This window comes from Talpa occidentalis, unplaced genomic scaffold, assembly GCF_014898055.3.
Source record: "Talpa occidentalis isolate TD23 unplaced genomic scaffold, MPIMG_talOcc4v2.1 talOcc4.5, whole genome shotgun sequence".
NCBI classification, from domain to species: Eukaryota; Metazoa; Chordata; class Mammalia; order Eulipotyphla; family Talpidae; genus Talpa; species Talpa occidentalis.
The window spans coordinates 27243129-27387307 of record NW_023604861.1 but is presented as its reverse complement, the minus strand read 5'-3'; the positions used below and the strand labels follow the sequence as shown (position 1 = coordinate 27387307).

Here is a 144179-nt window from a genome sequence, read left to right as displayed (position 1 = left end):
GCAGTATCTAGTCTTTATTCCAATGGAAGAGTGTCCCATAGCATGGATACACCACATCGTCTTGATCCATTCTTCTGCTGAAGGGCATTATAGGTTGAATAAAACTCAAAGGCTATGCATGTCTTCTACTTGTTCACCATTCTGCTAAAAATAGTCTCTTCTTTGTGTCCACTCCTAGACATCTTGCTTTCAAATTACTCTTCCAATTATCTGAGATAGCCTTGATTTATGTGGCCTGAAAATTGATTAAGTGCCTAATTACTGCTCCACATAACAAGTAGTGGTACAGTCATTGATCTACTCAACTAGTCAGGGCATCATTTACAGAATTAAAGTGAAATTTGAGGAGGTCCTGGGACTTTAATATACTTTATGGGATAACTTATTGCAATAAATTCAAAATAAAAATGCTTACAATGATTGTCAGAGTTCTCAAAGGGAAAGTTAAAGATATGAGAGACCCAAGAAAGGGAAGGGCTGGTTCTGTTTACATCATCTGGGTTATCAAGAACTAACTGCGTGGGCTTCCCTGGTGGCGCAGTGGTTGAGCACCGGGCTGCGAGGCTGCCCACAGCCTCTGTAGCAACGGTTCAATCCCCGGCTGCTCCCTGGCCACAGGTGAGGGTCCCATATGCACGGAGACCTCTCCTGCCTCCCGCTGCTCCCCTCAGCAGTGTATTTCGACAGTCTGCCTGCTCTGCTCTCCACTATGACCCTGGTGAATTCTCTCACCCTCCCGCGCTTCTGACTGTACCCAGTGCTTGTATAAATAAATAAATCTTTAAAAAAGAACTAACTGCATAATTATGGGATTCTCAAAATCAAAGTATATGATCCCTTGTCCAACTTGACTAGGCATTTCAAGAGGGAAACAGAAGAACATTAGACCAAACCTGGAACTTTTCTAAGCCTCTGGCCCTATAAAATCGGCCAGATAGAATGCCCCCAAGTATTCAGGAAAATTTTAAATATTTTATTTTCAGATACATCTTAGCAACTTGTAATTTTCTTTTTTTTTTTAAAGATTTATTTATTTATTTATTTATTTAATCCAGTCAGAGGCACGGGAGGGTGAGAGAATTCACCAGAGCCAGAGCGGGGAGCAGAGCAGGCAGAAGGACCGAAGTACACTGCTGAGGGGAGCAGCGGGCGGCATGAGAGGTCTGCGCGCCATGTGGGACCCTCCTCCGGTGGCTGGGGAGCAGCCGGGGATCGAACCGGCGCCACAGATGCTGCAGGCAGCTTCGCAACCCAGCGCCCAACCACTGTGCCACCGGGGAGGCCCCGCAACTTGTAATTTTCTTTTCAATTTCCTGCCCCACACTCTTTCTTTCCTTTGCTGCAAGCAGTCTTATACTTTAAAATATGGTGCTGTTTTGTGATTGTTTCAAGAGAGATTTGAAGAGATTTGAAAGGAAAATACCAAACAGGGCTATTGTAGGTTATAGATGAGGGAAATTTTCTAATCAAATCCAGTAGCAAATTACAGGGAAGAAAGATCTCGATAGGAGTCTCCAAGAATGGGAAGATTATGATCTAGATTCCATAGGGCACAACAGATTCCAACAGGAATTTGGAGCTAAATTAGATTCTGTTACTAATGTTATGTGAAATGAGTCCCTGATTACAGTGTTGCATATGCTTTTGAGGGAAAATGCTCTCCTGTAATTCCCAGGTTGGAACTATAAAGGTGATTTCCAATGAGGTGAATGAATTCTAGTGTAATTAACACACATCATGTGACCTTGGGGAATTTTCCACCAGTATCCTTAGGAGAAAATTTAACATGACCTCTAGGAATAACTCCATTTTGGGAATTGGCAAGGGTTTATACTTAACAAGGAAAATCTTTCAAAAGAAAGAAACCAAAAAAGCTTTTGCTGTAATAGAAGTAGACTTCAAAACATCACAACAACAGATGAAAAGAACCTCAAAATAGTAAAAAAAAAGTTCTTTACTCTGTATTATTTAATTTGACTTCACATCCAGGTAGGAGAGGAGTGTGTTAAACAGTAGATTTATTTTTTTTAAATCTTTTTTTTTTTTAATAAAGGCATGTTTTATTTATTTATTTGTTTGCTTGCTTGTTTATACATGCACTGGGTACAGTCAGAAGCGTGGGGGGGTGAGAGAATTCACCAGAGCCAGAGCGGGGAGCAGAGCAGGCAGAAGGACCGAAGTACACTGCTGAGGGGAGCAGCGGGCGGCAGGAGAGGTCTGCACGCCATGTGGGACCCTCCTCTAGTGGCCGGGGAGCAGCCGGGGATCGAACCAGCGCCACAGAGGCCGCGGGCAGCTTCGCAACCCAGCGTTCAACCGCTGCGCCACCGGGTAGGCCCCCTAAACAGTAGATTTATTAATGCAGAGTATATTCTAAGGGAAGTAGAATAAAGAACAGAATCAGTTCCACATTATCTAATATGAATGAGGACAAACTTAATTCAAACTATTATAACAATGTTTAGTTAAACGAGAATAAAATAATTTGAATTTCTAGCTTCAGAGAAAAGTGATATTCTGAAATATAGCTAGGGTTAGACTTACAAGTGTGTTGCTTATATTAAAACTCTGAAGAGTTGTCCTGATACTGTATTTCAAAAACTCAGGGAAATGTTCAATTAGCTTAAAGACCTACAACTTGTTTGATATATATATATATATATATATATATATATACACACACACACACACACACACACACATATACACATACATATATATATATAGAACTACTAGGTCAGCTTCCTGTGTATGCACCTGTATAGTCACATGGAGCCTTAGGTTAGAAGACTCCTTGTTTTTACGTTCTGTCTTTGTCATGAAAGTCTCAGTAATTTTTAACAATAATGGTTTAATTATTAATGATTAATAATTTTCATTTTGCATTCAGTCCTACAGATGGTTCTGAGCTTGTTCATAATGACAGTGCCCAACCCAAACTCTTACCCATGAAAAAAAAACAAATAGTTGGTGAGGTTTATATTGATCACAAAAACATTCTCTCAAAGCACCTGAAGAATAGACCCATGTCTACCATTTTTTCATAATTTCCCCATATGAGACAAAATTCAGTTAATCTCACTTATGTCCCTAACGTTTACCATCCTTGTTCATTGCACACAATACAAGTCTCACTATTCATTCGGTCCCTTCATGTACATCAGGCTATGTACTTTTGCCTTGGTTGATCTCTGGAGATTCTGAGTCTGATACTTACATTATCCCTTCCAGAAAAAGTGTCAGATGCCACTTTGCTCCCCTTGCACATTTGACATTGATATATCATTCATGTCCCTCACATCTATGGCAATTGAAAGCAGTGTCTAGAAATGTCTAGCACTGCATTTATGCACCTATGAGTTCCTCCTGCTCAAGAAATAAAGTCCTATCTCCTCTGAAGACTCATGTGAGTTGTTTGAGTTAATATATCTGATTTTTTAAGATTTTATTTTTATTTACTTATGCATGCAAGGGCTGGGTAAAGGCCAGAGGTATGGGGAGTGAGAGGATTCACCAGAGACATAGTGGGGAGCAGAATAGGCAGATCTATTGCAATACACTGTTGAGGGGAGCAGCGGGCAAGACAGAAGAGGTCTGCTGAGCCATGTGGGTTAGCTCCCTGGCCAGGCATCAAACTCAAGCCAAGTAGCTGGTGATAGCTGATAGCGCTGAGACTTTAACCCCTATGTCACCAGGGAGGCCCAGTCTAGCCAATTTTCTAGAAACATTTTCTGAAATTTCAATCTCTTCAGCTATATCCATTGTTTTACAATTACCACAGAATCCAAAATTTTTGATATGATCTAGCATATCCCTCGTTTTTTGACTACAATCTATATGCCCAGTCAAATTACCTTGCATTTTACTAACAGTAATTTACTTGCTATTTTCCTTCAAATTAGAAACTCACGTATTTTGTTTGTGGTAAGATAAAGAACAAAGATTTTTCTCTCGCTCACTACTAAATAATAAAACATATAATATTTACCATAGAAGAAAATGTCTTATGAGGCAAGTCAAAAATGTGTGTGGGTGGGGGGATGGGAGTAAGAACAGATTCCAATGAATCTTTAAATTTAAGATTTCAAGTGGATGTGTCAATTTGGGAAAAGAAAAGAATTGTATTCAGAATAGACTTTATTTTGTTTCCTTTGAGAGGCTCTATATTAAATAAATTTAAAATACACTAATTATTTTATGTGTTAAAAAATCTTCTGATAAGAAATCTATTTAAAAGTCACAGGGTGGGCCTCCCATGGTGGCGCAGCGGTTGAGCACTGGGCTTCGAAGCTGCCTGCAGCCTCTGCAGTTCGATCCCCAGCCCCCAGAGAGGGTCCCACATGGTGTGCAGACATCTCCTGCCACCCACTGCTCCCCTCATCAGTGTGTTTCATCAGTCTGCCTGTTCTGTTCCCTGCTCTTGCTCTGGTGAATTCTGTCACCCTTCCATGCTCCTGACTGTACCCAGTGCTTGTATAAATAAATAAATAAATCTTTAAAAAAATAAAAATAAAAAATAAAAGTCACAGGGTGTTCAAAGTTGTTACGCAGAAAAACTAGTTATATATGTTATATTTGTTAAGACAATGAGTCTTAGTGAAAAATAATCTGTTTCTCTGTAGGAAAATATGTTTTGTGGTACTTCTAAGTTATCTGTTAAAATACAAAGAATCAAAGAAAGCACAGTCCATTCCACCCTTGCCATTAAGGAAAAGCTCCTGGGTGTATTGTTTCTACACCTGTATTGGCAATGGGAGAGGTTCCCATTGCCTCAAGACAAAAGTCTTTTGCAGTCACAGAGCTTTCTTTGCAGAAATGTTTACAGTAAAACTTTTCTTTCTTCCCTTTCTCTTCTGCTGCCTAAGTTAGGCAGGCCAATATCCAAAATGTATATTTCATTATCAAGGTCTGCAAGGTCAATGTCAATGGATGATTCCTTAAGCCATATACCAATCTCAAGAAGTGTTTTACTCCGATGTATGTTTCAAGGCATGTTAAAAGCAAATTTTTATTCAAAATATGAATAATCAATACAGTGGATAGGTTTATCTGGTTAACACAACATAAATGATAAGGAGCAATGTAACTTACAGTCAGTTTCCTTGACTCGTATTAATATTTTTCCATTCAATCATAGCATTGGATGATAAAGTGCTTTAGAGGAATGGTAACAAAAAATATACAAGATGGACTATTTTATTTTTCTTAAAGTACTGTAAAGATGATATTCCATTTATTTGCATCATCTCTAATGGGGAATAATCCATCATCTTTACTTTTATCATATATATATATATATATATATATAAAACATGTATTTTCTCTGCATGTCTAAATTTTCGTATTTATGACTGGATTTAAGAATTTGATTAAAATGTGTTTTCTGGTAGTTCCTTCCATGTTTCTTTTACTTAGAATTTGTTAGGAATATTGAATGTTTAGATCTATAATTTTAATAAAGTTTGTAAAATTCCTGCCATTACTTTTAAATACCTTTTTTACCTTTACTTTTTATTATTATCCTTTGGGGATTCCAGCTGAATATTTGTTCAGTCCTTTAAAATTATCAGAGCTTTCTTTCATTTTAAATGTTTTCATTACTATATTTTTAAGATCACTGTTGCTTTTCTGAAGTTTCTGCTCATCATTAATGTTATCCTATATATTTTTCATTTCAGCCTTTTTATCCACTTTATTTTGGTCTAGAAGTTTATTGCTGATCTCTTCATATCTACCATGTCCCAAGTTAACTACTTGAACATATGGTGTATAGTTTTAATTTTCTGAATGACCTTGTCTGTTAACAGTTTGGGATCAGTTTGAATTGATTGATTCTGCTTTACATTAGTGTTCATATTTTCTCACTTTTTTGTTGCCTTGTTATTGAATATTGGGCATCAGATATTACAAAATTTATCTGTCTGATACTATGTGGGATGTGTAAATTATTATCCAATGCTGTCCTTGAGCACAATTACATACATGGAAACAGTTTCATAGTTTTGAGTCTCACTATTAATATATGCTAGATGAAACTATGGTAGTGTTTATTTTGGGAAAATTATTTCGTTTCTGAAGTGAGACCCTTCTAAGTACTTTATCAAATTCCATGAATCATGAAGTTTTCCATTTTGACTCTTAGGAACAGTACTATTCTCTCTAAATCTGAGTTGTTTTTTTCCAGGAATTGCATTTCCTTGAACATGTGTTCCTGTCATTATTCTACTGAATACTGATCTACTGAATCATCAAGGTTTCCCTTCACTGTTCTTCCCTCACTGGAGTTTTCTCCCTATGTAGCTTCCTTTCCTGACACTCTGTTCTGGGAACTCTGTCTGTGTGGATCTCCCTGTCCACTTAGTTCCGTTTTCTCACTCCAGGATGGTCATTATTTTCGTACTGGCTCCTACCTCCCTGTATCAGTTTCTACTTCCCTGAATTAGCCAGTGAGTTGTGGCAAAGACAGAGCCATTTTATTTGCTTCTCATAACTCAGGATTCACTCTCAGTGTCTGATGTTTAGTGTCTTCAAAAATATTTTATTTCCTTTTTTTTTCCTTCTTTCCTTCCTTCCTTTTCTACATTTTTCTTATCTTTTTTCCTATGTTTTCCTTTCTTCCTTCCTTCTTTCATTCTTTGTTGTTTCATGTGAGAGAGGGTAAGTCTAGTCCTCGCTGTTCTTTTTTTTTTTTTAAAGATTTATTTATTTATTTATATAAGCACTGGGTACAGTCAGAAGCATGGGAGAGTGAGAGAATTCGCCAGAGCCAGAGCAGGGAACAGAACAGGCAGACTGATGAAGTACACTGCGGAGGGGAGCAGCAGGCTCAGCAGGAGAGGTCTGTTACGCCATGTGAGACCCTGGCCGGTGTCCGGGGCTTGAACCAGCGCTGCAGAGGCTATGGGCAGCTTCGCAACCCAGTGCTCAACCGCTGCGCCACCAGGGGAGGTCCTAATCCTTGCTATTCTATCTCAGTCAAAGCAGGAATTCTAGTTCTTATTTTTTTTTTCAAGATTTATTTATTTATATAAGAGCCAGGGTACAGGTCAGATGCGCGGGAGGGTGAGAACATTCACCAGAGACAGAGTGGGGAACAGAACAGGCAGACCTACCGAAAGACACTACTGAGGGGAGCAGCAGGCGAGACAGGAGAAGTCTGCGGCGCTATGTGGGCATCTCCCTAGCAGGCGGGGATAGAACCCACGCCACGGAGACTGTGGACAGCTTCACAGTGCGGCCCTCAACTGCCTGCGCCACCAGAGAGACCCTCTAGTTCTTATTTTACCCTGACATTTATAAAATGATTAGAATGATATTTGTTCCAGAATTTTTTTAAATTTAACTGTGTTTCTAAATTTTTAATTTTTTAAGCAGAAAATATGGTCATATTCATATTGGTAGTAACAGTTCTGAACTAAAAAAAAAAAACTACTGTATATCAGAATTATAACATATTTATAATACAAAAATTTCATGTCTTCTGGGGAAAAATTACATACCAATTCTACTGATGGTAGAAACCATCAGTGTATTTCCATACACCAAATATCTAGGGTCTATTTGTGTGAACTTCTCCATTGAAACTGCATACTAATATATCAAAGGTAAGATAACTGAGAAAGTAGAAATCATATTTTTTTATTAGAAAAGCTTAAATTACTCCAAATTTATTGTTGAAATTTGTATCTCCTAGGTAGACATTTGGAGTGCTTTTATATTCCTAAATTGAAAAAATTAATTTCCCTCCCAAAAGCTAGTTTTCCATTTTCTCCAAAGCTCTGACATTTGTGAATACTAACCTGGAGAGACTGCTGGACATTTGAGTAAAATTAGTATATATTAACAAAAGGGGATATTTGTAATCTGTAAAGGTAATATTGATAAATTTATTCTAAAATAAGTAAAAGAAGCTGTTCCTAAATAAGGTGTCAACTTTTATTAGTTCTGGTTTAAGCATCGGGTAAATGGTACAGTCTAGTGTAGATTAGCAAAGAAAACATAAAATTGAATAAAACTTACTTTACTATGAAATTAAAAATGGGAGGAAAATGTGAATATTATTTCATTTTAAGCTTCCATAGAAAATAGTTTGAAAATAACTTTCTTGATGAAATAGTCCCTTATCATCTTATAATTTTTTAAGTTGATATTTTTAATTTTGACTGAAGCAAGACTGATTTCTTTTCATTCTAAACAAGTACTTGGCTTGGGTCCACCAACCTCCATGAGATTGTAATGACATAGACTCTTTCAGTGACATTCCCCTGTTTCACCTGTTGTGACCTTCTAGAGCAGAGAGTCTATCATAAAGCTCTCCTTTGGACTCCTAAATGAAATTATTTCCCCTGTTTAGGTTATTTCTGAATATTTTTGCTTAATTTGTAGAGCAAAAAGCATGAATGAACCATGATTCAGGAATTATTTTATAATGTGGGCTAGGAAGTCTTCTTTGAGCCTTGTCTGGCATTGTCCATCACTAGCACTTTAAGGAGTCTGTTTAAACATTCAAACACAAGCATAATTTTTATCAAGGGAATAAGAGAACTGCTTCAGCATAGCCTTTGCTGGAGCCTCTTCTCTTATGCACTATTTGTTTAGGCAGGGGAAAAGCAGACTTGGCAATGTGGCTGGAACACAGTATCTGAAGTTAGAAAGCAACCATTAAAAGTCCAGTTGTGTTACTTACAAGTCTGTGATTCTGGGCACATTCATCACCTGTTATATCTTAGTCTTCTCATCTGTATACTCATTGTAGAAAAGGGATCCATAATAGTACCAGAATAATAGGTTTGTTCTAAATATTAAATTAACCCAATATATAAATAACCCAATATTTATATAACCCAATAAATAACCCATATTCAGCACACTAACTTGTAAAACAGCAAGTTCTTAATCAATGTCATTCATTATAACAAGTATTTATTCATGGAAGAATACTTATTGAGTAACTATATGTTCTATGATAGGGACACAATGACGGTTAAAACAGAAATACCCTGTCCATTGGGCAAATGTAGAGCAAACACAACTAACAAGAATATTATCTATAGTTACATGCTGCAATATGAAAGTGAAAAAGTAGAAAGCAGTTATTCTTACAACTAAAACAAGAGGGGACATACAATTAAAAAACTGTTAAATAAAAAAAAATAAATTTTGAAATAACTTTTGAAATATGAAAGTGAAAAAGTAGAAAGCAGTTATTCTTACAACTAAAACAAGAGGGGACATACAATTAAAAAACTGTTAAATAAAAAAAATAAATTTTGAAATAAACTTTCTTGGAGGATCAATGTTTGCTTCTCTGAGAAAGATACAGAACTTTTATTGAAGACATCTCAATAGTGAGTAGTTATGGACTCAGAAAATGAAGAAGAGACTTTCTAGAAGAAGAAACTTGTGAGGCTCAAATGCAGAGAAAATTATAGATGACATTGGGTCTGAAAGACAGACATGGAGTGAGGGAAGTTTGATGAATGAAGACTTAAATAGATTACTCAGAGCCTAATTGTCTACAGTATAGATTATAGCCATAAAGTGGTAGAGATGTGCTTGTGCTGAAAAGACAGAAAGAGAAGTGATCAAATTGTTTAGATTTTTATTTTATCATTTTCATCGACTCCAGAGGGAAGATGAATTATGGATAGCAAATATTAATGAGGGGAAATAATGCAGATGTCAGTTGCAGAATCTAAATTGGTGGAGAACAGTACTTAGAATTCAGTGTAGACAATGGAATTGGAGAGATGTGAGATAATACAGGAAACATTTTCAAAGTAAAGGTGCCAGGTTTAGTGGAATATTGAAAATGATGGGAACTAAGTTGTTGACAAATGTGATCCTGATTTCTTAATTGCATTTCATAATTCTCTAAGAAAAAAAGAAGAAGGAAATTGAATAAGAGAAAGGGGAGAAAATGAGTTTAATTTTGTATATGGTGCATTCATTTTATCTCTGTGATATCCACCAGAGAATTCAAGTAGAGAGGTGGATGAGATCAGCAGTCAGGGGTAGGTCAACGTTTTGTTTGCAAATATGGAAATACAATTTTTATATATTAACTGAAACCCTAGAATCAGATGACTGCAGAATTTTGAGAATCCTTGAGAATTTTGAAAAGAAAAATTATGACATCCCTTCTCCCACTCATATCACCACAAATTGCAAGAATATAAATTTTTTTTTGGTATGTTAGTTTACTTAGAATATAGAATTGCAGACCAAAAAAGTATTCATACCAAGAATGTATACTGATCTGATAACTGAGAAATGATATTCTTTCCAATAACTGAGTTTGGACACTAGAGACAATAAATGATTAACAGCAAAAGTCAGGAATCTATGACAGTCAAAATTGAAATTCTTACCATTGTAATGGTGAAGGTAGAAGAGTACTTTGTTTACACATAGAGTGGGTTGAGATAAGGGCTGGTTTTCAGGAGTGAAGCAATTTACCACTATCTTGCTCCTACCTTTATAATTCAAACACATGATAATGTGATCTTTACAGATTCTCAGATTACAGAGTTTTCCCCTCAGCACCATCCAGCTGCTGTTTGCACAAGTTAAACCAACTGATCTACTTATACCTGTCTAAAACAATGATCCTAAATAGCTTAAAACTAAATGGATAACAATCAGAAAACTTACATATGAGAAAAAGGACCAACTCTTGTTTTATAATGAAGATTAATTTAGCATAGATGCCAGAGTTGTTAAAACAAAGTGAAAATATCAAATGTGACATCATAGTTTGATGATAAAAATGATATCCCAAGTAATCGAAATTATCATTTTAGGTTTATATAGTTTATATTGATCATTATTAGCAGCATGTAGAATTCCTGAATGTATTATACAGAAAAAAAAAAATTCCACATTACTGATTTGCATGTTATTTTTTGCTCAGAGTTTAACTTTGAAAATGAAGTCTCTTCAGAGAAATTAACCCTTTCCTTAATACATATTAATCTACTATCTATTAATAATAACTAATTGCTAAGTTTAGTAGCATGGTTTTAATCAACCATGAGCACAGAATCAATTTTCTATGATGCTTTAGATACCCATAAAATCTATTGACTACTACCAGTGCTGGTTTTTTCCAGGGAGAATTTAAAAAAAATATTTAAAGGATTTAAACACTAGTGAACATTTTAAATAAAATTAAACCCGAGTTTTAATTTTTATAGGTGCAATACCTCTTGGGGAATCCTCATTCCAGTCAATATTAATAATGTCTTAGGGTGTTACATGAATTTCTTTAAGCATTCTTATCACTTTTAACTCTTTGTGAATAAAGTCACTGGAGCATATTAAAAAGTAGGTGTAAGAAGTTAAATCTAATGGGTACTTTATCTCAATCCTAATTTATTTTGATATATAAGATAAATACTAGATGTTTATATTGTTTTCCCAAAATCTATAAAAAAGTTTTTATATTAACTCAGAAAAGGGGGATATGTCCCACATATTTTATTCTAAAATGGTAGGTATCTAGTGAGTACATAAATTGAATAACTTCATGGTATAATATCTAAGAGTGAGAACCATGTTGGTGATAAAACTTCTTTAACTGAATAATAGATACTGTATATATAAAAAACTGACCTACTTGAAAATCATAATTTAAATTCCCTCATTAAAATTACAATCTTACATTTTAAGTTACAACATATTAGATATGTTCAGGGCTCTTGAAATTAAAATTAAAATTCATACCATCCATATAATTGACAATATTTAAGGATAAATTTTTGTATCTCCAACTTCACATTGTCAATATAATTAAAAAAACAGTTATTATCCTATTTTATATATTTCTTTGTGCCTTAATCAACTTTATAAAAAGTCTATTCAATCAACATGATGTTAAAAAGTTGATTCTGTTTTGTTACTGAGAGGTAATTAAATTGTATTAACACATTAATTATCATTTCCCTATGGCTCTCCTGTATTTCTTCTTCAATAATGCATTCTGATAGCATATGAATCTACATACAAATTTCTTCATATACTCACTATCTGCCAAACTATTAATAGTAATGATGTTATATAGAATAAAAATGAGTCAATTCCCTAAAATTGTAGGATTAGGAGTTTTATGTGCGTGAAGATTTTCTATAAGTGTCAAACTAATAAAACTCTACTCAAAGAAGTGTAATGCTACAAATAAAATACATCTTGATCTGCTCACTGAGGATGCAACATCTAGTACTGAGCAATCAGGATACTGAATACAAAGGGACTCACAATAGTTTAAGACTTTGAACAAGTTTAAGACTTTGAACTTTAAGAGGAGGACAAAAAGGGTAGTTGGAATAGAGAAAAACACCACTGTATTTCATGGTGGGGGGAGGGGCGGGGAAAAGAGAGAAGATAGTGTTGGTGGTCTCCTTTTCCCTACCTCCTTACTCCTGGAATATGAATTCAAGCCACAGAGATTCTCGAAAACATACTAAGTCAGTTATTAAGCCAGTATATGAGATGCATTTGGAAGGTATTTAAAGCTAGTTTCACCTCACATCACATAACCAGAAATCCAATCAATTTATTGAAAGGTGCTAGAAGAATACTATAATATCAGAAATATGAGAACTGCGCCGCCTGGAAATTTACCAAAATGCAATTTGTGGTTACCACTCCCGACATTTACAAAAAAAGATCTATCTATCTATCTATCTATCTATCTATCTATCTATCTATCTATCTATACAACTATATAGATATGTGTGTATATCTATATAGATTCTATATAGATGTATCTTTGTGTGTGTATAAATACACACACACACACACACACACGACTCAAAATAAATCATCCAGCAAACTTTTAATGAAATTGCAACTTGGGTAATAAACAAAAATAAAGGCGTCTCCTAGTCAAAATGTTCAATCTCAAATGTTTTACACTTAGTATCTACCAGAGCACAAGGAGACGGGGGTCGGGGGTTCGGGGTGGGAAGAGTGGAATTGGGAGATGCCTAGATACCCCTTGAGGACTTACTGTACCTGCGTGCACATCCTTCACCTGTTGCCTGGCTCGAGTCGGCCGGCTCCACTTTGAGCTCTTGCAGTACCAGTGCATTCTCCTGCGGTCCAGGGAAGTCCATGCCTGGCACCACCTCCTCCTCAATGGACTCCACGTAGAAGAGCGTTCTGGCCGGCTGTTGGGTGCCCTGCCGGGGCGCCCCTGGTTGCAGTCTCGTGGCCACTGGCAGCAAGGTGCCATTCAGTGGGTGGAGAGAGGAAGAGGACGGAGAGGAAGAGGACGAAGAGGAAGGCTTCTTCCAGAAAGTGCTCACGCTGCTCTTCTCTTGGCTTTTGAGCAGGCGGCTCTGGCTTGGTCCCCAATGTTCAAAGCTGCCGCCGCCGTCCTGTTGCAGGCAGCTGCCCCCAGCAGGGCCGCCTGGGGATGGCGACGGGTGGCTGAAGAGTTTCCAGCGGAGTCGCAGGATGTGCTTCACATCGAAGTCCTTTCGTCCAGACCCTGACATGCTTAACGCAAAAACAGGCAAAGGGATCTCAGCAGGCGCAGTCGACGACCCGCCAGCTGGAGAGGAAACCAGCAGAGCCGGGGCGGAGCGGGAAGCGCTGCGCTCTCAGCACCCGGCGAGCAGAAGGGGCCGGGCGACCGCGCACCCTGCCAGTCCCGCACCCGAGCGCAGACGGCACCGCCGCGCCGCTCAGCTGTGCTCAGATCCGCGGGACCTGCGCGCGTGGAGCCCAGGTCCAGGAGCAGAGGCAGGAACGGGGCGCTGAGGACTGTGAATCCTGGATCCCCGCTCCCGGGTCAGTGGTTAGGCGGGGAGGGTCGACCCTGATGTTAGAGATGCGGGAGGGAGGGAGGTCTGCGCGCACCGAAGCCCGGGAGGTGGCGGCAGCTGGATACACCTCCCTGGGATGCACCGTGGCACAGCCTCAGTCCGGAAGGTGTCAGTTCTCCTGTCCTTGCAGCTCCGAGTTCAGTGCCTGGGGAGCTGAGAGAGAGAGAGAGAGAGAACCTCAAGTCACGGAGAAGCGCACCCCCTGTCTTCTCAGTGCACCTGCGCCCCTGCCCCTGGCCTCTCCAAGGATGCCCCAGAGCTAGCTTGCCGGGTATCTCAGAGAAAGTCAGTGTCCTCTGCAAGGCGAGAATCAGAGGGTTTTTTATAGTCAGTTTGTAAAAGGGAAAAATAAATATTCAAGAAAATACACGGAGGGGAATGGAAAAGCCCGCCCGTGAAGCTGTCAAGGTCCTCACAGTACAATTTTCTCTCTGCCTCAGCGCCTCCTCCTCCCCCATAAGTGACGCAGATGTGCACTGGGGCCTATACGGAGAGATGGAGGGAGGGAGGGAAGGCTTCAATCTTCTTTATGCAAGTGAGTCTGCTGCTCTTATTGTCCCCTTGCGTGGGTCCTGTCACCTTTTTTTCATCCTCCTTCCTCATTACTTTACTGTGTAGCAATAAAAGTAAAGCAAACAGGCATTATGCTTTAGCATCGGTAAACAGCAAACATGAATCATGCCAGCGTAAATAGGCTGGCATAGGTTTGCAGGTTGCAGATTAATGGCTTGAATTACTTAATAAACTGTGTCCTTTAACCTTTAGCCTTAGTTTCTCTGCAGTGAGACATGGAAGAAACAGAGGAGCTGACGACAAAGTGCGATGATGCCACCATTCTGACACTTACATTGTGATTCTGCCATTAATGCACTCAGGCAGTGCTTCACCCCGGGGGCCAGTCGCACAGGGAGAAATTTGAAGATGGGCACCTGAGTGCTGGGAATGAGTTTTGCAAAATCAGTGCATTTGGTGGGTAGGCTCAGAATGAAAGCTGTTCTCAGTGTAAACCAAAAATTGGAATAAAATGATAAAAGATAATTTCAAGACAGAAGCTTCTAGCACATAAATCATGGCATAAAATGATCAGAAAAGATTAGGAAATAAGTGAATATATCCAAAGGCAACTGTCCTGCAAAAATCTGTTCGGGGAAGAGAGATTTGTTATTCTACCTGTATTTAGCATGACAAGCCTTCTGATTCCTTTCTAGATGTAGCTACTTGGATAATTTTCATTTGTTAAGGAGTCATTAATATATAACTCAGTTTCCTTTGCTGAAGGCAGACCAGGGTCAATGAAACAGGGTGCTCTCTTAGCTCAACCAGGGATTTGATGGTTGTCCATTCATGAAATTCACAGCTTCAGCAACCCTCAGCAGGACATAGAAACCTGCAGTTATATTAGTGTTCTCTTACCCCACTGCTGAGCAGTAAACCTAAATAAAAACCAAAGCTAAATTTCAAGTCCTTACTAGACAAAGTTGGACATTTTAATAAAACAAGAAATTAAACACACAAAACCCACACTTTCAGGGAAAGAAAAAACACTGTTGTGCTTTTTAAATATTGATTTATGCCACAACAGCTGGGCTGCAATCCCCTGTGCCTTGATTTTTCTTTCAGTATTCAGTGCTGAAAAAAAAAAATAAAAAAAAGGCAAAAAGCCCTCTAAAGCAAACAATGGTGACAGATCATTTTTATCCAAGAACTGAATCAAGTAACTGTTTCCCTTAGGGAAGAAAACTGTATGAAATTACACATCACAAACAGGATAGAGAAAACTTTCCATTAGAGATAATGTAGAAATTTGAAGTGCATGTTCTTAAATGATTTCTACTTAAATTGGTCATTTGTTTATTTTCAAACTTTGTTTCAAACTTTTTTTTTCAAATAAACTTTTATTTTCAAAATTTAATATAGATTTAATTTATCTAAAATAAGATAAAATGATGTTTGTAATATCAATGATTTCTTCATTAATTACTATGTTTAGCCATACAAAAGTTGCAATACAAAATTCATTTTGGTTATTCTGAAATTCCATATTGCATTCTCCTTTTACTTTACAATGCTAATATTTCTATTATACAGTTTAAATGTTATCCGTGACTTATATGACTAAAAAGATGTATTATTCAGTTTTACTGAACATTAGTTTAAATATTTATATATGAAAAAATACTGAGTAATATACATTTTGTTAGTCTTGTGGTAATATTTACCACAAGTGTTTTAACATGTTTAAAACACTATGAGAAGAAAATATTCACTCTTGTTGAAGAGGATGCCTAAAGATAATTAATCTATATTATCACATGAAATATTTAGGATTTAGAAAATAAAGTATACATGAAATATGTTAAAGTAAAATTATGAAAATGTATGATATTTTTAAAAAATATATTGTTATTTTGCTATGATTGGAAAAGAAGGAAAGAAAGGAAATAGGAAGGTGGGAGGAAGCAAAGGGAGAGAAGGAGGAAGAAAAAGGAATAATTTACTAAGCTATCTTAACTTTGTAAGATAAAATCCTTGAAATCATAAGCCTTGTTGTAATATTCCACTCTTTAGTTAATTTTTCATTATTGAATTTTTTCATTTCAGCACTTATCACATGCTGAGTTCAATATCAAGTTGTACAGATATGAAAGAATTAAGTTCCTTGTAGAAAACTGGAACAACTAACAGAAGGGAATTGTTTATCCAATCAAAATTTGTAAGTAACTTCTGAGTTAATTAGATTTAGACTTAAGATAACCAGATTTATAGGAAAGAAGACATTGGCATAAAAAAGATTACTTTTTAAGAATTTTAAAAATCACATTACACTCTTTTATTTTATTTTATTTTATTTTAATATTTTATTTATTGGGCCTCCCTGGTGGTGCAAGCAGTTGAGTGCAGCGCTGTGAAGCTGTCCACAGCCTCTGCAGTGCTGGTTCAATCCCCGCCGGCCTCGGAACAACCCACATGGGGAGCAGACCTCTCCTGTCCCGCCCGCTGCTCCCCTCAGCAGTGTATTTCGTCAGTCTGCCTGTTCTGTCCCCTGTTTTGTCTCTGATGAATCCTCTTACCCTCCCACACATCTGGCCTGTACCCCAGTTCTTGTATAAAAATAAAAAATAAATCTTAAAAAAAAAAAAGATTTTATTTATACAAGAACCCGGGTATAAGCCAGAGGTGCGGGAGGGTGAGAGGATTCACCAGAGGTAGAGTGGGGAGCAGAACAGGCAGAATGACTGAAATACACTAGTGAGGGGAGCAGCAGGTGAGGCAGGAGAGGTCTGCCGCATCATGTGGGTATCTCCCTGGCCGCAGGGATCAAACCTGCACTGCAAAGGCTACGGGCAGCTTCATAGCACTGTGCTCAACTACCTGCGCCACCGGGGAGGCCCTACACTTTATTTTAAAGACAAATCTATTTAACTATTCTAATCCTATTGTTTAAATTTAACTCTCATTTTAGTCAATCTGGGTCTTCAAATGAGTGTCCATATTATTGCCATAATTTCCAGATATAGTCTTAGCAGAAAAGTCTAATCAAGATACAGAAAACCGGGCCTCCCCCGTGGCGCAGCGGTTGAGCACTGGGTTGCGAAGCTGCCCGCAGCCTCTGCAGCGCCGGTTCGATCCCCAGCTGCTCCCCGGCCACCGGAGGAGGGTCCCGCATGGCGCGCAGACCTCTCCTGCCGCCCGCTGCTCCCCTCAGCAGTGTACTTCAGTCCTTCTGCCTGCTCTGCTCCCCGCTCTGGCTCTGGTGAATTCTCTCACCCTCCCGCGCTTCTGTCTGTACCCAGTGCTTGTATAAATAAATAAATAAACAAATCTTAAAAAAAAAAAAAGAAATTACTTAAAAAAAAAAAAAGATACAGAAAACCTGAAGAATGCTCAAGCATTTGCTATATAATACACATATTTACATATTTAATACTCTTCATATAATTACTAAATCTAACATGGGCATGCAATACACCACACTGAGAATCCCTACAACCCAAATATTTAAACAGCAAACAAAATGGATTGAGTCATAAGCATTTTCTAGCTGGAAAACTTTTAGTAATCATTGTCTAAGCCACTCAATTACACATGCTCTTAACTAGAAAAAGTGAATTTTGATTATTTTGAATGCTTTAGACAGTCCTCTGCAATATCTGTTATGTTGACACATATTCAACAAAAGCTTTTAAATAACTGATGGTCCAGTTTGAGTTCATGCCTTATGATGACTCTTTTTTTGTGTTTGTTTTTATCTTTATCTTATTTCAATGAAACATATCTATGCTATTACTAGTGTTATTTTGAATGTGTAGATAACATTTAAAGAAGTGCAAAATATCTGTGTGTAAAAATTAAGTGAGTATATTTCCATAATGATATTTTCTTCAAAAATATTTGAAGCGTAATACCACATGGTACTAATGTTAAATTACATCATGTATAATATTAAGAACTCCTATTTCTTAAAATAAATAAGCATAACCTATTCAAAGTCTATTAATCTTCATTAAAGTCCAGGTATAGTTTAGTTATATAGCAATTAAATGTTTAGCAGACATTTATCGATGTTAATTAATCCTCAGTGGCCATTATAATCCACTCTACCTCTTGAGTTTATTTAACCTTTTCATTTGATGAGGGCAACAAATATACATGCTTGAGAAATTTTCATATGTAAATTACTGAGTTAATTGTATGAATGTATGCATTCAAAATGGCATTAAAATAATATATTCAGATTAATGATAATCCAGATTTTAGTTGGATATCTTTTAATTTCCCAAATTGTGTGTCAGTGTTGAAGGTGGTTTGTGAAAGTTCATCATCACTACTGTTATACTAGGACTTATTTAGTTAATCGTGCTCATCAGGACAATACAAAATGAAAGAAACCTTTACTACTTTAATGGAAATATTTCTATATAAATATAGATGGATATATTTAATGTAGATACAGACATATTTAATATATAACATTACATTTCAATATTTCTTTGTAGAAATCATTTGGGGGCATTACATAATAACATTAGAGATACCATCAATCTTTTAAAGAAAAGATGGCTTTTGAAGAGAAAACAGCTTAATTAATACTTTATATTATCTAATACTAAGTATGTCATATGATAGTTTCATTTTTTACATGTTGCATTTAAATGTCCCAGTGTCATTGTGAAGTAATGTATGTTCCCTGAAGTTTTAACCATGAAGATCAAAATAATAACATTATAGTTTATAAAGTAAATATTAATTATGTGTTATGAGAAATGAGTTTATGATCTCCATATAAATGTGGTAAAATAACATGAATTTTAAATGTTACTTTCAACACATTGCAATTTTTTTCCTGCTTAAAAGATCTTAAATACCCACTTATTTTAAGCCAGCCCTGAATGAATTTTGTTGATAATATTTTATTATCTCATATCTGGATTGGACATGGGCTTTTGAAAACTTCAAAAGATTTTCTCATGTCAGGTTTCTACACTTCTTTCCACCTCAGATTGCATCTGCCATACCTTTATTTTTGCTTTCATCTGCAGTGTTACCAGTTGTGTTCTTTTTTTTTTTTTTACTGGGGTTAAAAAAAAAGTATTGTTCCCATCTGCTATCAAATAATTATGATTAGGGATATTAACATAAATTACAGATAGTTTACAGATGCTCCTTTTTTCCAGAAGTTCATATGTAAGTGATATCTGAACCTATGACAACTGAGAACATTTTCTATATCTTCTGTTTTTTGAAGTAGTACTATGATTTTTATTTCATGTAAATTGTATATTGAAAAAGCCCTAAGAGATTTTCAGATAAGTCAGTTTCCTTCTGAACATTGCTATTGTATGTAAATAGGGTTTTAATTTCTAATTTGAATATTGCAACTCTAGGCACTTATATTTCCCTGAATCTACTGTAGGTCAAGATTGCCTTTTGGCAACCAGGTTAAAAGGCCATGACTTCTTAGCTCTGTGGGAATCTAACCAAGGAACCCCTTATGAAGGGCCTGTCTCCAGCAGCTATGGTAACTTTTTCACCCTTTTTAGTCATCATGAAAGAGAAATTCTCTTTCCTTTATAGAGCAGGGAAAATATGACATGCACTGAATATAGTCAAACTATAATGTCAGAAAAATATTAGGATAGATTAATCTAAAACTTGTAAGCGTTACTGAGATTGTACTCTACTTAAGGTTTAGTGTACATTTCTAGAATAAAATTATAAATGAAGATGACCTCAGCAAAAAAATACAAATTATGTTAAATTATTTAAATCTATTTGCACTCAATAGACTTTCAGATTAAATACGGAATATTTTCTCTATTAGATATAAATATAGAATTTTTTAATGATCTCGTAATTTCATTCTTAATAATAATCTGAGAAACCAAGATGAAAACTACAATTTCATAACATCTCACTAAGTGCCAAGCAACTGTTTCATTTAAATGCTATTAAAAAAAAAAAAACTTATTAGATGAGGAGTCTGTTAATTATGTATAATTTTGCTTGGATCAAATAGAAGAGAGATACCTAGTATCCTCAATATTGTACTTTCTAACACTAGTGCTTGTGTGTGTGTGTTATTGTTTTCAAGTCCAGTCTTGAATACAAAAATGTAAAAATGTTTCCTTGGGAGGGGCAGTAAATTCTGGAAAAATAGATTGTCTTGATAGGTTAAGGTGATTCAGGAGCCCAGCTAAAATGACTCAATACTAAACTAATAATCCCTAACAGGGTTTATCTTGGCATGGGAAACCAACAAACCCTTTTAAAATTAATGATAAGGAGGTCCTCCCCAGTGGTGCAGCGGTTGAGTGCTGGGCTGCGAAGCTGCCCGCAGCCTCTGTAATGCCAGTTCGATCCCCGGCCACCGGGCGAGGGTCCCACATGGCATACAGACCCCTCCTGGCGCCTGCTGCTCCCCTCAGCAGTGTTCGTCTGTCTGCCTGCTCTGCTCCCTGCTCTGGCTCTGGTGAATTCTCTCACCCTCCTGCGCTTCTGACTGTACCCAGTGCTTGTGTAAATAAATAAATCAATCTAAAAAAAAATTAATGATAAGGATCATTTGGGGGGTAGGGGTAGAATTGCACTATATTGTGAAGGAGCGAGTAGAAAAAAATATATTTAATCAAAAATGCCACATAACTTTATGTGTGGAGCAAGACACAATAAAATTATAAAACAGTGGCTTTCAGTAATCTCATTTATATTCCAAAGGGCCTCAAAAAAAAGAAAAAAAAACTTGAGAAAAATTCATCATATATTCTCCATATTATTTTTAGAAAGAGGCAATATAATGTGCAATATAGCAGGAAGACATTTCGCTGCAATTGTGAAAATTTATTTTAAAAGTCTTCACATTTACATTTATAATTTTTAGTTACAATAAAAATAAGAATTTCATGATCCATTTACCCATCCCTTCAAATCTATTCAAACAAATTTCTTTAGCATTATATGTCAGGCCCTATTCAAAGTGAAAATATGAGTTTTGTTTTTTTAAAAGATGATCCAAAATCTATGAGCTCTAATGTTACATTTCTGAATAAGGAATAGGAATTAATATCCAGCAAGTAACTAAGTATAGCATATTATTAAGACATCGTTGAAGCTAAATATCAGAAAAGGAAAATTTCAAATTGAAAATATCAATTTGAGGTGAAGAGGTTGTAGGGTAAAAGTCTGCCTGGCCAAGCTCCACCTCTAAAGCAGCCCCACAGCAGTGCCCTAAAGGAGTAAAAACACCTCTGCTTCTGTGTATGGGACGGCACCTCAGGTGACTGGAATGGAAAAGCAAGGATCCTGGGCTTGATAAATTTTGGAACATTTAAGGGTCCAGAAAACCTGGAGCTGATGAGTCAGCAAAGGGAAAGGGAACTGAAGATGAGCTCAAGGAGCTAATAGGCACCGGTTGCTTATTAGATCTCAGGGGCTACAGCAGAAAGGCTAGTTTTCACTCTGAATGAGATGGGAAGCCATTGGAGGATGTGGAGCACTGTGTGATGCATCTGACATATTTTCTAAGAACACTCTGGCCTCCATGATAAGCATAAGCAGAAGAGAGCAAGATGGAGACCGGAAAACGATTAAAAAGATAACGCAAGCTTGCATCAGGATTTATGGCAAGATTTAGCATTCCTATGAAGTAGACTTTCGTCAAAGCTCACAATCCTTTTTCAACCCCTTTTCTTTTTTAGAGTATGTTTTAGAAAGTACCGTCCATTTTTTGCCTCCCAAGGGAACTTGTTCCACCTTTATTTTTTCCCTTGCCTTTTTCACTGATACAGGCACCAACAGAATTTAAGTTATATACACCAGATAAAATAATTCATATTTAATGGAGATTTAGTAAAGAAATCACTGTGGGGAGAATACGTGTTTTTTCCCAATATTTAAAAAAAAATTTGGAAAGAGGGATACTCAGAGGTCTTTATCACTCTTTATGGAGGGCCAAAAGCGCACTAAAGTGCACAAGACTGGACGGTGCACTTTAGTTTGAATAAAGACAATCTTCCTAAACCTATATAGCTGAAGAGTTTCTACTGTTAAAGATTATTTTTAAGACAACGATTGCAATCTGAGAGTGAGTTGATTTTCTAAATTTCAAGGACATTAAGTTTCAAGGATGTTGGCAGGTTATTTCTGAGTGAATGGCATATTTTTCAAATCCCTCTTACCACATGTTTCCTGATATTGCTATGCACATGTTATTATGTATGTGATTAATTTTGATCCTAAGGGCATAGTAGTAACACATGTCCAATTTTGTACCATATTCTTTTGAGGGATGATTTCTGAAGAGTTTATGATTTGGATTCTGAAGGAAATGTTCATCAATTAAAATAAAATAAAAAGTGAGCCTTATTATCATAAACTTTATTCATTTAGTAAATGTTTATTAAGCACTATGAAATTGCCAAGCTCAGTGGCAGAAAGTGAAAATACAAATATCAATGCACATATTTTGAAATATTTAATAATATAATAATAAACATTAATATTAATAATGTAATATACAGGAATATTCAGACTTTAATACAGCTATGTTCAATATGCAGTGGGAACACAAAGTGAGTTATTGATTTAAAAACAGAAAATCTATTGCAGAATTTGCAAATATGATTTGCTCAAGAATATTTAAATTATAACACTTGCAAGGGTAGTGTGCAGTATTCCTCCACTTGCATTTTCATTGGAAAGCGACATTGATAACATTGGGAACATTGGAACACCGGAAACATCACAGACTTTGAAATCAATCTATGTTACAAATCCTTCTCCACAGCTTATTAGATATATGGTTTTGAGCAATGCTCTTAATTTCTCTTAGTCTTGGCTTCCTCATCTGCAAAATAGAAGTTAAAGATGGAGGCCTTCATTAGATTTTTGGATCAAATAAAATAAAACCTAATAAGCAACTAACACTTTGTTGATACTTAAGTAATTATAGTTATAATTTATATTTATTTTGAAATTATTTGAAATGTATATATTTAATTAACAGTCAGGTGTAGACAGAATTTTTGAAATAAAGGTTTAAATAGCATGTCTTGCAATTTTCACAAGAATTTTGTAAAAATATAATTTATTGTATAATTAGGTAGTCACAGTATCTGTCTCATAATTCATCATAACATTGATATTCTGGTGACCTAGGAGTTTTGTAAGTGAATGAAAAAATTGAAATTGGTCTTTCACATAATTTTATTTTAGTAATAACCAGTGTTCATAAATGTCTGTATCGTTTACATCAGTTTCTATGACAGGCTTTTCTCTGTCTCGTACAAGGAGAACTATCTCTTTAATCCTCCACTCATTACTCTCCATTACTTAAAGAAGCACTCCTTAGCCTCTGATTTGTATATTCAAAAATCATTTCAAGTAAGAGAAATGTATTACAAGTACTTTTCATCATTTGACAAATCTTTTAAATGGGTGGGAAGAATAATAACTTAGTAAATAAATAAGCAATTTAGAGATTACAAAAAAATATTATTGGCACTGATCTGCATGGGAGTAAAAGAAATTCTGGTGCACCAAATCGTCCCTGATAGTGTGAGTCAAAGTATAGATTTTACCAAGGAAATTAGAGGGTATTTTCCCCCTTTGGAACTGGCTCATTGATATTTATAGAACAGAGAATATAGAAGCATGCATTTTAACTATCAGATATGATCCACTATGAAAATATCACAATATTTTTTTATTTGTAGTAAAAGTTTAATCAAATGAGGAAAGTATGCGTGCTTGTCTGTCAGTACCAGGCTTACACCAGCAGGGGGACCTGGGGTGGTGGTCGCTTCCGCCCAAAGATGAGTCACTTCCGCCCAAAGCGGAGGCTGATGCAACAGTAACCGGATGTTGCAAATCCACGTAAAGTGCATGCGCAGGCTTTCCGAGATATAGCCCCTCCCCTAAAATAAAGAGAGTTCCTGCAGCCATCCATGTGAGTAGAAGCATCTTTTCATCCCCAGCCCCTCCGCCGTGTTCCTGAACCCCGTCGGCCTGCAGGCAGGACCGGCAAGTGGCGCCCGAACGTGGGACACGAGTACGAGGGATCCTCTGAGGGACCGATCAATCAGTAAGGTAAGGATTAGGTAAGTGATTGGCATCATGGGCAATACCATGTCCAAGGGCCAACTTGTTAGAGCCCTACAACTTCTGCTTAAACATTATGGAACTCCCATTAAGGTTCAAACCCTTAATGATCTAGTCTCAGTCCTCGCAAATACCAGCAAATGGTTCTTTCAGCAGGACACCGTCTCAGTAAGAAACTGGGAAAAGGTCAAAGCAGACTTCCTTCTTTACAGGGACCTCTATGGACCCCAAACTATCCCCCCCTGTATTTTTTCTGTGTGGCAGCTAGTCCATGATGCCCTTAGTGATGGGGGAGCAGCTGCTTATGAACTAGTGGCTGAGGTATTGCACTCTGCAGCTCAGTCCGAAAGCAAAAAGCCTGCCACATACTCGGCTGCAGCAAGCTCAGCCACAGAAACCCTCCCTTCTCAATCCTCAAATCCGGGGGTAGATTCCTCTTCAGACGAGGGGAATATGGAGGACAATACAAACTATCCACCTCCCTATGATAGACCACCCCCATCAACCAAAAATCCATCAACCAAAAATCGGCGGCATCCCTCCCCCACCACTCTCCCCTCTGCCCCTCCACTTAACTCCCATGGCTCTGACCCAGACCTTCCTGGGCTTATACAGTCCCTAACTTCTGTTCTTTCAAGATTTGTACCCTCCAACTCTGAAAATTGTCGGGAATCCCTTCTGGCCTGCCCGGTCTCAGTTGTTCAAAATGATCAGGGACAGCAGGTCCGACAACATTCGGCACTGCCTTTCCAAGACCTCAAGCTCTTGAAAGAATCTATCAGAGACTATGGACTTCAGAGCCCTTTTGTTCACCAAATGTTAGACACCTTTGAAACCTTTATTATGACACCTAATGACTGGAAGGACACTTTCCGCGAGGTTTTGAGCCCGGGGGATTATCTTTTGTGGAAGGGTCAGTTTACAGAACTCTGTGACCAGTATGCTCAAACCAATATTCAAAGAGGTTTTCCCCAACAAACTAAAGAAATGTTAACCGGGGAGGGTCCCAATTTTAGTACCAATCAGCAACAATGTTTATATAATCCTGCTGTTTTTGCACAAGTAGCCTTGGCTGCAAAATCAGCTTGGAAGGCACTGGGATCCAGGGGACAGCCTCACCAATCCCTTACAAAAATCCTCCAGGGCCCCTCAGAGCCATTTGCTGACTTTGTAGCTCGCCTTCTAACAGCAGCCTCTAGAATTATGGGTGAGGGCGAGCCTACCTCTATACTAGTCAAACAATTGGCGTTTGAAAATGCTAACAAATGGTGCCAGGAGGCCATTCGCCCATGGAAGGATAAACAGGATATTTCTGGGTACATACGCTTGTGTAAGGATATTGACGGGGCTACCGTTACAGGCACCATCATGGCCGCGGCTCTGCAGCCGTCAGCCCAGCACCCCACACGAGGCGGTACCTGTTTTGGGTGTGGTCAAAGGGGCCATTTCCGCAATGAATGCCCCTCCCGTCCTAATAGTTCCACTTCCTGGCCACAGGGAGGTGCCCTTATACGTCCTCGACCTCCCGGTCCCTGTCCTCGTTGCAAAAAGGGCCTCCATTGGGCTAATGAATGCCGTTCAAAATTTGATGTAACTGGCTCACCCATAACTCCTTTTCGTCAGTCAAAATTGAGGGGGACTCCAAGGCCCCAGGCCCCCCTCTCTCAGGGGCCATACCATCAAGTTCCACCTCTAGCTTCTTATCACCTTCCTCAGAATTACATGGCGAGCCAAACCCACCTTCCTCACAGCCTCTTTCCCTCTTCAGCCAGCTCCAACGAGCTGGGCCCTCCAGCCCAGGATTCGACCTCCCAGTAAAATCCCCTTCCCTTTTAACACCTGCTATGGGAGTCCAACCTATTTCCACGGGAATTCATGGCTACATGCCTCCTGACCATTTTGCCCTTGTTTTAGGACGCAAGCACTCTGCTATAAGGGGATTGTCCATCATTCCAGTCATCATTGAACCTTCCTTCTCAGGAGAAATTCAAATTTTAGCCATGGCCACACAGGGAGTGGTCTCTATCTCCCCTGGACAATCCGCGGCTCAATTAATCCCTTTTCCTTTTCATTCTCACATCAAGACCTGTCAGTCTCAACCTTTGAAAAGCCTAGCTAAAAACTCTCCTCCGGTTTGTGTCAACCTTTCTCTCCAATTAGACAGTCGGCCAATGATCTCCCTTCTCATAGAGGGCAAACACTTCATGGGTCTTTTGGATACTGGGGCTGATGTTTCCATCATTGCTCAAAATCATTGGCCATCTGCATGGAAACTCATTCAAACTAATACTTCCATTCAGGGTGTGGGATCAGCTTCCCATCCATCCCGCAGTTCTCGTCATTTACACTGGACTTCAGAGGAAGGTCACAATGGGTATTTTAAGCCCTATGTCCTCCCTCATATTCCCATGAATCTGTGGGGAAGGGATGTTATGTCCGCTATGGATATAATCATTACCACAAACTCCCCAGCGACTCGTTCCATGGTCAAAAGTGGTTATTCACCTGGCAAAGGGCTGGGAAAAAACCTTCAGGGTGATCCTTTGCCCGTTTCCATACCATCCTCCCAAATCCGCCAGGGAAAAGACAAGTCAGGGCTGGGATTTACCCCCCCTTTTTAGGAGGGGCCACTGAACTTCCGCCTTCTACTCCGGCTCCTCTTAAAATCACCTGGAAAAAACATGACCCGGTGTGGATCCCTCAGTGGCCCCTATCTAAAGAAAAACTACAGGCGGCTCATTCTCTTGTTAAGAATCAACTAACGGCCGGACACCTTGTTCCCTCTACCTCCCCATGGAACTTCCCTATTTTTGTCATCAAAAAATCCTCTGGCAGCTGGCGACTGTTACATGATCTCCGGGAAGTTAACAAAATCATGGTCCCTTTTGACCCGGTTCAGCGAGGCCTTCCCGACCCCTCAGGAATTCCCAAGAACTTCCCCATGGCCGTCATTGACATTAAGGATTGTTTTTTTTCCATTCCTCTTCATCCTGAGGATTCCCCTCGATTTGCTTTCACCCTTCCATCTGTCAATAATATCAGTCCAGCTGACCGTTACCAGTGGGTGTGTCTTCCTCAAGGAATGACTAACAGCCCAGTCATGTGCCAGGTCTTTGTTGCTACGGTCTTGACACCACTGCGACAAACATTTCCACAACTTTATCTTGTCCACTATATGGACGACATTCTGTTGGCCGCCCCCACAGAGGCATTACTTCAAGAGGCCCTTCATAAAATCTTCCATCTCCTCCGACAGGCTAATCTCATAATAGCCCCAGAAAAAATTCAATTACAGCCTCCTTTCAAATTCTTGGGTTTCTCTCTCACTCCGGAGACCTTCCGGCCCCTTAAAGGACAATTGATCACTCAGGACATTCATACACTCCATCAGCTCCAACAGTTCTGTGGAGACTTGGCCTGGCTTCGACCAACTTTGGGAATTCCCACGGGCACGCTCAAACTGTTGTTTGATTGTTTACAGGGTGACCCCTCTCCCACGGCACCTCGCCAACTTACCCCTGAGGCCCGATCAGCCATTCAACAGGTTAACTCTTGTTTACAGTCCACCATTCTTTGCCATATTGACCCCTCCAAACCCTTTACCTTTCTTGTTTTTGCAAGTGCCCTCACTCCCACTGGACTGTTTTGGCAGGAGTGTCCACTCCGATGGTCCCATTTATCAGTCTCTCCTAAACGGGTTGTATCCCCCTACCACACTTTGATAATTCAACTGATCCAGGCCTCTCTTTTTGAATCATTGACCATTTATGGTCGTTTGCCTTCAACCATTTCTGTGCCATACACAAAGCCACAAATACAAGACCTTTGTTCTTCTGATACAGATTGGATTCTCTGCGCTACTCAATTCCCAGGGGAATTCATCTCACACTACCCACGATCCCCCTTGGTCACCTTTTTGCAACGTCATCCTTTTTGCTTCCCTAAGGTCACCCGCACCAGTCCTATCCCAAAGGCACTCACCGTCTTCACCGATGGGTCTTCCAACGGCACAGCTGCAGTGGTTTCTTCTAGGGGCCAACACTCTTTTGCGGTCCCAAGTACCTCTGCCCAAATCGTTGAGGCTACGGCCATTATGGTGGCTTTCCAAATTTTCCACGACATTCCCATTAATTTATATACAGATAGTCAGTACCTAGCGCGGACCATCCCACTACTGGAGACGGCCCCCTATGTCTCGGACTCCAGCTCAGCAGTGACCATTTTAAAAAATCTACAAACTGTTATTCAGTCCCGTTCCCACCCATTCTTTATTGCACATATTCGAGGCCACTTACCTCTCCCTGGACCATTGTCTCTTGGTAACACAATGGCAGACCTCCTTACTAGAACTCCCCCCCGAGCCCACACTCTGCCTTCCAGCTATTCATGGAGCTCAACAAGAACATGCCAATCTTCATACCAATGCCTCCTCCCTGGCTATTAAATTTGGACTCTCCCGGCTTCAGGCTCAAGAAATTGTCCTGTCCTGCCCGGAATGTGCACCTTTCCGTCCTACACCACCATCTTACCAGGGTGCTAGCCCAAGAGGTCTTATTCCTAATCACATTTGGCAAATGGATGTCACTCACATTCCTCATTTTGGACGCCAATCCTTTGTCCATGTCTCCATTGATACTCACTCACACCTCCTCTTTGCATCCCCTCATAAGGGGGAGGTGACAAAGGATGTTATCTCACATTTGTGGCAGGCCTTTGTGTACATGGGACGGCCTCGTGTTATCAAAACCGACAATGGTCCGGCTTATGCTAGCCGATCCTTTGCCTCCTTTTGCTCTGACCATCATATCACTCACATTACAGGTATTCCTTATAATCCTCAGGGACAAGCTCTCGTAGAACGTGCCCATCAACACTTGAAAAATCAAATACAAAAACAATCTAATTCCACCCCACCAGACCCTCGCATTCGCCTGTCCAAGGCTCTGTTTACTATTAATTTTGCCTCCTTGGACACCCAAACTAAATTAACAAGAGCGGAGGTCCATTGGCAGACACAGACCAGTCATTCTATCCGCTCAGTTGTTTGGAAAGAGCCCCACTCCCTTAAATGGCAACCACCGGCTCCCGTCCTCGCCGAGGCGCCCGGATCCCTTTGTATCTTTCCTCCAGGTCAACCTCAGCCTCGTTGGATCCCTCTTCGGCTGACTCGCTTACTTCATAGTGCGCCCTCCGATCCACCCAATGAAGAGGCGCTTTCCAAACCTTCTGAAAATGATCCTCCACCTGCTACTACTCTTCCACCTCCAACTGCAAGCACCCCCCCCTCCTTTGCAACATGATTCATTGGACATTAGTTAATAATCCCCCTTTCCTTCTGCCAGTTTCCAGAAAGGGGGGTATTCTCCTGTCACTCTTGTCTACCAATTCCACCACTGGACTCCCTTCTATAGTGTCTTTCAATCTGTCGTTCAACAAACAATCCTCCCTCAATTGTACCTGTCACCTTTCCTCTTGTTGGTCCAGAACCCTCAGCAATTCCTTTGTTGTCATGCGTTTCCCTAAGGTCATTATTATGCCTGTCAATGTGTATGAGTCTACTTCTCAGGTAATCATCTGAAATCGATAAGCAGGTCCGGCGTTGGTTGTTGGCACCTTGATCTCCGTCTTCTCGACGCTGGCAGCTGCGGCCACGGTGGTCAGTGGCCTAGATCTATCCAACTTCGTACTCAATGCAGATACCAACAACCATCTCGCAGTTGGACTACTCCAGAGTCTCCAGCACCTTTCTCACACAAAATTCCATTAACAACCATCTCGCAGTCGGACTACTACAGTTGAATCCACAAGTTTCCTTAATACAGGAAGAAATTGACTTACTGACTTTAACTGCTCATGTTCCTTGTATTCCTACCTATGCCTTCATGTGTGTTACAACTGCCATCCTTTTCAACTATTCCTTTCAAGTTCATACCCTTAATGCCTACCTGCGCGGCCCGTGGAACCAAACTTTCTCAATTTTACTGCACAATTGGCTAATCAAATTCTAACCATTAACAACATCCGTGCTTCAGTACAAAATCCTTGGGGGAAGCAATATCACTCCTAGGTACAATCCTCTTCTGCCTGGAAATCATTTTCTACATCCTGTGGTGCCAGTGGAATAGACGTGGTGCCAGTGGAATAGACGAAAAATCTGCAAGTAGCTCTCCAAAACGTGTGCTATTCTCCATTACAGCCCACTGAAAATCCCAGGGTGTGGATAAACACTGCCCTTGACCACCTGTAGGCCAATGACGGGTAAGATGGTGGTGTACCCGTAGCAACCTAAGACAGCTCCACTACCTTACCTAGGATCCTGGTAGTGGGTGGCTATGACGGGTAAGCATGTGAGTACGACTGCCACAACCTAAGACAGGCCCAGTGTGTGTCCCCCCCATCAATAAAGTAAAAACGGGGGAGATGTCAGTACCAGGCTTACACCAGCAGGGGGACCTGGGGTGGTGGTCGCTTCCGCCCAAAGATGAGTCACTTCCGCCCAAAGCGGAGGCTGATGCAACAGTAACCGGATGTTGCAAATCCACGTAAAGTGCATGCGCAGGCTTTCCGATATATAGCCCCTCCCCTAAAATAAAGAGAGTTCCTGCAGCCATCCATGTGAGTAGAAGCATCTTTTCATCCCCAGCCCCTCCGCCGTGTTCCTGAACCCCGTCGGCCTGCAGGCAGGACCGGCACTTGTCATTTTGCTGGTCTTGAATAAGAATTGTAATTATACTTCATGGAATTAAAAAAAGGTTAATTTGTTTCAAAGAAGCAAATTTTAAATAAATGAATAATTCTACAGGTTTAATATTGTTTGTATGAACGTTATAGACTATTAGAACAATTAGGTGATAGGCTACACTTCAAATTTCCTCTGAGTTTCTAGATTCCTGTCTGAGAATCTAAGATGGATACTTAAAATCTAAGAGAACAAGTTTACCAGAAGATTCATTCAATATTTCTGTTCAACTGCTGCAAATCTATACTTCTATAAAAGCATGGAAAACCAGATTATGGATTTGTGATTCTCACAAAAAAAAGTCTAGCCATGCAGAGCTAATTGAAAGCCCAGGGTATTTCAATAACTCAATCAATTAATATTGAGAATTAGCTGTATGCTCAGCTCTGTGCAGTCAAGAGTATAGGGAATATCTTAGTGGAAAACACACACACAAACATGCACACACAGAGAAAGATTTTGACTAACACACGACATAAAATGTTTAAAATATCTTTGTAATTTTTTAACGTACATATAGCTTTGGCAAATATTTTTCAAGTGTCTATTTCCCAAACATACAAAAATAAAATACAAAATAGCTGAGTTAGCACACAGCTCACCAGTCTTCTAGTCAGTCATGTTTGAATATATTTCTTTGGTTATCAAGAGAGAGTTTTATAGGTTATAGAGAGTTGTAAAATTTTAATTTTCCTATATAACATAACTCCTAAAGTCTCCAACTTCCTCCACATAAAATTCTGTTTCACTAACTCATTTAGAGTCTCTGTTCCTTTGCTGTGAGCATTGATTTCTAATAAAACCATAAAATGAAGCAGTTACTTCAGTGTGAATCACTTCTTTGGAAATACACAAACACACACACACATATACAAATACACACACATTAACACATGCAATCTGAGAGGATTCAAATTACAGGGAGTAATTTAGTCAATAGTATTAAAGTGAAAACAAATAATTTGGCATTTATTTATTTCGACAGAGCTGGTTTGCTTATGTGGTAAGTAATATTTGTTAGACATTAAAAATAATTTCAAAAGTTTAGGTGGAGTCAATTTACAGGGGGAATTGAATCCCTCATAACTGCTACTTTAAAATTATTTTTGCTATTTTGTTATTGCTGTTGAGCTTATGACATTTGGGGGGAATCACTGAGATAAAGAACCTCTAGTATGTCCCCTTTCAAGAAGGTATTCCAACAGAAAACAAAAGAGAAAGGAATTTTAAGAATTGGGAGACAGTTTCAAATATGTCATTATAGTCCAAAAAATTGCAAATAAGAAATAATGCACTTATCAATAAGAAGAGGGGAGGAATCAGATGGTGGTAGAGAGACTCTTGACTTTTGCTGCTGAGAGTTGTGTTGTATATACATTTGTTGAAATGTGAAGTTGTACCCCTAAAAATTATACATTATTACAAATCAATGTCACCTTGCTAACCAAAAAAAAGAACACAACATTTTGATAAGTTTGGTGACAGAGAAACTTGCATTGCATAAACCGTTCTCTGTTTGTTCTAGATTCCTTGGAGAAGTGCTACCCCAAGCAGATATTACAGTTGATCTGAAGGCTAGAAGAAATATATAACAGATGGATGAAGAGGTAGAAAAGAAATAGAAAAGAAAGATAAAATTCCATAAATAGAAGACAATAAACATAAGATCAGGAGAAAGAACAAACCAGAGAAAGTGTTGGCTACAGTCACTTAGGTTACAAAAAGCTCTACACATTAGAAGACACTATCAGCAACCTTCAGTGGAGAGAAGGTAAGAGGTTGTTTCAGTTATAATTTAAAGCATAAAATTTATACTTTAATTGTAACTTTATGGAAAATTAGTGAAGAATTTTAAGCAGGAAGCTAATGTATAATTTAAGATTTTTAAAATGGTTTCTTTGATTAAATTGGAGAAATCTAAGCATGAAAAGAGAGAAATATATACTTGCTTTTATACAAAGATGTGAGTTTAAATTAGGTATCGTACCATGAAAATTGGTATTTGTTATATGGATCTAAATTACAGTGCTTGATTTTGTATTTTTTTAAAGATTTATTTATTTATTTGTTTGTTTATTTGTTTGTTTATTTATTTATTTATTTACTTATTTATTTATACAAGAACCAGGGTGCAGGCCAGGTGCGAGGGAGGGTGAGAGGATTCCCCAGAGACAGAGTGGGGAACAGAACACGCAAACTGACGAAATACACTGCTGAGGGGAGTAGTGGGCGCAACAAGAGAGGTCTGCCGCTCCAGGTGGGACCCTCGCCAACCAGCACTGCAGAGGCTGCGGACAGCTTCACAGCGCTGCGCTCAACCTCCTGCACCACCAGGGGAGGCCCTTTATTTTGTATTTTTAAAAGCACTTTAGTATGTTATCATGCCTATAAATTGCACTTCAAGAGGAATCCAGGGTTGTACAGACTGACAATGAAGATGAGAACTGAAGAACAAGTCATACAAACCAGGGGAAAAAGAAATGTTAAGTGCAAGGGCCCTGGATTAGGAAAAAGCTTGGCATAATGAATAAATCAAATTGTGGAAAGAAGTAATTTTGAAAAACAGGAAAGAGTGGTGGTATTATTTTATTATTAACCTGAGGACTAAAACAGTTTGTTACCTGTGAAAAGTTTTCATTAGTCTCAAGCATTTTAAGAACTGGGATCCAGATTTTCTAAGTACTGTATTGCACCGATATTTTCCTGAAAATATTGTAGTAAAATGCCCATAGCCAACAATATTATATCCCAAAGTAAAATTGGAGATTTTAAACACACTATATTGTCAATGTAGTAGGCCAATTAATATGTATCCCCAAAACTATATAGGTAATCTTTAAAATTTTACTTTGCCACCAGTCTAACTTCAGATTCTTTGTGGACTAATTTAATTTACTGTCTAATGTTTTTCTAGCATTCTGCTTTAATCTGCACTTTAAACTTTCTGAATGAAAAATTTACAATTTTTCTAGTATTAAATTGTTAGTAGTTCCTGTTATCTTATGACTTAACTTTGGAAAATTTCACAGTTCTGAATAAAACATGATTGCAAATACCTACAAATTCTTGAAAATTAACTGACTAAAACATTGGTTATCTATTCCCTGTATCTTGGATGAGGATCTACATGAAAATTAGCTCAGAGAATAAAGATCCATAAAGTGAATGTATACTCCCAATCAATAAAGATTCAAAACTCTCCATAAGTCAAAATGACAATTAATGTATATAATGAACAAAAATTGTGTATTTCTATAAAACTGGTACAATTGATTTGGGAATCTGTCAAAATATTTTATAGAAAATATAATAGAATTGGGAACAGTCTAAAAAAATCAAAATGATGAAAAGAACAAGGACAAACCTCAAGAGAAGAGATCTACTGATGAGTCTTGTCTTGACCAATGAGAGTATTGTTGTCAAAATCCACCCAATCATTAAAATGGTACAGATAGAACATATCATTGTGGCACCTGATTGTGGACTGAATTCTAGCTCCGGCACTTATTTACTGTATAAACGTGAAATAGCTTTAATATCTCTTAGGGACGTTGCTTTCTGATCTGTTAGACACAAATTACAATATGCCAAGTGTTGGGGGGGGTTATAAGTTAAATTATATCTATCATCATTGGACCCAACATATAGAGGAAACTCAGCAATTATTAATTTCTATATTTCTACATCCTATCTTTAAATTGAAAATGTTCCCAATAAATTCAATACTGTTTAATAGAATAATCATGATGTCCTCCCTGGTGGTGCAGGCAGTTGAGCGCAGCACTGTGAAGCTGTCTGCAGCCTCTGCAGCATGGGTTTGATCCTTGCCAGCCGCAGAGATACCCACATAGCACAGCAGACCTCTCCTGTCATGCCCGCAACTCCCCTCCCCTCAGCAGTGTATTTCAGTCAGTCTGCCTGTTCTGTTCCCCACTCTGTCTCTGGTGAATCCTCTCACACTCCCTCACATCTGGCCTGTACCCCGGTTCTTGTATGCATGAATAAATAAATCTTTAAAAAATAAGTTGCCAATTTTAATGTTGAAGCACCCCCAGATAACTTACATCACCAGGGCATACAAGTTAATCCTGGGAAGGCAGTGGCATGATGGGAAGGCCCATACCACTGTCACTCTCCAGTGCTAGGGGAGGTCTGAAGATGCCTTTGGTAGGTATCATTCTTACAAGGTGTCACCAAGAAACAAACAGTGCAGGGCCTCCCCAGTTCGATCCCCAGCCACCGCGAAGGTCCCACATGGCACACAGACCTCTCCTGCTGTGCCCACTGCTCCCCTCAGCAGTGTATTTCGGTCCATCTGCCTGCTCTGTTCCCCGTTCTGGCTCTGGTGAAGTCTCTTTCCCTCCAGTGCTACTGACTGTACCCAGTGCTTGTATACATAAATAAATAAATCTTTTTAAAAAAAAATGTTAAAAAAAAGAAACAGTGCAGTGGAAAAGATTCCACATATATTATGTTGGAACAATTAAGAATTCCTCACTAAGTAATGGTAAATATATATCAAAGGCATCATTTGCACGTAAAAAATCCTTCTCATAATAATTATTTAACTCAATGTCTAAGATTGTCACCAAAGATTCCACTTTCTTGAATTCTCATATTTATTTAAGATCACAATATATATAGGATATATAATCTTGATGTTACTTGTAATTTTAGTCAAATTTCTGAAATGCCATCTCAGTATGTTAAATAAAAGTGGTAGCCTTTTTGAAAATAAGATTTTCTTTGATAAAACACAAACAATCAAATTTATTTTATTAATTTAGCTTGTCATATATCTAGAGACATAACATTAAATCCAATGAAAAGCATGTTATTGAATTTCATACGTCATTTTGTTGGCATTCTTAGCATTTAAAGAAGATATAAATAACATATTTTCCTGTATGATTTTCTGCTCTTGAACATTAGAAAGTAACCATCATTTCCCAAAGAAACATTGGTGGGGGGTCTCTGTCTCTGCTTTTTCTTACCAAGACATTAAATAATGAATAATATTTCCTGTTTCATATTAGTGTAAAATCCTGTTCTAGATGTGCTTTAGTGGCGTTTACAGCCTAGTGGGAAAAGATAAACAAGCAAATAAATAAGTAAACAATGTCATGGGGATTTAATTATTGTGTAGAACAACAAAGCAAGTGAAGAATCAGAGTATGCTGAAGAAGCTACAATTATTTTAGATAATAAGGTTTAGAAAAAGTGTCTCTGGTAACAAGGTATTTGAGAAGAGGCCTGAATAAAAAGGTGGGGGCACAGAAAGGAATTTTGCAATTATTTACCAGAGACATAGTCATTGGGGCAGAAGGAAAGTGAAAAGATTCTGAAGCTTGTGTATGGTATGCAAGAGTGACAATAAGTAGAAAAATAATGAAATAGATGGCACAATTAAGTGTTATCCCTAGTAATAGAAAATTGGAGCGGGGGTGTTGTTATTATTGCTGTTATTTTCTCATCATCTGCCTCTCCCTATGCCTCGACATTCCATTCAGTTTTATTTTTAAAACCATTATTGAACTGAAGATACATAACTGTCATCCACCTTGTTATGCTATCGGGGTCTAGATACAATATAATGTTCTTATACTTCTTATAACTCTGCCTTTAACATCCAGTGTGTTTGCATATACAAGATATTCATATATTTATACACACACATCATTTTTTGCTTGCATAGCTCATCATTTATTTCACTTCCTTTAAATGTTTTTGAATTTCTTATTTACTTTGTAATGTAAAATTGTTCCACACTGTACCTAATTCAACATTTTGGAGATTTTTGCATTTGTTCTGCTTTGATTCAGCAGCCTATTGTGAAAACAGGAGTCTTTCTTCAGCACTGTGTTGTACTTTTTCCATATATATGTTTTATTTCCTCTTCTCAGAACATCATTAGACAAAGTTATAAATTATGTATATTTTATTCACAGATAAACTCGTAGGATACAACCTGACAAATTACCCTAATCATCCAAACTATCTTTCTAACTCATTCTATAGCTCCTAATCTTGGTATCCTCTGCTTTTCTGCCAATTTTAAGTATACACAAAAATAGAGTGATCAGGATAATAAGGTCTCATGTAGCCATCACATGAATTTCATTATCAATTCATGAATCCTTTTTCATCTCTGCTTCCATCCACATTACCCACCTGCTCTGCCAAGTATAATTTTGCAGCAAATCTCAGTTCTTATATTATTTAATATACAAACATATTAATTGGTACCTAAAGAATAAAACTTTCAATATATGAATATAATACATTATCAAACAAAATGCAAAACCCACAATAATTTCATATCACCATGTATTCAGTGAATATTCAATTTTTTAAATAAATTATTTTATTTTATATAATTCTTACATCAATTTTCATTTTTACTTAATGTATGCATTTTCATTTTGGTTATATTCCCCATACAATTTCCACTCCCTTTTTCTGATCCTAATCCCTCTTGTCCTCCCCCGCCCACCTACTGTGGTGTGTCTCTGGTCTATAGTTGCCTGTTGATTTTGATTTTTACTTTATTGCAATTAGTCTTTTTCCTGGTCTCTTATTTAGGTTTTCTAACTTCCTACTATGAGTGAGACCATCCGGTATTTTTCTTTTTCTTTCTGGCTTATTTTGCTGAGCATGATCCCTTCCAGTGCCATCCATGTTGCTGCAAATTGTATGAGTTTATCTTTTTTGATTGCTGAGTAATATTCCATGGTGTATATGTACCACATCTTCTATATTCAAATTTACCCAACAACTCAGATGCCTTTAGAAGTTTTTTTGTTTGAATTGGTACTCAGATACAATTCCTATCATATTCAGTATCAAATGTTGATGCTCATATTTTATGTTTCTAAGTTCCTTATTTGACAAAAGGGTTGGATGGGCCTTTCTGGTGGCACAGGGGTTAAAGTCTCAGCGCTACTAAACTATCACCACCCATTGGAACCCAAGTTTGATTCCAGGCCAAGGAGCTAAACCACATGGTGCAGTAGACCTCTCCTGTCTCATCTGCTGCTTTCCTCAGCAGTGTATTTCTGCCTGTTCTGCTCCCCACTCTGTCTTTAGTGAATCCTTTCACCCCCTGAAACTCTGGCCTACACCACAGTTCTTGTGTGCATAAAAAAAAAAAAATAAATCTTAAAGAAAAAAGTTGGACATTAATGTTTTGACTTACCACTCTTTTTTCTTGGTATTCTTTCCATAAAATTTGTTGTTGTTGTTGTTGTTTTTTCCTCTTTTAGGTAGTTTCTTTTCTCTCTCTCTCTCTCTTTTAGGTAGTTTTGATTTTTCTGAAATGTTTGATGATATCTCTTTATCTACTCATTGTGGCAAGAAAATACCCTTTTACCTTTTGTCTTTTTATCAGTAAGTTGCAATTGATAGTGACTCCAGAGAAACCCACAATGACGTGGTGCTGGTGACATGTTTTCTGAATTTCAGGTCCCTGCATTCCTCCTATGTTACTCACAATTGTAATGTTTTCCTGCTTCTCCTACTTCTAATTTCTGCTCTCGACAGGGAGAATGGGAATGAAGAGAGGAGGTCCAAATATGGTTGCTTTCTTTAGTTAAGGTATAAAGAGAAGAGGAAGGGGCCAAATTCTCTGGTGCTGTTAATGTAGGTTCACAGATTATCATCCTGATAATTACGTGAAAAAATTCCCTGGATTTATTTTATCTTTGCAATATGAACTTGCAGAGTACCTAGAAGTGTTCCCACTACTATACCTATACAATTGTGTAAATGTCAAATTTGATTTTTCTCACGTCCTTTGGGTATTTTCCAAGGTCTAGTTCCTGTTAGAATATATTGTAATCAGAAAAATAGTTATGCTTTCATAAATGCAAAGACACGTTTCAAGGACATAGATATATACACTGATATATTTTTTATTGCACTCTAATGGTACAAGAGACTTTTTTTTTAAAGATTATTTATTTATACAAGAACCAGGGTACAGGCCAGATGCGTGGGAGGGTGAGAGGATTCACCAGACAGAGCAGGGAACAGAATAGGCAGACTGACGAAATACACTGCTGAGAGGAGCAGTGGGCGAGACAGAAGAGGTCTGCTGTGCCATATGGGACTCTCCCTGGCCAGCTGGAATAGAACCGGTGCTGCAGAGGCTTCAGACAGCTTCACAGCGCTGCACTCAACCGCCTGCGCCACCAGGGGAGGCCTGGTACAAGAGAATCTTATCTATTTATATTATATACATAAATTATTTTCTGTTGTTCTCTTTATTGCATAAGAGAAATACTGTATACATACTTTCCCACTGAAATGTGGTAGACAAAATTTAGACGGAGTACTCAGTCTGATTTGTTGATTCAATATATTGCTTATTTACATCTAACTTTAGATGATTATCCTATTTATTAGATATATAATCTATCATTTGTTATATTTGTATTCTATATATCTTTCATTCTCTATGTGTATGTGTGTATATTTACATATATATATATATATATATATGCCAATATCTAGCTAACTAGCTACCTATCTATCTATCTGTCATCTGTTTATTTAATCTATCAAGCAAGTTTAGGATCCAAGCTAAAACTAGAAAGTAAAATAAATGCAAATTATATGTTAATTTAATAATTTATCAACATAATGTCATTTAATGCTTTCTATCAATTAGATATGTACCAACTCTTAAAAATGTTATAAACTAATTAGACAAAAATTGTTCAAGAAAGGAGATCTAGATTTTGTTAACTTTATCTATAAATAAGAATATTACTAGCTATTCTTTAATAACTGAGGTCAAAACTAGACTCAAATGAAGGGTTATACTCATGCTAAGAGGTTGATGTTATTCTTTGATACTTTTATTGAGGCTGAATCATCACCTACTTACTCTATAACACATAGATTTTCTGGAGGATGTGTGGTAGGTAGATGAGCTAGTTGTCATTAATAACTCTTCCTGCTTTAAGACACTTTAATTTTAGTGGTTATAGTTTATTAAAGTACATGTAAATTACATTAGCAGTAAATTAGTACTGAAAATGTTTACATAATGTCCACATTAAGAATTTATTTTTAATATATTTTTGTTTATATCTTCTTTCTAACATTCATTTACAAGTTGGTTTACCTGACAGTTTTTATTTCATTAGATAGAGTCACTGATTGCTTTGTTGCCTGGTCTACAGTCATTAAGCAAAAATGGGCATCTGGAATAACACAGCTGGCATCCACTTTACCAAAATTCCTTTCAGTAGTTGAATAGCTACATCATGTTCATACCCACTGTTCTCCCTGAGCGTTAGTGTTGCATAGCTGTCTTATAATGTAGTTAATTTACTTCCTTCACTTGATTCTATTGAAGAAATAAAAAGACTTAAGCTGTGTTTCTACTAAGAGGAGAGGGCAGGAGGTATGGAGGAGACACATCTTACTTTGGAAGCAAAATGAAGATGTATAGGTCCATTGAGTCTGTATTGACTTGATACTAAAAAAAAAAAAAAAAAAAAAAACTTAAGAATCTCAGTAGTAAATTTCAAAGATTCGGAACTATTGATTCAGATAGAATTTCATAACTCAAGGGCTAATGTTTATACAACATAACAAAGAATACCAATTGGTATATATTTATCCATTATCAAAAATTCACTCTTATATTTTCCTCACTCAGATGTTGAAATTCTTTCCCTATATCTTGAAACCCTACCTCTACATATATCTTGCAGAAATGGAGGGATCTTGTATATGATACATTCCTTAAAAATGAGAGATATGTGCCTCTGAAATCTTAGACTTATTTAGATAGTTTTAGATAGTTTTCCTCAATCAATATAATCTTAGACTTATTTAGATAGTTTTAGATAGTTTTCCTCAATCAATATATTTAGATAGTTTTCCTCAATCAATATTTTATGCTTTGGAAAGTCAAAATATATTGCATATAGAATAGAATATGATACAATGTAATTGCCATTTTAGTTATTTATTTTAATGTATTAGTGTTTTCCAATATAAAAGTTTATTTGAGAGTTGGTATTTTTAATAAAATTTAAAAAACATTATATTTGAAATAAATTGTCAGAAGAAAAATATTAGTGATTATAATTTGTTTTGTGTTGGGAAGTACATGAATAACCTTCCACTAATCTAGGAAACTTGCCAATGTTTCTCTCTTGGACATATTTTTTGGTTTTTCTAACAGTATTTTCACTACACATATATACGTATATAAAGGAAGTAAAGTAGTCCCTTTACAGAATATATCTAATATATAAAATATAATTCATTTAATTGAGAGGACTTAACTTTTTCTATCCCCTTTACTTGAGAAAACTTATTAATTATATATGACCTTTTATATGCTAATTTAGTGAGTTCTAAGAGTATTTGATGTTTAAAATACATTTATGATGAGATCTCTTTAGTCATGTAACCAGACTGCAAACTATTTCCTATATATCAATATTCCTTATTTCCTTCCCTGAACTCTCTTTCTATTCTAATCATGGTAGTTATGCAACCACATTTTCAATGATAAAAATCCTACAAGTCTGTATGTATAAATGTTGAAGTATCAGGAAAAGAGTGGGTCAGATTCAAGCTTGTAACAAGGTAATAACTTCTGATTCCAAACATTTATATTTATGCTGCAAAACAAGATGTGTGGATTATAAGGCATATTCTGGGCAACAAAGAATAAAAAGTAAACTGATAAACTTTTTTGCTTGATATGATGGGAAAGTCCCTTCTTACATGAAATAGAAAAGATTATTAAGATACTGAAGGTGATGTGACTTGGAGGGTAGATGGATAAATGATGTGGTGAAACAAAAATAATTAAGAATCAAGAATTCCAACTTCCTCTTTGCAGTCCAACCTCAGCAGATAGGGAGGGAAGCACATAAACAGATTTTGGATAACCTGAAACTACTCTCAGCAAGTACTCTGTTTCCCCAATAACAGAACAGATTGTACCTTAGAGAACAGTACCCAGACCCCAGTGACCAAACGCAAAATAACCCACTAAAGGCATGGAGAAGAGGGCCTCCCCTGGTGGCAGAGCGGTTGAGCGCAGGGCTGTGAAGCTGCCCGCAGCCTCTGCAGCGCCGGTTCGATCCCCCGGCCACCAGTGAGGGTCCCACATGGTGCACAGACCGCTCCTGTTGCGCCCACTGCTCCCCTCAGCAGTGTACTTCATCACTTTGCCTGTTCTGTTCCCTGCTCTGGCTCTGGTGAATCCTCTCACCCTCCCGTGCTTCTGACTATACCCAGTGCTTGTATAAATAAATAAAATCTTTAAAAAAAAAAAAAAAAGGCACGGAGAAGACAGCAAAGCACACAAGCAACACAGGCAGTCTTTCTCCTACTGGAAAGTGTTTATCAATACCTCTCATTTAAAGCATGAAGGGAAGAGAGAAAGAAAATACACAAGATCACAGAGAAAATAATATTTACTGGAAAGTGAAAATTGAATTGGTTGAATATTCCGAAGAGAATGTGGAGGTGATTTTGAAGTATACTAAATGACTATCCATTAGTCATATTTGTCGTATCCTTAGCCCTTATCATCCCCAGCTCCCCCAATATATCTGTCTCTATGCATAGCAAAGGCTTACCATAAGCAGGAATGGTGTTGTAAAGAACAAATATAAATAATCTAGAAAATAGTAAAATGTCTTTGCATATCTGTATCAGTGTATACATGCTGCACATCAAAATATTTGTCAAATTTATGTACTTCGCTCACCTTCCAAATCCTCATGTCTAATGTGTGAAGATCTCTTACCTGAAATATTACTGTTCTTTCCTGAGTTATTTCCCTGAACCAATTTTTCCCTCTCTAAATTGCAGGCAAAATAATATTTTCAAATTGCAGATATGACCATACTATTTATCTGTCTTAGTATACAGAAGAGAATCCCTTGCATAGCTGCATCTTCCTGCCAGTCCTGGTCCCTATCTTTTTTTCAGTCTCATTTCACATATTTTCTTATAAGCTCTCTGCACTCCTAGAATTAATCTTGCTTTTTTAGAGACTTTGAATTTTGTCTTTCCTCTGCATAAAAAAACACTTTACACCACTCTTGAATCAGCTCATTCTTTCTCAACATTAGTTGCTCTGTGAAAAATAGGATTTTCTCATGGATACATTTTGTAATCAATCCTGGCTAGATCACAACCCCTTGCTCTGTATGTTCTGTCTCTCCCTCTGTGTTTCATTCCTAACACTTTTGCAGCATGTAATTATACACCTGTATCATCATGTTCTGTAAACTCATTGCAAGTTGGAACCTGCCTGTCTGTTCCATGGTGCTACACTTAACTCCAAGCAGAGAATATTAAACATAATAAGTACAAAAATACCAGTTAAATCACTAGGTAGAGGTATAAATGAATGAGCATGTGGACACAGATACTCTAGTCTAAACATGTTTCTCTGACACATAGATATATAGTTCCTGACAAATAAGATGGAGAATAATTTGATATTGTAAGAAACAATGTCTGATTATAGTTTTGCGGTATTTAAACATCTTTTATATTAATGAATCTGCAAACTATGTCATTTTTATAATACTTTGCAAGAATTTGGGAGTGCCTACCACAAACCAACAGATGCCTAATGCTATCAGAAGCTGAAAAAGGCAAGGGACTGCACTGTGCTAGACTTTTAGAAAGAAATACGGCTCTACTAATATCTTATTTCTAGACGTCTAGCCTCCACAAGATGAGATTACAAATTTATGTTGTTTTTGCCACCCATTTTGAGGTACTCTATTGTGATAGCCCTATGGAACAAACAGATTTCTGTTAAACAGAAGCAGGGAATAATGTAGAAAACATTCATATATTTGGGACATGAAATGTAATCATATTCCATGCCTAGGATTAGATTCAAAATAAACCTAGTGGATTCCTTTGCTGTTTTATTTTATTGACAGAACAGTCTTTCGTCAGACATTAACATAGAGGGAAAAAAATAAGTTAAATACCAGGATTATTGCCTTATGGGGATATGGTTTGTGTTTAATGATAAAATCTTATATATTTGAAAGGAGCAGCCAGTGAGTCATGTTATACCTCTGTTTTCTCAGATTTCTTTTTGTTTGAGGCCTTTTTCTGGTTACATATAAATTTCAAATTTTTTTTTTCAATTTATTTGAAGAACATTGCTCTCTCTCACTCTCTCAAAAACTTCTTGTTAGTTTAGTTTCTTGTTCTATATTCCATTTTTTTTTTATAAAATGCCCATAGTTTAATCTTCCATATGGATTGTGATAGTATCTAGATTTCTATTCCCACAATCAAATTATTATAGATTATAGATACATGCATCCTTTTTCTTACAGAGAAGTTCTGGGAATACATTTAATTCACCAAGGCCAGTATCAAACATGTCCCCACTTATATATTCCACCCTTACTAGAGGGATTTTATCTACAGTACTATGTACAAATAGCATGGTAGGTAATTCAGGACAATCATGTTGAACATCTTCCCAGGTGTCCCACTGTAAAGACTCTCTTATTAACTAACATAAATGTACAATGACTACAAGGATTTATAATGCAAACATTAAGTTGAATCATTATCGGTAAAGCAAAATGAAACAAGCAAATCTATTGGTCAATAGATAATTCTCAAATATGACATTTCAGACAAAAATTATTTTCCATGATTCAGATAAAATTTTTAATGTTTTACTTCTGTAAATTTACTACATCATATCTAAATTTCAACCCATTATTTCTTTACATTTTCATACTTAATTGTATTCATTCCATCTATTTGCCTAAGATAAACCTTATATTCATTGCAGTTCTTTATTTTTCTTAATTCTTTTATAGCCAGGAAATCTGCAATATTCACTTGCAAGAGGTCTTGCTTACAACACTACACCTTCTACAAATAGACTCCTATATGAGGGACAAATACAGTTTTATATTTCTCAAACAAAAAATATATTTTGTGTTTCTTTTACTTGCAACCAGACTTAGGCAATGTTTCAAAATAAGCTCAATTAAAAGAAAGAAATCACATTTTTTTTTTCCTTGTATTGTGGGCCTAGCAGCCCAGAGTTTTATTTATTTATTTATTTTTTAAAATAAATTTTATTTTTATATTCCCCATACAATTGCAACTCCCTTATTTTGACACCAATCCCTCCCCTCCCCACCTCCCACCCCCATAGAGTGTCTCTGGTTCATATTTTTTTGTTGATTTTGATTTTCACTTTCTTATATTTATTCATTTTCCTGGTCCCTTATTTAAGTTTTCTAGATTCCTGCTATGAGTGAGACCATCCGGTATTTTTCTTTTTCTTTCTGGCTTATTTCGCTGAGCATGAACCCTTCCAGCGCCATCCATGTTGCTGCAAATTGCATGTGTTTATCTTTTTTGAATGCTGAGTAATATTCCATGGTGTATATGTACCACATCTTCTTGATCCAGTCATCTATTTTTGGGCATTTGGGTTGTTTCCAATATGATCCAGCAATTCCACTCCTAGGTATTTACCCAAAGGACACAGAAACATCAATTCCAAAGAGCACCTGCACCCCTATGTTTATAGCAGCACTGTTTACAATAGCTAAGCTTTGGAAACAACCCAAATGCCCAAGAAATCACATTTTAAAATTAAATATATTGAAATAGAAATATTTCAACAATATAAAACTGAATAAATTTTTCTAGTGAGAATGATGTAACTATTTTAAAAAATGAGAACCAAGGCTTTTTGACTAGACTTTGTCCTCAGATACTCAAGAAGAGATTATAGTATTTAGTTGTGATATCTGTCAAATGTGATCATTGTCAAGAAAAGGAATGATATATTTGAGAGATTTGCCAATTTGCAAATCCATTGTCAATCATTCAACATTTCTTGCACCTTGAAATTTTCAAGGAAGAATTGAAGTTCTTATTAATTTAGAATATCCATAGCTTCTCTCATGAAATAACCAATAAACTTGAGCATAAATCAGTAATATTTAGTTGTTATTGACTGACATATGTAAATCTGAACAAAAATGTCTAGAATTCAGTAGAATTACTCCTCAATGCAATTAAAATATTTAATAACTTCATTGTTAAGTACTTTTATGTATACATATCTTTTATGTATCTCTAGGATCATGTGATATAATCATGATTAGAATTTGCATGAAAGGCAACAGTTGTACCTAAATGAAATGATGTTTATTAAACAGATTATTTCTATTCTAGGCTGTTATTTGCTATGATAGCATTAAACCTTAAAAATATTTTCTCCATTCATTTGGGTTCTTCTAGTTAGACAAAGATAAATGTACAATATATTTATCTTCTATCTGGCAAAATGGAAGAGATTAGGGGAATAGACGTGATCAGAATTTGTCTGCTTGCTACAAATTGTTTTGAATTTGCATTACAGAAATAATTTATATTTTCTGAACATAACTCTAATTCTAAAAGGAAAAATGCCTCACCAATGATATTACTTTTTTGGTCCCTGAATTGTAATATTCATTATTGGCTTTGAAGCAGGTTTAATGAGGACCCTGAGGATTAGCTCAATAGCTGTGACATTTGCAATTAAATAATACAAAATAACTACCTTAATGTTGGCAACATATTCTCTATTATATTACACACTGCTTTTTAGAACTATTGAACTCTTCCTCTTTTTTCTAACAACTCAATAAATTGCACTAGATTATTTGTTGCACTTTAATTTTGTCAAAATTGATGTTTCAAATTGGATGGCTCTGATCCAGAATATGTGATCAGATTCAAATAATGGCATTGAATAAGCTCACTTTTATTATGTAGTTATTAAAATCTAAATTTTACATTGTTAAATTGTCTTAAATTTATTTGTAGTCTTTATGTTTGCATATTAAGATGGAAAATTTACAACTCTAAAGGATATATATATTTAAAATCCCGGTCTTACCCTACTATGTATGCTTGAATCCTGATCTAAGATTTCCAGTTTCCTTAATTGTGAGAAATAAATTACTATTTTTTAATAATCTAAAACCATGAAAACAAATTGAAAAAAATAATGTCTAGGTCTTCTAAACCTATCTAATGATATCAATCCATTCATTTAAAAATTATTTAGGACCTCCTGGGTGGTGCAGGGGTTAAAGTCTCAGTGCCCTCAAACTATAACCAGCACTGCAACATGAGTTTGAACCCTGTCCAGGGAGCTGACCCACATGGTGCAGCAGACCTCTCCTATCTCACCTGCTGCTCCCCTCAGCAGTGTATTTCAGTAGATTTGTCTGTTCTGCTCCCCACTCTGTCTCTGGTGAATCCTCTGACTCTTCCCCCGCCCCACCTCTGGCCTATATCCAAGTTCTTGTATGCATAAATAAATAAAAATAAATCTTAAAAAAATAAAAATTACTTATTGAGTTGTCCCAGGCATAGTTCTAGGCTTTAGAGATTTGTCAGTAAACACAGCATACTCAAATATTTGGCAGACTTTTTCATAGTCAGAAATAATACTATTTCAGTATTTATCTATTTTCAACTATCACTAATATATGTGGAGAGGAGTTTGAGCAGAAAAAGGGACCCATATCTCAGGTCTTTCTTGGATACCAACTTATTCTTTTTATACTCATACTTATTCTTTTTATACTCTTTTTATACTTATTCTTTTTATTCTTTTACTCAACTTATTCTTTTTATACTCATACAGCTTTTGTACACTAAACAATTATTATATCATAGAAGTAACATTGTATATAAACTTTTACAGTAAATAGTATGTTTTTCCTTGTAATTTTTTTCTTTTTTTAATTTTTGTTTTTTTAATTTTGTATATTTTTACATAATTTTTCATTTTTGTATAATGTATGCATTTTCATCTTGGTCATAGTCCCTGTACAATCCCACCACCCTTGTTTTGCTCCTACTCCCTTCTCTCCCCACCCACTGTGTTGTGTGTCTCTGAGTAAGCTATGGAAACAACCCAAATATCCAAAAAGTAGATGACTGGATCAAGAAGATGTGCATATACACAATGGAATATTACTCAGCAATAAAAAAATAGTGGTATATTTTGCATTCTGATTCATAATTCAATTATTGGTACCAATAATTGCAGTGGGAAACTCAGTTGTTGAAGTTTTGAAAGACTTACTGAGATACCATTACTGTTTCTTATAAGGAAATTAAATAGATTCCAAATGGGTAGGTTAATGGGGATTATTCAAGTGTGTTACATAATACAGTCCCTGGCAAATAATAAGAACTTGGTTATTGTTAATATTTACTATTCATATTTTTCAATTTCCAGAAATGTTTCTCTGTGTGTTTTATTATTCTTTTTACTCCTCACCATCAGATGTAGAAGTGATTAATTACATTTGTACTTCCTTTAGTAAGTGCAGTTTTCTGGGTATTCATTCTCATTGTGTGCTCCTTAATGTGGGTCTGAAGATTATGAATTATTTTCTTGTAACATTCTATAATATTGTGAGTAAGCCTTACATTTTGTGTCATAACAACCTAGTTGATCAATTATTTTCTTTTTGTCTTTTTTGAATAGACATGCAATTTATCTATTTGTATTTATACTCAACAACCTGACATAGAATCCAGAATGTAATGGACTCAGAATGAGCAATTGTTGAATTAATCCAATTGTTAGAACATGTATACAATTATGATCTTTTTTTAGGATTTATTTATTTTATGCCTACAAGAACTGGAGTACAGGCCAGAGGTGCGGGAGGGTGAGAGGATTCACCAGAGACAGAGTGGGGATCAGAACAGGCAGAATGACTGAAAACACTGCTGAGAGGAGCAGCGGGTGAGACAGGAGAGGTCTGATGTGCCATGTGGGTAACTCCCTGGTCGGGTATCAAACTTGTGCTGCAGAAGCTGTGGATAGCTTCATAGTGCTGTGCTTAACCCTTTGTACCACCAAGGAGGCCCTACAATTATGATCTTTATAGATGTTAAAGTCAAAGTGGGTGTTGCTATAGAGGTAACTGATGTGGTTTCTATAGAAAACTTCATTTGAGTTCAAGGCTCTTTTTCTTGAATTCTATTACCTATTTTATATTATTTTGTCAAATAATGAGGACAATCATTCTAATTTTCCTGGCTAAGATGCTTCCTGGGTCATGATACTTTCAGTGCTAAGACCAGCGAAGTCCTGTGTAAAGTGGAATGCAGATATCCCTGGTTAGATAAACTAATATAATATGAGGTTTGTTTCTTAACTGTGATTCCCACCAAAGTGTGTTCGCTTATGAGTCAAGACAATTGAATATAATCACAGTGTGCTTTTATTGGGAGAATCTACATTACAGCTATATAAACATTCAATTCAATTGTTATGATCCGAGGTTCATCAAGACAAGGTTTGCAAAATCAGCAAGAACGTGACCTTCAGGTTCTGGAACTTCCCTTACTGCAGTCAGCTCGGGAGGAGAGGGCTGTTTCTCTGGGCAAAGCCTCCTGTGGCAGAGGCCCAAATCTGCTGAATGTTTTGTAGTTCATATAAAAGACAAGTTTAATTGATTGCTGTATTTATACTGTTCATAGACGTGTATTTCCAGGACCACGAGTAAGTTTTAATTTGGCCTTGACTTCATTGCACAGCAAGGTTTTTATTTCTTTTTGCCTCAAATGTCTATCAACCTAAAGTAGACACCTCTTAATTAATAAGTCACTTCATCTCAATTGTCCCCACCTCTCTATCAGTCAGGATCATTACAATATCAATAAATATAAGAATTACATCAGTGCTTAACAGAAAAAAATAATATGATTTATATGATCTCATACATCTTCAGCAAAGGTTAAAGAATATACTTTCATATGTCTAAAAATGTTAGAATTATGGAAAAATTCAGGATATGTAGTCATACATATAGTTCTTTCTTATATGCAATTACATTCTCTTGTCTGCTTATCTCCCTAAAAACACTATAGGTTTCACAAATAGCAAATGAAACATTTTATTTCTGATTTCAAAATAAGTATTACCAAGTAAAAAAAGGTATAAATAATCTGTCCCCAGGAAAAAAATAAATCCTTGAAATGCTTTATGGTTGTCTCCGATATGTGATTTATGATATTCAAATATTAAAGAGCAAACATTCTCTTTTTTCAGTAATTGATTAGTGTAATCTTTCTTTATGAAAAAAATAATTCAGTTGAAACTTTTTCCTTATTATACTGTTCAACCTTTCAGAGTAACTTCAGAGATAATGCAATATAGTCAGAAACAGAGACAATAAAATGAGACAGACTGGATTCATGTGTCTAGGGACTATTAGGTAACTGTCCATCTGTTTTCTCGCCCATAAAGTAGAGATGTTGATGATAATAATAATAATAATAGAGCTGATGATGATGACATTTGTTTATAAATTTGTAGGGAGGATAAAATTAATTGATTGCCTAGATGAGAGAAAGTGTTCTTTCATTAGTATTTTTATAATTACATACAAACACATTTTTTTTCTCCTAGCCATCCCACTTCCAGTTATAAAATAAACAAATACATCTTTTTCATTTTATGTTAGTAAATACAAATACTGAATTAAAAACCATATGTTGGTGCCCAAGAATATATTAACCTAAGAAAATAAGAAACATTTATCTCCATTTTAAAATCTGATTAGAGAGGGGCCTCCCTGTTGGCTCAAGGGATTAAGTCATAGCACTATGAAGCTGTCCACAGCCTCTGCAGCACAAGATCAATCCCTGGCCAGCCAGGGAGCTACCCATATGGCGCAGCAGACCTCTCCTGTCTTGCTCACTGCTCCCCTCAGCAGTGTATTTCAGTCATTCTGCCTGTTGTGTTCCCCGCTCTGTCTCTGGTGAATCCTCTCACCCCTACTCCCCCACACCTCTGACCTGTACCTCAGTTCTTGTATGCATAAATAAATAAATCTTATAAAAATAAAATCTGGTTAAAGATATGTTTTCTGAAATACATAATTTTTTTTAGATTTTTTTTTTTTATGTAGAACTGGGGTGCAGGCCAGAGGTGTGGATGTTAAAAGGATTTACCAGCGATAGAGTGAGGAGAAAATAGGCAGATCTACTGAAATGTACTGATGAGGGGAGCAGCAGGCTAAAAGGAGACGTCTGCTCTGCCAGGAGATCAATTCAGGCCATAGCATGGGCCTTTTCTGTGGTAGTGTTGAGACTTAACCCCTCATCCATCAGGGAGACCCCTGAAATACAGAGTTTTGAAAGCTTTAATTATCATGTCTTTTTGAACCAAGTCTTCATTAATTTACTTATTCACAAGACATTTGGAATCTTTCTTTGGTTTTTAGGGTTAATTTTTATTTTATTTTGAGTATACTTTTTCCTTTATTTTTTCTTTCCTACAGTATTTTTTAAAAGATTTATTTATTTAGGATTACAAGAACTGGGGTACAGGCCAGAGGCGTGGGAGGTGAGAGGATCCACCAGAGACAGAACAGGAGGCAGTACAGGCAGATAGACTGAAGTACACTGCTGAGGAGAACAGCGGGCAAGTCAGGAGAGGTCTGCTGCGCAGTGTGTGTAGCTCCCTGGCTGGGGATCTGATTTGTGCTGCAGAGGCTGCAGACAGCTTCACAGTGCTGCCCTCAACCTCTTGCCCCACCATTGAGGTCCCTTCTTTCCTACAGTTTGATGGAGAGATAACATACATGCAATAATATGCACATTCCTAAAATATGCAATCTGATAAATTTTGACATATATCTATAACATAATCACGAAAATGGACCTATTATTTTCAAAAGTTTCCTCAAGATCCTTTGTAATCTCTGTTTCTCCCATTACCTCACATTTTTCAAGGTACCACTAAATCTACTCCTTATCATTATAAATTAATTTCCCATAACTGGAATTACATACTATGTATTTTTGTTGTCTGACTTCTTACACTCCATAATTATTTGGAGATTTAACAGTGTTGTATATTGTCAATAGTCATGTCTTTTTACAGCTCAGTAGTATCCAGGGCATGTATGCACCAGTTTATCCATCCATGTCTGGAAGGATGCTTTAAATGCTTACTTACAGTTTCTTTTTAATAAGAAATAAGTTTTCATTTATTCATGAAAATATAAGGTAATTGAGTATCACCTTGTTATTTACTATCTTGTCCATGTTATTTTATTCTCAAAATGTGAAAGTAATTATAATAATTTCTGCTGAAAATCAGGTTTCCTATTTTTTTCAATAAGTGCTTAATTTGATTTTTTAAATTTACATTTATCACACCTGATCACACCATTTCTTAACCAAAAGGCTGAGAAAAAATACTTTATTTAATTTTTTAAAAATATTTATTTATTTATACATACAAGAACTGGAGTACAGGCCAGTGGTGCAGGGAGTGGGGGGAGTGAAAGGGTTCACCAGAGACAGAGTGGGGAACAAAACAGGCAGAGTGACTGAAATACATTGCTGAGAGGAGCAGTGGGTGAGTCAAGAGAGGTCTGCTGCACCGTGTGGGTAGCTCCCTGGCTGGGGATTGAACTCCTGCTGCAGTGGCTACAGCTAGCTTCACAGGTTACGTCTTAATCCCTTGCACCACCAGGGAGGCACCTTCATTTAATTTTAATTGAGATAATATATATGCACCCAAATGCACCCACCACCAAATACACCCACTACCAAAATGCCCATAGTCAAATACCATAGTCCATTGTGCCTTCTTCCCCCTCTGTTCTTATACCTCCCCACCTTGGTGCTTTTTAGGTTTATTTCTTTTTTTTTTTTAAATATTTATTTATTTATGCATACAAGAGCTGGGGCACAGGCCAGAGATGTGGGGAAGGGGTGGGGGTGAGAGGATTCACCAGAGACAGAGTGGGGAACAGAACAGGCAGACTGACTGAAATACACTGCTGAAGGGAGCAGTGGGAGAGACAGGAGAGACAGGAGAGGTCTGCTGCACCATGTGGGTTGCTCCCTGGCTGGCTGGGAATTGAACTCGTGCTGCAGAGGCTTCGGATTGCTTCATAGTGCGGTGCTTAACCCCTTGCACCACCAGGGAGGCCCTTAGGTTTATTTCTTAAAGGTCCAAATTTATGTTTTTTTCATGTCAAATCCTTAGTAGCATTAAAGTTTTAGAGAAATCATTTAGTAGGTACCAAAAAATGGAGGAAATATGTCAATCAGTGTGAGAACATCAATATGATTCTCTCTGACCTACAAAGAAAACACTGCATTGTGAGAAATAACACAAACACAACATGATGATTTGCAAAGTGTCTGTTATACAGTTTTTGCAAAGCAATCTCAAACATATTTCTCTGTTTCTGTTGAATTAGAAACACTGATCTTTCCTTAAAATAAACATGCTTAGGGTTTATCATGAGTTTTAGAATAACTGCAGTGAAAAATAATTACCTTGTAAATCTTAGAATAACCACAAGTGACCTTTTTCTAGAAACTTATAAAAAATATAAAAACAGCAAACTCAACTGCAAGTCTCTTGAAGAGTATACAATATTGCTCTTTTCTTCTTTTTTTTTTTTTTTGACTAGGTTGATTTGTAAAGAAAAAAATCTGCATGTGTCTAATCTTATTTCTGTGTCAAAATACCATACTTTGTCAAAAAAAAAGTGAGAGACACAATTTATCTTAATGTTAGCAAGACATGTTTGTTATGTCTGAAACTTAATCTTTTCAACAGTATGCCAAATAGGATTGAATGTGTTTTGGATATGTTTCTAATAAGCTCCCAAAGAATTCCAAAAAGTGTGAAAACCAATAGTTGAAAATAATATGGTGATACTGACACCCAATTTCCAGAAGGGATTTCTATTCTGGAAAAAAAAAAAAGTGCTGTTCAATGTTTTAAAAAATCACATGAACACACTAATTAAATTCCAAATGACAACGAATTAAGAAGAAATGCCAGAATCTTAGAGAAAAGAAGTATAATTTGAAATGACTGAGAGTAATTGGAATTTTGAGGTTTTCCAGTTCTAAATCTGGATAAAGTATGAAGGATCTTGAATCTGTTGGAAAATAAAATTTACCCTCATTTACTTTCTTACATGGTGTTCATGATACATACAGAACATATGTTATGTTCCCCAATGTTTTCATCTTGCCAATTTTGCATCACATCTCAGGAATGATCAAAATTGAGTACAATTTTTCTAATCAGGAGAACAGAAGTTGTATATAGGTGTTCACACATCTGAATAAAATACAATCTCTTACTCATTTATTCTTCCTTATGTTACAAACATATTGATGTCACTAACCCTAATTTTAAATATAATTATGCATTATATTTCAGTGAAATTTCATGATTTATTTTTGGCTTTCAATTTTTTCTTTTGTTTTATAATTTGAAGTTTATAATTAAGATTTCATAAGCTAAATTTGATGTTTTAGAATTTCCTAGACAAGTGTTATCTCCTGCAAGAACTTTTAACTATTTTTATTACAGAAACATGCAAAAGAAATACATGATATGATTCAAATAGGTTTAAACAACATAATTTTTAAAATTTTGCTAGAAATCATTAATAAAGGATTTCCTGAGTATCCAGACCAGAAAATGCAAACACAGTGAAAATGTAAACTAGAGAGAAAGTTCAAATTAGATTCAGATTTCTCCAGGCTAACAATCAATACAGCATAATCAATACAGCAAGTTCTACCATTCTCTAGAGAAGAAAGACCACCTATATTTTATTTCCATTTAAAATCCAATTCACGGTGAAAGGTAAAGAAGATACGTTCAAATACATAAACCTCAATGAATGAGACCCACACACTGGATTCTTGAGAAAAAAAAAAATTACTGGAAAAAATGATTAGACAGCAAAAAGAAATGATACAATAGATGCGCCTACAGCCACAAGTAGAGAAAGGAAAAAAAATCTAAGCATACCAATTAGTTTAAGATATAATGAGAATATGGATATTCTCTTTATTATTTCTATATCTGTTTACATAGCTTATTCTCTAGTTTCAGCTTTGTATATGTCCAATAATAGAACAATAATGAATGAGAGAGAAAAAAATCTGTCCTAATTATTGGTGAAATACAGGATCCTCTCAACATAAAGAACAAGTCAAGGTGACAATGATTATTAACCTTTGATGTAGAAATAAATTCTCCAATTAAATTTATAATTTTATAAAACTTGGGGAGCATGGAAAATATTATTGTTACATATAACCTGAATTATGTCTGTTGACTTACAGGGGGTTAACAATTTAGGGAGTTACTTTCCATATCTTTTTTCCTGGTGGGAAGTATTTCTTTGCATGATTGAGTTGATTTGGATTTCTTATAGCTTGAGATCAATAGAACACAGAAAGAAGAGCAGCTAGCCACTTCATTATCTTAGGTGAGTAGTTGCATGTTAGCATTAAGGTCTTCTTTCAAACTACACTAGCTTTGCCAGTGTTTAGTAGTTGCAATTTCATGCATCATTTGTTTTGTTAATATTGATTTATTTTGTCTGCACTGTTCTTTTGTATTTTTTGCATGTAAGTTTCAATTACATTGACTATCACACGATTGCTTTGTTTGTTAAGTACCAAAGAAATTGTAAACCAATAATGTCACTTACACTTAATGTTCCCATGATGATAACTAATGATATTTTTGGTTACCAGAATCAAATTTTTATTTAAGTCAGGGCTAGACTAAATTGCACATATGAATAATCATATCTAAAGAACTTAAAATGATAAAATGAAAAGGTAATTTAGTAAAGTCTTTGGCTATAGAATTATTAGACAAAAGTCAATTTTGTCTAATTTTCTCCATAAAAAACCTTTTAGAAAATATAATGGAAGAAATATTTGCTTTAATAATAGTGATAAAAGAATAATGTCCCTAGAAATAAATTTAACAATAAAAAAGAAACATTTGACCTTTAAGAGATTATTGTCATGAATAATGTGATGATTTTCCAGGATGCCCTCTTCAGGGACAACACAATCATTTCCCTTGCTGCTAAAAATACCCACAGCTTAATGTTCACACCTGTGTTCTCTCTGAAACTTGTCCTGGGCCTACCCCAAGGTGATGCCTCCTTCCAAGTTTCTGACGCTAGTCATAGATGGTAGCAGAGAGAAAAAAAGCAACCTATCTGAACTTTGTGCTAACAGACGGATGAATAAGAGAATAGCATCCACATTTTATTGAATTATTGCATGTATTTGGGAAACTTCACAAGAGAATAAAGATGCAAACAACTGATAAGAACAGAAGGTTTTCATATATTTTAGATAAAGAAACACATTTGTGAAACTTTGACAAGGCAGAGGAGTTTAGGCAGTTTAGAGTTTAGAGCAGTAAATGGTGATTAAGTAAAAAGGGAGATAAATATTAGTTTAACAAGATTTGTTTGGCCCTAAATTTCTTGTCTGTGATGACAAGGTTGTCTTCCTTTCTCCTGATACAAGAAGTGTATTTTGACATTGGCAGTATATCCCTCTTATTTTCAGGGAAGAAAGGTGAGGGGGTAGAGATCAGAGGCACCTTCTAGCTTCTGCCATTTTCTCAAAGTCTTTCAGCTTCACATATCCCATATGCCAGTGTAGTGGAACTTGGGCCAACTGTCTGATGAGCATAAACAGCAAAATGCTGAATACATCAGCTTTTTGAAGTAGGGAAAGAGTTTTATCGTAAGACTGGCAGTAAGGAGATAAGAGAACAGCTCGAATCCATCTCATTTGGTTGTTTTGGGTGGTGGGGTTTAAATGGAAGGTAAAAGGCAGGGAGAAATTGGCCTTGGTTGAGGAGAGAAGGGAAATAGGAAGCCCACGGTGTTTGTGCATGTGGCTGCTTGTGTTGCTTCATGGGTCTCCTGTTCCTCTTGGGGGGAGGGGATTTGATATATAGTTCATGGGGGATTTGAAAGGATAAGATATCATAGGCATAACAGAGTTATCTACATAGAAGGGGGAGGCACTATGTTCCCCAAACCCCACTTATAAGCCACTGCCTTGGACTAGCTACTCGGAAATAGGAGGTAGAACTGGGTGGCCAGGTGAGACTATATAGCTTGGAAGGCAGGTGGACTGTGGAGGGAGACACATGGAGAAGGATTCAGTTGTTTCTTGGCTTTGGACTTGCACCAGAGACTTAGGGAACTTGGAGGAGACAAGTGGAACAAAGATATATAGAAACACTTAGAAGAGACATGTGCATGAGACACAGATGGGGAAGCTGACAGTGACAGTCACTATCTTGAGTTGTAATTTGATTATTCCCCTTTTGTCCCAAACATGCCTGGCTCCTCCCACCCTCATTTGATATTTCACTACCAGAGGGTGCCTTACAATAGTGACAAGTTTCAGGCATTGGCTGCCCCATTTCATGCCAACCTTATTGGACTGAACATTTATCTACAAGAGAATTAAGGTAACTTTGGGTATTTTAATATCTATTATCTTTCTTTTCCTCTCTCTATGCACACTCATTCTATTAAAGTTCATTCATAATCAGAGTCTATTGTGGATCTGTGTGTATGGATGACTGGATTCCTTTAAAGGGTGCAAGTTTGGGGAGTTTCTGGTACCCCTCTTTTATGTGCTAACATTTCAACGATAAATCTTCACATTTGATATACCTACAATTAGAACTTGCCACCATGACCAGCTCCAACATTCCAATAATTTGCTAAACCAATGCCTAATAATTCTTTTTAAAAAATATTTATTTATTTATGCATACAAGAGATGGGGTACAGGCCAGAGGTACGGGCAGAGGGGAGAGTGAGAGGATTCACAGAGAGAGTGGGGAGCAGAACCAGCAGACCTGCTGAAATACATTGCTAAGGGGAGCAACCCATGAGACAGGAGAGGTCTGCTGCACAATGTGGGTTGCTCACTGGCTGGCCAGGGATCGAACTCATGCTGCAGTGGCTGGTGATGCTTGATAGTGCTGTCTTTAACTCCTGCACCACCAAGGAGGCCCAATGCCTAATAATTCTTTATTTTTTAACTAGGGAAAAATAGACCACAACAAACACTTTCTCTGTACTTTTTTTTAATTTTCCAGATCAGATTAGGTTTGCTTCCTACATGTTGTATGCATTCCACTTACAATTCTATTCTTAAAGCATTCATCTCATTAGTAAACATTTTGTTTACTATTTTATTTTTCCAAAATAACTTGGCAACTCTTTGAGTTAAGGGTAATATTCTTAACACTCAACATGGTACAAAGGTTCTTAAAATAAAATCTGACACAAAATAGATGTGCAAAACTTGTGTAACATTATTGAAAACATATGGATATGAATATAAGAATGAAAGAGAGAAGGGCCTTCCCGATGGTGCAGCAGTTGAGCGCTGGGTTGTGAAGCTGCCCACAGCCTCTGCAGCGCTGGTTCAATCCCTGGCCTCCGGAAGAGGATCCCACATGGCGCACAGACCTCTTCTGCCGCTCGCTGCTCCCCTCAGCAGTGTATTTTGTTGGTTTGCCTGTTCTGCTCCCCACTCTGGCTCTGGTGAATTCTCTCACCCTCCCACTCTTCTGACTGTACCCAGTGCTTGTGTAAATAAATAAATAAATCTTTAAAAAAAATAAAAAAGAATGAAGGAGAGAAGATAATACTCTGAATTTTTGTAATATTTGTATAACACCTATTTTTTGTAAAGGGTTCAACATAGTTATCAACCCCTAAGTTATCGGAAATCCAGTAACTATGAAACTGAAAAGGAAGCCAATGAAATGTTTATATAACCTTTCATAAGGCACAATATAAATGTGACAATAATTCCAAAATTCCACACTGGGTACTGAATATTATATTTTATCATTCTTCAATTAGTCATTCTAATTGTTTGCTATTTTTTTCTTTACATTTCCCTGTTTTTAATATTTTGTTCCCTTTGCTTTATTAACTTTCAAAAAAAACCCCACAATTTTAAGATAAAATATTAATGGCTATTTATAGTTAACCCAACTTAATAAAGTATAGAAAACACTCTTTAAGCAGTAAAAGCAAGAGACAAATACAAAGGATTACCTTGAAAATGCCCTACTTGCTCTTCAAATCCCTTGAACATTAGATTTCTTTAAGTTTCTGCTTTATCCAAAAAAAAGTTCTCAACTATTTGGTATTTTGTTAGATTTTTATCTGAGTTTATGGGATATATTTAAGAATATGGTAAAATTTCCCAACTGTTCTTTTATATAATTTATTTTTTGCTTTATTATTGGTTTAATCAGGAATATCTCTTTAAAACTGCTTTACACTATTTTTAAACCTTTATTGGGTGAGTGCATAATAACTAAATTTGCAATATTATTCAATTCTAAAATGGCATTTACCCACCAGGGGTGGTTAACTTTGGGTATTTTATTGGGAAGTTATTATCTTCTCTCTCACTCTGCACAATCATTCTATTAAAGTTCTTTGACAATAAGAGTTTGCTTTGCTTTTGTGAGCACGGTTAGCTGGACCCTTTAAATTGTGCAGGTTTGAGGACCCTAGGGTCACTCTCAGTCTACACGCTAATGTAGAGTCACTCTCAGTCTGTGGGTTAGTGTCTGATGGTCATACTTACACTCTGAAGACCACTTACAAAGAAGCCTTTTAATTCCTGCTCCAACCTGTTTTCTGTGATCAGCCCCTTACTGCCTGTGAAATGAGTGGGAAGGGAAAACAGGACAGAGGGGGATTAAGTAGAAAATATGGAGTGACATTGCAAGCCATTTATGGGGGGGAGATAATACATATTTTGATCACATTTTTGCTGAATAAGTTCTGATTTTGCAAAATAAACCTGACCACAGTCTCACCAAGGTGCCATATTTTGAGGTAGTATGTCCTGAACCACATCAACTGCTTAACATGAAAATGAGAAGATATGGTCAATTTGCAGTAATTACGGAGGGTCATCTATTGCACCTTGTAGAATGAGCTGCAGTCTTACTTGCAAACACATTGTGATTCGGCTTCTTTAGCACACCCAACTCTTTCATGTCCTTATGCTGCCTCCCAAGGTGTGCTTTTACTCTTGTTTTGAAGCTGTGACTGTAAATAGAGGAATGGTAGCTTCATCCATGGATATTCTTAACAGGTGCTTCTACCTTAGCATTATCTGAAATTAGCAGGATATTCCTACATTTGAAAGTATTACATGCTTACCTACACCAAAAAAATTGTTTTTACTCTTTTGCCATTTATCCTTCAACAGGGAAACCAACATTATAAGATCCAGGATCCCAAATGCCATCCTGAATTCCACTCTTATATGAGGGAATACACATAGACAAATACAATCAAGGTGTCTTTGCATTCTTAACCATTTTAGGGTCTCTGTTCATTTACTTTCCTAATAAAACAACTTCCACATACTCTTAAACAATCTAGTAAGTGGTAATTCGGGATATATTCACTAAGTCAGGGTTAAGAATTTTGCTGCTGGAGCATAGATATCGTTTGCTTTGGGAACAGGGCATCTCAAGAGGGAAAGCATAAATTAGACCCTAAAGAAATTGGATGCCAGGCCACATTGAGGAAGGCAATCTACTTCACTAAGTCCAGCAATTCAAATGCTAATCTCATACAGAAATACTCTCAGAAATGCTCAGAAACAGTAATTATTCTGGGCATTTATGTCCCAAACAAGTTAACATATAAAACTAACAATTGCAATTTAAAGACTAAAAAAAAATCAGATAGATAGATAGATAGATAGATAGATGATAGATAGATAGATAAATGCATGTGTAAAACACAAAAGCATAAACTATGAATAAATCATATGTTAATATATTTAATTTGTAATATGATGAAGTTAATAATTATCTTATTTTGAAGAGTTTAGAAATATTTTATTTATATGTATTCTTGTAAAGCTAAAATGGTTTTTGTGCTGCTACATTTAACATAAATGCTTTCAACAATATTGTAAATCTTTAATACATTGTGCTCCATCTGACCACAGTTAGGATTGTGATTTAATGTGATGATTGAAAGAACGTGATCGCCTTCAACAGTTCTTTCATTTCTCTTTAATGAAAATACAGGAAACTAAAAATACCAAGGCTTAATAATCAACCTTAAATCATACATACTGAATTTACATTGTATAATTAGGCATTAAATAAAATTTGCCTCTCTCTTATGAAGGCAGATTCTCATAATGAATAAGTTTCTGCATGAGAACAAGAAACTTTGGAAATAAATTTAATACTTGCAAGTCACTGACTTTTTGTAAATTATTCCAGTGCTCTAGTCACTGAAAAATGTATGTGTGAGGTTAGATTTTGAAAGAATAAATTATATCCATTCTTTTAGTAAAATTGTGGAGGGTCCACTACATGTCCAGCAATGATCAAAACACTGGGGTCACATCTATTGCAAAAAGTACAGTTGTAGCCTATGTATTCATGAAGGTGAATGCTAGTGCAATAACTAAATTATCTAAGTAGTTGACTGCAATTGATCAAATATTTGTCTCAATGTTTCTATATAGAAGAATATGCTAATGATATCAGCATAAGAATAATGCATAATTGCTTCAACCTATTAAGATGTTCCGTGAAATATTAGGTTGTTTTTATCTTCATGGGCCACAGGAAAAAATATAGATAAAGTTATCAATTGCTTACTAATAAATATTCAAAAAACTTTGACTTAGCTACTGTGACAAATAATCGATCAGGAATAAGATTCAGTCTTGTTTGTTACCTATAGTTTAGCTGCAGTCCAGATATTGCCCAGGCTATTAGCATGAAGCTTCAGTGTGGGGAATCTTGATCCATGGGTCTCTTTATTCTGTGCATTGATATTTACATCAGACCTTCAAATTAATGGCAATAGTTCCTGTAAGATTTTTGTATTGATTATTCATCTTTTTTTTTTTTAAGATTTATTTATTTATTTATACAAGCACTTAGTACAGTCAGAAGCGCAGGAGGGTGAGAGAATTCACCAGAGCCAGAGCGGGGAGCAGAGCAGGCAGAAGGACCAAAGTACACTGCTGAGGGGAGCAGCGGGCGGCAGGAGAGGTCTGCGCGCCATGTGGGACCCTCCTCCGGTGGCTGGGGAGCAGCCGGGAATCGAACCGGCGCTGCAAAGGCTGCGGGCAGCTTCGCAACCCAGCGCTCAACTGCTGTGCCACCGGGGAGGCCCCATTATTCATCTTTTGTATCTTTTTCTATATCCTTACTACCATATACCTTAGTGATAGTGAAAATGGAAAATGTGAGGTGGAAACCTTGTTTGTCTTGTTTGATTATCAAGTTAGAGAATATTTCTTTTAGATAAGATTATTTTCTATCGTTTAATAGAATGATGTCAAACTCTAGTTGATAGCAATTAAATATTGTGTCGATCGTTTATTTCTATGTTATGAATGTCTTATTAAAATTACAAATGAATAGAAAAACTGAGTATCATTAAGAATCTTCTAGAACATTTTTACTGTGACATCATTTCTGTATGGTCAAACTTTCTAACAAATTTTGCTGAACCAATAAAACAATCTATAGATGTGATTTAACAAGAGCTAGTCCTCTTTGAAAACATATATACTTGTTAAAAATGCTAAGAAATTTACAGTAGAACTTACTGTAATTTCTAAAAGAAAAAGATTTATTTGCTTGCAAGTTACCTGTGGGGCTTAAAAAAAAAAAAAAAAAACACTCATGTAACTATCTACTTATCACCAAAGACTGACTCATAGAATTTAAGTTCTGTAGGTATTTTGCTTTTCTATTACTTTTGATTAAGTGAAAGAGTGTTGTTTTAACTCAGAGACTCTTCATTGCATAGTGTTTTGTGACATAAAAGAGTTCATTTTTTTTAACTTAGAAATTAGTTTATTATTTTGGTCAGACAATGTGCAAAAATATGCAATTGATTTCAAATTGCAACTATGGGTAAAATATAAAACTATAAAATATTTATAATTATGAACTTTAGCATCACATTAGAGAATTATTTCAGCAGACTTAACATCATGTTTTGATTTTCATTTTATATTCATGGAAATCCATGTATAGCATATTCATAGCATCTAACAATGAATTTTAATGAACAATTAGAAATATGGATTCACATTCATTAAAAATATATGACTGGGGGCCTCCCCGGTGGCGCAGCGGTTGAGCGCTGGGTTGCAAGGCTGCCCGACGATCCCCGCAGGCGAGGGTCCCACATGGCGCGCAGCTCTCTCCTGCCCCCCACTGCTGCCCTCAGCAGTGTGCTTCCTCAGTCTGCCTGGTCTGCTCCCTGCTCTGGCTCTGGTGAATTCTCTCACCCTCCTGCGCTTCTGACTGTACCCAGTGCTTGTGTAAATAAATAAATAAATCTAAAAAAAAAATGACTATGTTAGAATGTTATAAAAAGCAGCAACTGTCCAAGCTTAACAGACATTATTTTTTTCAGATATTAGTTTACTGACCTCTTCTAAATATACTTTATTAGCAAAACAGATTTTTTTAAGGTATGATAACATTGCTTAAAGATAAATTTAAACAGTATTACATTAAATGAAAGGTCTCTTTTATAATAAAATATTAACATATCCCAAATCTACTTCATAGGTAAATATTTTCAGCAGGATAGGAAAATATACTTTATTTTTTAATGCTTCTATGATATTTATTTTATTTTATATATTTTTATATCATTTTTCATTTTTGCATATTGTATGCATTTTCATCTTGGTTATAGTCCCCATACAATTCCTGCCCCCCTTGTTTTGATCCTACTCCCTCCCTCACCCCCAGTGTGTCTCTGATTTATAGTTGCTTGTTGATTTTGATTTTTTTTTCTAAAGGAATGAAATTTTATTATTTCATTAGGATAGGAAAATATACTTTCTTTTGTTAATCATTCTGTAAAATGGAAAAATCTTTACTCTGCTCAGAAACCTGTTGGAAACTGGAGTAACTCAAAATAAATGAAACAATTTATCTTGCCTTTCTTTCTGCTTGTATAAATAAGGATTCTCTATGAGGAATGGACAGAAGTCTCCAGTCCCTAATTATGGGACCATGTTGATAATTTCTTGGGAGGACACAAACAAGGTGGAATTTTACAATAGTGAGAAATTAAATTGCTAGAGATCCAATGCTAAAATTCTATTAGCTTATAATTAGAAAGCAGATGCAGCTGGATTCAGGGTGAGTGTCAGTGCTTGGACCACTTATATTTTAACTCATGACAGTCTGAAAAAAATAGATAAACCATGAACCTCCATTCTTTGCTATCTTTTTCTTACACCTTTAAAATTTGAAAATTCTAAATGGGCCTCCCTGGTGGCAGAAGGGCTTAAGACACAACCTGGGAAGCTACCCACAGCCACTGCAGCACCAGTTTGATCCCCAGCCAGGGAGCTATCCACATGGCACAGCAGACCTCTCCTGTCTGGCCCACTGTTCCCCTCAGCAATTTATTTCAGTCAGTCTGCCCGTTCTGTTCCCCGCTCTGTCTCTGGTGAATCCTCTCACCTTCCCACACATCTGGCCTGTACCCTAGTTGTTGTATGCATGAATAAATAAATCTTTAAAAGAAAAGAAAAAACAGTTTGGAAAAAATTTAATTGGCTTGATACTGAGGTTATAAGAGATGATATAGATTTCTTTTGTTTAAAAAAAAAGATTTAAGCTTGGGTAGAATGGGAAAGGATGAATTAAAAGACTTTAATATAATATGAGAACATTCTCTAGCACATAAGCACTGTTTAATTATTTAAGATAATCACTCTTGTTTTTTTACTAGATATTTACCTTTGATAACAGCCTAGATTTGGTATTGTTACATGTTTACTGAATACTTTTTGCATTAAAAATGGAAATACTGGGCCTTCCCGGTGGCACAAGGGTTACGTGCCAGCACTATGAAACTATTGGCAGCCACTGCAGCATGAGTTCAATCCCAGCCAGAGAGCCAACTCACATAGTTGAGACCTCTCCTGTCTCCCCAGCTGCTCCCCTCAGCTGTGTATTTTGGTTAATCTGCCTGTTCTGCTCCCCTCTCTGCCTCTGGTGAATCCTCTCATCCCCCCCCACCTCTGGCCTGTACCCCAGTTCTTGTATGCATAAATAAATAAATCTTTTTTTAAAAAAGAAAATGCTTTCCTTGATTATGTAAATCTACCTTCCTCAAATTCTCTATCAGCATTACTATGGCTGATTTCCTCTTTAATTGTTACCCTTCATTCACCTGTAATTGCAAATTACACTTTGACACTGAAGCTGTTTAAAGGAGATTACTACTTCAGTAGAGTGGGGTTCTCTTCTGCTGGAAATGAGGAATTGAAAAGAGTTGAAAACTTAGCTTTCTCTTTGTATGAAGATGCACTCGCATTTACATTTCCTGCTTGTTCATATAATCTGGTTTCCAATGCCTTTTTCTCCAAAAATTGTACAAATCCCTGGAGGAAGTTTGGAGCAGAGCAGAGCGAAGGGAACACAGGTAACTCTGGTGAAGACTCTGGGTTATTTGGTGATGGGTGCACAACAGTGGTAATACCCCATGGGGGGACCCATCTAATTTTTTTTAAAAGGATTGATTTATTTATGCATATAAGAACTGGGGTACAAACCAGAGATGTGGGGGGTAGAGGATTCACCAGAGACAGAGTGGGGAGCAGAACAGGCAGACTGAGTGAAATACACTGCTGAGTCAGGAGAGGTCTGCCTTTCCATATGGGTTGCTCCCTGGCCGGCCAGGGATCAAACTCGTGCTGCAGAGGCTCCAGATTGCCCCATAGTGCGGTGCTTAACCCCTTGTGCCACCAGGGAGGCCCTGACCCCTCTAATGTTACCTCAGTTAATAAATACATACATAAATATTTTTAAATATAAATTATTTAAAAATCTACCTAAATTTCCATGAAACTGCATCCATTCTTTGATGGTCAGCTAGCTGATTAATGATTAATATTGTTAGAATTTCATGAAATACACATATTTAGAAATATACAATGTGTAATAGGTATTTTAAGTAAAAGTCTGGTATAAAATTATACAGTAAGAGTCAAATTTGTTAAAGTTATATGGGAAGATTGCACAGTAAATAAGGTTTTAAAATGACAAACTATTCAGAATGGCTTTCTGTCAGTTGTGGAATTTTTGATTACTTTAGTTTTCTTTTTTATATTTAATGTACTTCAAGTTCTAAATCTCCAAGACCTTCAAACACTGTTTTTGGTTTATTTGATTAGTGATTCACTTCTTAGAAAGATGTTGTCTTGTTTCCTCAAGGTGTATGGGAAATATTTCCCGTCTTTGAAATGAAAGTTTTTTTTTTTTAATCAGTTAAAAGTGTTGTTTAATTTGTGTGTTGTGTCTTATTTCATTTTATTTTTTGTTTGCTTTACTGAAGGATATAAGACCTATTACTGATTTTTCCATATGGCATCTCATCCAAAACCTAGCAGTGAAGTGGATCACTAGTCAGAGAAAAATTTATTTCTCAAGAGTATTAAATTTACTATATAGAAAATGTTTCCTTTTTATCAAATATCTTAACTCAATGATTTATGACATACATTCTATCAGAATTCACATTAATAGGCAAGTCTAGAATAGACTTATCAGTCTAACTTATAAGTCAAACTGTCAACTGAGAGAAGTTTACTGTTATGACCAAGGTAACTTTCTCCCAAAGAATCTTAATTTTAGATGATGCCCTCTTACTTTCATATAAATATTGGTAACAATTAAACAAATGTACTAATTTGCAAAGCCTCCTCTGTATTCTGAACTAGGGAGTCAGATTTTTATAAAGCAAGATAACCCCGGCAGGTAAGGTTTTAAATTATACACATTCATGAGTTAATAGATTTTCATAGCAACTAATCTTTCCAGTGCATCCATTTGAACATTAGTTACACAAAGAACACTTCGGCAGGATTTTTTTTTAGAGAGTGATGTCTAAATGCTAGCAATAAATATTTTAGTAGTTAATGAATGCTTCAAGAATTAAGCCTGAAAAATAACTACTTTCTAACTTCATCTAAATAATGTCATGTAAAAAGAAATGCAACTAAATAGGTTAACAATATTTTAAATCCACCAGTATTAGTAAAGTTGAAAAAAAAAATAAGAGAATGCTTTGGAGAGTTTGAAAAGAAAAATCCCCAGGTTTTTTGAGATTAAAGTGAATTGGAAAGCTATTACCTTTCTTTCATTGAATTTAAATGATACATTTCTTCACACACACTGAATGTAAAGATGAGTTATAAAAATGGAATTTTAAAATAATATCAAATTTTATATAATGAGATTCAAGCATTTCTAAAATGCTTGATTTCTATGTGGAATTGCATATGCTTTGAAATTCTTTTCTTATTGTGACACTAGAGAGACAAAGACTGACCTTCTTTTATTAGTTGGTTCAGCCATTTATTAAACACTCACTGTATCCAAGTTGTTCCATATCCCAAAGGCTGCCTGTATAATATACATGTCATGTGTAATAATACATTGAAGATACAAAATGCCCTTCCAAACAAAAATGAAAAATAATTCCATGCTTAGAAATGAGAACTTACTAGTACATCGTACAAACTGTAGAACTGGTAAAGATATTATTGCCTGATAAGGGTAAAAATTATGTGATGTAAACTTTGTATGTTATTGGTCATATATGTTCAAAGTCATGGTAGGCTATATACTGACTGGAATATTATATCAATAATACAGATACAGTCTTAGTACTGACCTACAGTAAAAAACAATAAATTCATTATTTCATATGTAAACATCATTCAATCCATCTTTAATGCATACAAAATTTTTCATAATCGTTGCTATTTCCTTAACCTTTCTTCAGTTTAGAAAACCAAATTCACAGAAAAGTTCAACAGTTTTCATATATTATTTGGAAATCTGTCAGTAAGAAACCGGACTTTCACTATCATTTATTTATTACTTATTTTTAAAAGCCTTAGATATGCTTAAATTTGTTTGAGAATTTTTTTAAAGATTTATTTATTTATGCATACAAGAACTGGGGTACAGTCCATAGGTGCAGGGGGTAAGAGGATTCAGTAGAGACAGTGGGGAGCAGAACACGCAGATTAACCAGAATACACAGCTGGGGAGCAATGGGCGAGACAGGAGAGGTCTTCTGTGCCATGTGGGTAGCTCCCTGGCTAGTCTTGAACTATTGCCATGCTGCAGTAGCGATAGATAGCGTCATAGTTCTGCGACTTAACCCCTTGTGCCACCAGGGAGGCCCTGTTTCAGAATTGTTAACCTATATTTAGTGAGAAAGAAACTTACCAAATACACTACTATACTTATGTACAGTTAGTTATTTTTGCTGTTACCTTTATGTTTCCATTCAAAAGATTGTCCAGTCTTATTTTTGTCAGCTCAAACAGCTCCTTTTTTCATTCCACCCTCTTCAGTAAGTTACGATAAACATATATAGTATGGTTTGATTCATTTTTCAACTTGTTTTTCATTCTGAGACCCATGATTATTTCATTCTGATATCCTTTTTGATTCTTTTAAAAAATTATATATTAAAGTTTATGTTTTTTGAAATGTATTTCTCTGAGCTTGGGCAATTTCATAGAATGATATAACCAGTATGATATAAGACAGTTCCATGACCTTAAAATATTCTCTCTATATCCCTTTTGGCATCAAACTACATTTCACTCCACCAACCCCTGGCAACCACTCATTTTTTTTTTTTCCTGTTCTTATAGACTTGCTTTTCTGGAAAGTTTTATGTCTGGAATTTTATAATCAATAGCATATTTTCTGTTTGTTTATTTGGTAAAATGCGTTTAGATTTAACTGTGCTTCATATGCACCAATATGTTCTCTTCTTATCCTTGAATTTCATTGTATAAATGTAACAGCTTCCTTATCCATTACCTTGTTGAAGAACAGGGTTCTTGGTTGCTGTGTTTTTTACTATTCTGAATAAAGCTGCTACAAACATTCATGTGCAGGTGCTTGTGAGAACATGAGTTTTTAATTTACTTGAATACGTGTGCATGGAATTATTGTATCTATAATGAATTACACAAATTTTTCCAAACTGTCTTCCAAGGTGGAAATTCTATTTTGATTTCTCACCAGCAATAATAACTGTGTTTACTCTATATTTATTTCTGTTTTTTTCTTAATTATTTTCAAATCAAGATTCTACCATATTCATCACTCTAATTCAAGAGCTCAGTGCAGTGTTTGTTATTTCCTAACAATACTAAGAATACTATTTGTCATCATTTATTAAGTTACTATATAATAACCACTCTGTTCAATCCTGAGAACCCACAATTAAAAAGAAGTTGTACAAATTACTTTAAATGGATTGTGAGATTGAATTTGAAGTCATCTCTATAAGTAGATATAATAATAATTATTATTATTAATTACATTTTTACAGGGAAAGTTTATGAAACATAGACCTATTAAGCATCCTGCCTACTCTCATAAATCTAAGCTAGAGACAGGACTCAAAACTAAATATTCATAAAATAAAATGTAAAGGTATTATCAGCTTAAATCAAGATACTCTTAGAAATATCATATGTAGGGCCTCCCCCCTGGCACAGCAGTTGAGCGCTGGATTGCAAGGCTGCCCGCAGCCTCTGCAGCGCCAGTTGGATCCCCGGGTGCTCCCCGGCCACCAGAGGAGGGTCCCACATGGCGCACAGACCTCTCCTGCCGCCTGCTGCTCCCCTCAGCAGTGTACCTCGGTCCTTCTGCCTGTTCTGCTCCCTGCTCTGGTGAATTCTATCACCCTCCTGTGCTCTGACTGTACCCAGTGCTTGTGTAAATAAATAAATAAATAAATCTTAAAAAAAATAAAAAATATATCATATGTATAGTATCTCTACAGATATATCAAGTCTGGAGTCAACAGGACTTAGAGGGTTATATTTAAACTAATTAAGATAGTAGTTTTTAGAAAAATCTTAAATGTCTTGTCTTGCTCTGAAATTGGGAGTTTTGCAAACTCACACGTTATATAATCTTTCTCTGCCTGTTTCTTCCCACTGAAAATCCACATTAGTAATAGTACTTACTTCATAAGAACTGTAGAACAATGCTGTAAACAATACATTTTATCTATTAGTATGTTAACAACTATTTATTTGCTATTTTATGAAAATACAGATTAACCTGACATTGATATTTTAAAATATCATTTTATCTGAATGTGTTTGCAGTGAATCACAAGTTGGAGGGGTAGCTGCTCTACAAAGTCCCCTATACGAGTTGCTTCAAGGGTACACAAATCAGGGACTTTGGAGACCCAGTGTTGTGCTGGATAAAAGGATGCATGGACTTGGAGTCCAATGGTTTCACCACTGGAGATCTATAGGAGCAGGAGCTCAGTGAAAATTACTGGCTTGAGCCTGAAGTATTCAGTCTAGAACAAGTAGAGCCTGAACATTTCTGGTAGGGATAAGGGAGCCAGGTAGGATCACATAGGATCACATGTGCGCCCTTTTATTTTTTGGGTAGAAGAACTAGGGTATAGGTAGAGTGCAGGGGGTGAGAGGACTCAGCAGAGACAGAGTGGGGAACAGAACAGGCAGGCTGACTGAAGTACACTGCTGACTGGGAGCAGTGGGTGAAGCAGGAGAGGTCTGCAGAGCCATATTAGGGTTAGCTTCCTGGTTGGGGATCCAACTCAGGGCATAGCAGTGATAGTGCTGAGACTTACCCCTGAGGCCACCAGGAAGACCCAAAAGTGTGCCTTTTTTAGACAAGACTACCATCTGTAGCCTGAGGTTATGAAATTTAAAATACTGGATGTTCCTACTACCTGCCTAAACCAATGCAATAACAACACATTCACTGACAAAAGTTTAATTAAATACTAAGATTTTAATAATAGGAGAAAGAACCCAAGGATAAAATTCTATATTGAAAAAGCAAAAACAGCAACTCTGGCTCATGGCCCTGTCTCAGCTTTAAACGAAGCTCAGTGCTGCATCCAGTCTTCCTGTAGCCTATAGGTTGAGGCTGGCATGAGACTATACTGGACACTGAGGTTGAGGAGCTGGCCTGCAGGAGGGGATCAGTGAGGATCCCGCCACACTTCGATCCTTGATGTTCTCTGGAAGGGACTCTGGGGTAACTTGCAGTACTGGCCTCTTTTCTCCTATTATTATTATTCATATATTCTGCCCATTCTTTAATTGGGTTGTTTTGTTTGTTTATTTTTGTTTGTTTGGATTGTATGGGTTCTTCATACATTTTGAATATTGGCATTTTGGGGGTGTACAATATGCAAGTATCTTCTCCTAATCAATAGTTTGTCTTTTTGTCATGTCATTTGCAAATGGTTTATAAAATGTTAGGGAGCAAAAAATGTTGAGAAGCAAAGAATAGCCTGGTATTTCCTAAAATAAAATATGGAACTGTTTTGTTTTAAAATATCAATTTTCCTGAGCCCACCCTGGTGATGCCAGAGGTTAAGCACAGCACTGTGAAGCTATCTGAAGCCTCTGCAGCATGAGTTTGATCCCTGGCCAGCCAGGAAGCAACCCACATGGTGCAGCAGATCTCTCCTGTCCCACCCGCTGCTCCCCTCAGCAGTGTATTTCAGTCAGTCTGCTTGTTCTGTTCCCCACTCTGTCTCTGGTGAATCCTCTCACACACACATCCCTCTCCCCACACTCTGCCTTATACCGCAGTTCTTGTATGCATAAATAAATAAATCTTCCTTTTGAGCTTAAAGTTACATTTGAATCTTTGTTTTGTTTGACAAGTAGTAACCCAAGTTAGTCTCATAAATAATTGTAATTTAAATTAGGATTACTAATATTTATATGAAAGTGAAAAACTATTCTAGATTTAGGAGTCTGTAACATGAAGGCAGATGACACTTCATTTAACATAGTCCAAATCCCATTTAAACTGGAAAACAATGTTAATTCAGTAAAAATCAAAAATTAAGTAAAAATTAAGTAAAAATTAAGTAAAAAATCAATAAATTAAGTAATAAACTAGAAATCATGCTATAAAATAATGTGGTTTTTATATTATTTTATTTTACAATGTTTTAGTAATGATCATATAGGTAATAGATTATCTGCAATAAATAAACTATAATATGCAAATTGTATTATATATCCATAGCATATACTGTAACATAAAATGATATACAAACTTGATAGAAAATTATACTTTGTGTCTAAAAAAAAAATATGTTCTAATGTTAACTGAAAGAAGAAACACTGTGGTCATACTCCAGTTACCTTCATCTACAGGTCATCAGACATTATAGAAGGTATGATGATGTTTTCAGAATCTGTAATATATTCATCCCTAGGTACAAGGAAGCATCTGTTCTTTATTTGGGGTTTGATTCTTCAAGTTGGTTAAGCTGCTGAACATGCACTTCTTTGGTACCTCATTAATTTTAACTCTGTTTTGTTGAGTTGTGGAAGATTGTCATAACTCAGAAGTTACAAATAATATCAGTGATCAAGTTAAACTGTAGATATTGACATCTCCACTTCCTAGTTTTTGGCAGTCATTTTCTCCTCCTGTCAGAGTCAATTACCTGTCAGTCTAAAAAACTAGAAAGACTTCTGTGTTCCACTTGAATAAACATTTTTATGATAAATATAGCTATATTTGTGTATATGTGCATTGAGCTTCTCACTGTATTTCCTTCTCTGACAACTTTCCTAGAATAGCCTGGTATTTGCTAAAAAAAAAAAAAAAAAGCAATAAAAAAAGCAAAGAAAGAAACTTATGTGAAGATACATGATACTGGGGCCTCCCTGGTGGCACATGGGGTTAAGCACAGCACTGAAGCTATCCACAGCCTCTACAACAGGAGTTCAATTCCCGGCAGGCCAGGGAGCTACACACATGGCTCAGCAGAACTCTCCTGTCTCACCTGCTGCTCCCCTCTGCAGTGTATTTCAGTCAGTCTGCCTGTTCTGGTCCCACTCTCTCTCTGGTGAACCCTCTCACTCCCCAAACCTCTGGCCTAAACCCCAGTTCTTGTATACATAAATAAATAATTTTTTTTTTAAAAAAAAAGAAGGCACATGATATTGTGTAAGTCTAACTTAATATCTAATTTCTTATTTCAGAATTATAATTATGGGAGTATAATGAGTTAGAAGTTGACCTAGACATACTTCTTTCATGCCCTTTTTAATCTATGCTAACTCCCAGAAAGAGAGTCAATAGGCAATTTCATTCTAATTTATTTCTCTGCCTCCAGTTGAACCCTGATATATTTTCCAATATTTCAGAGTAATTCAAATGTGTTTTTTCCAAGATAGTGTATTTGGAGGGAAAAAAAAAAAAAACTCTAGGTAATACCATGTCACATCACAATTAAAATGATTTCCACTGAACCATGAATAAGTGTACTATGAAGTCAACACAGAAATTCAGACAGTGTCCATAATTAAGTCTACTGACACATGTAAATCTTTTGCTGATGTTCTCATTCTGAATTTAAGAAGCTGTTTTTAAAAATGCAGAGCTTCTAAAACTTCTAATCCCTGAACATTTTTCTGTCAATATTATAGACTGAAAACTATAAACCTTAAGTTTCTTAAATTGCAATATAGGGCTAGTTTATATTTTCTACAAAGTTTCTGATTCTGGTTACTTTTAGTAACTTTAGCCATTGCTAAACTTAAAGTGATTGTTTTACATGTTTTCTCCATTTGTTCTTGTTACTGCCAACAGTAATTCAATGGCCATAGAGTATGCTGTAAATTTAATAACCTTTGATGGAGAGGATATAATCAGAAATTAATGTGAACAAATTGTGCAATTTGTCTAAGTAAAATGCATTCTCAGTTTGAGATAAATGAATGTAGATTCCCTTTATACAAGGGAATTTATTATTGATGGATCCCAGTTGAAAAACAGATCATATATCTAAATATTTCTTTGAAAGTTTATTTTTAGGAAGAGAAAATTAGTGTTTCCACAGAAATTCAGTAATGGTCTTACTGTTTAGTTTCCTAGCCTAGATTTTAAATTATGTCAGAGAAGTTAATAGGTTCTTGTAGCCAAGGTTAACATTCTGTAATTTGATAATTGTTATTCTTTTTTGGGCATTAAGATTTTGAAAATATATGTTTGTTCTCTCCTCTGACTAGATTCAGTGTCTAATTGCCCCAACCCCTATCCATTTGAAAACATAAATACACATATGAGGGAGAGGGCTTTCTTTTAGGGAATTAACTCATGAAATTGTGGAAATGGGACAAGTTAAAAAAATAATACTTCGAGGAAGACCAACAGACTGGAAACACGGGGGACAGTTGGAGTTCAAGTCCAAAGACATTCTTCTGGCCGAATTTTTCTTATTTAGAGAAAGTCAGTAATTTTCTATTAAGGCCTTCAACTGATTGAATGAATCATACCACCCCCACCCCCAACATTACCATAAACGGAAATTTGCTTTGCTCTAAGTATACCAAGGTAAATTTCAATCTCATTCAAAAATCATCTTCACAGAAACATCTAGAACTTTTGACCAAATATCTTAGCAAAATGGCCTAGTCAAGTTGTTAGATGAAAATAAAATTAACCATTGACACTCATCATTAAACAGGATCTTTGCAATCCTTGTAATATGAACATACCTGTATTCCTATAACTAAGGAGCTTACTAATTGATCTTGATGGTCATAGAGGATCTTAATATTAAGTGATTTTAAACTTTCTTTTAGGGGCTTTCCCAGTGAACCAGGGGTTAAAGACAGCACTGTCAAGCTACTGACAGCCACTGCAGCATGAGTTCAACCCCTAGCCTGCCAGGGAGCAACCCACATGGCACAGCAGACCTCTCCTGTCTCACCCGCTGCTCCCCTCAGCAGTGTATTTCAGTAGATCTGCCTGTTCTGCTCCCCACTCTCTCTGGTGAATCCTCTCACCTCCCCCACACCCCTGGCCTGTAACCCAGTGCTTGTATGTATAAATAAATAAATCTTTTTTTTTTTTAAGATTTATTTATTTATTTATACAAGAACCAGGGTACAGGCCAGATTCACGGGAGCATGAGAGGATTCGCCAGAGGCAGAGCAGGGAACAGAACAGGCAGACTGACAAAATACACCGCTGAGGGGAGCAGCAGGAGTGACAGGAGAGGTCTGCTGCCCCATGTGGGACCCTCCCCGTCTGGCTGGGATCGAACCCGCGCTTCAGAGGCTGTGGACAGCTTCTGCAGCGCGGCTTTAAACCGCCTGTGCCACCAGGGGAGGCCCTAAATAAGTAAATTTTTTTTAAAAAGCCTTACTTTTAATGATAAGATTAGAAGAATCCTAATTTGTCTTTTTAAATAATATTTATCCTGATGGTAATGATAGTCTACCTAATGAATTAAGGATTAAAAAATACATTCAAAGTAGAAGACAGTAATTTTTGATGTGAAATACTGCTGTAATAGTTATTATCTACCTCTATGAGGACTCATTAGTTGGATAAAGATGATAAATAAATGGATGATAGATACATAATAGACAGCAGATGTAGTTATTAATGCATGTTAATTTTCACTGATAATTTATAAATATCTTTGACCATTCCATATCTATTATAAAATGTTTTCAATGAACTAATAAGAGTTAATCCTAAAAAAAGGTGAAAGTTTATATCAATGTCTTTAATAATATAATTAACTTAAGGATCAAATTAATGGTATTAATGAGATAGAATACTAAATATAAAATGGAGTGGGGGCATAGGATAATAAATTCTATATTCTTTTGGTTATTATTCAATTAAATTTATGATTTGGTTATTTAATTTAAAAATTTGATTATATAGATGTAGATGTACAATTTCCTTTGCAACTCTCACACTCTCAGGACATTATTGAATATTTTTGAAATGCATATCTTTTGCAATTTGATCTCAAGAAAATTATATCTGGACATGAAAATATATATATATATGTTATACATATATAATTAGCTAAGGTATTTAAATTTATAATTAATTATGAATTAACATGTACTATACAATTTAAAAATTGTTTAAGTTGAATATAGATCAATCTAGGCAAGATCAATAATAAATGATCTAATTAATTTTCTTTAATTCTTCCTTTCTGTTTTTTTTTTCTTTTTCATTGCTAGTTTCATATATTCACTGATGTGTATATACACAATCTCTTTCTACTAAAAATTATTTTCTAAGAAAAGCTTTCTGGAATATAGGATACCTAAGCAAAATCATGTGCTGTGAATTGGAAATTAGCCAGGTACAGATGGTGAGAGGCTTTTAAGCCTTTAAGCCTAGGGAGCAGCATGTGCAAAGGCACAGAGGTGTGAGAAAGCATGGCCTAATCAGGAAAATGCTGTTAGTCAGCCTGTCACATCCTAAAAAAGAAAACAAAGAAATAGACCTTATCTTTACAGATAGTTAATGACTATGTAACTTATAGCAGAAAATACAACTGTAGGAGAACACCCTGAGAAATTGCACTGATACTAATCCTGCTGTTGTTATTTTATTTGGGGATATATAATCTAAAGCCAGGGAAATGCTTAATATGTGCATCAATTTGTTGTTATGAGAAGATGAATGACCTTGTCTATATCCCTTAAATCTGTGGTGGGCATGTTCTAAACCAGCATTCCAAGGCAGTCATAAAATAATGAATTTCATTTTTTCCTTGAAACGAACTAAATTTTTGATAGGATATTCATCCTGTCATTCTATAAATGTTCTATCCTAACTCCAGTTAAATTTTTTTGCAAATGTTCTGGAGAGTGGTCAGTTATAATTTCTTTATTTATTCAATAAACATGTATCTAATGTCTATGAGAAACAGTGATGGGAATTGTGCCTGTTGCTCAAAAAGAAAATCCTGATCTGATGATATTTATATTTTAATCATTTCAATTCCAGTGTTGATAAGCTGAAATACTCTTTTCCCCAAATTCCTTCATGTGTGAAAACTTTTCTTTTTCCATGTTGCATTTGGGACCTAACAATCTTTCTTTTTTTTTTTAAGATTTATTTATTCATGCATACAAGAACTGGGGTACAGGCCAGATGCCTGGGAGGGTGAGAGGATTCACCAAAGACAGAGCAGGGAACAGAACAGGCAGACTGACTGAAATACACTGCTGAGGGGAGCAGTGGGTGAGACAGGAGACGTCTGCCTCACCATGTGGGTATCTCCCTGGCCAGCCAGGATCAAACCCACGCTGCGGAGGCTGCGGACAGCTTTACATTGCTGCACTCAACCGCTTTCACCACAAGGGAGGCCCTAGGACCTAAGAATCTTTACTAAAGATAGCACATGCCAACTCCTTCAGATGCTTTCCTAAACTAGTGTCATCTGTTCCAAATACCCAAGGGATCAATGGATATATTTTTTTGGTTACTCATTCCTTGACACCATTCTCCCCATTAAGAAATTCATCAGAGGTAGTCTTCATTTTCTTTTCCTCTACATGAGCAACCTGAATAATCAAAATAATCAATTCAGATTTTAACAAAAGAAGGAAAGATTTTTTTTCAACAAATTTATAAAAAGTTCTTAGGAAAGTCCATAGGACTTCTTACTGAAAATCAATAATTTTTGACCTAAAGTTACATCTGCCTTTTACCTTACAGAAACAAACAAGTGGACAATTACCAAAACTTTTCTAGCTGACAAAAGAAATGAAGGGAAAATACAAGAACAGTCACAAAAATAAATATTCTACAAAATTATCCCACTAAAAATGTAAGATGAAGATCTATTTCTTACTTTTAGAGAAATCCTGAGCCTGGGTGATTCTACAATCTAAATTCTTCCCAAGGTGTGCTAAATGTTCTATTCTGTACAAGGAAAAGATCAGATTAGAGAGGCAAGATGGGACATATGTGTGATCCATGGGAGTTAGTGGTGTTGGTCTTCATTTGTAGATGTCTGACAGTCTTAGTGGGCTGTGACAGTAACCACTGTTATTATAGGTTTTGGATATCCCTGAATTCAGGCAAATGGTAAATCTGAAAGAGGAAAGAGAAAAACCCAAAGAAGTTAGTAAACGAAGGACTCTACAAGGTGATTTAAGTTTAGAACAACTGGGACTGGGCATACAAACAGCTATAAAGATAAAGCTAATAGTACAAAGAATTTAAAATTGATATGAATATTTCCTTGGAAATTGCAGTGCTTATTTGCTCAGAGGAAAGATGATGAAATAATACTACCTAATATATTTACACCATTACTGGGTGCTAACCACTGTTTTAACTATTTAATATGTATTAGTTAATTTAACTTCATTAACTCTGTGAGGTGGCTATAGTTTCTAGATCCAATCTTCAGTTAAGGGAATAAATTATAGATGTTAAATAAATATTCTAAGATGTAGCTAGATCATCATCAATCAAACCCAGTGTTGTGGTTCAAGAGTATAGATGTTTAACCAGGATTGCCTAGCTTGAGGGAGGAAATGCTTGAGATTCATAGCTAGGTAAAGATAATTAATAAAAACATTCTTTGAAAAGTGGGAGCTGGTCTTATACTTTCAGCTAGACTATGTTGTTCTTATTATGTTAAACATAAGCAATTTCACAGACTATCAACATCTGATAATGTTACATTGTGACCATAATGGATCCAAGCAAAACAAGACCATTCTATAATCCTGTCTGAACAGACAAAATATGAACTATATCTACGTCAAAAAAATGACTAGACATATCTCGTACTGACTAATGGGAGTAATTACTGCTTGTGTCCAATATTCCTTCATTCTAGGGAAGACTGATTAAGGAACAATTATTCCTTTTTCCTGAAAACATCCAAAGGGCCCAAAGTTCTGCTTTTTATTTTATTTTTATTTATTTATTTATGCATATAAGAACTGGGGCACAGGCCAAAGGCATAGGGGGTGAGAGGATTCACAGAGACAGAGTAGGGAGCAGAACAGGCAGACTGACTGAAATACACTGCTTGAGGGGAGCATCAGGCAAGTCAGGAGAGGTCTGCTGCCCCATGTGGGTTGCTTCCTGACTAGGGATCGAACTCGTGCTGCAGTGGCTGTGAACAGCTTCATAGGTTGTGTCCCAACCCCTTGCACCACCATGGAGGCCCCAGCTCTGCTTTTTAAACTCAAATTAACTGAATAAGCCTACATCTAGAACAGATTTTTTCTAACTCCCTCATCCTGAGACACCCCATGATATGGGCTCTTCCTTTAGCAACAGTAAATAAATGCAACTTGTTCAGCTATAGGGGTTTTCCTGATGTGGTGGTCTTTGAAGAAAATTGATAATAACTTTGTTATTTGGCTATTCAAAATTATTGTGTCTGAAACTAAGTATGGAGAAAAAGGAATACTTGCTGGTGGGAATGTCATTTAGTGAAATTCTATGGAAAACCAGTTTGTAGATTTCTCAAAAAACTAAAAATGGAAATACTATGATTCAGAATCTCACTTCTAGGTATTCAGCTGAAGAATGTGGAAACATGACTATGAAAACGTTTGTCATAAACAGTCATACTAAATGCCTGTTAACAGGTGACTGAATAAAGAAATGGAGGTATATATACTCAATGGAATACTAGTTAGTAAATAAAGGAGATGAAATGGTGTCTTTGGGGACAACATGAATGGATCTTGAGTTGATTATGCTAATTGAAATAAATTAGAAAGTGAATGTTACCAGGTAGTATCACTGTTCTGTGGAATATAAATAACCAAAACTCCACCACCCCAAAAAACATTGGCAAAAAAACAAAAAACACAAAACTTTTAGACAGTATAATATAATGGCTCCCAGAGGGGGTGGGAGGGAGAGGGAAGATAATGAGGAGGGAGTGTGATAGGGCAATGACATTGGAGCTTTGGGGTAGCATGAGTGAAATATAAATGCATATAAAGAATGAAATTGCACTCCCAAAATCATATAGCTAGGTAAATGGCTGGCAAATTAATAACATATGAGAAAAAAGAAAAACAGAATGAGAGGGAAAAAGAAAATCCCCATGGTTCCTTGTAAGGCAAGGGGCTGGAGAAAAATCATTGTGTTGATGATTGTAAACTTTATAAACCATTGCTTCTCTTCTATTAATACCGGTAACTGTGTGTTAAATAACCAAGAGTGACTTTAAAGAAAGATATTATCTCTTCTAGCAATAAACGTTTACATTTTTTCCCTCATTGTAAATTGAGAGATATTCAACATGAAAATAAAAAGGCATGTTTGGATGCCAAATGTGTTTTTTGGCATCACCCAATGTCATACCAGCTATCAAATATGCAAATTTATGAAGAATCAAGTAATGAAATTAATTTTCTACATAAAATTAATATCAAATACATATATTTCCATGATATATTATAAATTGTGTAAGAAAGCATTATTTCAGAGGTGGCTTAAATGATTCAAGAGTTTAGAATTTCATTTTCAAGTTGTAATATATATGCCTATTTCCAAGTAAAATTATGATGCAAATAACCAAGTTATAGTTCAAGGATAAAGCATGAAAACAGCTACTCGGTAATAATATATTCATAAATTGTATTTATATTATTACTTTCACATTATGTGACATATTATGGTACTAGAAATTATATTTGAAAATAGTTCACAGTTGCCCTGTCTTCTTAAAAAAACAAAACAAAACAGTATTAGCATATAGATCTAATTTGAGAGTAATGACCTTGGGAATTTCACTTAACCCTGCTTTCTCCAGTGATGAGTCATCAGATCAGTTCATTGTCATCTCAGTTAAAAGGCAAACTAAAACTCTGATGAAATTAGATTCACTTTAGTGTTCATGAACAGTCTTCAGTAAATCAATCTTCACCCTTGTGCATTTTATTTTGAAGAGGTGCATGTACAATGAATTGCACCTTGGTCTTCCAGTTCCATGCATAGGAAAAATAAACTGAATCTACAAATACATATATTTTTTATTTTGTAACTCAGCATATAACCGTTCAATTATATTTTTACTTTGAATGTAAAGTGTGCTAAAGATAGTCCACCTGAGATGGAAAACAGTAGGAAATAAAACAAAACAAAATAAACAATAAAGACCAACTCCTCTTTCTTTTTGTAACACTCTGGGAAAAAAATTCAGGGAAAGAGAATCAAACTCTACCCATGCTACACAGAAACTTAGGATGAGTACAAGAGTTTGTTCTAACTTTTAAATAAGTGCTGCTTCTGCTATCTGTGTGTGTCTGTGCATGAATGTGTGATGCATGCATATATGCATGTGTTTGGGTTGAATTTTTAAACAGTAATTTAATATGACTGAATTATATATAGCTCACATGGAATACGATACATGCTGAAAATGCAAATTTGAGAATGATAGTTGTAAATTATACTAAGAAAACTCACGTAAACCTGGAAACATAGATTCCATTACAAAATTGTATGTAAAGACAGAAAATTTGTACTGCAAGCTGCAATGTTTATTTTTATGCACAATATATATTCTAAGCAAATAAAAAAGGAGACCTGACCAAGATATGTGATCTTTCTCTGCCTTACTAATTTTTATTCCATTATCTCTGATTTTAAGTGGTCATTCTGAACTTCGTAGTCATTATTAACTCTCTAACATTTTTAAAATTTTATGTAGTCTTTAAAAGTGTTTATTCTACTGAGAGTCAACAAAGTATCTTCAATAAATTTGACTGATGTCTTTCATTAACTTTGAAAAATTCTCAACAATTGTTTTTCCAAGTATTTTTCTGACCGATTTATTTCCTCTCGTTCGGGCATATTTTATTTTTTTTTTAAGATTTATTTATTTATTTATACAAGCACTGGGTACAGTCAGAAGCGCGGGAGGGTGAAAAAATTCACTAGAGCCAGAGGGGAGAGCAGAGCAGGCAGATTGACAATTACACTGCTGAGGGGAGCAGCAGGTGGCAGGAGAGGTCTGTGCCCCATGTGGGACCCTCACCCCGGGGCTGGGGATCTAACCGGCGCTGTAGAGGCCTCGGGCAGCTTTGCAACCTAGCGCTCAACCACTGCGCCACCAGGGAGGCCCTCGTTCTGGCATATTTTTGATAATTACACATACATTAAAAACTTTCACTGTTTTTGTTATGTCTCCTATGCACTTGTTTAATTGTTTAGTTTTTTTTTTTTTTCTATTTAGGGTCTGTATGCTTAAGTGTTGAAATTTCCTATAACCTTGTTCTTCAAAGTCACTAAACATATCTGTATCTTTAAAAAAAAAACAACTAATGAGTTCTTATTTTAGTAAGTAAGTTTTTAAGTTCACAAGTCTAACATATCCACTGCTCTTTTAATAGGTTCATTTCTCTCATTTTCATATTGTCATCAATTATCCCAACTTTTATTTCTCTTCCATAGAAATTTATTAGTTATTTTATTAGTTATTTATTAGCTATTAGTTTCTTTTGCATAACTCTAATAGCGAAATCACGTGATTTTGTTTCCTTTTTTCCCCTTCTCCTTTACATTGTGAGCATTTCATCTCCTTTCCCAACCCCCAGTGCATAATATTTGTGGTTAGTATTAAATTATGGATATTGTGAATAAAAATTTGGGGATTCCTGATGCAATTTTCTCCTGTGAAGTTTCAGTTTCTCCTGTTCATCATAGACTGTAATGACTCTTTTTACTTTAGCAAAATAGGAACTGAGCAGACTCAAGGGTGAGATGCAGCCCCAGTAATTTTCCGTCTATCTCCGGTAGTTGCATAAATCCTTGGGCTGTCAATGTGATCTGTTATATAGTCCATGCATGTGTATATCATTATATTATATATTTAATTATTGTAACTTTGGTGTAACAGTATTTCATACAGTTAATATATTACCATTTTCATGCTTTAGATTGATTAATTCATAACAGTCTATTTGTTTCACTCTCATTAAGTCAGTCTTTTGGATTAAGATCAATTTTGTTCATCCTAACATTGTCAAGAATTTTGCATCCTTTGAAATGTATTACTTGTCTTTTAGTAATTTAATTCCTTTAAGGTTTTGTCTGTAATTCAAATGTAATTTCTTGTTCCTATTTGTTTTTGTTCTACTTTCAGTTCCTTCTTTTTTACTCATTTCTATAGTTGTGCTAGTCTTTTCAGAGAGTCAATCTCCTCTAGGTAATTAAAATCGCTTTTTAAATGAAAAGCTTTTACGAAGGCTTTACATTTTAGAAAATATGGAGAAAGGATAATTCTTAGGAGGAATAAGAATTGATCGCTTTAGTTTAATATTTTGGAGTCCAGTATCATTTTACACTGTAAATTTTATTCCAATCAGCTCAATGAAGTCTATTACTTCTACCTTTTGTTATTTTTTTATTTATTTTTATTAGATAACCAATGGATGTTAATTTGTGATGCCTGCGTTAAATATATACATACTTGTAACTCTGTTGAAGAGAAGTCAGTCCTATTTATGCTCAAGGGATGGTTTATGCTCAATTTGTAGTTCTATCAAAAATAAATAATCAAATCAGAGCCTCCTTGCCAAAATCAGTGTTTACCAAATATGATAAAAATTAAAAGAGAGTGTATTACTTGAGCATACATTTTCTTGATTCTGTAATCAATTACTTGTGGTGATGATTTTCTTCATTATTTTAGATATCAAGCATCCCGTTCCTCATTTGCATCATTTATTTAAACATTTCACCTCATTTGCTTTAAACTTTGAAAAATCAATTCTCTGTGAGTTACTCTGAATATCTATCACCCTAGAACTGTTGTTTATATGTGTGTGTGTGTGTGTATACATTTATATATACATATGTGTACATATATATAAAAAACTGGTTTTGGAAACAAATAATTGAGAATATTACTTATAACTATGATATGATTAAAAAGCATTTTCAAATTGCTATTTGCCAAAATAAGTAGAATGAGTTGATATAACTAGAATAATAATCATTCTTGAAGTAAAAGTTCAAAGATTACTATTTTACGGAGAGGTAGAAAAAAATACTCTTAAATTTGAGAAGGTGAAAGCTAATTCTTTCCCCTTTTAGCATAATTTTCTATATAGTTATTTTCTTACTCTTTTTTTTAAATATTTATTTATTCATGCATACGAGAACTGGGGTACAGGCCAGAGGTGGGGACAAGGGGGAGGTGAGAGGATTCACCAGAGACAGAGTGGGAACAGAATAATCAGACTGACCAAAGTATACTGCTGAGGGTAGCAGTGGGTGAGACAGCAGAGGTCTGCTGTGCTATGTGGGCACCTCCCAACTGCCCAGGGATAAAACTCATGCTGCAGAGCCTGAAGACAGCCCCACAGCCTGCGCTCAACCCCTTGGTGCCACCAGGGAGGCCCTATTTACTTACTCTTTTATTACAAATTGAATTCTCTAGCTACATTTTCAAATGTTCATATAAATTTCCATTAAAACTCAAGCAGAAATGTTAGAATTTTTTAAACCCTAGATGGTTTGCTTAATGATCTTAAAATTATTAAATTCTATTCAGGGGTGTATCATACTGCATAAGATAAACATAATAAGGCTGGTAAAATAGATAAAGTGGTTTTTTGATAGTTTTTATGAACACTATAAGGAAAATGGGTAAATCAGGCTATTTTTTGCCTTCGACACAATAAACAGCTCATACTTTGAAATGCCGTGTTTTCCACCATTCAGACTTCTAGCAAACAATAGATGAGCCTTGCATTTGCAGGTATGTATTGGTTTGGTGCTATGAGCACGTAACAGGGGGCTGGGCAGGATGCAGAGTTGCTGTTCTGCCTCTCTCAGCATTGCAGTCTTTCACCTGCCTGTGTGTATGGTTCCCTGTCTCTGCATTAAAGGACTGCAAAATCAACTTAGGGCTCTAAATTCTCGTACCGTCTGTAAGAACTGACAATGAAGCGACCGTGCCTGGGATGGTTGCACACCAAGTGATGTAGACGGCAGGACAGTTCGACACAGACAGATATGGAGTCACTGAAAGCATCGGAGACATTGAGGGGTGGCCGTCTTGAGCATGTTGTACTCGGTGGGCAGCCTCCTCACCCAGTGGCACCTCCCCAGGAATGGCCAGAGGTGGATGGATCCCCGTGGCAGTTGGAATGGGTCCTGTGCAAAATAGAAGAGACCTCAGGCAGACACAGTGCTCACGAGGCGGCAGGAACTGTGGCATGGGTGTTTCTCACAGCTCTATGAAGGTGTATGCAGAGAAAAGAATCCAAGGTCTGGAAACTGCTGAATGAAACACAGGCCCGCAAAACATTTGAGACTTCTGGAGAAAGAGATCCAGGGAGAGTGGCCCATCACTCCAGAGACATCAGACTCCTCCTTCAGAGAAGAGGAGGAGGAGGCTGGCCCCTTGATCCAGGTTTGTCCAGTGATGGTGGAGAAACCTCCTACTCCAGAGACGCCTGACTCCTCTTCCAGAGAGTTGCAGAAGGCTGGCCCCAAGCTCCAGGCTTGCCTGGTGGTCACAAAGAATGTGAAGCACCAGCAGCCCATTGCACTAGAAGGTCACCAGAGACAGCGGAGTTCACCATGTATGGCCCATACACCCAAGCAAAACTGGTGGACTTGGGTAGAGTTTTGTCAGAAAACAGGAGAATTCTTGGCAGCTTGGCTGCTGTTTTTGTGGGACATGGGGGTGAACGGAATGATTTGTACAACACAAGGGATGGAGAAAATGGCTTCAGTGACCCTGCACCTATCTTGAGATGGAGGCTGCTGAACAGCTGGCCGTCTGGCCGGGGTGATCACACCCTGTCAGAATGATGGATGACTGCTATGTGAATGGTATGGGCTGATGTGGGAGATGTGCCAGAAATCATGCGTAAATGGCAAACATACACTGAGCTTCTGGGTACTTTGTGAACTGGCAATGCAGCAGGTTAGGTTGAATGTAAACACTCATGGTGCTGACAATGAGCATTTTATTGTGAGTGTTTTACTGTGAGCATTTTACTGTGAGCGTCTAACTGCAGGTATGAGGGATCTGGTATTGCAGAATGCCCCTCCATCATCATTTGGGTGTCCTATGGCAATTCTAGCTCCCAATGTGAGACACCAAATAAACAACATCATCACTATGGCAGCCATCTTGGGTGAACCTCAGAGCTGGCTCTCTCGAAGAGAGTACAGGTAGCTGTTAAGCAACTAAAAAGGACACCGAAAAGGTAAGTAAGTCTCTTAAGAACAATAGCCTCTTAAAGTCACCTGTACCCAAATGTGGGTGAATCTACAGAGAGCAGGTGTAGACTGTGCCAAAATAGATCCACAGCCTGATGCATATCTTTTAGAGTTATGGAGACAATTGAAAGAGGACCAGTAGTTCACTCCTGGACTGCTGTGAATGGAAAAGTGGGGGACTCCTGGTCCCAGACACATACCCTGCACCTGGAGGACCATTTGCTGCTAACGTCAGGCCAGGGGGAGGCCCTGTTTGCTTTTGAATAGGATGAGGGCTGAGTAACCCTCTATAGGACATGGGAGGGGATCAGAGGCCATCTGTGGAGAAACCTACTACTCCAGAGACGCCTGACTCCTCTTCCAGAGAGTTGCAGAAGGCTGCAACCAACATGCAAAGGGTTTTGGCCTTATAGCAGATACAAGGGCAGAGTGGACTCTGTTTTACAGAAACCCAAAGAAGTTTCAGGGGTCTGCTTGTTACACTGACAGCTATGGATGCCAGAGTGTCAAAGAGACCGCAGTGAGGGTACCCCTGGGGATTGGGCAATTAACCCTAAAGACGTGTGAAGTGTATGTGTCACCAATCCCAGAGTGCACCTTGGGGGTGGATGCACTATGTGGTTTGTGGCTGGGGACCACAGCCTGAGAGTTTCACCTTAGGGTACGTGTGGGAAAGGCAGCATTGTGTGGACGCTGAGCATTCTCCCCTACAACTGCCAGTCTCTAGGTGAGTGACCAATGCTAAACAGTATCAGTTTCCAGGTGGCCAGAAAAATATTACAGGCACAATAGCAGAGCTGGAGAAAGTGGGCATTGTGTGCGCTGCTTGCTGGGCTGTGTGCAGGGGTCTGACACTGTGGATCTCTAAGTGGAACTTAAATGACTAGACAGTCATGCATCAGCCACCATGGGGCTAGGCCCTGTGGAAAGATCTATGGGACGTGGGGCATCAGAAACAGGTAACTTTTCATCATGTCACAGGACATGCCCCGTTGGCCTTACCAGGTAACAATGAAGCAGACACCCTAGCCCGGGTTAGATGGCTTGAAATAGCCATGGCTATTGTCACATTGGCTACACAGAAGCTTGCTCCATGCAGGGCAAAAGACAATATGGGCCACTGTGCATGCCTGGGGTCTCCCTGTAACTTTAGAGGAGATTCAGACAGGCCAGGTGTGCGGGGGCAGGAGTCCCTGACCCGCTGGCACATGACATTATGGGCCCTATGTCGCTCTGAAGGACAGCAGTCTGCAGCCACAGGTGTGGACACCACTACTGATTTATTAGCAGCTTATCCCACTCCACACATGGACCAAAGTGCTGACGCACCTGTGTGTTTCATACAGACGTCCGCTGGGAGTGGAGAGTGACCAAGGGATTCATTTTGCAGGTGCCTAGGGGCAGCAGTGGACCAAGGACATGGGTGTTGAGTGGAAATTACACACAACCTACAATCCCAAGGCTATGGGATCACAGAGTGCTACAATGGCCTGCTGACACAAGGACTCAAGAGCTAGAACCCCCACCTCAGCGTTGGCCGGTGGAGCTGACTCCTATGGAAAGTGGTGCAGACACCTGGAACATTTAATAAACCTTAAATCACATGGCAGATCTTTTTCTGAATACCAATTATAAAGGGTTTTATGCATCTTGAATAAGGGAGTTTGAAAATAAGCTCGATCCTTAATTTCAAACATTCATGCTATGAATTGTTATTTATAATTGCATGTGTATAATTTACTTGATCCTTTGCTCATGGTACACACATCAATTTTATGCCTTTCTATTTTTGTTGAATGTTTTATTGATATGCATTATTTATATTTATAATCTTAATCTTCAAATGTTTTAATTTTAATGGTGACTTGCAAATGTAGTCAGCAAGCAATGGTAAAAGTATGTGTATGTGCATATAATATATATATATATATTTCTAATATATTTAGCTTTGCTCTTGGTTTCATCTTATTTACCTATAGACTAAACAAATCAATTTTATATTTAACCTTGTATAAATCTATTCTAATTTTACTGACATGATCAGGTCAAACGACCTCACCTAATACTTCTGTAGTTACTCTTACTCTCTTGTGTCACAATCCCCATCTCTCTATAACATATAGCATTTTAGAATCTCTTGTTTTCATAATTATGTACAAAGTGTTTCATCTTCTTAATTACATAATAAAATCATTAAAATCTGGAATCACTTCTTGTACTTTATTTTTAATTCCCAGATTGGAACACATAGTACAATCAAATAGTTTTTATTTTATGATTTAAAGGTGAAAATAATCCTCTACAAACATACATTTTAATTAAATCAAAACTGATGCTGGCGTTATGACTATCTCTAGGGAATGTTCTGGGTTTATTTTTTTCTGTTTGCTTGTTTTGTTTTTTCATTTAGGTAAAACAAACAGCTAATATTAGGAAATGTTCTTAGAATTTTATAAGAAAATAAAGTCAACATAAAGAAAGATATTGGAAAAACTAGAAATTCATAGTATGACCCATTTTCCGAAATGCAAGGCAAAAGCAGGACAAACTAGTCATAAAATTAAAGACTTCTGGAGTTTGGGGATATGTTACAATTTCCTATTAGTTTACAGTTATTAGAAACAAGTATTTTATTTAAGTCTAAGGGAAAAAATACTAGCTTCCATCTCCACTGTTTTCTACTTACACAACTATCCTGACATAATTAAAGATTCAAGTTCAAAGTGACCAGCTAGTCACTTCAAAATGCCTTTATCATGAGTGTCTTTGTGTCATTATCATGACATAGTTATCATGGTATAGTTTTTTTTTTTAATTTATTCATTTATTTTTTTTAATAGAGGCATGTTTTTATTTATTTATTTATTTGGTTTTTTTTGTTTGTTTGTTTGTACATGCACTGGGTACAGTCAGAAGCGCGGGAGGGTGAGAGAACTCACCAGAGCCAGAGCGGGGAGCAGAGCAGGCAGAAGGACCGAAGTACACTGCTGAGGGGAGCAGCGGGCGGCAGGAGACGTCTGCACGCCATGTGGGACCCTCCTCCCGTGGCCGGGGAGCAGCCGGGAATCGAACCGGCACCACAGAGGCCACGGGCAGCTTCGCAACCCAGCGCTCAACCACTGTGCCACCGGGGAGGCCCATCATGGTATAGTTTACAGATCTTGTTTGAACAGCTCTGAAATTGCTTATAGATTAATTTTTTTTAGAGTATTCTTATCATTTACTGCATCTGAACATATATTACTCTATAGAGTCCTACTGATACCACATTGTACCTTATTGTCCAGTATATTCTCCCTCTCTCCACTTAATCTTAGCCCTATAAATAAATATAAGGAAAATATCTGCCATATTTTCATTTTTCCTATGCTTTATGCAACTGTTTCTGTTCCTGTTGAGTCCTAGGTCAAGTTAGGGATGATTAGGCAGCTTCAGGGACAGTGTAGGACTTCAGGAGAGTTAAGGAAGTCTCCAGAGATAAGGGCAACAACTTCCAAAGGAGACTAATCAAACACCCCCAGATTTATGGGCAACAGGACATTTCAGACTAAGGATCATGAAGAAAAATATGCTAAGATAAGGGCGGGGCCACAGAGACTTAGTTCTGGGCACAGAGACATCAAGACAGTGAGTGACACCACCGAGAACTAACTGTTATAGGACAGGGAGAGGGGCAGCCCAAACCCCGCAAACCTGCCTATTCTACATGGGTTCGGCCATCCGCCGCATCAACACAAAACACATGAGACTAATGGGAAGGATCTTTAATAAAACTAGGAAACAATACAGGTAAGGCAAAGAGTCTAGTTTCTAAATGAAGCACCCAAAGTTACCCGTCCCCTCGTGGGTAAAAGTCCATCCATATGGGATCGGCCCAGAACAAGGCCCCAAAGCCTGCTACAAGTCTAAAGCATCTTCCAGTGGGGACACACAGAAAAGGGTCACAAACAACCGGACAAGCCCGGAAGGAAAAGAGCAAAATCAACATCAAGATAAAAGCTGCCATTGTCACCTCCCCACAGGTCTCACCCACATCTGTGTCACCCAGTCCACGACCAAAAGACAAGCGCAGTTTCTTTACGTGTCTCTAGGCTCCATGCGCCTCCTCCAGGTCTCCTGGCTCCATCCTGCTTCCTTCCTTCCTCAGTCTCTTCTGCAGCTTCTCTTCCTGCTCAGCTCCACCCTCCCTTGGGTGGGGCAGGGAACCTCCCCCTTTCCTGGGGACCACCTTGTTACATAACCAATCACAAAGAGACTGGTGGAGCTTTAGCATAATTAAGGAAAGGTGTACACTCCCTGAGGCACGGCTCCACATGGGCTTCCTTGACCCTCCTTTGCCTGGTTCCATGAGCCTGGAAGTCAGGTTGTAGGGTAAGGTAAAAAGTATCAGGCTTTTCTGCCCTCCCGCCATTAGGATAGATGACGGAACCCTGTGGTCCTGAATGCATGCCTGATGGCGGGCACCTGGAGTAGGGTGTGGGCATAGGTAGATGGATTCACCTGGGCTAAGACTGGGCTTTTAAGGGCGGCTTCATGGGGACGCCAGGAGGAGCAGAGAAGCTGAGAGAGAAGCAGAGCCGTGAAGCAGAAGCAGAGAGAACATGAGAGAAGGCCAGAGAGCCCAGAGTGAAGACTTACCGTGGGGCTGGGAACAGGCCTCCCTGCCCCAAAGCAACACTGCTTGCCGTGTACCTGGTAATCCCAATAATAGCCTGCAAAACCTCTGAGGGTTACAGGACGACTCCTTTACCCGGTCTGCTGGATCAGAAAACCTGCTCAGTGGCCTGTCCTGCCCCTACAATTGGCGTTAGTCGGCAGGATGATCATGCAGACAGGTATGGAGCCCTCCGAAGACCTGGAGGGACTGAGGAGTAGCAGACCAAAAGCCTGTGACAGTGCTGGAGGCGTCATGGCGGCACCGGAGATGGATGAGGTCCGGGAGCTACAGGATGAGACCTCGCTTGAAGGAGACGGCCCGAGAGGACCAGCCAAAGACCCCTGAGGCAGCAGAATCATCGGGGAAAGAAAGCACCATGGTTCGGAGCTCGCCAGTGCTGATGCAGGGAGAGGCCTGATGGACTTGGACTAATGGAGTTGGGCTGACAATCCCGCCAGAAGGTGGAGCACCTTGCAGGTTGATATGTTTTGGGAACCTGGGGGTGGAACAGTGTCATTTGTAAACCCCAGGAGATGGGAATCTGGGGGTGGCCAGTGGGCCTCAGTGACCAAAAGCAGCCTGTGTATGCCCAGCAGCCAGGCAGAGGAGAAAAGCCAACTGAGAAGGCAAAAACTGGTACTGATGCTAAGTTTGGGAAGCCCTGAGTGGCTGCTAAGCACTAAGTAAGCCGAGGAAGGCCAGTGAGTCTCATAAAATCACCTGTGGGTGATGATGCCCTGCTCATTCTCGAGTGAGGGTGAGGAGATGGGAAACCCATCCTTAGGGGGCCTGGGGTGGAGCCCAAGCCAAAGACGGGACCCAAGAGAGGCCACATGTGGAGTTTGGATCCCCGACCCAAGTGCTTGTGCAGTGGGCTGGCCTGAGTGCAGGGGTCTGCGTGTCGCATTGGTGGCTACGAAAGCTGAGTGTTGGAGCGACCGCAGACAGAAACCCTGAGGGTTGGCGATTACCCCCAACAGTATAGAATCTTGAATCCCAGAGTGAGAGCATCCTGGGGGTGGATGCTGTGTGTGACTTGTAGCTGAGACTACAGCCAGAGAAGGCCAGGAAGCCTGACGGCTCCCGGTGTGTTAAGGCAGATGCTATGAGTTGTTCCCCTTCCTTGTATGAGTAGTGCCTTCAGCAGCAGAAGTGGTGGATCATCTGCTGGTGCCAATAATTGTCTTTTGCTACTAGGTTGGGGCCCTGCCTGGACTTATTTGTATTCTGTTGTATTTTGTTGTTATATTGTGATGTATTTGCTTTTGTGGGCCATGGATGCATTGTTTGTTTGCTAAGAAACAAAATTGCATATATGTAGATTGTATGGCAGAAAACCCTGAGGGGGTGGACTGTAGGGTAAGGTAAAAAGTATCAGGCTTTTCTGCTCTCCCACCATTAGGATAGATGATGGAACCCTGTGGTCCCAAACACATGCCTGATGGCGGGCACCTGGAGTAGGGTGTGGGCTTAGGTAGATGGGATTCACCTGGGCTAAGACAGGGCTTTTAAGGGTGGCGTCACAGGGACACCAGGAGGAACAGAGAAGCTGAGAGAGCAGAGCCGTGAAGCAGAGAGAACGTGAGAGAAGGCGGGAGAGCCCAGAGTAAAGACTTACTGGGCAGCACCCCTGCCTGCATGTACCTGGTAATCCCAATAAAAGCCTGCAAAAGCCACTGAGGGTTCCAGGACTCCTCCTTTACCCGGTCTGCTGGATCAGAAAACCTGCTCAGTGGCCTGCCCCTACACGGGTCCATCCACTTTATTTCTGTTCCTTTTCTCAATAAACTTTTCTTTCTCAAAACAAATCTGCCTCTTTTTGCACGCTTGCCTGAGCATTAGCGAAGTTCCTGCTGGGGCTTCCTGAGACACCAACCCGTGGAGGTCTAGAGCCTGGGACTCAGCGCTGCCCCTGCAGCCTGGGAGCCATTCCTGGCTGGGAGACTAGGCCTGAAAACCTGAAATTATAGTATCTCTAACCCTCTACTCATATACATTTTTGAACATATAATTATAAAATATTCCTTTCTCTACATCCCAACATTTCCCTCTTAATACATCATCCTATGAGAATATAAGCACATTACTTCTTTTCAAAAGTATTTTTCTCTTGATTCCATTATCCCCAATATCTTCTAGCATGTTTCTCTGATACACTTCACAATAATATGTTTCAAAAAGTTATATAATAAGCCTATATATATATATATATAGACAAAGCATTAATATACATAATCATAAATACTGTTATTATAAGCTCTCCATATAAAATTTTTAAGTGTCTAGCTATTCTACATTTTCCATTGTTTACTCACACAAAAATATTTTCTCAGGATCATGAATTATTGCATCAGCAACACCACACTGAGAAGCAGGAGTCGTGGCGCAAGCTGTTTAATGCAGGAGGCTGCTGAAGAGCAAGATCCTGGCCTTTTTTACAGATAGAATAATTGAGCATCAGTTGTGAGGGGAAGGAGGTCTAAGAGAAAAGGGAGGGGTGAAATTAGAAAAAGTGCTCTGTCATCTATAGAATCAGGGGTTGGAACTCTGCCCTCGAGGCATTTCTCATCTGCTGGATGAGCCTGTGCTGTAATTGAGATCAAGCCCTAGATCCCTAGTTATGGTTTCAATCTTATCAACAAGGCTTTCCACTGATCAGCTTCTGGGGTCCCTTGTTGTACATCAGTCAACAGGACCCCTGGGCCTTCCTGGCCACACCTCATGATGTGTAAATCAGGAATAAGTTTATGCATCACTGTAGGGTAAGGTAAAAAGTATCAGGCTTTTCTGCCTTCCGGCCTTTAGGATTGATGATGGATCTGAGGTCCTGAATGCATGCCTGATGGAGGACACCTGGAATAGGGTGTGGCCATGCTTAGATGGGATTCACCTGGGCTGAGACTGGGCTTATAAGGGCAGCGTCATGGGGATGCCAGCAGAACAGCAGAGCAGAGTGGAACAGCAGAGCGAAAGGAGCGGAGAAGCAAAGGCCACCAAAGAACGCTGGAGAGACCAGAAGGAGGCCCCCGGCACCCCTGCCTGCCATGTAAATCCCAATAAAAGCCTGCAAAAGCTTCTGAGGTCTCTTAGGACTTCTCCTTCACCCATCTGCTCGAACATAAAGATCCTGCTCTGGCCCATCCTGCTGCTACAATCAGTCAACGCTCCCCGCTCCCTCCCACCTTGTTCCTGGTCATACCTCACATGCATACCCTTCCCAGGGTGATTAAGATTTGTGCTCTTGATTTGAAAGGCACTTGCAAGATTGGGCTCCTATAACCAGTTGACTGGGCAGTTCTGACCTTGCTTAGGAAATGCAGAACTGTGGATACCAAAAATGGTGGCCGAACAGGCTACCTAGGATTAGCAGACCCACAATGAATGATCTTTACTTTAGCTTTAAAAATCTATGGAGATTTTCTTTTTTTCTTTTTTTTTGTTTAAGCTCTCATTAGCATTTCATGTATTTATTCACATCCTTATCCTGATGCACTTTTTTTTTTCCTGCCCACCTGACATCTTTTTCTCAGTTTGTCCTTCTCTTCTAGATCAGTAAATATTACAGTGTCCTTTATTTTTCTGTCCTTTTTATAACAAACCTGCTCTTTTTTTTGGGTAAGATTTATTTATGCATACAAGAACTGGCGGACAGGCCAGAGGTGTGGGGGGTGAGAGGATTCACCAGAGACAGAGCGGGGAACACAACAGGTGGATTGACTGAAATACACTGCTGAGGGGAGCAGCGGGCGAGTCAGGAGAGGTCTTCTGTGCCATGTGGGTTGCTCCCTGGCGGGGGATCGAACTTGTGCTGCAGTGGCTGTGGATAGCTTTATAGGTTGTGTCTTAACCCCTTGCACCACCAGGGAGGTCCCAAACCTGCTCTTTGAAATGTAACCTACATCTCTGTGTTGTGGACAAACTCGCCTGGGAAACTCGCCGTGTGCCGCTGAAGAGGGGAGTGTAAGGTCAGGACTGGACACGGTGCAGGTTTTCTGATCCCATGCAGACCGGGTAAAGTAGGAGTCAGAGTCCTCAGTGGTTTTGCAGGTCTTTTGTTGGGGTTCAGCGGGTATATGGCAGGCAGGGGTGCTGGCTGGGGGGCTGGGAGGCTGGCAGACCTCCCAGCCCCCAGCAAGTCTTCACTCTATCTGGGCTCTCTGGCGTTCTCTGCTTCTGCTTCGGCTTCTCCTTCAGGTTCTGGTGCTGCTGCTGCTACTGGTGCTGCTGCTACTGGTGCTGCTGCTGCTGGCGTCCCCCCGTGACGCCGCCCTTAAAAGCACAGTCTAGCTCAGCTGAATCTCATCTACCTATGCCCACACCCTATTCCAGGTGCCCGCCATCAGGCATGCATTCAGGACTAGGATCCATCATCTATCCTGATGGTGGAAGGGCAGAAAAGCCTGATATTTTCTTTACCCTACAGGGAGCTTTGGTGAAACCTTTCCCAGAGTGAACCCGAAGACCCTGCTCTCAAAACCCATCAGCTTCAAAAATGACATAAATTTCATTGATTGTTTCTTTTATTATACAGGTCTTATACAGCTTATCAAAAAGAAAGCAAATAACTCATCAAAAATGGACAGATAAGATAAACAGACACTTCTCCAAGGATGACATAAAGATGGTCAATAGGAGCATAAAAGGTTCATCATCCTTATCAGGGAAATGTAAATAAAAAAATGAGAATGGCCCATATCAACAAAATCTGAAACACCAAGTTTTGGTGAAATCATTTTCTCTACCATTATTATTATTATTATTTTCCCAGAATGATAGTTATAGAAGATTATTACTAAATAACATAAAACTTCAGGACGAAAGACGATCAAAACTTCCAAAGACTTAAATTGTATTCACTATTCATATATTACTGATGTCATTTTTGGAGTCAGTGGGTTTGGAGTGCGGGTCCTTGGGTTCACTCTGGGAAAGGTTTCACTGGAGCTCTCCTTTCAGCTGCACATGGTGAGTTCCCAGGCAAGTTTCTCCATGAGGCAGAGACATTACTTATATTAAAAGAGCAGGTTTAGGGCCTCCCCAGTGGCGCAGCGGTTGAGTGCTGGGTTGCGAAGCTGCCTGCAGCTTCTGCAGCACTGGCTCGATCCCTGGCCACCAGGCGAGGGTCCCACATGGCGCGCAGACCTCTCCTGCCGCCCGCTGCTCCCCTCAGCAGTGTACTTCGGTCCTTCTGCCTGCTCTGCTCCCCGCTCTGGCTCTGGTGAATTCTCTCACCCTCCTGCGCTTCTAACTGTACCCAGTGCTTGTGTGTATGTATGTCAGTATAGATAAATAAATTTATTTTTTTTTTAAAAGGAGCAGGTTTATTAGTGGAAAGGGACAGGAGAGTAAAAGACATTTGCATAGACACAAGCGGGCAGAAAGAGATGCCCCAAAAGGGACAGGCTTGCTGTGAGAGGCCTGCATGGTGGCAGGTGGGCGGCCTTGAGGAGAGTGGCCTCCACTGCGGAAGGTCAGTGAAGAGAAGCCCCAGCAGGGACAGGTCACCAGCAGGCAGGAAGCTGCTGCCCTGTGGAGGGAGAATTGGTGGAAGAAAGTCACAGGTAAGGAAGTACCTGTAGAGTCACAGGTGGGCAGAAGGACTACTGCCCCTTTGTGGGAGCAGGGTTAAGTTTTATCATCTTTAGGGAGAGGCTTATCTTTTAAGATTTTTTATTTTTTTTTAATACAAGCACTGGGTACAGTCAGAAATTTGGGAGGGTGAGAGAATTCACCAGAGCCAGGGTGGGGAACAGAACAGGGAGAGTGACGATATACACTGCTGAGGGGGGCAGCGGCCGGCAGGAGGTCTACGCGTCATGTGGGACCCTCGCGGGCATCTGGGGATCGAACCGGCACTGCAGAGGCTGCGAGTAGCCTCGCAACCCAGCGTTCAACCGCTGCGTCACCGGGGAGGTCCGGAGAGGCTTATTTTTGTGGAAGATAGTGTGTGCTCCTGACACTCCCTATACCAGTCTGATGGCTTCCGGTGCTGTGCCTCGTGATCTGGGCGTTGATGCCTAAGGGTCTTGGCTTTTATAACTGGGTTAATGACTTAGGCTAATCTCTTCTACCCCTACCTCCTTGTGTGAGTTAGGTTCTTGACCTTGTATCTTCTTTCCAGTTTTTTTTCTTACCCTCCATCATTACCATGTGCATACTTTGTAATTCCTCCATCATTTTGTATTTTATAAAAATAGGCAATATGGGGGCTTCCCTGGGGGTGCAGGGGTTAAAGTCTCACCTTTATGAAGCTATCAACTGCCACAGTGGCACGGTTTGATCCCCAGGCAGGGAGCGAACTCACATGGCTCAGCAGACCTGTCCTGTTTCACAAGCTGCTCCCCCCAGCTGATTCAGTAGATCTACCTGTTCTGCTCCCCACTGTGTCTCTGGTGAATCCCCTCAACCCCTGCACCTCTGGCCTATATGCTAGTTCTTATATGCATAAATAAAAAAGAAATGTCTTTTTTTAAGGTAATATGTTATATATTATGATATATAGAAGAGATGGTAGGACTTTTGTTTATAAATCCATGCAAAAGTTTTGAAATAGAGGTGAAACTATATCAACCCAAATTAGTGGTAGAAGAATTACTTTTAAGATTTTTATTATGAATACAAGAACTGGGGTACAGGCCAGAGGTGGGGGGTGTGAGGATTCACCAGAGACAGAGTGGGAAGCAGAATAGGAGGCTCTAGTGAAATACACTCCTTAGGGGAGCAGCAGACGAGATAGGTGAGGTCTGCTGTGCCATGTGGGTAGCTCCCTGGCCACCGGGGATCAAACTCATGCAGCAGCGGCTGTGGACAACTTCATAATACTGTGCTTAACCCCTTTTGCCACCAGGGAGGCCCCAGTGGTGGAAGAATTATTAATTTAAAATTGTTCTGATTGATTTAATCTTAGCCAGTAAAAAAAAAAAAAAAAAAAAAAAGCACTATTGATGGGGGAGGACAAGAATAGAAAGACTGGAAAGGAGGTGTCCCAAGACCAGAATCTGACTCACAAGGAGGTGGGGGTCGAGGGGAATAACATGACCATTAACCCAGCTGTAGAGGTCGTGACCCTCAGGCACCAGTGCCTTATCACAAGGCATGAGACCCAAGCTGGATCAAATGCTACAGGGAGTGGAGCACAGGCCTGAGGGTAAAGATATGGAGATTGGGCCCACCCTGAAATCTCTGGCCCCTTCCTGGTTTTGCCTCCTTATCCCAAATCAGCAAGGAACAGGCCACTCCACAAAGGAGTGACCCCTCCCAAACAGAAGAGGACTATATCAGTGCAGTCTCTGCACAGGCTCGGGGCAGCACTCCCACTGTCTACCTGTGACTATGTAGGTGCCTCTTCTTCCCAATTCTCTCCTCTGCAGGGCAGCAGCTTCCCTGCCTGCCCATGACCTGTATCCTGCTGGGACTTCTCTTCACTGACCTCCCTCAGTGGAGGCAGCTCTCCTCAAGGCCGCCTGCCTGCAACCGTGTAGTCCTCTCTCAGCAAACCTGTCCCATTCCTTTTCCCTAATAAACCTGTTCTTTAAATATAACTAACGGGGCCTCCCCAGTGGCGCAGCGGTTGAGGGCTGGGCTACGAAGCTGCCCGCAGCCTCTGCAGCACCCGGTTTGATCCCAGGCCTCCTGCAAGGGTCCCACCTGGCGTGCAGACCTCTCCTGCTGCGCCCGCTGCTCCCCTCAGAAGTGTACTTCGTCAGTCTGCCTGCTCTGGCTCCAATTCTCTCACTCTCGCGCTTCTGACTGTACCCAGTGCTTGTATAAATAAATAAACATTTTTAAAAAATAAATATAACTAACGTCTCTGTCTCAAGTAGATACCCACCTGGGTAACTCACCATGTGCCGCTGAAATGGGAGCTCTGGTGAAATCTTTCCCAGAGTGAACCCAAGGACCCTGCAACTCCACAAAACTCCATCAGTATTATTTAGACATATTTGAAATCTCCTAGGTACATATTTTCGAAGGAAGTCAGAACTTTACATAAAAACTTAGGGATTCTATTTTCACATGATATTTAAAATTTCAAGTTTAAAACATAAATAAATAAAACATGCCTCTATAAAAAAAAATTAAAAAAAAAAAGGCAATATCTAAAATGCACAGTAATGATCCCTGGTATTGTCATAATTAAATTTGTTATAATGTTCTTAAAAATTATATATTAAAATTATATTATATAGTGAAGCTGTTACAGGGCAGGGCAAGGGGCACCCCAGAACCCCCAAACCTGCCCCCTCTAAATAGATTCTGTCATCTGCTGCATAAAGACAAAACATAGAAGACCTTTAATGGGAAGGAACTTTAATACAATTAGAGAACAATACAGGAAAGGCAAAGAATATAGTTTCGAAATCAAGCACCCAAAATTACCCATCTCCTCCTGGGTAAAATTCCACTCAACAGGACTGGCCGAGAGCAAGGCCAGAAAGCCTACCACAAGTCTAAAGCACCTTCCAGCAGGGACCCATAGAAAAGGGTCAGAAATAGACAGATGCAAGTCTGGGAAGAGACAAGCAAAATCAAAACCAAGATAAAACTGCCATTGTTAACCTTCCCAGGGGTCTCTCACCCACATCTCTTTCAGCCAGCCCAGGACCAAAAAGCAAGCACAGCTTCTTCACACGTCTCTGCTCCATGTGCCTCCTCCAGGTCTCCTTCTTGCTCTCCATCCTGCTTCCTTCCTTCTTCTGTCTTCTCTCTGTTTCTTCTCCCTGCTCAGCTCCACCCTCCTTTGGGTGGGGCTAGGAACATTGAACCTCCCCTTTTCCTGGGCACCACCCTGTTACAAAGCTAGCTTTATTTATTTATTTTAGGTGATAAGTAAGTGAATAAATAAATATATGATGCATCAAGAACCTGGTACATGTTGGGCAACTACTTAACAATTTTAATTTCAATATAATTTAATTTTCAATGCCTTGACTTTTTTTTTTCTAAAATTCAGAATAGTACTTCTTCCACATGGGAATTATTGGCATGATCCCTGGCTTATTACTCTGAAGGAAAATATTAATGATAGATGGAGAAATAAAGGTATTAGACCATTAACTATTTTTCTTACCTTTGTATACTACACTTTTTCCTTCATATTTAAGAAAATTATTACAGACAAGCAAATAGCAAAAATAGTGAAACTTGTAATAATACCTGGAATTTATTTGTAAATTCAAACATTTATAACATATCTGCTGTGTGAAAATACAGTGCAGACATGGCTTATTGCAATGACAACAAAATTGTGTGTACCTTATCTGGGGGAGATTAAGAACTACCAGATAAGACAGGATTTGAATAAATGAATATATACAGAACTGTAGATAATGTAAACATTGGCAAAATTGTCTTAGCCTGTAGGAGACTGTTTTGATATAGCTAAGAATGTAGGCAGTTTCAAAATCTGCAAAAGCTGTTTGACTTTTATGAAGAGAGAGACTCAAAATGATACTAGAAATGCTCTAAGGCAAGCATTTAAAAATGGTTAGATGGTAAATTTGATTTTATGTAATTTTGCCACAATAAAAAGCACAAAGCGGCTTAATTGACTTCCATAATCATATACAAATATGCTCAATATGTTTCCTTTTTAATAAAAGTTTTATTTTGGAAAAAAACCTTCAGTCAGCTAGAACATTTTTACAATTTTTTCTAACCTTATTTAAAAGCTTTATATCTCATAACTATCATAATTTTTGCAACTCCTTAAAATAAAGGGTGTGTGTGTGGAGGTACAAATGAATACAGCATGTGCTTAGAAGGAATAAAAAACATATTTCTGTTTTTATAGCTTAAATCACTTACTCTGGATGTTGAGAAAAAAATATTGAACATTTTTACAATTAAAATAAGGCAATCAACTGTGGCACAGAGAATCTAGGTATATTTTGAAGTTATCATATTCTTATGCAATGCTACACCAAGTTACAGTGAGACATTTTTCTAATGCAAATAGTTGATGCTAATTTCTTCAGATTATAATCACTTTTTGTATAACAGACCAAAAAAGAAATGTGATTTGCTCAGAAAATGTTTACTCAGGATCCAATTCTGTAAGGCACCATTCTAGGTTATAAGCACCATAGAATATTCTTCTGTGATGGGTATATTAGGCCCAATTCTTAGGTACTAACTGCCTATGGCAATAAAGCATTTGACATGAGGGTAAAATGACAAAATAACTGAATTCTTCATTGTGTTTATTTTCAATTAAATTTTGGTTTTAATATCCATGTATGGCTAGTGGCTTCATGTTGGGAAGTACAGTTTTAGGCACTGGGATTTCAACACAGAAAAAGAGACAAAGTTCTAGCTTTCAGTTAGCCTTCATGCTAGTAGCGGTAAGGATATAAACAATTCATATATTAGGATAAGTACTATATAAAGGGGATCAAGATAATCAGAAATTGAAAAATGTTCTGTTCAAAAGGGGCTAGAGGGAAAAGCACAGGGCATTTTCTGTTTCCAATTGTTCCTATAATCATTGTAGAGCAACTTCTCAGAAATTGTTCTCATCAAGTTACTAGATTTCCTTGCTTAATCTAGCACATTTATGTTACTTGATCTTGGTATCATCTGGCCTTGGAGTTAGAATAATAAGGCCAAGGTGTTAGAGACTGCAGCTTCTGAAGATGATCCAGCATGTGTTTAAAAAAAAAAAAAGGCAGCCATTTTGTCAGTGAATTTCCATCAGTGTAAACAACTGTCTGTGACATCCTATCCCAGGCTTAGAAATATGTGTTACACTCATGGGCAACAGTTCAACCATCAGGAGTTATTCCAGCGCCTATTGAAAAGTACAAGGTAGGGGGCCTCCCCGGTGGCGAAGCGGTTGAGCGCTGGGTTGCGAAGCTGCCCGCAGCCTTTGCGGCGCCGGTTCAATCCCCGGCTGCTCCCCGGCCACCGGAGGAGGGTCCCACATGGCGCGCAGACCTCTCCTGCCGCCCGCTGCTCCCCTCAGCAGTGTACTTCGGTCCTTCTGCCTGCTCTGCTCCCCGCTCTGGCTCTGGTGAATTCTCTCATCCTCCCGCGCTTCTGACTGTACCCAGTGCATGTATAAAACAAACAAACAAACAAACAAATAAATAAATAAAACATGCCTCTATTAAAAAAAAAAAGAAAAGTACAAGGTAGGGGCCTCCCTGGTGGCGCAGTGGGTTGAGCGCGGTGCTGTGAAGCTGTCCACACCCTCTGCAGTGCAGGTTCAAGCCTGGCTGGCCGGGAGGATCCCACATGGCGCAGCAGACCTCTCCTGCCTCCCCCACTGCTCCCCTCAGCAGTGTATTTCAGTCGGTCTGCCTGTTCTGCTCCCTGCTCTGCCTCTGGTGGATCCTCTCACCCTCCCATGCCTCTGGCCTGTACACCAGCTCTTCTATAAAAATAAGTAATTCTTAAAAAAAAAAAAGTCCAAGGTAGCACAGGGGTTAAGTTGCAGAACTATGAAGTTATCCGCAGCCTCTGCAGCATGAGTTTGATCCCCGGCCGGCCAGGGAGCAACCCACATGGCGCAACAGACCTCTCCTGTCTAGCCCACTGCTCCCCTCAGCAGTGTATTTCTGTCATTCTGCCTGTTCTGCTCTCCACTCTGTCTCTAGTGAACGCTCTCAACCCCCCGCACCTCTGGCCTATATCCCAGTTCTTGTATACATAAATAAATAAATCTTCAAAAAAAAAAAAAAAAAAGCAAAAGTTCAACACCTTGAACACAAGGCTTTACTGCACTGACACTGGGAGAGGCTTGACAAGATGGAGTTCAACCCAGCACCACGCGCGAAGTTCCTACAGCACCCAAATCCTGGCACAGCCAAGATACCACAGCTGAGGAGGAGGGTGAGTTTGAGAGGGGCTAGAGGAAGGCAAAGGAGCCCAAGTGGAGCCGTGCCTCAGGGAATATACACCTTCTTTCCCTAATTGTTCTAAAGCTCCTCCAGTCTCTTTGTGATTGGTTAGTTCTCTGTGGCCTCACTCACTGTCTTAATGTCTCTGTGCCCAGAACTAAGCCTCTGTGTCCCAACCCTTATCTTAGCATACTTTTCTTTATTGCCCTTGTCCAGGAACATCAGCTATCCCTGGTCTTGGGGTGTTTGATTAACCCCCTTTGGAAGTTGTAATCTTTATCTCTGGAGTTTCCTTTATTCCTTTTATTTCCCTTATCTCAGAAGCCTCTTAAACTCGCCCAAGCCCCTGCCTTACTGTCCAGACTGCCTAATTATCCTGAACTTGCCCTAGGACACATTAAGATCCTCAGGCGCCAACTCCTAGATCAGGAGGCACAAGACTTCGGCAGGGATCAGACTGCTGTAGGGAGTGTCAGGAGAACAGACCTGAAGGTGAAGATATGGAGATTACTGAACAAACCATCCACCCACAAAGATGAGCCCCTCCTTAGTGAAAGAAGATGATAAAACCTAAGGTTGCCCCCACAAGGGGGCAGCAATCCATCTACCCGCCTATGACTATGCAGATTCTTCTTTTCACCAACTCTCTCCCTGTGCAGGGCAGCGGCTTCCTGCTAACCCGTGACCTGCAGCATGCCAGGGCTGCTCCTCACTGACCTCCCTCAGCGGAGACAGCTCTCCTCAAGGCCGCCCTCCTGCAACCTTGCAGGCCTCTCTCCACAGACCAACCCCTTTTGGGGCAGCTCTTTCTGCCCGCTTGTGTCTATGCAAGAGTCCTTTATTTCTCTGTCTCTTTCCCTAATAAACATGCTCTTTCAGTATAGCCTATGTCTCTGTCTCGTGGAGAAACTCGCCTGGCAAACTCACCGTGTGCTGCTGAAAGGGGAGCTCTGGGAAACCTTTTCCTGTGTGAACCCAAGGACCCCGCACTTCAAACTCATCTCCAAAAACTCCTTCAGTGGCCTAGAGTTGTTTGGTACTGAGTAAATTCTTCACTCAAGTTTGTCATTCCATAGTCCTGCCTCACTGTGTGTGCATTTGCCCTTCTTCCTGTTGTGACGTCATGTGCTGTATTGTAGCATTTTTTTACTACAAAATTTTTTTATAGTGGGGGGAAAAGAATCGTTCTTATAATATGCTTTGATTTTGGCTTCTGAGATAGAATCCCAACCCAAATTTTCTCCAAAGTTTCTTCCCACTCACTATCTCCTTTGTAGCGTACAGTTTGTTCTTGTGTTCATCCTTTCAAAAGTAACACATTTTGAGTTCTTGTGCTGGGACCTCTATTCTGTTTACACAATTTCCTGGGATATTTCCTTCCATAGTGTTGGTTGGTACTTCCATGCCAAAGGCTAACACATCTAAATTTAATTTCACTCATATGTCTCGATGTAGCCTAAAATACATATCCCCAGAAAATCTTTTATTCCTTTTGTTACAGGGCAGGGCAAGGAGCACCCCAAAATCACCAAACCTGCCTGCTTTAAATAGGTTCTGCCATCTGCTGCGTCAAGACAAAACATAGAAGACCTTTTATGGAAAGGAACTTTAATACAGTTAGTGAACAATGTAGAAAAGACAAATACAGTTTCTAAATCAAGCAGCCAAGATTACCCATCCCCTCATGGATAAAAGTCCACTCAATGGGATTGGCCCAGAGCAAGGCCCAAAAGCCTGCCAAAAGTCTAAAGCACCTTCCAGCAGGGACCCACAAAAATAATCAGAAATAGCCAGACAAATCTGGGAGGAAAAAAGCAAAATCAAAATTAAGATAAAAGCTGCCATTGTTAACCTCCCCACGGGTCTCTCACCTACATCTGTTTCAACCTGTCCAGGACCAAGAAGCAAGAACAGCTTCTTCACGTGTCTCTGCTCCATGTCCCTCCTCCAAGTCTCCTTCAGGCTCTCCATCCTGCTTCCTTCCTTCTTCAGTCTCCTCTCCAGCTTTTTCTCCTCCCTGATCAGCTCCCCTCTCCTTTGGTTAGGGCAGGAAACCTGTAACCTCCCCTTTTCCTGGGGACCACCCTGTTACACTTTCATGCTTTTTTTAAACTTTAATTGGCTAGCACCACCATGTATTCAACAGATGAATCCAAAATTTAAGTAAGATTTTTTTAACCCTAACAATCATCTAAATGCTAATTATTTCATCATGGTATGTTGTACACATTACAAACTGGGGCAACTGTATTTCTAGAAAGTCTGAATCACAGACCTCAAAATCAAATTCTATTATCCAATACTTGACTTTAAAATGTTTTACAATTTTACTTACAATCAGTTCCCTTTAAATGGACTGATGGAAAATATTCTTGCATTTACCTTCCTCCTTTCACTGAAGTTAAGATTATTTTCTGTGGAGGGTTGACTCCATAATATTATGGAAGTGTACCTCTGGTCTTCACAGAGGTGACTGAGATGCCCAACATCCAGTTAAGCAGGAGGTCATGGTGGTGGTAATGACACAGGGCAGCAAGGGGCAGTAGATTACCAGTCACTGTCTGAGTTTTTCATCCGTGCACAAAATTACAAGACTACTCAGGTTCACAGAACGACAGTGGGATTTATTTAACAAACAAGGAAAAACAAAGAGTCACTGAGGTCACGAAAACCTCACCTGAAGCACTGTCCAGTGTTTTATAGTCCTAAATACAAAGGCCGCCAAGATGGTGTCTACTCTCTACTAAAGGCCTGGAGCACATTGCAGCCAGACACAACAGGAGACCCTCACCAGAGTTGCTGAGATATGCCAACACAGCACCAGACAATCAACACGCAAAACAGCAGCTGCAGCATCCAAATGACTTAACAAACAGCACATACTCAAGCAGTGCTGATCAATGATGTGCCTCGCTCCAGGTCTTCGCCTTTTCCTTCCAGGCTACAAAAGCAGCAAATCTGGGAACAGTTTCAGTTGCTCAGCTACCCACATAGCCCTCCAACTGTTCCTCTCTATGGTTGGCTGCTGGAAGCCTCTCCACATCCTTTAGAGGCCCACAGCAGCTTCAGGAAGATCAACATAATGGGGGCAGAAATGGCTGACCCTGGAATCACTAAAGATCCAAAATCACTGAAATCCCAAATGCTTCGGAATTGGGGAAGGGGGCTGTGTCTGTAGTCCATTACATTTCCTATCAGAGTCTTCACCCCCACTGACATTATATTGCATCTCCCTGGGGCTATCTATCCTCACCAGCACCCCCTTCCAATGGGCGCCACCTGTGGCTTTAGCCACAGGTTACAGCAATTCCAGTAATTCCGGGCTCCCTGTCTGCCTCACTTGAGAATATAAACCCTCAAGAAGAGCTATCTGTGGATTGATCTGTTTGGATAAATTTATGCCTTTTTCCTCTCCAACTTCTTGACTTCTCTTATGTGGTATTGACAGTCAGTCTAAAGGAGTTTCATCTCTCTCATTTTTCTTTTGTCCTTCCTATTCAAGATAGTCACCTTCTAGTAATGAAGTGAGTAGTGTCACATTCACAATCGGATGCTGTTAAAGATATTTGCCCTCTGACCTAAATCATTGCTCTTTAACCTATTCCACAAAACTTCTTAAATTACTCTAAGACTTTAGACATTTAAAATGAAAAAAACAAGATAGATTATGGCTTGTATCTGTATTATTTATAACCATTCTTTTCTTTCACAGGCAAAGAAAATGAATGGTGATTGAATAAGAAGAAAGAAAAATTAAGTGAGCAGTAGGAAGAAAAAATTACAACAAGCACCTAAAAATATTATCTCACCATATCACCTATTATAATTCCCTCTATGTTGCTTGCATTTCTCACTAAGTCAAAATTCAATAAAATCAAGAGTCACCCATAACTCCTTTGCCTTTATATTCCTACTGGTGTTAATGTCAGGGAAACTGAAGAAAACATGTATTAATAGATATTATAAATGGAACTTATTATCGAAAACTGTAATCTGTCTTGTTCATATACAGACACAATTTCCATGAGTTGCTGTGGCAAAATTGTTTATCCTTACAGTCAAATGGAGAATAAATTTCAGATTAAAGCTGAAAAAGGGCATTGCTCTGATGAAAACTCTTCATTAAGGTTCACATATACTGTACAGCTATCACTACTTACATTTAAAAGAACACTTCCAGAGTTGTGCTTTAAAAAAACAATATTTAGAATTCAGATTTACTTCCAAATGAGAATTTTTAGGAAATTAACAATCAAAAGCAGAAGACACAGCTATCTTTATATCCTTTGGAGGCCTTTGGCTTGTATTGCAGATTTAATCTTTTGGCTGTGTTATTGGGCATGAACCACAGCCAAGCATGTTTAACTAGCAAAGCTTTGCAGTTATTTCAGAATTGCTCAATGGAATGTGTTATTACATTTACAAAACGATGTTTTAAATCTGTTAAAGTGAGTGCATTTTTCTTCGAAATCATATAAGTGTTAGGAAATATAAAGGACAATATTATTTGAATAAGAAAATTAAGTTGCTAGATTTAGAGTTTTAGAATATCAGTTCAGAGGATTTTTATATTTTAATTTGTTTCATGGATCAATTCATGATTATAATACACTTGAAAGTTAAACTCTTTATATCTTCTGGTAAATAATATTCTGAATCACTTCATTGAATATTTACTGATTTATTTTTAATTTTAAATACTAAACATAGCTTCAAAGTCTGATTTGACGTCTTCAGTGGTTTGTGATGAACTTTTACCGTATGTATTTAATGAATAGCTATTGATGATAAACTTAATTGGTTCGTGTATATGTTGATTATCAACAATGCACACCTGAAACTCACATATTGTATTCAATATTATTTCGATAAAAAGGAATACATAAATAACTGTTGAATGCCTAGTATGTTCCTTGGATGTTTTGAAAATATAAAACATTATTCTGCCTGCTTGCAATATTTATATTGTTATTATCGTGCCCGTCTCCCATTTCTTGTTTCAGTATTAAAAGCTAAAATAGGGCCTCCTTGGTGACACAAGGGGTTAAGCACCACACTATGAAGCAATCTGCAGCCTCTGCAGCATGAGTTGGATCCCTGGCCTGCCAGGGGTGCAGCAGACCTCTCCTGCCATGCCCACTGCTCCCCTCAGCAGTGTATTTCAGTCTGCCTGTTCTGTACCTCACTCTGTCTCTGGTGAATCCTCTCACCCCCTCCCACACCTTTATCCTGTACCCCAGTACTTGTATGCATAAATAAATAAATCTTTTTAAAAAACTAAAATAAATAAAATAAGCTGATACTGAGTGAGACCTTTTTTTTTTTTTTTTTTCCTTGACTGTTCTGTCATTGGGGTAAACCTCATGGGAATAATATAGGGGTAAGCATACTGCAGCATATAGGCCAGGAATAGTCTTTGTGTACTATTTTGACAAATTTTATCGGAATAATACCATACCTTCTTCATTATTATCCATGGCAGTTTTTGTGTTAGAATTTTAGACTTGAATAATTGCAATAGAGATGATGTAGCACATGAGCCTACTATATTGTAAACCAATAAACCAATAATGTAAACCAACATGGCCCATGAGCCTAATGTAAACTAATTAAAATATAAACCAATAAATGTATACTGTCACACATTTTCTAAAAATAGGACGAGTACATGTATGAAACAAAATGGTTGGAGGAGAGATTATTGGAAGCAAACAATTTCAAGAGGAGAAATCTAAAAGAGAAAAAAAAAAACAGCAAGTGCAAATATAAGCACGGGATGAACTTGTACAGCAAGTAAAAGGTTTTATTTAGAGATGTGAAAGGAACATTTCTATAATAATAAATGGAAATTTAGGTCTATGTCTGTATAGCAGCCATATTACAATGGAGAGATAGCCACTCAAAACATGGTTGAACATAGCAGCTGATGATACCCATGTAGAGAGCAAGAAGCTATGAACAATTTATTACCAACAAAATGAGGCTGAAAGGGAAACCAGGATGTTTATTAAAGCTGGTCCAAAACTGACGTGAAAGAGAAAAAAGAGAAAGATAGGCTTGGGTTTTACTGAGACGAAAGTGTGGGCTTGGGTGAGCAGTCCTTCAATTGTTCCTCATCAGCATAAAGGAGAGAGCACCAAGGATTTCCTACTAGCCAGCCCACAAATGGTCAGCTGGGGAAGGAGTGGTGAAGTAGGCAAGTTGTCTGCAGTCAAACATCAAAAAATGACATCATTAAAATCTTTAGTATGTTTGTTTTAAAATCATACAAGAATATGAATATGGAGAAATAGAAATGTAAATATATTGCTTTTTATATTGGTTTTTGATCAAATCTTTTAACCTCAAATTCATACTTGAGTATGGGATAATAATGATAGTATAAGAAAATGAGGTTTTTCTAAGTCATAAAGTACTGTGATGTTGAGGGGAAATATTGTGGAAGAACACTAGCAACTAAAAAGCCAAGGTGAAAAAGTGTGCTATTGCATGTTTGTGTTTTATACAGTGTAGCAGGGGATGCTTATTTCAAATAAACTGCTGTTTGAAAGCAAAAAGTAGACTATGGTTATTTGAGTGAAATTTTGTAGACAGTTCTAAGTATTTTTAAAGTAATTGCAAGGCTGCTTTTGTTTCATTTTAGCAGCAATTTTTCTGTCAGAAAAAAGTGCTATTTCCAAATTATCTGTGTCAGCACTTCAGCAGAAAGGAATAAAAGATGGTGTCATAATCTTCTGGTTACATTTTGACATTGTTATATCATAAAACTCAGGATAAAAATCTTAAACAACAACAGCAAATTTACTAAGCATTGTATCAGTTACAGAATCAAAATGGATACTGTAAAAAAATTCTTCACCTGAATGCCCTGCTGTTTCCAGGTGGAAACATGATACATATCTTCTACTTGAAATACTTTGTAACTATTCCTACACCTTAATATATAGCTGGGAATATGCATCCTAGCATCAGCATGCTGGTTGTTTACAAGCTGAGAAAAAATATGCCTTCCTTGCTGCTATTGGTTATAAAAAGATAATAATAGGATGACTAAGAGTCATTTGCAACCAAATGTTGACCACCAGGCTCACATAAATGAAGTTAAAGAGATTCTCAGTGGTAACTCACCATGATGAATTTTCTGGCACATGTTTTTCTTTATCAAAATAAAACAAACAAGACAAAACCTATACACTTGTATTAAAGAGCACAATACCTTAAAATAAAAAGTATTTTAGGCCTCCTTGGTGGCACAGGGGTTAATTCTCAGGGCTATCAAGCCACCGAGGCATGAGTTTCATTCCTGGCCTGGTTGCTACTCCATATGGCACAGTATGTCTCTCCTGTTGCTCCCCTCAGCAATGCATTTCAGTAGATCAGCCTGCTTTGCTCCCCACTCTGGTGAATCCTTTCACCCACCCCCCTTCCCCACATCTCTGGACTACACTGCAGGTTTTATAAGCACAAATAAATCTGTAAAAAATATATAAAGTATTTTAGATAATGTATAAATTCTTTATTATTTATTTCCACGTATCTATTCTATCTCATCTTTTTGCTTTCTTTAAGTTGCCTCTCATTGACTAATAGCAATGCCATTCCAGGAGACACAGTATCTGTTTAGCATCCTTTTTTAAAAATCAGTTCAGTAGAAGCAAAGCAGGAACAGATCACTTATTAATTTATAATTCTGAATTAAATCAATACTGCTTGACTATATCATTCCAAATAAAAAAAATTGTGTCTCCTAATTCCTCTGATTAAATTCATATCTTGTTTTTATTCTTTCTATTTTTTTGATAATTAGAAATTAGTTTTGGCTTAATATATTTTTTAAAGATTTATTTATTCATACAACAGCTGGGGTACAGGTCAGACACATGGGAGGGTGAGAGGATTCACCAGAGACAGACCAGAGAGCAGAACAGGCAGACGGACCAAAAGCACTGCAGCAGGGAGCAGCGGGCGAGACAGACAAGGTCTGCTGTGCCATGTGGGTATCTCTCTGGCTGGCCGGGAATGGAACCTGCACTGCAAAGGCTGTGGACAGCCCCATAGCACTGTGCTTAACCCTCCATGCCACCAGAAAGGTCCTATCTTAATATTCTTGATAATGTACTTCATTATAGACATCTGTCTTTTCTGGTCATCAAGTACTATCCTACTGTTGAAAATGTAAAGCATAGAGAATCTTAAAGAATTTTTAAAAAGCAAAGAAAAATCCTTAAAATATAAGTATTTCATTTCTTTCAAAGTTAATCTATTTTTCAGTTTAACTATAATTCTCATCACAATGTGTCTTAAGGGAACGCAAATCATAGAACCCCTGATAGGAAATATATTCTAAAGTACAAAATTCTTTTGTTCATTGTCAATAATGTTGTATAATCGTATCTTTTAGCATTTCCCAGAAAAATCTAATATATTCAGAATTTTTTTTCTATCATATTGCAGACAGAATAGAAAGCATGGTGCTGTTTCAAGTTTCTGGATAAGGAAATAAATTAATCTGTTTATTCTAATCTTAACGTTCTTGTTAACATATAGAAATAATCAAAATATTATAGCTATGGTTTTATGCATAACTTTCAGGTACAAAATGTAATCTATCATTCTTCTGCCACTACTTATACTGAAAAATATATAACTTAATTTGGATGTGATGAAGTCATTTCTGCTGAGTCTTATAAAGAGATAGCATATTTCTAAATCAAGGTAAAATTTCATTATTAATACAAAAATGTCTGTCCTAATGCTTTATAACTATACTTCATATCTGTTAAGGTTTTAACATTCATTAAAGTGAATTAAAGAATAAACTAATAAGAGGAAATATACCTATTCCAGAGAGATCAATATGTGACCAGAATGTGTAAATAAGGAGGTGAATTCCAGGGTATTTCCATTATTATCTGTGCAGCATGAATATTCATTGTATCATATACTTTACAAGCCATTGACTTTGTAACTGTTGCAGCAATAATGAGGTTATATAGAACTATGCTACAGCTGGTGTTAAAAGATTTGAGACTGGAAACTTTCACCTGTCATTTTACATATCCATAAAGTAACTATTAGAATTCTTTGAAATTCATAGATGACCTTTGAGAACATTTTATTAGTTCTCAATTATTAAAGTTATTTATACATATTATTCACCTAATAAGGTTCTGTTTCTTCATAAGAATTTTTAAATTAAGGTTCTGTTTCTTCATAAGAATTTTTAAATTAGAGTCCATGTATATAGTATGCCATGGACTAGACACCTGGATGCAAAAATGAATGATATGAACATAACTAGTTTTTCAGAACACACTTTTGTAGAGAATATAGCTGAATTAAAAAAAAATAGCTGAATGCACTGAATTCTATGTGTGGGAATTACATGATTAATTGAAATCAGGGAAACTGAAAATAGTCTATTATAGTTACTAAATATAGCACACTCTACTTGCCTCTCTGGTATCTTTGACTAGCACTGCTAAGCAATAATGGCATTTTGCTAAGATCCCAGGAATGACCTGGAGACCTTCAGTGCAGTAAATGCTGCAGTATTTGTCAACCAAAGGGATTTTCCAACAAGTCTGGCTCTTCACACTCTGAACAAATATTTTCACTCAGAGTTCAGAGATAATTTTATTTATTTATTTTTTGGTGGGACCCTTGCTGGCGGCCGGGGATCGAACTGGCGCTGCAGAGGCTGCGAGCAGCCTCGCAATCCAGCACTCAACCGCTGCACCACCAGGGGAGGCCCAGTTCAGGGATGATATTATGTTATTCTAAGGAAAGGAAAGAAAGAAAAGGGAAAGGAGATGTCAAAGAGGAGGGAAGGGGAGAGGTAGGCGGTGGTGGTGGGGGAAAAGAGTTCAAATCTCCCTTTTGCCTTTCAGCGCAGATTTGTGCCCATCTAAAATATGACTACAACTTGCAGACATTCTACCTTTAACTGACATTGACTACTGCTGTATTAATGTAATTAACTTTCTCTGACCTAATTTTTTTAATCTATAAGATAGGATAAGAATAGCAGACATATGACAGGAATCTGTGAGGAATAAAGAATAAAAAGTATGTATTAAAACTCTAAAATATGCCTAATATTAAGTTCATTCTATCAGATGCAACTTTTTAAAATCACTCAAGCTTTGTTGTGTGTTGTGTGTGTGTGTATTTTTTGAAATGTACAGAAATTATTGTAGCTATGTGCATAAAATATAAATTGTATCTACACATTATGTGTATATAATGTATATGTATATATACACATTATATATATGTGACTCTAATCATATTATATATATGACTCTAATCATATATATATGACTCTAATCATATTATATATATGACTCTAATCATATATATATATATATATATATATATATATATATATATGACTCTAATCTCCGGGAGATCTAGAAGGCGTGGCATCCCAAAAGCATTGAGCCCTTGCAGTAGCCAGATTTATTTTAAATATATTTTTTTTAAAGATTTATTTATTTATTTATACAAGAATTAGGGCACAGGCCAGAGGTATGGGGGGAGGGATGAAAGGATTCACCAGAGACAGAGTGGGGAACAGAACAACCAAACTGACTGAAATACATTGCTGAGGGGAGCAGCAGGAGAGTCAGGAGAGGTCTGCTGCACCATGTGGGTAGCTCCCTGGCCTGGGATCAAACTCATGCTGCAGTGGCAGCAAATTGCTTCATAGGTTGTGTCTTAAGCCTTTGCACAACCAGGGAGGCCCCTTAAATATATCTTTTTAATAAAAGAAGCAAGAACTATTTGACAAACAGCTGTACACTTAGGGTAAGAAAAATATAAGCTAAGGACCTCCCTGGTGGTGCAGGGGTTAAAGATAGTCCTATGAAGCTATTGCCAGCTACTGCAGCCTGAGTTCAATCTCTGGCCCTCCAGGGATCTGACCCACATGGCACAGCAGATCTCTCCTGTCTCAGGGGTTGCTCCCCTCAGCAGTGTATTTCAGTAGATCTGCCTGTTGTGCTCCCCACTCTCTCTGGTGAATCCTCTTACCCCCACATCTCTGGCTTACACCCCACTTCTTGTATGCATGATTAAATCTTAAAAATAAAAGAAAAATACAAGTTATGTCTAGAACATGTCTTATAATCACAGAGACTAAGTTCCAGGCATCCAGAGAAGAAATAATTTCAGAACAAGAGGGATGAAGATGGACTACCCTGTGCAGGAGAGAAACAAAAAAATAATGAGTGGGCAGGATGGTATGTGCCAAGTTGCAGAATGTAGATAGTGAGTGGACATAAAAAAATTTCTATGAAATATGGGCCATTATATATGTAAGGTAAATCTGGACTTAAAAATGCTATTTCTCCTTTTCATATTACTGTTACGAGTTTTGATTGTATTTAGAAAAACTCTACTAGGGATTATGAAAAATCAAGTTTTTCAATGTCTGATTTGAATTTAGCATTGAAAAATATGTGGGATTTCTGAAGGCATGATTGGTTTGGAAATATAATGAAACTGAGTTTACAGTATGGAGAAAACCCATATTATATACTATAGTGTACACTATGCTATATATATATTCTAATATACTCATTAATATTATTAGTAAATATTATATATAATATGTTAATATACTAGTAAGTCTTAGTAAATTAAAATTACATTTCACAATATAATATCTGATGTTTCATATTTGTTGAAAATTCATCTCTATTTTATTTATTTATTTTTGGATATACCATTAACACAACAAATACTTAAAAATGTTCTTCCATTTCATTTTACTGAATACATATAGAGTATTTTAGGATATTTTATAACTATAATGCTAACAAACATTGCTATACATTTAGAAATAACAGCATTTTTCTTCCTTAACATTCTTTGTTGTTTCATAAAGACAGTCACATCTTAATCTTTTTTTCTTTTGTCTTTTTTCACCAGGAAAGCAGTGGACAGAAAGTTGCATTAACACTGTTTGGTAGTGATAAAACCTTTTACTCAATGAAATATTACAGTTCAGAGCTCTTTCTTTTCTTAAGACATCTACAGTAAGCCATTCAAAGACAGCAGCTAGAGGTTCAAGCAATGAAATGAATACTTTAAAGACCTCTACCCTGGCACACCAGATGTGAACTTTGAGGCTGTTTAAAAATAGCAACTTGTAAAAAAAAAATACAAAATCTAAAAATGAAACCAAAAGTAACTATTTCATCAGCCTACGAAATTTTACAGATTGGGAATAAACTGAGTTTATTCCCTGTGTTTTTGAACTCCTACCTACTGACTAACTGAATAAATAGCACTGTCCCCTTTGTCTGCCCTATCTGTCACATGCTATGATGTTCTTATCTATACTCCACAATATGATCAAGTTTCCAAATAATGACAACATAGAAGGAGAGAAAAGTGCTCTAACTCAGGGATACTTGCTGCGGGAAAAGTTAATACTAGAGGAGTGAAGGCATGAAATATTTAGAATTCAGGCCTAGATAAATGTGGAAATTAATAGGAAGAAGAAAATTTCCCCAAAGGAGTCACCTATATTTAGAATATAGGTGACTAAGAATAGTGTTGCTATTGGGGAGAGGGAGTTGCTCATAGTGCCCTGGTTTGGACTCCATTTTCTTTCTGTGACTTAAGCATCCAGGGAGCACTGTGGAATAGACCTGAAAATGTCATGGACATTGATACAAAGAACAATGTTTCCTGAAGCAAAACGTACACATTCTTTTATGTCGTCTTCCTCTTCTGTTGAATGGCAGCTTACCACATACACTCAAAATGAATGCTATGAATAGTCAACAATCCCATTCAAACCGTAGAAAAAGAGTTTTATGACAAATATAGGTCTACTGGAAATGCCCTTCTGTTCTTTAAAGCTGAAAAGATGAAGACCGTTAGAAAGATCTTGCTGCAACTAGCAGTCATTGGAAGGTATAAGGAGCATAGCCATGTCTGAGACAAAGCTTATAAGCTTTTAAACGTAAATCTAGTATCTTTAAGTTCACTGACTGGTAAAATAAGCAAACGATATTTCCACATTTCATGAATCAGCTCTCTAAGAACACAAATACATAGATATTCCCATCCACGTAGTGTGTGAGTGAGAAAGGTATCAGTAAATTAGTTTTCCATTTTTTGACATAGCTATGTGGTATATATTAACTTTGTTTATATTTTTATTTTAAACACTGAATCTGTTTATTTAGCAGGGTAAAATTTATTCAAATCTTGATCTCATCTCTCTTGATTATAGAAAACTCTGTGCTCAAACAGAAATCACATTAAAATATTATTGTTGTAATATAAAAGGGATTAGTAGAACTTCATGTGCAGCAATAGCTCATTCTTCTCTATGGTTTTAGTATTCAGAATATTAAACATATTTTTTTAAAGATTAATTTATTGATGCATACTAGAACTGGGGTACAGACCAGAGGTGTGGGGTATGAGAGGATTCACCAGAGACAGAGTGGGGAACAGAACAGGCAGACTGACTGAAATACACTGCTGAGGGGAGCAGTGGGCAAGACAGAAGAGGTCTGCTGCACCATGTGGGTAGCTCCCTGGCTGGCTGGAGTTCAAATTCGTGCTGCAGAGGCTGCAGATAACTTCACAGTGTTGTGCTTAACCCTTGAGCCACCAGGGAGGCCCTGAACTAATTTTTGATGTAAATTTTATGAAAAACAATAAATGATTATACAATCTATGTAGTCTTTCCATTGCAATGCATATCAAAATCTGCAATATGTATTACTGTATTATTATATTATTGTCATTTAAACATTAGTGCTATTTTGCTAACATAATATAGTAGTAAGTAAACACATATATTAATTTTCAAGGTATTACATAATTTGTGAAATATGAACTATTGTTGACTGTCCCTGTATATTTAAATCCAGACAGATTATAAATTAAGAAGTTGTCAACCCATCAAGCAAATAGTGGCAAAAAACAAATAAACACAATCTCCAAGGGCAAAAAATTGATAAAAATGTTGGATTCATTAATCTGGAAAATTACATGCTGAAAAAAATTCTGGATTAAGAGTGATCTTCTTAACACCACAATCAAATTGATAACTATCTTATGGGTCATTGTTTAAAATTATTGTATTGAAAATTAACATTTTTACTATAAATAAACTACAATATTTAGAAATTATTTTATATCATAGTAAATGTTGGTATTTTGGAAAAGTTTTTGAAGGGTTAAAGATATTAATAAATACTTTACATATGAATATTTATTATTTAAGATACTACTAACTAAACAAACAAAAAAAACCTCAAAGAAAAAGTATAGTATTCCCTAAATCAGGCTCAAAAAATTGTTAAAAAGCTAGGTCATATGACCTTTACTATCATAATTAAGATTCATTAATGCAGTTTAATCTTTAACAAATCCCTTTTGTCCTTCCTTACAAATAGCTGGTTATTGTATATAAAATGATACTTAACAAGATACATATGTATGTAATAACTACATTTGCTCTAATATAATGATAGGTAATAGATATTCTCATTAAATCCTTTGCTAGTTTTAGAGTCATTATGTTTCTACAACTAGTCTCAATGGGCTGATATAGATAAATTTAGAAAAAAAATGATTTTGCAACTCAAATATTCTTTTAAAACAAAATAATTATGCCTCCAAATGATAGTAGTACTAATAAAATGAATTACTATTACATTTTCTGATAGTATTGAATGAGAAGTGTATACAAAACACCAAGGTAATGAAAAAAAAAAGAGCAAAACAATGAGATAGTCAAATTCTCTCTCCTGATTCTGAATGTCATTTATTTGTGGATCTCATATTATAAGCTATAAATTCTTCCTTTAAGATTAGAGTTGTAAGTTTCCTAAATATAAACTAGATGACATATTCTTTTTTGCTCCCTATGGATATGTACAGAGCTGAAGATATAATTGTATCTTACGAGAAAGATGAGTTAGAACCAATTAATGGATTACTCAAGTTAAGACGACCATTATGTGGGGGAATCTAGTCTATTGCAGTGAATACAGGACAACCCCTCCTTTCTACCCTCATCTATTTCTCTTTACCATTATGACAAAAGGTGCCATTAAAACTTGAAAATATAACCTCAGAGATAACACTATGTGCCATTATTATATATTAATATATGGGAGATTTTCACAGTATATATATATATATATTATATATAGTATATGGGAGATTTTCATAGTAGATAAGAAAATTAGAGAATGGAGGAAAATAAAGGATGTACTGGTATAAGGTAAACAATACAAACTCTGTTCTCAGTACTACAAACATTCTATCAAGAAGGCTATATCTTAGAAAGATAATCAAAAGCACCCTTGAAAGATAATAAAAGGGCAATACATCATTTTTAGGGGAAGCCTTTTGGCATGCTAATAGTGTTTAATGGGATAACTCTATGCCTATGAAACTCCTGTCTATGACACAGTGTAATTTTCTTTTTAAATGAGTTGGTCATACTCCTTTTCAGTCAATTTACCTGAATAAATTTCAAGTAAATCTAGCTTGAAAGTTAAAGTGTTCGTTGTTTACTGCACACTAAAGTTGTGATACTTAAACTTTGGTATTTGGAATGTTCCTGTTTTTAACAAGTTCCCATGTTGTTTTCAAAACACCTCAACTTATAAAAATTTTTGTTCTGGAGAAACTGATTTATTTCCTGACTATAAATACCTGTACTATGTGATATAAAAACAGTCTACCTATCATATATGAGGCAAAAAATAATTTTGCATGAAATATGGTGGGGAATGTGAAGATTTGAGTGCCACAATTTTATTCAGTAATCCATGGATATCTCAAATACTTTCCTCAAAGCCTTTCATCTTTCATACCTCAGTGAGACATCATCTCCCTTTCTCAAGTCAGTTCTGCCATCTGGATATTGGGTAATATTGCCTTTTGTTTTTATTCTACCTTGTAGGAGTTTCTAATACTCTGTGAATGTTTTTCCTATCTCTTATCAATTTCCTACCTTTTAATCCTGCCATTCTGGTGCAAAAGCTGGAGATCTTGTTTCCTGCTTTTCTTTTACATGAATGAAGACTTGTGACCAGGGCTCCACTAATTAGATTGAATAAGATATATTTAATAGCAAGCAATTTGAGGAAATTGGCACTATGTGGATTCCGCTTTCAGGTAAGATTTTTGAAAGCAAAAATGCATAGGTGCTAGTACCCAATTCCCTACACAAATATTTGTGTTAAGTCATAGCAGCAGAATTTGAAGTGGAATAACATTCCAATGTGCTGTATCATTCATGACCTGACTCTGAGCTTAACTCTCTGGACATCTAAAAGAATCACTGGGCTACCAGATATTTTGGAGTAAACTCATTTCCTGTTTATGCAAGGTGATGTGGGTCTTGTTTTGTTAAACAATTGTTAGGGAGAAAGGATGTCCTGTGCTAATTCCATACAGGCTTTGTGGACTCCACCCCCACTCCAGACCAAAGCCATCAGGACACTGGGAAAGACAAATCCTGTCACCACCAAAGGGAAGGTGGCTGGGACCTGAGGGTGGAGTTAAGCAGCCAGGGTTGGTATAAAAACCAAACATGTGGGCCTTGGGCTCTCTTTCTCTGTCGCTCGCCTCCTGGCTTTACGGCTCCTGGCTTGCGGCCAGCTCTCAGAGTGCCATTTTGGAATTCCTGATCAGTGGATTGGGTAAGACGCATTTAAAACTTTGTCTTCCACTTTTCTCCTTGAGCTGTACATTTCCTCATTTCCCCTTCCCTTGTAAATAAACCTTTTATTAACCTTTTGCGTGTGCCTGCAGTAGAGCATTGATAAGTCCTTTTAAGCGCACGGGTGAGGACCCACAGTCAGGCACCCCGTTTTGTATCGGGGCTGCCCTATAACAGTTTGGTGCCCAGCGCGGTTTCCAAGTTACACCTGAGGTTGACCAGCCCAAAGTAACATTCCTTGCATTGGTCACCATAAGCGCACTAGTTCTGCAGTCTGATAAATACATCATGATATTTTGAGATGTTCCTTTTCAGACATTTTTATAGAGCCATTTGTCTGTGCTTGGACCTTAATTATATTTAGTTAGCTATTCAGGAAATATCATGAATATTGAGTACCCCTGATGCCAGGTACTGCTATCAATGACATAGATTCTGTAGAGCACTGAACCAAAATTTTTTCCGGTTGCCAATATTTTGGACTGATTTGAAAATAATACTTCATTATTTTCACTACAATTATCGCCATGATAATCATAATGAAAAATTAAGCAGGATAAGTTAACAGTTTATAACCAGGATATACAGATGCTTTTTAAGATATGATATGCATGCAAGGTTTCTCTGATCTGAGACATTTCATGGGAAACCTAAAGCTCCAAATCTGTCTTTTGCTTTCTGGAGGAAGCACATTCTACAGAAGTCAATTGTAAGTGGAAAGACTCTAGTTTTTGAAAACAGTAAGGATTAAATATGGCTGAAGATAGTGGGTGACAAAGGACATGAAGCTGGAAAGGAAGTTGAGGGAAGATCACCAGAGACAGAGTGGGAAGCAGAACAGGCAGACTGACAGCTGAGGGGAGCAGTGGGTGAGACAGGATAGATCCGCTGTGCCATGTGGGTTAGCAACCTGGCCGGTCGGGGATGGCACTCATGCTGCAGAGGCTGCAGATAGCTTCATAGTGCTGTGTTTAACCCCTTGTGCCACCAGGCAGGCCCCATTAGAGATTTTTAACAGAGGAATGATAGCTGGCTTTTCATTTAAATTATCACCCTAGCTGCTTTATGTTAAATAGACTAAGAGCACATGGGTTGTGGTAAAGTAGAGAAATCAAATGGCTTTATTAGGGAAGAGATCTTTTGGTCATAAAGCATTTGGAATTAGGAAGAGAAGGGAGATCTGGCTGAATTGATTGAAAATGTGAAAGGAGAGAGAAAAAACAAGACATGTAAGTCAGTAAAAGAAAAAAAAAAAAATAAGGCAGGAGGTGTCCACTATGTCAACTGATATGTTGACAAGATGAGAACTGAGGATTACTGTAGAAACTTGAATTGTAGATGAAATGCAAGCAAATTCCAGATACTACAAATACTCAAAATTTAGCTGTCTTGATCTTGGTTGTACATTGGCAGATTGTTTTGGAAAAACTGCTACATGTTGTATTTTGAAAGGCAGCCTGCATTCTATCAAGATAGTAGATTAAGTGGGATTGTGGAGGGGTTTATAGGATTACCTTGCCAGGTCTATTTGTTGCTTATGGTAAAGTCTTATGAAAGGGTGATTGACTCAACCTAAGGGAAGCCTGTCTACAAGCATAGATAGGGGTCCTTGACTTTGTACATTTGCAGGTTAGGAGGGCAACAGCTTATGCTGGAAGATGTGATATGTTTGTGTAAGTGTGTAGATAGATAAATTATAGTGATAGAGATATGGGGGTGGGGAGAAAGAGAGAGAGAGAGAGACTGAATGACTTCCTCAGGTCACTCTAATAAGGTACCATAAACTTGGTAATTTAAAACAACAGAAATATCTTTTTCACAATTAGAGAAACTAGAAGTCTGAAATAATGGCATCCAAAGGGATAATTCTTTCTGGGTACTCTGAGGCAGAGTTTGCTTATAATCTGTTTCCTGGTTGAGGAAACTTAAGGTATTCCTTGACTAGTACTTATCAATGTCTCTGCTCTGTTTTGACATGACATTTTCTGTGTCTTTCTCTCTGGATTTTCCCCTGCCCTTCTTATAAAGACACCAGTCATTTCATTAAGGCCCCACCTTAATCCAATATAATGCTAAATAATTTTATCTTCCAAATATCTATTCTAAAAAAGGTTACACTCTGAGGTTTCATGGGTCATGACTTTGGTAGGTACTGTTCATTCCCATATAGATAGATAGATACATAGATACATAGATACATAGATAGAGACTGGCATAGTGCTGTAGCATTTTTATGAATTTAAACTTTATAATCATTTAAGTAACCCATGTAAAAAGTAACCCAACTATTCTTTTTTTATCAATGTAATAATAAAAATTCAAAATGGAATTTTGGAAATAGGATAGCTCACTTTTTTACTGTTTTTTCCCAAAGATTTATGTATTTATGCAAACAAGAACAGGGGTTTAGGCCAGAGATGAGGGTGTGAGAGGATTCATCAGAGACAGAATGAGGTGCAGAACAGGCAGATCTACTAAAATCTACACTGCTGAGGGGGACACCTGGTAAGACAGAGAGGTGTGCTGTGCCATGTGGGTTAGTTCCCTGGCAGGGGATTGAACTTATGCTGCAGTAGCTGACAATAGCTTGATAGTGCTGAGACTTACCCTTTGCACCACCAGGGAGGCCCAGGATAATTCATTAAAAAAACAAAACAAAACACTATAAAGTAAATGAATTTGATATATTTATTTATCACTAAGAAAGAAAACTAGAGACCAAGAAATACATGGCAAATATCCTTGACCAAGCAATTAGTGAAACCTCTTTTGGGATTTAAGGACATGTTATTATTTGGAAAACCTTTGATATATTGATAAAAACAAGCACAAGAAACTTGTTTGAAGAGCTTCCCTTACATTTAGATCATATCACTAATTCTGTTTTGGCAACAGATTTTTATATTGGTCAATATTTTTAATTGAGCATTTAGATATTTAAGAGTCTTTTAAATATTCTTTCTTCATTCCCTGACCTTATAAAAATGTACATTAACACACTAAGCCAGTCATAAAAGATAAATAATGCATGTTTTCACTTATATGACTTATTTAAGTAGTCAGATTTATAGAAACAAAAAGAATGGAGGTTGCCAGGGCCTGGGGGAAGGGGTAAGTTGAAAGTTGTTGGTCAATAGGTATAAAGTTTCAATTATGTCAATGTCTCTAAAAAAAGTTATAGAGATTTTCTGTTCATTGTGCTGATAGTCAGCAATACTATATTGCACAATTAAAAGTTTAAGTGGGTAGCTTTCATGTTATGTGTCTTATCACTGAAAAGAAGGAAGAAAGGAGTGAATAGAGGGAGAGAGGAAAGGGGAGGTGAAGGTATGTGGAAAAAACAAAATTTTCTCAAAGATTATCCAACCGAAATGTGTTAGAGCAGTGATATCATTATTCCTACTATCATTAAGAATCTTTTAAGGGTCTCCCTGGTGGCACAGGCAGTTGAGCGCCACACTGTGAAGCTCTCTGCAGCTTCTGCGGCGGGGGTTCAGTTCCAGCCAGCTGGTGAGAATCCCACATGGCGCAGCACACCTCTCCTGTCTACCTGCTGCTCCCCTCAGCAGTGTATTTTGTCAGTCTGCCTGTTCTGTTCCCCGTTCAATCTGCCTGTTCTGGTGAATCCTCTCACTCTCCTGCACATCTGGCCTGTACCCAAGTTCTTGTATAAATAAATCTTAAAAAAAAGAAAGAATCTTTTAAATCAACAGTTCTGGGAAAATAAAACATTTAATGACTTGTGTCACAACTTTTTTAATTTTTTTTTTTAATATTTATTTATGCATACAAGAACTGGGGTATAGGCCAGAGGTACAGGGGGTGAGAGCATTCACCAGAGACAGAGTGGGGAGCAGAACAGGCAGACTGACTGAAATACACTGATTAGGGGAGCAGTGGGCAAGTCAGGAGAGGTCTGCTGCACCATGTGGGTAGCTCCCTGGCCAGGGATCGAACTCATGCTGCAGTGGCTGTGGACAGCTTCACAGGTTGTGTCTTAACCCCTTGTGCCACCAGAGAGGCCCCCTGTGTCACAGTCTTTATGATTCTTATATATTATTGACCATTGCATTATTTAGTATAGCAATTGGCAGATATATACACGGTGAAATAAGAACTCTCCATTATGAAGAGACTTTCTGAACTCTTTCGTAATTACATTTTCTTTAAAGCTGGACATCATGGGGACAGCTAGAGATCCACACAAACTTTAATACACTTATGTTCAACATAATGTGGGATGTGAGGATGTAAAGAATGCGTAGGTGCAAGAAGGGTCATCTTTTCCGATGTTTCTGAATCACTGTTTTTCTAAAAATGAAATCCTTAAGCTTTTGAATTACTTCTGTGTAGTTCTAAAATAAATATCAGTATAAGTCATTTGAATTCTTCACACATTCTATTTTTTCTTCCTGTTGAGAATAATCAATAACTCTTCATGACATTAATTATATCAGGTAAATTTGAAAAATGCAAGTGGACTATAGCCAAAATTACTTAGCAACAAAAGAATTTGTAAAACCCATGTAATATGACTCAATCGTATGCAAATGTTATAGCCTAAAGCCAGATAAGTTCAATTGTTTAGTCTTTAGCCAATCAAACAAGTCACTTAACCTCATATTCCATAATTTTGTATGATAATAATGTATGGCACAAAACAAATAGAAAAAGAGTATGCAATTAAAACTGCAAAATGAATACACAAATACTGTTATTAGCATAGTTATATGTGTGAATTATGAGTAAATCAGAAAATATTGGATCTGCAGTCAATCTCAGAATACATGTTAGGTCAGAATATTTTGCTTGTATCATTGCATACTTTAAGAAAATGGAAAATTCTAGATAGTTTTTTTTTTTTTAAATTTGCTACAAATGATAAATTTCCACTGAAAACCTTAGCCCTGGAGATTTTATAGCACTTTGGAGGAGTTAAAATGGTTCCCCTATTTTAGTGCTATTTCTGCTGTCATTACGGTCTTTCTGAACTCTGCTTATTTCAGTTGCAGAAGAAAATGTCATAAAGAAATGCCCAGTATCCCATCTCTACTGCAACCTTCTTAAGCTAGTGCAATGCAACGTAAGTAGCAAGAGGTAAAAAAAGGGTTTAACATAAAGGTCCATGCCAGCAAACTTTAAAGAGTAAATGAAGATGTTATGCTCAGTCTGGTGACCACATCTTTAATGTTCAAATAGTAGATTGCCATTTTGAAAAATGAAGGCAAGAATCCAAGTATTCTCAAAAGTTTCTAGGCATTCTGCTTTTTTTCTCTTAGGTTCTTCTTATTTCCTTTAAGCATTGGACACAGGACCAGTTAGCTAAGTCATGGGCTATATTGAGTTTTAAGTTGCAATATTTAGTATTTGATGTTCTGGAGACAACTCATCGAAGAAATTTGTTTTAAGAATTTTAATACTGAGTAGTTGCCAGAGGCTTGCAGAAGTGAACTGTAGGTGACCCAGATATGAACAATTTTAATAAAAAAGATTGTGAAGTACAAAATGCCAGACAAGTTCTCAGAACACTGCACTGAATAATAGTGGATATAGAAGAACATTTGGTTAAGTTCTGGAAGCAAAAAAAGGCTTTTGAAAGAATTAGGCTTATTAAAACACTACAGATGATAAATGTATCACTTTTATAAAAGGCAGAGTCTCTAAGAACACTTGGTTAGGAAATAATGAATGTGTTAGCTTAATTGGGGATTTGTACATTTAAAAAAATATTTATGTTAGAGTAGCTATCTAGAAATAATGGCCAGAATACAAGCATAAAAGACAAAAGATTGGAAAGGGAGCCCTTCTCAAAGAGGTCAGATTTTTTTTTTCGATTTGGATAAAATAAGAATAAATAATAATATCTTAAATACAGCTGTGTCTTAACAATTTGTTTAACTTTTAAATGATAAGGACAAGTTAATATGCTTTTATTTATTTTATGAAACATTGAAGACTAGCAATCATATTCATAATTACTAATTTTAAAGCCCCGAATGCAAATAAAATTGTCATTTTGAACTCCGGGAAATAATGTTCCTTCTAAATACACCATAGGAACAAAAGAAGTATTGCTTGTTTTTTGACTAGTTTATCTTTCCGAAAAAACAATTGCACTTTGCTATTAGGAATAAAATATTTCTTAATTTATTTAAGTTGCCTATGACTTCAAAAACTTTTTAAAAACTATAGTATAGCATATACAACACAAATAGAAGAATGCTGCATGGCATGGGGTGGATGTTCAATATTTTATTATTATTTCCCTATAGAATTGTTGTCATAGTACTAATTTATGAATATAATGTTTAGAAAACCTTAGGTAGTAAGCAGTTCTTCTAAACCACATGTAAAGCCAAGTGAATCATAGTAGTAATTCATTGAAAAAACAATCCAGCATTTCAGGTAAAGTGATTGATGTGAAACATTATTAACCATTCTAAAACTCAAGATAGTCAAGCAGTATTAGTGAGCACTGTTTGCTTATGCTGGTTATATTTCAAGAGAATCATACTATTTTTACCCAAACTATTTTTTTTAATTATACTTTCATTAATCTGAATTTTTTTACATATTTATGGATGATTTCCATGGTGTTTCTCCTGGAAAAATTGGTGTTTTCTTTATATAAAGGAGAAAATTTCTATTTTTGAAGTCAAACCCTAAATCAAATGTAAGTACCAATATATACTATTTTTGAACAAGAAACTTACTTCTTGAAACATGCTGATTTGAGAAATTAACTATTTAGTTCAAGTCATAGAGAATACTTTTTTGTTTGGTGCTAAAGCATTCATTTCTTATGTACATCTAAATATAAAACTGACACCAGCAGTAATTATGAAGAAAAACTTAAATTGTAGGGTGCCATATGTAGTGACTTTTATAGTTGCATTTATATTGATTACATGTAATTTCTAGAACAGACCTTTTACTTTATAAGAGAATGTGGCAATTAGATGCTTTTACTTCACTACATGATATATTATCTAATAGAGGTGTTGTGGGAAAGCTGTTTGGATTTAACTATGTCTTTCACTATATTTAAAAAAGTACCCTGCTTGGTATTTTAGGATTGTAGAACAGATATTCTAACACTGCTATTAGTTTCTAAGATCACCCTTTATCTTATGAAAAAGATCAACATAATTAGATTCATTCAAAGATATGAAAACAATGAATGTTATTCACAGACCTGCTGATGTTATGATTACTGAATCCTAAACTTTAAAAATATTAATAAAATCGGCATTAACAATTGCTCAATAAGATGATTTTTGTGCTCTCTAAATCACATGTATAGCATTGTATTTAATGTTTACCATCTTGTTTGCAATGTGAAGATTATAGTCATTATACACTCTCCCAATTGAAAGAGATTCCATTTTTAGCTCAAAGTGCATTTACATTGAATCCTCATCACAGTACTGTCACTGTAATATCCATGTACCTATTAAAATGGTGTCAATCAATTCATTGGAATTTTAGGAAAAAAAATCAAATATGTAAGTTTGTTTTAAAAAAAAAATTAGAGATTTCTAACAATCTATAAATTGTTCAGAATGTGAATTTCCATCATAGGGAAACAGTCATTTTTTCCTAAATGGCATTTTTGAAAGAATTTTTTTTTAAGATTCATTTATTTATGCATACAAGAACTGGGGTTACAGGCCAGAGGTGTGGGGGGTGAGAGGATTCACCAAATACAGAGTGGGGAACAGAGCAGCCAGAGTGTGGGTCAGCTCCCTGTCTGGGGAGCGAACTCATGCTGCAGAGGATGCGGATTGCTTCACTGTCAAGGAGGCTCTGAAAGAATATTTTAATTTTTTTCAATGTTTTTCACTTAAATAACAAATCAACAACTTTAATTCTTTCTATGATGTTTTCCAACGGAGTCATATACAAAATCCTACTAGAGATTTGGTTTTGTTTTATTCTATATGAAAACAACAGATTACCCTGAAGAATAATATTTTCTACCTACATAAATGATTCTCATTCTGATGGTCATATTTAAAAATAAACATTTAATTTCTTTATTCATGCTTCATTGGCCAGTACTAATTCTATAGAAATGATGTAACCAACCTAAAAAATGAGAGGAAAATCTCTCAAACCAATATGTCTAACTCCAAATATTACAATGGTTTGGCATTCAAAATCCTTCAATTCTCTTTCAATCATTGAATAATAACATGTCCACAGCATTTTTTAATATAAAAGCAATTCATTCTAAATGCAATTTGTTTCTGGAACCAGAAGCTTATTTTGAGAGATCTTTTTTTAAAATGCCTATATAAAGATATTATCCTAAAAGAATTAAATGAACTGTACCACCAGCAGCTGGAGAACAACACACAGTTAATTGGGCCACGGGAGGATCGAGCTTCTGATGTTGGCCACAGTACCATGTGAACAAAGAACAAAGATCCCCTCAGATGCTTGAAGTCAGGGCATGCCCATGAGAAGTTGCACATACTCCTTCACAAAGGCAGTTCAAGTTTGTTTCTTTTATAGGTTCAGTAGAAAATGCTGGCATGTGATATAAATTTGAGCTTTTTATTCTTAACCATTAAAAATAGGAAATGGCATCTCACTGCTGTCACAGATGAATTTGCAATATGTGGCACATTAGGGAAGATTGTGATTGTGGAATATTGGAAAGAATATTTTTTTTTGGATAACTCTGCCTTATTCCCAAATATGCTAGCATCTGACTTTATAAATGGTAGGACTTGATTGTTCTTGAATGTTGAGCTTCACAATCATTAATATTTCTCAATGGTGTCTAAAGAGTTTACCATTATTGAAATGATGTACTAATTTCTTACCAGCTTCAACTATGTAGTACTAATTCCTTATGTTTAAGCAACCATCAAATATAAATATACTTGTGGAAAATTACTATATAGATAAAATGTTTATATGGCAAAAACATGCATCATTTTAATAGATTTTGGTAATTGCAATTAAATATTCACACATTTGAATATTGTGTAGTAAATCAAGGGGACAGTAATATCTATATTTCATAAAATACTCTGAGATTTATATGGGCAAAAGTATAAGATGAGTGTTGCACCAATTTAAATCACAATTTGATAATTTGAAGAGATAAAGATGATCACTTATTGAATTAATATAGTCTGCATTCATACTTAGTGGCATCTGAAAAATAAAGGGGTATCTAAAATCTTGGATCTATTCTAATTTCTATTTTAGAAAATAGACTAATTTCTAATTTCTATTAGAAATTTCTATTTCTATTTTACAAAATAGACATTTTATGACTACTGTAGTTACACATACACAAACAACAGCAACAACAAAATATTATATACATGAATCACTCAAGAAAAATATAGACCATATCTAAGTGGTGGATTATTATTGATTCCTTTATGTTGATTTATTCATTCATTTAACAATAGTTTATTGAACAACCACACTATCTAGTTTCAGGTGGAACAGTTACAAACAAAACAGAGAATCTACTTCATTCTTGGGGTTCACAAGTCAGTTAAGAAATTTGACATTGAATAAATAATTACAATATGAAAGTTCTAAGCCTCTATCTGTAGCTAACTTTAGAAACTTATGGAAAGAAGCTGCTTCCCAATCAAAAGCCTGTATAAATGTGTTTTAGGCTTGGCAGTAATCATTGGGGCTAGACAAAGTCGAAAATATTACTTGACTGTAGAGGTTAGTTACAGATAGACTAGTTGTGGACCTGCATATAGACACACACGTAAGTATAAGTAGCTGTTTTCCCAGGTAATAAAAGACACTAAAGGAGTATTTTCAAGACAGATTTAGGAGAGTTTGTTTGTCCAATCCAGGGAAGGATCAAGATAGAAAATATTTTAGAATCCCAGAAGACCAGTTGTTCTAAAATATTTTAGGTATATGTACTTGCTTGAATTCAGTGATTGTTAAGGAGTACAACCTATATATTCCCTAGGAATGTTGGAATCGTTCTTATAACTAGTCAGAGATCTGAGAGCCATCAATCAGATGAAAAATCACGTCTGGGTTATCTGATGTGGACTCCACAAGTTACTGTCTTCAAAGGCTTAAAAATGTTTGCTTGGTAGATCAAAGGTAGAATTATCTTTTTCTTATATAGACTTAACCGCTTTTACATAATGCAAATGAATTTTAGGAGAAGGCAGGGAATCAAACTATTGCTGAAATATTAATATGTTTAAAAGATAACTCTAGAGAAGTTGTTAAGAATGTGACACCCATTCATGATTTAGAACTAAAAAGGATAGAAGTTTAGATGCATCATGATACTTTTCCTCATATTATAAATGACAAAGATTAGAAAAATTCCAATTAAGCGATTTTTGCCCAAGGTCACTTGAGCAATATTACCTCATGGTTCTGGGGCAGACATTTGATGCCAATTCTGGGCTATTGTTTCATGACACTATATCTTATTAACATCTTTCCTAAGACCTTCTTTTTTGGGATAATTTCAGAAAATACATTTATGAAACATTTGTGGAAATTTATCTTCAATAAAGGAAATTTATTTCCTTTAATAAAGGAAATTTACCAAAAATAGCAAAACTATTAAAATGTTATCATTTCCCTATGAACATAAATTATAACAGATTAAATAAAGCAAGAGGAAATTTCCTACAATTCTTAATTTAATGGTGAAATTACATTTAATAAAATAATACCATCTTTATACCATTTTATTTAGTAGCATATACCTATAATTAAACACCTAAGCATACATCTCATAAAGACATTGATAGGTACATATCCATAAAATAGAATACCCATTAAATAAATTCTCTCCCTTTATTATAAAATCCCATTTCACAATGTCAAAACCTAAATTATTGATGTAATTTTGCATAAAAATATGCAAAGTACTTTTTGTATTTTTGCAATACTTCCTGAATACTTGTGATGGTTGTGTGAATTTACATGTACTCTGTTTATAAGAATTCTACTTAAGAGGTTGGTAGATTACTTATACATTTTAATGTGACTTGCTCCTTAGTGACTTCCAGAGTCAGAGAATCAGAGCAACTTCTTTAACCCTGGGCATGATTACAAATGTTTTAATATATGATTGATTTTAGATAAGATTCTAATATTAGCATTATGTAATTTATTAAAATGCATTTTAATGAAAGTGAAAGTCTGTTGCTTGCATATTACCATACCTACTATTTTGAAAGAAATTTACAAAGGATTTTAAGACTTTGTGTAGGTCTGTAACAAAATCCTTTCCCAGCTCTCTTTTATACTAAGAATTTAATCATGACCATTTGTCTTTAGGTCTAAAGACAAAATTGAAAATACTTAAATTTTACTTTTTGGTATTTTACTCTGAATGCCTTTTTCATTATGAAGATATTACAGTAATATGAAAGCTGTGATTAGAATGCACCCAATTTCTGGTTACAAAATCAGACACACACACACACACACACACACACTCAAATGTCCAGTGAAACAAACCAGAAGACAAGTGTTTAAGGTAGAAAAGAATGGACATAAAAAGTAATCATGCTCATATATTAGACCACTAGTAACAATTTAAAAAATTAAGCTGTAGTTTCATTTCCCTGTGTCATCAAGCTTTTAACTCATGCTATCTGTTCCATCATTCCAAAGATATTTTGCCATGAATATTTGTGGGATGCTAAAAATAGGTTCCACCTCATTGATTTTTAAGATTCATCAGTGAAGTAAATCATCACTCCAAATTACAAGAAACCTGTTTATATAAATAACTACTTTCTGGCCATACTGAGTACATGTGAGTTAGTTCTCACAGAATGGTGATTTTGTTTTTCATAGGTGATGTTTATTCTGACTAATCAGACTGTCCATTCTTAATGGTCTCTGCTTTGCAGCACTGATTGAAGAATTATCTTAATGTAATCCCTCAATATATGTATTAAAATTTAAATTTAGGGATGTGTCAGTGGCGCAGTGGGTTGAGCCCAGCACTGTGAAGCTGTCCACAGCCTCTGCAGCACCGGTTCGATCCTGCCAGCCGCAGAGATACCCACATGCCACGGCAGACCTCTCCTGTCTCGCTCGCTGCTCCCCTCAGCAGTGTACTTCTTTTAATCTGCCTGTGCTGCTCTCCACTCCATCTCTGGTGAATCCTCTCACCCTCCCGCACTTCTGGCCTGTACCCTGATTCTTGTATGCATGAATAAATAAATCTTAAAAAAATAAAATTTTATACAACAGGTAAGCATCATCTAAATTATTACATGATGGGAAATAAATTGAGATGTATGTTATCATAATATAAATTGTGCTATAGTGAATGGAATGCCACAATAGCAAAGGTTATACGGTATAAAAAACCCTAAAAATAATGTTAAAATTTATCTATTAACTTTCACATAAACATTCAATGCTAGTAAAATTAAAAGATCAATTTATTTTTACTTTCAATAAAATAAATTTATTGAAACATTTATTTCAATTTCACTTATCTGGCATAACATAACATCATAATACTAGCCAAAGTTAAACAGTTGGTCCCACACAGTAAGGGAATTTGTATATAGATAGAATTTGTTATTGTTGATGTACTACTTTTTTTTTTAGTATTATGACCAAAACCATGGTCCAGATGGTTAATGTTTGAGAGACAATAATGAATAACTGACTATTGACTTTTAAAAAAATAAGGCTGAGGTGTATAAATAAATAAAATAACAAAAAGTTACTCTCTGGGACAATTTGCCACTTTCTAAACCTCAAGAGCCATGAAGTCAGAATGAGAGCTTGCTAACAATACAACTAAGTTAAAAACAGTGAAAAATTGAAACAGGGAGTTCATGGGAGCTGTGCATGTATGCAAAATGGTATAATTATTGTTTGTGTATGAGAAAGAGCTAAGTTATTATTACAGGTATATCTAAAATATAATAAATGATAGACAAGTGATATAGCACAGTGAAACAATAATCAAAATGCTCTCCATTAGGTATTTTACTTAACTCATGATATGTTCCTGATCTGTTCATTTAAAAATGATTTATTGAAAACCAAATGGAATTTTTTTATTCTCAGCATATGAAATTAAAATGTAATTATCTGAATAAGGAAAGGAAAAGTAGATTAAACTTAGGAAAAACTATTAGATTCACTTCAATTCTCAGGTAGTCTCTTGATAACTGATCCTGTACAAACCTACTGTTATTCTCTGTCTTCAACCACATACTAAGAGCACAGATTTTGCATGGATTGCAGTGATCATTGCCAGATTTCACTGGAGTAAAGCCACTCTAAGAAGAATGTAGAGCAGTTTCTATTGAATAGTAACCTAACTGAATTTAGCAATTTTTTTTTTCTCTGAAAATTTTGTAGACACAAAGAAAAGTAATCATGCTTATATTTCAGCTGGTTCAGTGAAAAGAAAAATGTTACCCATGAAACATTTATTTTCAATTGGTAGCCATAAAATATCCATTTGTTTTATTGTGCTATAGAACTAATACAACATGAAGTTTCATAGCAGATAAAGATAAATGATTGAAGTCTCAAGCCCTTTAAGAAAGTCATGCTGACAAACTGATACAAAAGAATCATATATTGTAGTTGACAAATGGCTCCTGTAACAATGTTTTTATAGAAGTAGGCTTTATTTCTCATCTACCCATTTTCCACATGTGACTATAAAAGGTCATACTCAATCATAATGGATAAATGGTATGTATGAAAGAGAACAGTAGGAGTCAAATCATGAGAACTACTATGTTGATTCTACACATAACTTTATGTGAATGACATTGTTAGTTAAATGCAAGTTACTCTACAATCTTCCCATCCATCTGTCCCCTCAGAGGAAATTAGGACACATGTAAATGTATTTATATCCTTCAACAGTGAGAATTATAATTTCAGTAAGATGAGCTGTCAGTCAACTTTTGGAATAGGAACTAGGTTATGAATAGAAATAGATGATAAGGCATAAGGCTAAGAAAGAGAAGAAATGTTATCCTACTTAAATTTAGGAAAACAAAGGAATGATTAAGAATTCTGGCTTTATAGGAAATAACATTAATATGCATAATATTCAATATAAAACATATATAAACAATAAAACAAAGAGATATAATCATCAAAACTTTTATATTTCTATTTTTGTTTATACAAATTGCACTGGTTTACAACATTGTATATGAATGGGAGGTATAAGGCCCCACCCTTTCAAGTATGAAGACATATCTTACCACACCACACCCACTATCAAGGTAATAGTCCTCCACTATAGTCCAATAGTCCTCCACTATAGTCCATTGTTCTCCCACCTTTATTTCCTCCTCAGCCTCTCCTTTCACCTCTGGTAGCCTCAGATTTATAGGCAGATAGCATTGTATGTAATAAATAGAAGTGTTAGAAATTAAATAGTTATTTTAAAGCTAGGATATAACAGCATAGAATACTGGTGGGAGAACTGAGGCACCAAGGAATTTAATAATTTCAGTTACCTCAATTTTTTTAAAGATTTATTTTATTTATACAAGAACTGGGGTATAGGCCAGAGCATGGGAGGGTGAGAAGATTCACCAGAGACAGAGTGAGCAGTACAGGCAGACCGACCAAAGACACTGCTGAAGGGAGCAAAGGGCGAGACAGGAGAGGTCTGCCATGCTATGTGGGTATCTCCCTGGCCGGCTGGGAATTGAACCCGTGCTGCAGAGGCTACGGACAGCTTCACAGCACTGCACTCAACCTGCTGAGCCACCAGGGAGGCCCTTACCTCAATTTTTCAAAAATATTGATTAAATAAATATCAGACTACAAATGCAGATTGTATTTCAGCAAAACAATAATATACACCACGCTTAGTTAACATTACAAATGTATTATAAATTAAAATTTATATTTATATTTAAGGTATATTTATAAATTTCAGCAATATTTTGATAAAAGTAATATTAGTACTCAATGGAAATCCATTAACTGCTTATGTTTGAGAAATACTAACTTCATTATAAACATCAATTGTGCTAATCAGGTCAAGGGATGTATTAATATCAGTGTTTTCCTAACCAGACATGAATGATCACAAGCAAGCAATGCAAGGAGATGAAAACCTGGAAACAACATTAGAGAGTTCTTACAGATTTCCAAATGAAGAGGACATTCTGCTTTTCCAAATGTTGTAAGGGCTATCAAACTTTTAAAGAAAAGGTAACAATGAAACTGAAACCAACACTAAGGGGTTACAAAGAAGCAGAAAGAAAAAAACTTATTAAGGAACTGATTTTCTGGTGAAGTGGTGTGTGTTCCACCAGTTGGTTCAAAAACAACATTGATGTCTCTCCACTCAGGCTCCAGGAGAAGGACTTCCATACAAAGTAGCTTGAACTAGATATTCTTAAGTTTTCTAAAGTTGTACACACTGAATTTCTCTATTGGGAAGTATGCTACAAATCTAATAAGAAAACTAATAGTATACAGAAGTTAGTTGTTAAGTGCTAATCAGTGAACTGAGGTTAAAATCCTTCACTTATATATATATATATATATATATATATATATATATATATATATATATACATACAATGGAATATTACTCAGCAATCAAAAAGATAAACTTGGGCCATTTGCCACATCATGGTTGGAAATGGGAGGGATAATGCTAAGTGAAATAAGTTAGAAGAAGGAAAATAAATACCAGGTGGTGTGACTAATATGTGGGATATACATAGTAACGAAAGAGTCAGATAAAAGCAAGCTTAAAAACTAATTCTAGATTAGTTTTGAAGCACCAAGGGAAGGAGAGGGTGGGGGAGGTGTAAGAATAAAGAGTGAAAGAATCACAGTGGATAATAGTGGTGTACTGAGGTGATTTGGTAGCAATTGCACTAGGTGGTAATACCTGTAATACCTGATGGAGACATCCAAATATTACCTCAATTAAAAATCATTAATTAGGGCCTCCCCGGTGGCACAGCGGTTGAGCGCTGGGTTGCGAAGCTGCCCACAGCCTCTGCGGCGCCGGTTCGATCCTCGGCTGCTCCCCGGCCACCGGAGGAGGGTCCCACATGGTGCGCAGACCTCTCCTGCCGCCCGCTGCTCCCCTCAGCAGTGTACTTTGGTCCTTCTGCCTGCTCTGCTCCCTGCTCTGGCTCTGGTGAATTCTCTCACCCTCCCGCGCTTCTGACTGTACCCAGTGCATGTATAAACAAAACAAACAAACAAACAAACATAAATAAATAAATAAACATGCCTCTATAAAAATAAATAAATAAAAAAATCATTAATTAAAAATAAAACAGTGAAGGGCCTCCCTGGTGGCACAAGGGGTTAAGACACAACCTATGAAGCTATTCACGGCCACTGCAGCATGAGTTCAATCCCCCAGCCCATCAGAGAGCTACCCACACGGCACAGCAGACTTCTCTAGATTCACCCGCTGCTCCCCTCAGCAGTGTATTTCAGCCAGTCCACCTGTTCTGCTCCCCACTCTGTCTCTGGTGAATTCTCTCACCCCCCACACCTCTGGCCTGTACCACAGTCCTTGTATGCAGAAATAAATAAATCTTTTAAAAAATGAAAAAAATCCTTCTCATTGATTGATTTTATATTTTACCCCTGAAAATGTTCCCAGGGATTTAATATTGAAAGGTAATTCTGCTGCATTTAAAACTTTAAAAAAACTCTTTAACACCTTTGAATTAATATTTTTCAATGCTTTTTGAGGCATGTCATTGCTTGCTATGAATTCTTGCCAATTTTAGCACTCTTCCCCAACCAACTGTATCCGTTACACATTTTATTTCTTATGTGTCCTTTATTTATGCTATCGTTCTATTACAAATTTGGACTCCAATTGTTTTCTTATGTCCTTGCTTCTTTTTTTTTTTTTGCACTTTTCTTGTTCTATTTGCGATGGCCATCTCATATTTTTCTTTATAGGTAAATCATTTCAAATGCTATTTTCCTTCTAATTCAGTTATGTTTGATTCCATTTCTTTTATTTAAATTTAAAGAAATTCCATTTCTTTTATTATTCCAAGCAACTTAAATATCCAATAGAAGAGTTAAAAAAAATACTAAACCTTAAGTTAAAGGAATAATGCACATGAAAATTATAATATTTCAGTAGCAAAATAAATAATGTCAATGCATAAAGGAAGTACATTGTTTATGAACTATGAATACACTAGGTTAACTAATATAGTATATCAATTGTCAACTGCACATGATAACTGTTCACACAGGAGAGAAACCTAAATCTATCTCTGAAAAGGGTAAAAGCCATTGATCTATGTTAGTGGCTGTGGGAAGTCAGATGAGATCTTTGATGGTGGGTTCCTTCATTCTCAGAGGCCCTTAAGTGCAGAACTGAAGGTTTCAAGGTAGTGTTGGGGCAACTGAAATAAAATTCTTAATGATAGTTAGACATAAAGATTATTAGATATTTGACCCAAACTCTCAGATTTTGCTCTCTGAGAACTGTTTTGACAATCACATATTTGAGTTCAGATAACATTTCTTCTACAGACTATACTACACACAGAAGAAAAGGAAAATGAGAACACACATCTGCAGAGTTGTGGTCTTATACACCTGAATCATATATAGTGTGTGAACCAATGTTAATGAAATAAAAATTAAAAAAAAAAGATAAAAATAAAAAAAATGTAATTATTCTTGGTAGGTTATATTGACCTAAAGAAGGTCAGATGCTATGTACAGGCAGAGGAAGACAAATTTGGGAATTTAATCATTTTCCTGACTTCTGAAGAATGCATTGTGGCAATGCAAAGCCTTGGTACTCACTGCTAAAATCTTCTTTGGCTGGCTTCTTGATCTTTACTGGTGAGGGAAAGGTTGGTTTACCTGCAGGCATCAGAATCTTACATGGTACTTCACAGAGTAAACCTTGTTATGAGTTTAAGTCTATAAATGGCTTTGTGCTCTTGACTACTAGAACAGGGAGGTGTGTCCCAATTAATTCACAATATGTTCACAGTAGCAAGACATGGCTGATGAGAAAGGGAATACTCAGTTTATTTGAATTAAAAAAATAATTTTCTGTTTAGATGTTTACTATGGAATATTTGGTATATATTTATTTAAAAAAAAATATTCTATATCTGAAATTAACTATGCCTACTACATTTTATCTGATAACCTGACTTCCAGGAACTCTGGGTGTGCTCCTGAAAATGACTTCTTTTGGTTCTCAGAGGCAGTGGGGAACATGGGTGACTGGCTCCTTTGATACCTAGGTTCCTTCTCTCTCACACATTTCCTGAAAACAGTCTTCCTGAGTATGTTTCTTTCAGCCCTTCAAATTGTTGAATAAGTGTCTAAGTATCTGTGACAAAATAATTTTTTTTTTTCAAAATCTTCCAGCTGTTCTGTTTCTTACCCAAGGACAGAGAGGTACTAATTTACAGATAAATTGATAGATGTTGGTAGATAGAAAGATAGATAGATAGATAGATAGATAGATAGATAGATAGATAGATAGATAGATAGATTCACAGATAGATACACAGATCTCATACCTCTAAAACTATATTCATATATATGAAAGCTATTTAGATGTTGCTTACGGAACATTTATTTTTCAAAACTGTCTTGATTTTTATATTATTTATGTATTTACTAAAACACCAAAATATTCTTAAATATGTGATTTGGGAGTACAAAAGCGATGTTATTTACTGATTTTCTCTTCTGTTGAAATAATTTTGATTATTTGTTTCAGATAGTCTGTCATCTTTTCCTGGCTTCTTTGTTTTCAGTCCCCATTCTTTATAAAAACTAAATAGAAAATGATTTTATAGAAAAAGTCATAGGTCATAAGATCTTTATAGGACTTTGCATTGCTTTTATAGATCCCCTACTGACAGTTAAACTCTGTCTTAGAGAAATTCTCAATAAAGGCATAAATTTTTCAGGTTGATGAAAATGAATTGATTATAATATGAAATTTAATTATTAGTTTACCAATAAAAAGGAAGTTATATGTAGAAAGCTAATGCTTAATGGAATTATTTTTTCTCTCCAAATGTGATAAAGCTTTTATCTGATCAAATATTTTAAATAAAACAGTGGTATATGCATGGTTCTTATAACTATTTTGAAACAATAATCCAAATAATTAAAGAAATCGCATTTTTTTCAAGAAATTGAAATCTTTGGGTATAATCTTTTAAAATAGTACAAGAGCTATAACACAAAAGGTATAGAGCATACACTTTGGAATTTGACAATTCTGGATGCCATTCTGTCATTCTTGGTTCTGTCACTTATTATTGAATGACCTCAAGCATGTCTGATTTTTTTACCTTTTTGTACTTGTTCTGGGTGCTATAGGTTCAAGCATCTACAAAAGTATATTTTTACACCTTGACTACAACCAGTGCTCCAACATAAACAGAAAAAAGGACAAAGGTCGCTTAGTGATGGAAGGAGGGGTCTATAGGGATATGTTGGTGAAAGTCATAAAATTTCAGTTATAAAAAATTCTGAGGATCTAATGAACAGTCTGATGACTATAGTTAATCATATGGTATTGAGTGCTTGAAATTGCTGAGTGGAAATTAAACATTCTCACCACACTCAAGTTAACAGTGTGAGATGATGTATTATCCTGACCTTGGTAATCATTACATGATGTGTCTGTATATCAAATCATTATGCTGTACATTATAAATATATACAATTATATTTATCCATTATTTCACATTAATGTTAGGGAAAAAGAAAAAAGAAACCCCCACTTGTCCCACCTTGGTGTAATGTCAAAATGTTTTAAGAGCAGTTAAATAGCAATTCAAACTGAAGAGCAATACCAAATATTTGATATCCAAAATAATCTAAAAATTTGTTTCAAGTAATTCTTCCTTTTTCAGCTACATATTTATATCATGTCAAATTTCTTCATATAGCTCTAGTGAATACAACATATGGGAACATATTGAATGAAAAATCAGATATGAGAAACTAAAAGCCCATTAAGTTAAACATTGAAAAATTTTGGAAAAATGTGAAGTAATGTAATACTTCTCTTAAGGGAATATCATGCTTCCCTTTTTAAGGGAGAATATAATTATTTTTGTTTTTAATTTTTTTAAGATTTATTTACTTTTATACAAAAACTGGGGTACAGGCCAGATGTGCGGGAGGGTGAGAGGATTCACCAGAGACAGAGTGGGGAACAGAACAGGCAGATGGACAGAAATACACTGCTGAGGGGAGAAGTGGGTGAGACAGGAGAGGTCTGCTGTACCATGTGGGTATCTCCCTGGCTGGACGAGAATCAAACCCTTGCTGCAGAGGCTGCAGACAGCTTCACTGTACTGGGCTCAACTTGCTGTGCCACCAGGAGGCCCCAATACAAGTATTTTTGATTGAAGATGTGGAATTTGTTTTGAAGTTGACTTAATTTTTGTTTTTAAATAATGGAGTAAATAACAAAATTAATCTCTTAGTTTTAATTTATGAAAGAGTAAGTATGAAAGAGTAAGTATAATCCTAGAAGACAAAAGATGATTGGGAACTCAAAAATCTTTTGAGACTATAAATATTTCTTATGTCAAATAATTTGAGAACCACTTCTTTAGACAATCAAGGATATCTGGAAATTGAATAATTAACACTGAGAAATTATTGTTAAACAGTTCAGGTAGAAGATGTTATTATGGATTTTACTCCTTGAGTGCCAATCATTTATAAATCAAGATTAAAATATTCAAATAAGTTGGATATGTGGTACTTGATTCAGAATACTGTGCTACTGAATTATGCAGGAAATGGCAGATAGATAAAATAAGAATGTTTATAGGCTTTAAAATGGGAAAGATGGGTGATGCCTACTTAGCATTTTATTACAATACTCTCCTGTTTTTGCATAGTCAAATGTTTGGTATTTTGATTTATGAGCATAATGAAACTGTTAGACTTTGATTATTTCTGCTTTCTATTACCTCATGTCTCCTATTTAGGGTTATATTAATTGCCTTCTTTTCTTCTTGGTATCTATCTGGCACAATTTCCTACATATTTTCAAGAAGTAATAATGAAATAAATGAATTTCTTTTCTGGGGGATTCTGTAGTGTATGTATTTCTGCTCATTCTCTACCTGTCTATTTTCATCCTGTCTTAGACCCAAAGTTTTTGAGAGAAAATTCTTAGTTTAACCAATTGCAACCTAATGAGTAGTATACCCGTTAGAGAAAATTTTCATTTGTAACTCCATCAGGCACTGGAATTTGTCTTCCAATAAGTTGGTCATGCCCAGTCAAATAAGTCGTGGCTCAGGTGGAAGGATGACCCATAACCAAAAAAATCTCAAGAATAAACTGTCACATGACAAAAAATAGTAAGTTCCCTTAAAAGACAGGCTCTTTTATCAAGCAGGACCTTTGAATATCTGTAGTACTCAGAGAGGAAAAGGTGGACTTACATGCCTTGATGATCCCCAAGAAAGACTTTCCAGCTCCAAAATCTGATGTCTCAGTTTATCTAACATGATTTTTCATTTGATTGAAGAAATGGATTAACATATAACCACCCCCATGAGCAATTAAACAGCAATTCACACTAAAGAATAAAAATATATGATTCTCTCCTAAAGGCAGATTTAACTAAGTAAAAAAGTGACTATAAGGTACTATTCAATCAATTGTAAACAGGAAGTAAAAAGAGTTTTAAGTACTAAGAAGTATAATGAAACATATACACTCTGATGCAGCATAAAATTTGGTACTAAAAACAAAATGATAGAAATCAATAAATATTAATAAAATATCTCTCAGAAAGATATCTATAACTCTTTGTAATTCTGTTCACTTAGTTAGATATTGTTTGTACTGATAGCATTTAAATTTATTTCTATAAAACACCTCATGAAAAAAGAAATATTCTGATATTACTGACTGTAGGTCCCATCTTTCAAAAATCCTATGGACAGAAGAGCATCATCATTTATCAAGGTTGCTGTGCTATCTCATAGACTTCATCCTTAGCATTGTCAGCAACACAGAGTACATCATCAATCTTTGTTTTTGTAAATTTGGCTCTGTCACATTTTAGAATGAAAAGAATAGCTTTTTTATTCAGCTGTGATGAAGAGTAAATGAACATTTCTTGATAGCTCAGACCAGGGCCATGTGGAATGTATATTATTATGTTCCTGGATTCTGCTTCTATTTTCTCATTAACTCATTTGTGTACTAAATATATATTGAGAATTAATTGTTTTATAAATAGTGTTTGTATTAGTTTGCTAAGTCTTCCATAATGAAATGCCACAGGCTGGGTGACTCAAACAAAATAAAATACATTCTCAAAGTTCTGAAGGTTATAGAAGTTCAACATCAGAGTATGAGCAGGTTTTCCTTCTGAAGCATCTTATTTCAACTTGCAGGTAGCTGTCTTTCCACTGCATTCTCAAACAGTCCTTTCACTGCATGCAAATGCCTGGCATTTCTTTTTGTGCCCAAATTTCCTCTTATGAAGACATACGTCATATTCTATTAGGACCCACCCTCACAACTTCTTTTTAACTTGATCACTTTAAAGAACCCCATCTCTAAATACAGTCATAGTCTGTGTGCTGTGATTAGGACTTCAAAATCTGAATTTGGGGGGCTATAAAATTTATTACATAACAACACTAATGTCTAGGGATACACCCAGAAATAAAACAAGTATTATTCCTGTTCCCATGGTGCTTCTAATTTAAGGGGGAGTAAGGCTTTCATTTGTGGGTCAATATAGTAAAAATTACTGTTTGTGGCAATAATTACTAAAGAAATGAACAAGAGCAGAATACCATAATCTTTTTTTTAAAGATCTATTCATCTATGCATACAAGAACTGGGGTACAGGACAGAGATGTGGGGGGTAAGAGGATTCACCAGAGACAGAGTGGGAAACAGAACAGGCAGACTGACTCAAATACATTGCTGAGGGGAGCAGCGGGCGAGACAGATGAGGTCTGCTTCACCATGTGGGTTTCTCTCTGGCCAGCTGGATTGAATTCATGCTGCAGAGGCTGTGGATTGCTTCAGTGCTTAACCCCTTGCACCACCAGGGAGGCCCAGAGTACCATAATCTTTTATGGGGTGATTAGTTGTTGCCTTTTCAAGAAGTTAATATCTTATTTAGAAAATGAGATAGAACGATACCATAAGTGAACCTGAGAAACCTGCTCTCTCTCAGGTGTTTAGTTATCATAAGATGGCACTCTGGAAAGGAAACACCTCTGTGTGTTCAAGTACATCACCAATGGACTGATCCCTAGCACAAAGTGCAAAGTGGTATAACTTTGTAACGATTGGTAGAAGCCAAATGACCCAGACAGATAGGTCATTAGAAGTGGGAGGGTGATAATATAGGTTTTTTTAAAAAGTCATTAAAGGATTGTAATAATAAAAATAACATAACTTATTTGTGTTTTCAAAATGTTACTTGCTCATTGTATATAAATGGAGTGGAATAAAGGAAAGCAGAAAGCTTTTTAAAAAAGTAATTCAAAGATAAAGTAGTAGTTTAAATAAGTAGTAGCAGAAAGGAAAAGAGTGAACAGAATTAAAATATTTTGGAGGAATGTATCAATAAGTAGTCTTTAGCATCTGTCCATGTGAAAACTGAAATATCTGAAATTGCTTTTTCTACCTAGCTTAAAAAACTTGACTGTCACAGTTTCACTAATGTTAGCAGAAGACATGAGACTCTTGGGTCTGAGCTATGGAATTAGCTTTCTCCAAGTAGTAGATGCTGGCAGAAAACACAAGCATCCTAGGTCAGAGACAAAGGGCATACTCAGCATAGCCAGAGTATCAGCATTTTCTTATATGGGACTTGAAAAGCAGCAACTTGGCCAAGTGGCCATCATACTTATGATGTAAGATCACTTCAATCCAACTAGAGAACCCAGTTTGCTGAAGACATTTGTTTGAATTTTTTGGATCCTCGTTGGGAAGGGTGCCATTGGGTTGCTTTTTTAAAAAAAAAAATATTTTATTTATTTATGCATACAAGAACTGGGGTGTAGGCCAGAACTGCAGGGGCAGGGTGAGAGGATTCACCAGAGACAGAGTGGGGAGCAGAACAGGTGGATTAACTGAAATACACTGCTGAGGGGAGCAGCAGGCAAGACAGGAGAGGTCTGCTGCACCAAGTGGGTTAGCTCCCTGGCAGGGATCGGACTTATGCTGCAGTGGCTGCGGATAACTTCATAGTGCTGAGACTTAACCCCTGTGCCACCAAGGAGCTCCCATTGGGTTGCTATTAAGAGAAAAAGAGAAGCATCATGCCTTGTTATAATGAGGATCAAATCTTCAAATTTCCAAATCAGTTTGTGTAGCCCTCTATTTCATATTCATTAGGACACAGGAAGTGAGCATGAGTGGATGATTCCTTCCTCAGAATAGCTACATTCTGTGCATTTCTTTTCTTCATGGCTTTCTTCAACGGCAGAGGTAACCTCTGAACATATTATAAGGAAGCCATGAAGTAAATACTATGGTCATTTGAAAGTCACTTACTGATTCTATTTGAAAACAATGCACAATGCTTGATCTACTAGGTGAAGGGTCAGAACACCTCAGGGAAAGGTGTCAGAAGTTTCCATAACATTTCAAGTCTTCAGGAAATAGGTCATTGACAGAGGAGTTCATTGAGGACTGGGTCATGGAGATAACTGAGTTAGCATTTAAAATATAAATCAACTTCTAACAGTAAGCCCCTCCAGGGCAGAGATCACAAATAATTGATCTTTCATTATTTCCTTCTGAAGTCCACTGCCTAGCATATCACATGACTAGTGACATGAAAACTATCAA

The 144179-nt window shown here is 36.9% G+C and overlaps 1 protein-coding gene and 1 long non-coding RNA gene across 2 annotated transcripts in view; one reads left to right on the top strand and one right to left on the bottom strand.

The window, feature by feature from the left end:
- KLHL1 (kelch like family member 1) overlaps positions 1–14291 on the bottom strand; it is a 252037-nt gene extending 237746 nt beyond the window's left edge. Inside the window, exon 1 of the mRNA XM_037528954.2 lies at positions 13015–14291. Coding sequence (XP_037384851.1) covers positions 13015–13499 — 485 coding nt within the window. The 5' untranslated portion in view covers positions 13500–14291. The remainder of the gene's footprint in view (positions 1–13014) is intronic.
- Positions 14292–29969: 15678 nt separating this feature from the next.
- On the top strand, positions 29970–88058 carry LOC119259948 (uncharacterized). Its single transcript, XR_005128609.2, has 3 exons — positions 29970–31040; positions 32690–32935; positions 87552–88058. It is a non-coding gene; the product is annotated as an uncharacterized LOC119259948 (long non-coding RNA).
- The last annotated feature ends 56121 nt before the right edge of the window (positions 88059–144179 follow it).